Source organism: Dromiciops gliroides, chromosome 4 (assembly GCF_019393635.1).
Source record: "Dromiciops gliroides isolate mDroGli1 chromosome 4, mDroGli1.pri, whole genome shotgun sequence".
NCBI lineage: Eukaryota > Metazoa > Chordata > Mammalia > Microbiotheria > Microbiotheriidae > Dromiciops > Dromiciops gliroides.
The window spans coordinates 320,875,160-321,019,338 of record NC_057864.1 but is presented as its reverse complement, the minus strand read 5'-3'; the positions used below and the strand labels follow the sequence as shown (position 1 = coordinate 321,019,338).

Sequence of the window (144,179 nt, the reverse complement as noted above, 5' to 3'; positions counted from 1 at the left end):
AATTTTGAATTACACAACCAAGCTATAACATACCAGAATATATTTTTAAAGTACATCTAAACAAGATATAAGATTTAAAAATATATACATATTTTCTCATCCATAAAATTAACTTTGAATTTGAAACATGTGTCTTCTGGAATGGGTTGACCTAGATCATTCAAGGAGAAAAGAGAAGCATATTTTAAATATACTGACTTGAACTCCCCTTTCCTCTGTGCACTTTACATCAACATGATCTGGACATTGTTTTAGTAAAATTAATCTACCTAAGATAGATGTGATAGAAAAATTTAAGATGGAGTATTTGAGGTATTTTGTGATTTTCTGGCTTTCTTGTTAGCAAGAGCTATAGTGAGTAACTTCTATTTCCAAATAGACAATTCCTATTCTAGGAGCTAATTTAAGTGATAAACGTGATCTCCTCAGTAAGTGTCATTTCTATCCTGTTACAGAATGTGCTAAGATAGTGCTCTATTAAAATTTTTAGAAAATATTGTAATTGCTAGTTTTAATGTCCTTTTTAAGGTCATTGATTCAATTTCAGACAGATTGCCTTATATTATGGATAGGGAATTATTTTTACCTTATGTGTATATGTGTATAACATATACATAAATGTAAAAACGTGCATGTGTATTTTTGTCTATATGTCAAAATTGATGGTGTCCAAAATTCATAAATATCAAAAGTTAGTGCAAAGCAAACCTCTGCTGAGGTACTGTGTGATTGATATTCAAACTTCTAAGAATGCCTTATATAAAGGCTATGATTGATGGTGCTAAGCAGCTACAGTTATGCCCCTGTTCAAAGGGATCTTGGCTACAAACATATGTTATTGTTATTTATATTGAAATTGGGTATAGTCTGTGTGTGTGTGTGTGTGTGTGTCTAGGGTAGAAAATGACAAATTATTCATTATCATTAACTTCCAGTTAAACTGCTCTTTTTTTTTACTGTTATCTTTGTATGTATACTTATATCTACACTCTCCTCAAAAGGGAATAGAAAAAGTGGCAAATTGGATATTATCATAATTTCATTTGTTTTCACTGAGTAGTAAAATCATTTCATCTAAATTTTTGTTACCATTTTTGTAAGAAAGCAAATAACGTTGTGTTTTTAGGAACTCAAAAATAAGGTCAAAATTATTTGGGGTGACCCTTAACCTTTAAAAATGTGACAAAAGAGGTAAATAATGAAATAATGATGAAGTTATCCTAGAAAGAGAACTGGATTAGAAAGAGAAGTCCTCATTTCAAATCTCAACTCTTCTAATAGCCATCTCATTGTGAGCAGGACACTTAATTTTTTTGTGCCTCAGTTTCCTCATCTGATTTTGATTAGCTACATTTTAGAAGGCATAGGAGTCAATGGCAATGATTGCAATAAGGATGAATTTGGTTGATAAAAATAAAATGTTGCAACATTAAAGAAAATAAACATGGGCAGCTAGGTGGCACAGTGGATAAAGCACCGGCCCTGGATTCAGGAGGACCTGAGTTCAAATCCGGCCTCAGACACATGACACTTACTAGCTGTGTGACCTTGGGCAAGTCACTTAACCCCCATTGCCCTGCAAAAAAAAAAGAAAAGAAAAGAAACATGACAGTTTGTGATAGCTAAGAGGGAAGGAGTGTTGATGTGGAAGGTAACCTTGAACATAGGAAGACAAGAATGAATTTGAAAGAGTAGAATTGTGAAAGTTTTAGAAAGAGGAATGGTTGAATTATAGGGCCTAGAGTTATACTGAGAAACCTAATTTAAGAGATAAACATTAACTCAATGATAAGATACAAAGACAAATAACTACAAAGAGAAATAAAATTGGAGACTTTTATAATATGGCTTCAAATATGATTTCAAAAGTAATTCATTTGTAATGGAATACTATTGTGCTTTAAGAAACAATGAGCAGGAGGAGTTCAGAGAAACCTGGAAGGACTCACATGAACTGATTCTGACTGAGAGGAGAAGAACCAGGAGAACATTGTAAACAGTAACAGCAACATTGTGTGATGAACAATGGGGATAGACTTAGCTCTTCTCAGCAGTGGGATGATCCAAAACATTTTCAAGGAACTCATGTTGGAAAATGTTCTTAACATTCTGAAAAAGAGAAGTGGATTATGAATGCAGATTGAACCATACTGTTTCTACTTTGGGGCTGTTTTCTTTTCCTTCTTTTTTGAGGTTTTTCCATTGTGCTTTGATTCTTCTTTCACAAGATGACTAATGCAGAAATGTTTGTTGTGACTGTACATATGTAACCTATATCAGACTGCTTTCTGTCTTGGGGAGGGGGGAGGGAAGGGAGGGTGAGAAGATTCAGAACCAAAAATCCTTTGAAAAAGATGTTGAAAACTATCCTTATATGGAGCTGGAAAATAATAAAATACTTTTATTTATTAAAAAAAATAATTGATGAATTAAGATTAGTATGTGTGCTTCTTACAATGACTGGAGATAAACCAGGTCCATGCATGATTGTTCAGCTAAGGACATTGATGGACGCATAGTATCCCTGGATAAGTTTGGGTGGCAGGAACCAGGAGTAATGCAGAATTCCAAGAATTTGCTGCTGATACAATATCAGTTTGATATGTACAGCAAGATATGTGTCAATGGTGATGACGCCCACTCCCTGTGGAAATGGATGAAGGGAATTTGGGGCGATGCAATAAAGTGGAACTTCACCAAGTTCCTCATTGACAAAGACGGCTGTATGGTGAAGCGGTGCGGTCCTATGGAAGAGCCCCTGGTGATTGAGAAGGACCTGCCTTGCTACCTCTAGTTTCCTTTCTCTTCCTGTTCCTGTCTCCCCAACCCTTATAGTCCTCCACCCAGCACCAATGACAGTCTACCTTTAAACCAGTTTTCCCAGTGGGCTAGACCTGACAACCTGGTGTGCACATCTGCCGGAGGAAGGCCCTGGGGGGCACACGGTGACAGCTGGCAGCCTCGAGCCCCTGGCTCATTCATTGCAATAAAAAGTTAAAAAGAAAAAAAAAAGAATTTTAAGACATATTCAAATGATGGTTGGCTAAAAGAGTTGGCTTAGACCTAGAATGTAATTAATCTTATGATCAATGGTAGCAATAACCCAAAGGGCATTATGCTATTTTTGAGAGTAGAACATAAAATATGCTAGGATAGTTCTACTAACTGGAGTTCATAGAAAGACAGAGCAATATGGCATACTGAAGGCCCAAACTACTCAACTCTTATTTTGCTCTTATTCTCCTCAGTGAAAAATTGTGACCTCTTGTAAAAGTCGCTGAATTTGGAAGAATAGGAATATAGTTTTGAATCTTGTACTGTTGCTGGAGTCAAAGGATCTAGGCTTAACTTGACTACTGATACTACCTGTGTGACCTCTGGCAAAATTATTTAATTTCTATGAGCCTCAGGTTCTTTATCGGGTTGTACTGAATTTATTTTGATGTTCCTTTCAGTTCTACAATTTATGAAAAACATGGTCTAGAATAAATAACACAAGGAATCAGAGGATCTGGGTTAAATCTCTCTTCTGCCATTTACTAATTTGTATGACCTTGAACAGTTCACTTAATATATCTGGGTCTCAGTTTTGTAATTGTATCATTTTGAATGTTTCTTCTAGCTCAGAATCTATGATCCTATTCCCATATTATCCAATCATGCTCAGGAAATATTTCAAAGATTTAGCTTTTTATCCATGAAACTACTTCTTCCACCTTTACAAATTAAATCCTTCCATTATTTAGTAGATGGTATTCTGAAATTACAAGGGTCAAAAAAAAAAAAACCACCCAACCCAATCAGCCTGAAGTTGAGCAGATAAAAAGGCTTTCTTAACTTAGCTAGACTGGTTCTTACAAAAGGTATATTCTTTATGTCCAATAAATCTTCCAAGTTTGGTTGGGTAGGTTATATGTAAGGAGTGAAAAAAAACACTCATTTGCTTGAAGTAGTCTGTAGCAGTATAGCTCTCTAGAGTCTACATACCTAACATATAACATAGTTATTTGATTAAAGCCAATTGTGATGAGTTCTCCAGAATGTATGAATTATCACAACTAAGAAAATCTCTTTAAGTAGACCAAAACTACTAGGCTTCTGATATCTTTTATTTCTTTTATTTATATTTTTATTTGTTTTAAATATTAAGTTTTAAAAATTGAGTTCTGAATTCTTTCACTCTCCTGTGACTGCCCCAACCAATGAGAAGACAAGAAATGTGATATCAATTATACAAATGAAATCATTCAAAACATATTTCCATATTACCCATGTAACACAAAAATAAGAAAAAAATTAAAAATTAAAAAAAAGATTTCATCTGTACTTAGACTCTATTAGTTCTTTGTCTGAAAGTGGATAGCATTTCTCATCACAAGTTTTTTTGGAATTGTCTTAATCATGATATTGATCTGAATAGCAAAGTCATTAACAAATGACCATCATGTAATATTGCTGTTGTTGTATACAATGTTTTTCTTGTTCTGCTTGTTTCACTTTGTATCAGTTCATGTAAGTCTTTCCATATTTTTCTGAAATCAGCCTATTTGCCATTTCATATAGCACAATAGTATTCCATTACATTCATATACCACAACGTGTTTGGCCATTCTACTTATGGACATGCCCATAATTTTCAATTATTTCCTACCACAAAAAGAGCTGCTATAAGGATTTTAATACAGAAAAATCAATTTCCCTTTTTGATCTCTTCAGGATACATACCTAGTAGAAGTATTTCTGGGTCAAAAGGTATGAACAGTTTTTTAGATGTTCGGACACAGTTTTAAGTTGTTCTCCAGAATAGTTGGTTTGGTTAACAATTCTACAAACAAAACAATACTGTCCCTATTTTCTCACATTCCTCCCAACATTTTTCAGGTTTTATGTCTATTACATTGGCCAGTCTCATAGGTATGAGGTAGTACCTCAAAATTGTTTTAATTTGCATTTCTCTTATTAATAGTGACTTAGATTTAGATTTAATTACTTCTTCTGAAAACTGCCTGTTCATATCCTTTGACCAATTGTCAATTGGGGACTGACTAGCATTTTTATAAATTCGATTCAGTTCTCTATATATTTGAGAAATTAGGTCTTTATCAGATTAAATTATAAATCTCCCCTCAGTTTTCTGCATTCCTTCTAATCTTAGCTGCATTGGTTTTGTTTGTACAAAAGAAATTATTTCATGGAGTCAAAATTATTCATTTTATGGGGCAGCTAGATGGCGCTGTGGTTAAAACACCGGCCCTGGATTTAGGAGTACCTGAGTTCAAATCTGGCCTCAGACACTTGACACTTACTAGCTGTATGACCATGGGCAAGTCACTTAACCCCTATTGCCTAAAAAAATAAAAAAAAATAAAAATAAAAATAAAAATAAAATTATTCATTTTAAGTCTTGTGATATTCTCTATCTCCCCATTTGGTCATAAAATCTCCCCTTTTCCATAGATCATAGACTGGTAAAATTTTCCATTTTCCTTTAATATGCTTATAATTATGTCTAAATCATGTACAAATTTTGACCTTACCTTGGTATATAATGTGAGATGTTGGTTTTACCTAGTTTTCACCAAACTGCTTTTTAGTTTTCCTAGAAGGTTTTGTCAGGTAGTGATTTCTTGTCGTAAAATCTAGGCTCATTATATTTATAAAATACTCAATTTCTATGGTCATTTACTATTGTGAATTGTGTACCTACTCCATTCTACTGTTCACTATTTTATTTCTTACCCAGCATCAGATTGTTTTTATTATTACCACTTGGTAATATGCTTTGAAATCTTGTCCAGCTAACGTACCTCCCTTTATATGTTTTTCATTGATTCTCATGATATTCTTGAATATTTTTTCTTCCAGATGAATCTTGTTACCATTTTTCTAGTTCTATATAATAGTGTGGCTAGTTTTATGGGTAGGACACTAATTAAGTAAATTAATTTAGGTAGAATCATAATTTTTATTTTTTATTTTTTTTATGAGATATTTTATTTTTTCCGTTACATGTAAAGATAGTTCTCAACTTTTGTTTATACATGCTTTACAATTTCAGATTTTTCTCCCTCCCTCCCCTCCCTCCCCCCTCCCCTAGACAGCAGGTAATCTGATATAGGTTATATCTATATATCTCTATACATATAGATATAGATATAGATATATACACACACATATATATATATACACATAATACATTAATCATATTTCTGCATTAATCCTGTTACAAGAGAAAGAATCAGAGCAGTGATGCAAAACCTCAAAATAGAAAAAAAAAAAACAACAGCACCCAAAACAAAAGAAATAATATGGTTCAATCAGCATCTATACTCCACAGTTCTTTCTTTCTTTTTTTTTTTCTTGATTTGGAGATCCTCTTCTATCCTGAGTTCCCTGGAACTCTTCTGTGCCATTTCATTGGTGAGAAGAATATAGTCCATCACAGTAGGTCAACACTCAATGTTGATGATACTGTATACAATGTTCTTCTGGTTCTGCTCATCTCACTCATCATCAGCTCATGTAAGACCCTCCAGGTTTCTCTGAACTCTTTCCTGCTCATCATTTCTTACAGCACAATAGTATTCTATTGTATTTCATATACCACAACTTGTCCAGCCATTCCCCAATTGATGGCACCCCCCTCAACTTCCAATTCCTTGCTACCACGTAAAGAGCAGCTATAAATATTTTTGTACATGTGGGTCCCTTTCCCCTTCCATGATTCTTTGGGCAAAAGACCTAAAAGTGGGATTGCTGGGTCAAAGGGTATGCACAGCTTTATCGCCTTTTGGGCATAATTCCAAATTGCTCTCCAGAATGGTTGGATCAGCTCACAGCTCCACCAACAATGCATTAGTGTTCCAATTTTCCCACAGCCTCTCCAACATTTATTATCTTCCTTTTTTGTCATTTTAGCCAATCTGATAGGTGTCAGGTGGTACCTCAGAGTTGTTTTAATTTGCATCTCTCTAATCATTAGAGATTTAGAGCATTTTTTCATATGGGAATAGATAGCTTTGTTTCTTCATCAGGAAAACTGCCTGTTCATATCCTTTGACCATTTCTCAATTGGGGAATGACTTGGATTCTTATAATTTGATTTATTCCCTATATATTTTAGAGATGAGGCCTTTATCAGAAGCACTGGCCTCAAAATTGTTTCCCAGCTTTCTGCCTCCCTTCCAATTTTGGATGCATTGCTTCTGTTTGTACAAAATTTTGTAATTTAATATAATCAAAATCATCCACTTTGCATTTTATAATATATTCTAATCTCATGTTTGGTCAAAAACTGTTCTCCTTTCCAAAGATCTGATAGGTACACTATCCTTTCTCTCCTGATTTACCTATGGTATCACCTCTTATGTCCTAAATCATGTATCCATTTTGAACCTTATTTTAGTATAAGGTGTAAGATGTTGGTCTAAGCCTAATTTCTGCCATACTATCTTCCAGTTTTCCCAGCAGTTTTTTGTCAAATACTGAGTTCCTGTCCCAGAAGCTGGAGTCCTTGGGTTTATCAAACACTACATTACTAGTGTCATTTACTACTGCATTTTCCTGAGCCTAGCCTATTCCATTGATCTACCACTCTATTTTTTAGCCAGTACCAGATAGTTTTGAGGACTGCCGCTTTATAGTAAAGCTCCAGGTTTGGTACCGCTAACCCACCTTCCTGTGAATTTTTTTTCATTATTTCCCTGGATATCTTGATTTTTTGTTTTTCCAGATGAATTTTGTATTATTTTTTCTAGCTGTATAAAATAATTTTTAGGTAGCCTGATTGGTATGGCACTGAATAGTAAATTAATTTAGGCAGTATTGTCATTTTTACTATATTAGCTCTGCCTATCCATGAGCAATTGATATCTTTCCAATTATTTAGATCTGATTGATTTGTGTGAAGAGTGTTTGTAGTTGTGTTCATAGAGTTCCTTGGGTTTGTCTTGGCAAGTAGACTCCCAAAGTATTTTATATTACCTACCGTTACTTAAATGAAATTTCTCTTTCTATCTCTTGCTACTGGACTTTGTTGGTCATGTATAGAAATGCTGATGATTTATGTGGATTTATTTATATCCTGCTACTTTGCTAAAGTTGTTAATTGTTTCAAGTAATTTTTGACTTGATTCTCGAGGATTCCTTAAGTATACCATCATATCATCTGCAAAGAGTGATAGTTTTGTTTCCTCCTTGCCTATTCTAATTCCTTAATTCCTTTCTCTTCTCCTGATTGCTAAAGCTAACATTTCTAGAACAATATTAAATAATAGGGGTGATAATGGACATCCTGTTTCACCCCCTGATCTTATTGGGAGGCCTCTAAATTTATCTCCATTGCATATAATACTTGCTGATGGCTTTAGGTAGATACTGTTTATTATTCTAGGAAAGCTCCCCCGATTCCTAAACTCTCTAGTGTTTTTATTAGGGAATGGGTGCTGTACTTTGTCAAAGCTTTCTCTGCATCTATTGAGATAATCATATGATTTTGGTTGGTATTCTTATTGATGTGGTTGATTATGTTAATAGTTTTCCTAATGTTGAACCAGCCCTGCATTCCTGGTATAAATCCCACCTGGTCATAGTGTATTATGCTGGTGATCACTTGCTGTAATCTCCTTGCTAATATCTTATTTAAGATTTTAGCATCAATATTCATTAGGGAAATTGGTCTATAATTTTCTTTCTCTGTTTTTGCTTTGCCCTGGTTTTGGTATCACCACCATATTTTGGTGTCATAAAATGAATTTGGTAGAACTCCTTCTTCACCTATTTTTCCAAATAATTTGTATAATATTGGAATTAATTGTTCTTTAAATGTTTGGTAAAATTCACCCGTAACCCATCTGGCCCTGGGATTTTTCTTAGGGAGTTCATTAATAGCTTGTTCAATTTCTTTTTCTAATATGGGTTTATTTAAGGATTTTATTTCCTCTTCAGTTAACCTGGGCAGTTTGTATTTTTGTAAATATCATCCATTTCATTTAGATTGTCAAATTTATTGGCATACAGTTGGGCAAAATATTTCCTAATTATTGCTTGTATTTCCACTTCATTGGTGGTAACATCACCCTTTTCATTTTTGATACTGGTAATTTGGTTTTCTTCTTTCTTTTTTTAAATCAAATTAACCAATATTTTATCTATTTTATTGGTTTATTCATAAAACCAGCTCTTAGTTTTATTGATTAATTCTATAGTTTTTTTGCTTTCAATCTTATTGATTTCTCCTTTAATTTTCAGGATCTCTAATTTAGTGTCTAATTGGGGATTTCTAATTTGTTCTTTTTCTAGCTTTTTAAGTTGCATGCCCAATTCATTAATCTCCTCTTTCTCTTTCTTAGTCATGAAGCATTTAGAGCTATAAATTTTCCCCTAAGCACTGCTTTGGCTGCATCCCATAGATTTTGGTATGTTGTCTCATTATTGTCATTCTCTTGGATAAAGTTATTGATTGTTTCTATGATTTCTTGTTTGGCCCATTCATTCTTTAGAATGAAATTATTTAGTTTCCAATTGATTTTCATTCTACTTTTCTCTGGCTCTTTCTTACATGTAATTTTTATTGCATCATGATCTGAGAAGGATGCATTTACTATTTCTGCCTTTCTACATTTGACTATGATGTTTTTGTGCCCTAATACATGGTCAATTTTTGAAAATGTGCCATGTACTTGCTGAGAAAAAGGTATATTCCTTTCTATCCCCATTCAATTTTCTCCAGACATCTATCATGTCTAACTTTTCTAGTAATCTATTTCACCTCGTTCACTTCTTTCTTATTTATTTTTTGGCTAGATTTATCTAATTCTGAGAGGGGGAGATTCAGATCCCCCACTAGTATAGTATTACTATCTAATTCCTCTTGTAACTCATTTAACTTCTCCTCTAAGAACTTGGATGCTATACCACTTGGCGCATACATATTTAATATTGATATTACTTCATTATCTATAGTACCTTTAAGTAAGATGTATTTCTTCTTATCTCTTTTTAAATGAGATCTATGTTTGCCTGCACTTTGTCTGAGATAAGGATTGCTACCCCTGCCTTTTTTACTTTAGGCTGAGGCATATTATATTTGCTCCAGCCTTTTACCTTTATTCTGTGTGTATCTCTCTGCTTCAAATGTGTTTCTTGTAAACAGCATATTGTAGGGTTCTGGTTTTTAATCCACTCTGCAATTCGCTTCCGTTTTATAGCAGAGTTTCATCCATTCACATTCACCAGTTATTATTACTGAATGTCTATTCCCTCCATTCTATTACCCCCCTTTGTACTTTTCCCCCCTTCTTTCACCTCTATTCCTCCTCACCGACGTTTTACTTCTTACCCCTGCCTCCCTCAATCTGCCCTCCCTTTTTATCCCCCCTCTCTTTTCTTTACCCTTTTCTCCCTTGCTTTTGTCCTCCTTCTATCAGTCCCCCTTTCCCTTCCCCTTTTGTTTCCCTAAAGAATGAGTTAAGTTCTTTATCCCAATGAACATATATGTTATTCCCTCTTTGAGTCAAATCTATGAGAATAGGGTTGAAACCATGTTCCCCCTCCTTTCTTTCCCTCTATTATAATAGGTTTTTTTTCTACCTCTTCATATGATATAATTCATCACCATTCCCCCTCCCTTTCCTCTCCTCCCCATAGCTCCCTTTTTATCCCTTAATTCTTTTGTATCAATCACATCAAAGACAATTTATAATTTATACCCTCTATATAAGTCCTTCTCTCTGCCCAAATACATTTACAGTTCTTAGAGTTATTAGTATTATCTTCCTGTGTAGGGATATAAACAGTTTAACCTAATAGGGTACTTTTTTTTTCCCCTCTGTTTACCTTTTTAAACTTCTCTTGAAGTCTTGTATGTTGAGATCAAGTTTTCTATTCAGTTCTGGTCTTTTCACCAGGAAAGATTGAAAGTCCCCAATGTCATTAAATGTCCATCTTTTCCCTGAAAGAAAATGCACATTTTTGCTGGGTAATAGATTCATGGCTGCAATCCAATCTCCTTTGCCTTCCGGAATATCATATTCCAAGCCTTGCGGTCCTTTATGTTGAAGCTGCCAGGTCCTGAGCAATCCTGACTGTGGCTCCATGATATTTAAATTGCTTCTTCTGGGCTGCTTGGAGTATTTTCTCCTTCACCTGATAATTCTGGAATTTGGCTCCAACATTCCTTGGAGTTTCCTTTGGGGTCTCTTTCAGGAGGTGATCGATGGATTCTTTCAATGATGATTTTATCCTCTGATTCTATGATATCAGGGCAGTTCTCCTTAATAATTTCCTGGAATATGGTATCTAGATTCTTTTTCTGGTCATGGCTTTCAGGCAGTCCAATGATTCTCAAATTGTCTCTCCTCGATCTGTTTTCCAGATCAGTTGTCTTTCCAATGAGGTATTTCACATTTTCTTCTATTTTTCATTTTTTTTATTCTGCTTGACTGATTCTTGGTGTCTCATGGATTCCTTATCTTCCAACTGTCCCACTTTTAATTTTAAGGCATTGTTTTCTTCAGTGAGATTATGCACCTTTTTTCCATTTGGCTAGTGAATTTTTTAAGGTATTGTTTTCTTCAGTGAGATTATGCACCTTTTTTTCCATTTGGCTAAGTGAATTTTTAAGGCTTTGTTTTCTTCAGCTTCCTTTTTCTAAGCTGCTGATTCTTTTTTCATAGTTTTTTTGTTTTGCTTTCATTTCTCTCCCCATTTTTTCTTCTACCTCTTGCAATTGATTTTTAAAATCCTTTTTGAGCTCTTCCAGGAAGGCTTTTTGTTCTTGCGACCAATTCACCTTCCCTTGTGAGGCTTCAGATGTAGACAATTTGAGGGCTATTGTCCTCATCTGAGTTTGTGTTGGCTTCTTCCCTATTGATACAGAAGCTCTCAATGGAGAGGGCTCTTTTTTTGCTTCTTACTCATTATTGCAGCTTATTTATTTATTCTTTAAGTTGAGGTCTGCTCTGGGGGCACCAGGGTCCCTGTTTTGGGCTTCTTGTGCAGGTGTATAGGTGCTGTGTGACCGGGCTTTTACTCTGAGGCCTTTATGGTGTGTGGAGATGCCCCGCCCTGCACTTCCTGTATGATCGTGCTTGGCCAGCCAGGCGCCAGACCCCGGCATCTGATCCCGCCATTCGTGGCCCTCTCGGCCGGTGCAGGTAAGTTTTTCCACTGTCCTTCTTGGCCACCACATTTTTGAACCAGGTTCCGGGAGCCTCAGTTGTTCGGCTGTGGCCTGCAGCTCCTGCTGACTTGCCCTGACCCCCTCGGCGCTGGGTTGCTGCCCTGCGCTGGGCCTCCCTTTTGCCCGAGTCAGACCGACCTTTTCCTGAAGTCTTCTAAATTATCTCTGGTTGGAGGACTGTGTCTCTCTGTCTCTTTGCAGGTTCTGTAGTTTCAGAATCCGTCCAGAGGCTTGATTTAATGTTCGTTTTGAGGGAACAGAAGGAGAGCTCAGGCAGCTTGCTGCTTCCTCTCCGCCATCTTGGCTCCGCCCTCGAATCATAATTTTTATCATATTGGCTTAGTCTACCCATAAGCAATTGCTAAAATTTCTTCAATTGTTTATATCTGTCTTTATTTCTGTTGAAAAGTGTTTTTATTTGTGTTCATATAGTCACTGGGTTTGTCTTGGCAAGAAGAATACCAAGTATTGTATATAATTTGGCGATATTTTAAATTGAATTTCTCCTTTCTACATGTTGTTGTTGGACTTTGTTGGTAATATATAGAGTTGCTGATGATTTATATGGGTTTATTTATATCTTGCTACTTTGCTAAAGTTGTTAATTGCTTCAACTATTTTAAATTGTTTCTCTAGGATTCTTTTAGTATACCAATATATCATCTGAAAAGAGTGATAGCTTCATTTCTTTGTTACCTATTCTAATTCCTTCAATTTTTTTCTTATTTATTTGCATATTGAATAACATTTGTAATAATGGACAACCTTGTGTCACCCCTCTTCCCATTGGGAAGGCTTCTCACTTATACCTATTACAGATAATGCTTGATGATGGCTTTAGACAGAACCTTTTTTTCTTTTTGAGCAAAGCTTCATTTATGGTTATGCTCCTTAGTGATTTTAATTAAAATGAGTATTGCATTTTTTCAAAAAGCTTTTCTCTGCATCTATTAGATAATCATATGATTTTGTTATTTTTGTCATTGATATGGTCAGTTATAATGATAGATTTTCTAATTTTGAACTGGCCATGAATTCATGAAATAAACATTACCTCATAAGAGTACATGGTCTTAGTCATATATTACTGCTTTAGTTCTGTACGATTAAAATACTTTTCTTCTTTTTTTCATGCCAACCATGTAAGTTTCATAACTCTCACATACTAAAAGCCATAAGCCCCCCCCCCCCCCGCCCAAAGTGGTAGAAGTAATATAAATGGGAAAAGATAGATTCCTTTTTACACAAAGATAGCATAAAGCTCCTGGTTAGAGGAGCTGGAGAAGAAACTTCTAAGATTGCTATAATGAATCTTTCATTCAATTATTATAAAAGTTAGAAATTTCAATAAATGTTTGGTGAATTATGTGGGAAAATTTTATACAATTACAGGATCTACTCAGAGATATTTCAAAGGCTGTCTACACCAAGCTCTAACTGGAAAAAGATATCGTCTTCAATATCAAATGGTCATCTAATCTTTGCTAGAAGATCTCAACAACAACAATAAAAAGTTACTACCTCACCAATTCAGTCCACTGATCTTTGATAGAGCTATGATTGTTAATGTTATTTTCCCTTCATCCATAATATATCTTCCCCTCTGAAATTTCCACATATAGCTCCTAATTCTGTCCTGTTTTCATGAAAAACAAAACAAAAACAAAACAAAACCTTAACCTCTTTTCCCTATGAATGTGTCAAAGACTTGAAGACAGGCATCATGTCCTATCTAATTTCACCTCTTTTAAACTAAACATTTCAAGTTCTTTCAACCTCATCCTGACATGTCATAATAATACTAATACAGGTGATGATTATAATGAGCTTATAGTGTTTAAAATATTTGAAAGTACTTTGTGCAGTTATTTTAGCCTCAACAAATTTTCTCATTCTTAAGGTAATTTTACAGGGATTATTATCCTCATTTTATTGTGACTAAGAGGGTTTAAGCAATTACTATGGTCCATAGTTAATATGATTCATATTTGTGTCCAAGTCTTATTGAATTCAGGACCAAGACTCTATCCATTATATCAGACTAATTTTTGTATCTCATTACTATCTTGGTCACCTTCATTTGTACATGACAGTTGAATCAATTTTGTTCTAAATTATGTGCCATAATCCAAAACAAACCTTCCAGATATAGTATGACCAGAGCAAAATATGATAAGATTAAAATCTGCCTGTTGTGATCCATGAGGCTTCTAATAATTAACCTTTTTTGCTGCCCTGTCACAATAAATCAGTAAAAGTTTGTGTTTTTCCCAAATAATTTACCAAAAGCTATCTAGACTTTAAATGATAGTTCTCTAATAATTTAATCAAAACAGAATGAGGTGGGGGCAGCTGGATGGTGCAGTGGGATAAAGCACTGGCCCTGGATTCAAGGAGTGCCTGAGTTCAAATCCAGCCTCAGACACTTGACACTTACTAGCTGTGTGACCCCTCGGGCAAGTCACATTAACCCTTTTTGCCCTGCAAAAAGAAAAAAAAGGAAAAAAAAACCAGAATGAGGTTAGTCTGGAAACGTTTATTATTTATCAAGCCATACAACCAATTTCTCCTCTTTTTGTCTGCTTGTGTCTTCAGATTTTCGCTTCTTAAGATGACCATGCCTTCAGGACAGTTTCTCTTGAAAAAAAAATATTAGGCCTGTGATCCTCTTCTTAGAATTCTTTGAAATATCTCTCTATGTATCCAGAGTGCATGATAAACTTTAACTTTCTTCTCTTCCTGAACTATTTGAAAGATGAAATTATTTCAACAAGTAACACCTTTCTTAGAAGTTCTGAGAAACTTTAGATTCTTCAAAGAGAAAAGTGCACCAGTAGATATTAGGAAATTTGAAACCATCACAATGTCAGGCCACTGCCTAAGATTTGTGATGTATTTCCCAAGATCCTTATCAAATTCTTCTTTTTATTCTAGTCTGCTGTATACTTGACCGTAAATATAACTTTTGTTTCTTCTTTTCTTTTATTCTTACAAAAATACTCATGATATTTTTACCTCTCTTTCCTGTATTTCTTCAGGTACTTCCTTAATAGAAAATGCTAGTATACTATTCAATTGTCCATTCTCATCATTCTGAGTAAGTTAGAACATTTTAGAGCCATGGTTCCATGCGTGAGCTCCAACCTGGGACATCATGAGGTTCAAATGTACTAATGCATATAAAACACTTTGCTAATTTTAAAGCACTATAAAATAATAATAATTACTATTGTTGTTGTTGTTGTTATCAGCCAAAAGTCACGAGCCCTCAATTCTGGTGATGAATGAATTCCCTAAGCTTTTAACTGCACTCCTAATGAACTCAAACAATGTTTATAGAGTAACTCATGGGCATATTGACATATGTTTTACAACTGGGCTCTCTGGAGAGAAAAAAAAGTATGCACGCACATTTTTAAAATTTAATTTGCATTAATAATACTTTGTTAAATCTAAATCATCAACAAAATGAAATTCAACAAAACAAGCATTGCCCTAATTTTTTATTGATTGCTGATTTCTGAGGTATAAGTCCTCAAACTTAAAATTAAGCAATTAGATTACTCCATGTTGTTAGAGGTAGGCTATGGCCCATATCTGCTTTAACGACCATCAAGTGATAAATATTTGTCTAAATTGTACTCCTTTCATTAGAATCCCTAGCTTACCCTAATTATTACTCAATATTTGTTCATTTCTATATATACATTATAATATATTATATATACACAATAGTGTACATATATGTATATATACTTATTGCTGGATCTCTTATTGGATGTTTTTCTTGCCCTCTCCCTACAATTATTCTGTTCTCTTCTGTTCTTCTTCATCCTAGTCTACAAGTCACTGCCTCTGTTACCAGATTTAAGACATCTCTGTGGATATTTCTCCTCCTTTTGTGATACCTCTGCTGTAGATAGATGATACAGAGAATGTAGTACTGTTCTTGGAGTTAGGAGATTATGAAGAATTCTGCTTCAGACACTTGCTAATTTTATGACTCTAATCACCTCATTTAAGGTATCTTGGCCTTGGTTTATTCAAATGTAAATGGAGAAAACCATAGGATTTCACTAAATTGTTGTGAGTAATCACTTAGCTTATATTTGTAAAGCACTTTGCCAATGCTAAGTACTATATAAATGTTACGTAACAACAGTATTTTTTATTTCAAGTCAAACATAATTAGATTTTATTTCATAATTGAAGTCCCTAGAATTTATAATATATACCAAGTAATAGAGAAAAGAGTGCACATTATTGCTACTACCATCTTATTGGAAATGCTTCCAGTTATTTTGCATTACAAATAATTTCAGTTCTTAGATCTAGATATATTATCTGATCAGATTAAGGGGGTTCTTTCATTCTTATGCTTTTTTTTTTAGTTTTTTAAACATAAATAAGCTACATGATGAAGTGGATAGAGGACTAGATATAAGGTCAGGAAGAAATGGATTTGGGTACCCCACCCCCAACATAAGTTAGGATGCGACCATGGTGAAGTAAACTAATTTCTTAGTAATTTGAACACATCTCTAAGGCTATAGAACGTGGGATAGATAGGTCTTGCTGCCAAGTTTTCTGACAACAGAGTAAAAGATCTTTCCACTCTCCTATGGTATCATTTGGAATTTAGGATATATCTATCTATAGCTATATCTATCTCTATCTCTATAATCTCTATCTCTATCTCTATAATCAATTGTGTACTTATAATATCTAAACACCAACATGCTCTTCAGATGAATGTGACAATATATTGCAGGGTTATTTAGTCACCCCAAGAGCTTTTAAAACTTAGAGTGCTGAAACTTTAAAGATGACTGCATAATTTGTGACAAGCAGTGAAAATCACAAACTTTCCATATCCTTTAAATCGTATTTCTAAAACAGACATGGTTTTTACTTTTCCTCACTCATGATTTCTTTATCTTATTTTGCCACAACAGTCTTCAGGATATCAATGCTATTGTTTCTTTTTCAAAGATGTCAGTTAAACAAAAAGAATGAGTGGGATAAAATAAACCTAAATTCTTCTTCTCATCAATTTTCACCTTAGATTCAAGCTGGGTCAAGTCAGCTTGTAAAGCTACAGTCAAAGGCTTTTCATTTCTTTTCACATTATTTTATGTCACTTCTAAGGCCAGACAAAAATATGTGTCTGTATGACTTCCTCACACTTTCTGACATTCACCTTCAATGACTAAAACGGAACTACTTACACATTTTCAAAAAGGAAGTTTTCCTTTTGCCCTTGCTCCTGTTTTTCCCTCCCACCTTTGAAAAAGTTATGGAACAGTTTTAGTTTTAGCTTTGCCCAGTCTCTTACCTGGATCCAGTAACAGCTATGTCTTGAATTTTAGAGCATAGTTTAACACTTTTTTATTAAGTCTCATTATTAACTTAAAAAATTCAACAAATGATAAGAAGGAAAAAACATTGTTTTAGGCCAATTTATAAAGATTTAGGTACTATGTTATTAGGTTCCATGCCTCATTCTGTTAGTTATTTTATGTTAACATGGTGGCAGAGAAAAAAAAATGATTGGCTAAGGAAATGTTTAATCTATTATATGCTTTCTTGTGTTTATTTTGACTGGTAAATATATAATTTCTTCCCATCTTTTCTGCTACTTTGCCCTCCTCGGGTCTCGAGAATAGTGAAGTAATTAGATAGTATATTTGAGTCAAGAAATATAAATTAACCTTCGAAGGAGGGGGAGGGGCGAAGTGGTCAGACACTTATTCATTGGTTCTTTTTTAATTTTATTTTGCGGGGCTATGGGGGGTTATGTGACTTGCCTAAGGTCACACACCCAGTAAGTGTCAAGTGTCTGAGGCCGGATTTGAACTCAGGCACTCCTGATCCAGGCCTGGTGTTTCATCCACTGTGCCACCTAGCTGCCCCCTATTCATTGGGTTCTTAATGAGAAAATCACTTAATTGTTCCAGTCATCAGTTTCCATGTCTCTAAAATATGGTAGCCAGGATAAAAGACAATAATGTAATAGGTCCTGACTTCTAAGCACTTACATTCCAACTACAGAAAAGTAAAATGGTTAAAAACTTTCAAGGTTTGGGGGAAGCTATAAATGAATGTTATTAACTCAACCATCTATAGATATACATGCATATGCACAGGTGCAAAGATACACACTTTCAATTTTGGAAGAAAATTCAGTGGTTATGTAATTCAATCTGTACATGAAATAAAAATCCTGCACATCTTGAAAAATTGGTCATCCAGTCTCTGCTTTGAAGACTCCAATGATGAGGAGCTCACTACTTCCTGAGACAGTACATTCTACTTTTGCAAAACGTCTTTGAATGTCCTGAAAACATCCTTTGGGTAATTTATGGCTTTTCTTCTTACACAAAAGCTAGAAAAATTATTAGTATTATATTATTTTTTGCCACAACCAAAGTGATTGAGTGAGTGGTTAATTCACAGAGCTAAAGGTACTCTTTCTATCGTGATTGGTTTTTATCATAATATTCAGGTAATCTGACTATTCTTATATTATTTCTCATCAATCTGTTTTCCAGATGAGTTATTTTTCTGGAGTGATGCTTTACATTTTCTTCTATTTTTTTCATTCTTTTGATTTTGTTTTATTATTTCTTGGTGTCTCAGAATACCATGAGCTTCCTTTGCCCAATTCTGGTTTTCGAGAAATTTTCTTCCTTAAGTTTTTGATTCTCTATTTCAAGTTTGTTACTTTCTTTTCATAATGTTTTGTAATTTACTTTAATTGCTCTTACTGTTTTTCTATTTATTTCCTCATTCTCTTTTATTTAATTTTTAAAGTCATTGTTAAGTTTTAAGAACTTTTTTTGTGCCTAGGACCATTTGATGTTTCTCATTGAAAAAGGAGTGGCTAAAAAAATTAAAATTAATTAAAATAAAATAAAAAATTTAAAAGGGAGCAGCTAGGTGGTGCAGTGGATTAAGCATTGGCTCTGGATTCAGGAGGACCTGAGTTCAAATCCTGCCTCAGAAACTTGACACTTACTAGCTGTGTGACCCTGGGCAAGTCACTTAACCCTCATTGCCCTGCCAAAAAGAAACAGAAAGGTAAAGAAAAGAAAGGAAAAGAAAAGAAAAGAAAAGAAAAGAAAAGAAAAGAAAAGAAAAGAAAAGAAAAGAAAAGAAAAGAAAAGAAAAGAAAAGAAAAGAAAAGAAAAGAAAAGAAAAGAAAAGAAAAGAAAAGAAAGGAAAAGAAAAGAAAAAGGAATGGCTTTTTTAGCTCCATTATTTTCCTTTGGATATGACGACAAATCTTCTCTATCTCCATAGTAGCTAATTATGGCAGGGTTCTTTCTCCTTTATTACTCATTTTTGTTTCTTTGTTTTCTTCTGTTTTTAGAAGATATTAGTGTGATATACTTCTAGTCCTTAGGTATGGGGAATATTTCCAGAAGTCTCAGGTTGTTCTTGCTGTTATTTTCTAAGGTCTGTCCCAAGGCCCAATTTTGGGCTTTCTCTATTCTCCTAAACCAATACTAGCCTGTGGCCATGCTGTCTTGTGAACGATGTTGCTCCCTGTGGTCCCTCTGGTGATAGCAAACTATAGTTGTCTTCTCTGCTCTGGAACAGAAATCAAGAACTCTGCTCTCCTTCTAGTGTCCAAATCCTACAGGTTCCCCTCCCCTCTGGAATGGCATTCACCAGTTGTGTGATAGTTCCTTTTCACTGCAGCCACATCATGGGGCTTACATCTGCTCAGCACAACTGTGCTTGTCTTCCCTCACAGTAGAAGTTCCTTAAATCTTATACTCACTTGTCTAGCCCTCACATTGACTACAAGATGAACATTTTAAAGGTTGAGACTGCCTCTCAATCCCTTTGACCCTAGGGCTTGTTGTTTTTTGATTCTGCGAATAGGCCTTGTGATGTTTTTACTTTGTTTACACCTAACCTCTGCCCCTGGAGGTTGCATCTTTCCTGGGATCTTCTCAAGTTGTCTTAGGAGAACAACAGCTTTATCCTGACTTTTGCTTATTTCTTCTGCTCTGTGTTCTCTCAGGGGAGATTTTCTATCTTTTTTGTGAAGGAAGTTTGGAGTGCCAGAAGTTTTCTGAACTACTCCACCATCGTCCCAGAATTATTTCTTGATTCTATGTTGTCTACCCAATATCTTCTACCAAGAATCTAAAGACTAACTCATCTCATCTCCTTCTTAACTGCTCCAGCCCATAATCATTTCTCCTTTCTCTAATGTTTTATAACACCATATGATCTGAATCATAAAAATTACTACTTAAAAAAACTTGGAACTCACTGAAACAAGATATTTGAGAGTTGGAAGGAACATTCAATGTGCATCCTGTCAAACTCATATATGAAGAGAATTCTGAATATAACATGATCAAGTAGGGGGTATTGATTTGTCACATCAAACATTGAGGTCCTTGAAAGCAGATATATATTTGTTTTTGTTTTGTTTGTTTGCCTTTCTTTGTATCTTCAATGTTTAGTAAAGTGCCTGGCACATAGTGGGTACTTACAAATACTTGTGTAATTGGATTGGCTTTTCTATCCTCTCTTCAAAGACATCTAAAGAGAGAAAGAACACTAGTTCTCAAAGCAAACAATCCTACTTTTGGGCAGTTCTAATTGTTAGAAATTTTTGGTGACATAAAGAATAAATTCATGATCCAAACATTCTAGAGATTAATTTGGAGCTATGCCCAAAAGTGCTATAAAACTGTGCATACCCTATGACCCAGAAATACCTATACTATCCAAAATAGAACATTAAAAAGAGAAAAAGACCCAAAGGTACAAAAATACTTATAGCCATCTTTTGTGTAGTGAGAGGAACCAGATGAACATTGCACATAGTAAATGCAACATTGTGTGATGATCAACTGTGATAGACTTGGCTCTTCTCAGCAATACAATGATGCAGGACAATTCCAAGAGGCCCATGATGGACAATGCTATCCACATCCAGAAAGAGAATTATGAAGTCTGAATGCAGATTGAAGCATACTATTTTCACGTTGTTGTTTCTTGGGTTTTTTCTTTATTTTGTTTTTTCCCTTTTGTTCTGATGCTTCTGTCAAAATATAAATAATATGGAAATATGTTTAATATGATAGTACAAATATAACCTAAAATATACACAATAAAGTTTAAAAAAGAATAAAATCACCTCTCTATAATTTGTATCCTTTTCTCCTATTTCTGTGCTCTGATGACAAAATTTAAAACCTGATCCTCCCTCCACATGACAACCTTTTATCAGACACTTGAATATAGCCATCAGGCCCCTTATACATTTTCTCTTCTTTCCACTAAAACATTCCAAGTCCCTTCAATTGATCCTCACATATATAACGTCCAAGGGCTTTCACCATTATTGTCTTTCTTAGAGTAACTATAATTGTCTTTCTGAAACTGTGGTGCTCAAAATAAACATAATACTCAAAATGAGGTCCGACAAGGGTAGAATACAACTCACTACCCCTTCTACATTCCTGGAAACTCTGACTTTCTAAATACAGACATAAAACTCATAAGCTCTTTTAGTTGATATAGCACTGCTCACTTATATAGGGCTTGCAATCCATGAAAATTCTATTTTATTTTCAGAAAAAAAACACCCAAATTATTATTTAGGCACATCCACCCAATGTTTACTTGGAAAGTAGATTGTCAAAACCCAAGTGAAATAAATGATATTCCTTTAGATTCAGCTTAGTGCTCTAGTTTTCAAGATTCAACAGAGATATATTCTCCACCCTAATAGCAGTCATATTTACTTTGACAGGGACATTGGAGAGATATAATAGATGGTTAGGGAAGATATTTAATGTACCAATAATTTAAAGTGGTATCAGAATAGGAGTTTAATAGAACCAGCTTGAATCAATTCATGAGAACTTATTTTTAAAATTTTAAATATGAGCATTTGGACCTCAGAAATTGGCTGACATTACAAATCAGAGTTTGATTTACTGTTTTGTTGATTATCTAGATTCAAGAAATAGAGGGAGAATACAATACTGATTAAAAGTGGGTCATGTATACTTTTCTACCTGAATCTGATAAATATTTTCCAAAATACTTTTATATGAAAGGATTAGATAACAGCAATTTTACATATATTTATGATGTACAAAACATTCTCTAAACAATATCTCTTTTAAGTAGGTTGTTCAAGTATTATAAGTATTATTATGCATATTTAGCAGATAAAAACACTGAGGTAAAGAGAGTTTAAGTTCTTTAAGGGTATACAATTAATACCAGAATTCAAAACTCATCTTCTGTATACAAATTCTTTGTTCCATAAGGCAATGTAGATCCTTAGGAAATAAATCCTCTGAGATACAATTGTTCCTGATAAATTCTGTATTTAATTGAAAAAATATGGTTAATATGTGGGTTGGGTGATTATTCTGAGGCTTTCTATAAAATGTAGTACACAAGGGGCAACTAGGTGGAACAGTGGAAAAAGCACTGGCGCTGGAGTCAGGAGGACCTGAGTTCAAATACAGCCTCAGACACTTGACAGTTACTAGCTGTGTGACCCTGGGCAAGTAATTTAACCCCAACTGCCTCACCTAGAAAAAAAAATAAAGAAAAGAAAAGAAAATGTAGTACACAAGTCCAGATTATGGAAGAAGGCAAAGGGAGATTTTTTGTCAGTGAAGTAATAATCACTTTTTCTATATCAAAGGAAAAGATATGTAACTATATGGACTTGGAAACAGTATAACAAAATAATGAGGATTTAGAACTTGCTTTTGAAAATATTCTGACTTTGAAAACAAGTGAAAAGGACTATGGCATGATTAAACTTTTACTTCACAACTGATAATCACTATTTTCCCATGTGAAGTAATTGAAAGAACATTGAACTAAGGAGATGTTACTCCTAGTTGCAATTCTGCTACAAAGTCAAAGAATAATCATAGAGAAATGACTATATATGGATACAATTTTTTTAATTAGAAAATTTGGGACCTAATACAGATGATCTTCAAAATCTCTTCTAAATCATGCATTTACTTAAGGCTGAGAGAAAATAAGTACTGGATTTCAAATCAGATGTCTTGGGTTCAAATTCAGACAATACCACTCAGTACATATTTGGCCACAGATGAGTCATTACTACTCTTTCAACTTAGGGTTTTTTTTTTTCTGTAATATTGACTAGATTACTTCAGAGGTTCCTTTCATTTCTACCTTCCATGATTTAAGAATTTCTGCTATATGGCCAGGATTATTTTGAGTGCTTTTGAAAGGAAAGGAAGAAGGATTGAAGGAAAGAAGGGAGGGTGGAATAGAAGAAACTAGGGAGATGTGGAAATGGGAAGGGAGGCAGGAAAGAAATAGGAAAGGGAATACAAAGGAAGAGAGGTAGGAAGGAAGGAAAGAAGGGAAAAAGAAAAGTAGGAAGGAAGGAAGGAAATAAGAGGAAGAGAGAAAGATAGGAAAGAAGGAAGAATGGAAGAAAGGGGAAGAGGGAAGAAACAAGAAAAGGAAAAGGAAGGAAAGAAAGAAAGAAAGAAAGAAAGAAAGAAAGAAAGAAAGAAAGAAAGAAAGAAAGAAAGAAAGAAAGAAAGAAAGAAAGAAAGGAATGAGGAGGGAGGGAGGGAGGAAGGAAGGATTTATCAAGTGCTTACTATGACTAGGCCCTATACTAAGTGCTGGTGATACAAATATAAGCAGAAATAAAGTCTTCAGTTTATGTTCGAGTGGAAGAAGAAAAGACAATACAAATAAAGATGTAAGAGGCGATAATTTGTATTGGAGGAATGATTTTGATTGGGAGAAAGAGGAAGGACATTTAAGTTGCCATTTGCTTTATCCACCCTTCCTTTTAGGCACTGAAATTTAAAAAGTCCTTCCTCTTTCTCCCATTCAAAATCATTCTCCTACACTGGAGACACATTGTAACAGTGACATTGAAAAGCTTTGATTTGAGTTTGGCTATCCAATAAATTCTGAATCAATAAGATTGAATTATCATGTATTCTTTATGTTTTTTTCTGTTTAGAATTTTATTGTCCAAATTACAAGTAAAAACAAATTTTGACATTAGTTTCTTTAAAACTTTGTCTTCCAATTTCTCTTCCTCCCTCCCTCCTTCCCCAACTCCAACCCCCAAGAACTCAAGCAATTCAATAAGTTTTACATGAGTAGTAATGCAAAAGATCTCCACTTTAGCCAGGTTGTGAGAGAAAACAGACAAAAAACAAAACTTCAGATTAAGGAATTATCAAAAAAAATTATGCTTCAGTATCTTTTCAGATACCATCAGTTCTGTCTCTGTATATGTACTGCAATTTTCATAATTCCTAAATAGTTATATTGGATCAATGCATTACTGAAAATTACCACGTCCTTCACAGCAGATCATCTTACACTATTTTATTTATTTCTTATACAGTACATTTCACTGTATTTCAGTTCATGTAGGTCTTTCCAGATCTTTTTGATAGCATCCTGTTCATCATAAATTTTATATAGTACCTTAAACTTGACAAATAATTTTCTTCACAATAGCCCAGCAAAGTAAATATCCTGCATTTTGCATTATAATCAACAATCATAACTGTTTCCTTCCATCCTACTCCCTTCTCATGATACTTATTCTATTTTCTATCTTCTTTTACCCTATTCCTCCTCAAAAGTGTTTTGTTTCTAACTGCCCCCTCCCTCTGCTCTACCCTCCCTTCTTTCACCCTTCCCCTCCTTATCCCCTTCTCTCCCTACTTTCCTGCAAGTTTGGATAGATTACTCCACCCCATTGGGTGTGTATGTTATTCCCTCCTTGAGCCAACTTTGATGAGATTAAGGTATTTGAGCTAATTCTGGGTTCCAACTTTTCTTTGAGCTAATTCTGAGGTATATAAGGCTAATTCTCTTCCACACATCTCCCCCATCTCTCCCACCACTCCATACACCCTTTCTTGTTCTTTCATGTGAAATTGCATCCCATTCTGCCACTCCCTTCTCTCCTCCCCCATTGTATTCCTCTCCCCCCTCAATTTTACCCAAAAGGTGTCATCATGGGGTAGCTAGGTGACACAGTGAACAAAGCACCAACCCTGGACCGAGGAGGACCCAAGCCCAAATTTGGCCTCGGACGCAAGACGCTCAGTAACCATGACTGCCCCCTCCCCCCCCAAAAAAGAGAAACAAAAAATAAATGCTTTACAGGTATGATCCCTTCATAATAAATTCCCACTGGTGCCCTCTGTCTAAATTTATTCCTATCACCTGTCCTAATACTCAGAAGGTTCTTATGATTTAGGCATAGCATCTTCCCATGTAGGAATGTAAGAAGTTTAACCATTTAACATCTCTCATGATTTCTTTTTCCTGTATACTTTTTTATGCTTTTCTAGGGTCTTTTATTTGAGAGTCAAATTTTCTATTAAGTTCAGATCTTTTCATCAGGAATACCTAAGAGGCTTCATTTTCCCTCAAGTCCCATTGTTTCCCCTGAAAGATTATACACAGTTTTGTTGGGTAGGTGATTTTTGGTTGGGAACCCAATTCCTTTACCCTCCAGAATATCATATTCCATGCCCTCTGGTCCTTTAATGTAGATGCTACTAGATCCTGTGCTATCCTTACCATGCGTCCACAGAATTTGAATCACTTCTTTCTGGCTGCTTGCAATATATTCTCCTTGACCTGGGAGCTCTGGAATTTGGCTATAAAATTCCTGGAAGTTTTCCTTTTGGGATTTCTTTCAGGAGGTTATCAGTGGATTCTTTCAATTTGTATTTTACCTTCTGTTTCTAGAATATCAGGGCCATTTTCCCCTTACAATTTCTTGGAAGATGATGTCTAATCTCTTTCCTTGATCGTGGTTTTCACATAGTCCAATAATTTTCAGATGATCTCTCCTGGATATATTTTCCAGGTCAGCAGTTTCTCCAAGAAGATATTTCATATTACCCCCTATTTTTTTTATTCATTTTGATTTGCTTTATTCTGTCTAGTTTTTTCAAAAAGTCACTAACTTCCATTTGTTCAATCCCAATTCTTAGGCAATAATTTTCATCAGAGAGCTTTTGTGTCTCCTTTTCCATTTGGCTTTTCAAGCTGTTGATTTTTTTCTCATGTCTTTCCTGCATCACCCCCATTTCTCTTTCCAATTTTTCCTCTACCTCTCTGACTTTATCTTCAAAGTCCTTTTTGAGCACTTCTATGATCTGAGACCAGTTCATATTTTTCTTGGAAACTTTGGATGTACGGGCCCTGATGTTGCTTTCCTCTTCTGAGTGTGCACCTTGATCTTCCTTGTCACTAAAGAAACTTTCTATGGTTTCACAACTTTTTCTGCCTGCTCATCCTAGCTGTCTATCACTTTTAACTCCTTTTTTAACTCCTTCTTAGTCTGGGGTCCTGCTTCCAGGATATACAGTCCCAAGCTTCAGCTGGTGCTAGATGTTATGATTTCATGAGGGGCAGTTTCTTCATTCCCCTGGCCCTTTCTCTGGTCCATAGATAACCACAGGCCAACTTGCCAATCAACCAGGCAGCAAAACTCTATGTGCCATGGTTGTTAGCTCCAAAGAGCCTGCACTCTTCCCCTACCTGGGTCACCATCGCTTAAGGTTTCTTCCTGGTTTCCTGATGGGGTAGGATGTACAAATCACCCTTAGCTCCTACATAGACCCCTAAAGACCTCCACCTCCCCCCACCCCAGCCAGGCATTCAGCCATCTCTCCAGACTGTGCGCTTAGTTCCGGAAGATGCCAGCACTGCTGTTGATTCAGAGGCTCAGGGGTAAGTTTCTCTGGGGCAGCCTAACTGGGGCTTTATCTGTGTTGGCATGATCGTAGAGCTGGACTCCACTCCCAGCCTGGCTCCCCCTTATGCCAAACTTTCAAGGTGTCTTTGTGGGTTCTGTTGCTCTAGGAGTTGTTTTCTGGCTATGTTTGGAGGGTTTTTTTGTAATAATCATGTCAGTAAGTCTGAGCATTTACTGCCTTTCCTCTTCCATCTTGGCCCTATCCCCCTAATTTTTATCTTTCTGTCTCTCTTACTCACAAGATGTCTAACAACAACAGTAACATTAAATAATTAATTAACACTACAAGATTTTCAAAGTGCTTTATAATGATATTTTATTTGATTTTCACACTGATGCTCTGATATAGGTAATATTATTATCTTTACTTTCCAAATGAGGACATTGAAAATGAGAAAGTGTAAGTGACTTTCACAAAGTCACACAGTCTGAGGCAAGATTTGAAATCAGAGTTTTCTGAATCAAAGTCTATACCAAACTTTATCAATTCATTGTCTAGAAGCAGGAAACTTAAATTCATATCTTGTTTCTGATGTTCCATATATTTGTGACTCTGGGCAAGACACTTATGGCCACTGAACCTCTGCTTTCTAGTCTTTAAAATTAGTTGATTGGACTAGAAAACCTCTGTGGTTCCTTCCAGTTGTAGTCCAAAGGTTACATCATCTAAGATCCAAGTTTTGTTCTAAGAATTGGATTGAAAACAACATGTGAAAAGTGAATTTGTAAATCATCACTAAATTGTTTCTTAGCGAAGTCAGCAAACAAGATGTTCCCTGGGATATGGACATCAAGTGCCAAACTTTCAAGCATGTCTTATAAGAAGAAAAGCTGTAACCAGGCAATAGTAGCTTAAGTGGACTAAGCAATCCTTCCTAAACTGAAGAACTATAACAGTTAATCCTGTCTTTAACCTAGAAACCTGTAGGCAGTCTTGGCCAAATCACCTTAATTACATGTATCTCATCTTTATATCATTGCATTTGAAGTGGGGATAATGACAGTAACTTTGCTTTTTCTTTTTTTTTCGTATTTAAAGATTGTTCCCAAGGAAAATGCCTACACCCTTTTGTAATCTTATAATCCCTGAAGTTTATTTGATGTTGGAAGGCTTCATGGTGTGGTAAAAAGAATAAGTATTATTACAAAGTCCTAATATATTTATTTGTCATCTGGTGTGGAGATGATATAGAGTTATTTGATTTTAAATTGGTGTACATCTTTTAAAATTATGTTAAATAAAATTTTTTTTTGTAAAGTTTTAAATTCCAAATTCATTCTCCCTCCCTCCTCTCTCCCCTTCCTGAGACAGTAAGCAATCAGATATAGATTACACATTATAGATTACACATGAGCTCATGTATAATCTATATCTGATTGCTTACTTTTGGGCATATAAACCTAGCAGAGGTATTGCTGGAACAAAAGTATGAATAGTTTTATAACCTTTTGGGCATAGTTCCAAATTGCTCTAAAATGGAATATATCTTAATATATCCCACCTCACGCAAAAATATTTCATCAAATTTCTCAGACAGTTCATCATAAATATGACCTTAAAATTAAAGGTTACCAACATTATTTAAAAAGAACACAAAACTTTTCTGTCAGAAAACATAGAGTTTGAAATGTTTAAAATAATCCTCATCTTCAAGGAAAAATAACTTCATAGCACCCTAAATGACTTCCTGATTTCACAGGTATATAATTATTATCAATATAATAAAGGAAACTGAATCTTTTAATGAGTTCAGGGAGTTTGGTTCCTGGCTACATTTTCTTCTAGAGAGACATTCTCTTAAAGACTGATTAATTTCAGGCCTATATCCCACTAGTAGAAACTTTCTCTCAACTTCTCTCAATCTCCCTCAACCTACCAAAAATGATTATCAGTTGTTTTTGTTATAGGAATTCTCTGTCAATATTCTAATAGATCATCTTTTTAACATGAAAACAAAAAGAAAAACTTCAGTGTTTAATTCCCTTCATTTCCCAATGTTTCTCTTGCCACTTGTCCCACTCTGTCATCCCTTATAATAAAAAAAAGATACAAAAAAATCTTATTAACAAAGATAGCCCTCCTATATATTAATTCTTGCAATACATACAATGTTCCATGTCTACTCTGCAAAGAAAAGGAAGCAGTGCAATTTCAAATCTCTCAAGTTTGGTGAGTACAATTGCACAGTGATTGGATTTTTGTTGTTTGTTTACTGTCCTTTCCATTTGTTATATTAATAATTTATAGATTCATTGCTCTTTTCACTGCTTCAATTCATATAGAGCTTCCAATAACTCCTTATATATTTCATCTTCATTATTTCTTAACTTATTTTCTTATATCGTTCAGCATAACAATTGGAATTTTGTATATGCCAGTAGGTTCTGCCTCACCAATATACTGGCATATTTATCAGAAAAGAAAATACTCTTTTTTTTTTCAGGGCAATGAGGGTTAAGCGACTTTCCCAGGGTCACACAGCTAGTAAGTGTCAAGTTTCTGAGGTCAGATTTGAACTCAGGTCCTCCTTAATCCTGGCCAGTGCTTTATCTACTGTGCCACCCAGCTGCCCCACCAGAAGAGAAAATATTCTACTGAGACACACAAATTTATTGTTGATCTACCAACTGACAAAATGATTATGTGTAGCTTAAGAATACTTAATAAAATGTGAAGGAAAGTTACACAATCTCAGAAGTTCAGAAATCACTGGAAACTTTGAGATCATATAAGTGGTCATCTATCTTTTACTTAAAGGTCCCTACCCATCCAGTGTAGCCAGTCTAGCTCTCTTTTTTTACTTATAATAATGGAGATTATATGTTCTATGTGAACACTGGGTAGTCAGTAGCTGACAATTCGATCAATGAAACAAGATGTTACATTGTATATAAGATCAAAAAAATGGAAATAACTTTGACATAAGGATGAGGTTTTATATTTGCTTCTCTCCAGTTCCCTCATCTGTAAAAAAGGAGGAGGTGGCACTGGATGTTATCTCTGGTCTAAAATTGGAAGATTCTATACTCCCAATGATCTTGTCCTTGTTCATTCATAGTATAGTTAGAATTGAGGTAAAGAGACAGATTTCTCAGCATCAGCAATCTTTAAATTCAAGCTAACGGGATTTTTGAATGGGCAAATTATAAAGACGACTGGATTTTCTCGAATAATTACTAATGATCAGCATCAATAGTATCCCTGGAAAAGTGAGGACAATTGCATAAAGACACACTATCTTATGAAATGCAGCATTATACTACATTCTGACCATAGGAAAGAATGTATTAGTCTCTTTCCCATTACCTTAGCACCTGGTGTTAGGGGAATTTGGAGAGTAATTTATATAAAGATCATGGAGGGGCATAGGATAAATTGTGTATCCCTTTCTCCTTTTATTTATTCAAGATATATTTCATTTCTTTGCCTCTATTTTTGGTTCCCTTATAATTTAACTTCTGCTCTCAAGGTGACCCTGCTATCCTGCTGCTTACACAGATGTTGTCTAACATCAAATCATTGTACTGTGTTTTGTTCCTCTACCTACTCCCCAAGTTCCAGCTTAGCAGTTAATAGTTGTATCAAAGCAAAGGGAAAATACTCTATTTGGTGAAACCTCTGAACACAGGAGATTTCAAGCTTACTGGTCATCTGCTGGTCATTTTTGAGCTAAGGAAACCTATACCCAGAAATGAAAAGTGATTTAACCATGGTCACAGCACTTTTAAACTGGGCCTAAGATGATTACATTTCCTTAAAAACAAGAAGCTAGACTCAAAGAACTGGCTCAATATCATTTATTTAGATCACTGGATAAAGTGTCACATGTGGAGTAATAAAGAATCATCTTCCTGAGTTTATATCTGGCCTCAGACACATACTAGTTACGTGAGCCTGAGCAAGGCACTTAACTCTGTTTGCTTCAGTTTACCCGTATGTAAAATGAGCTGGGGAAAGAAATATCAAACCGTTAGGGTGTATTTGACAAGAAAACCTGAAATGGAGTCACAAAGAATGACTCAACAAAAACTGCCAGAACCCAAAATTTCACAACCAAACTGACTGATCAACAACATATTGCTTAGAGAATTCTGAATTCCTACTTTGACAAAATTAATACTTTATTAGTCCTGGGAAAAAATGAAACAAGAATTAATTTCTTCATGTTTTTATTTTTTCTTGTTGTTAAGAAAAAGGACCAAATAAATTGTGCATCATACAAAAATTCCCCACTTGAAACTTTCATATATATCTATCTCTATCTCTATCTCTATAGATATAATATATATACATACATACATATGTGTGATTAATGTATATTATATATGGATACAATGTATATGTGTATTATATGTCCCATATATCAATGTGTTTATATGCATTATGAATAAAATCTTTCAGAATTGTTAAATAAACTTCACCATACTAAGGAAAGGTTACTCATATGCCACAAACAATATCACATTTGTCAGAGAAGCTCCAGAGAAGTTGGATTTCTTCAATTATTTGTGGTCTATGATGAATACAAAATAACCTGCAAAGGCTTTTCAGGAGATCCATAGGAGGTTGGCAATAGCTCAGAGCAATGTGACATCAATGATGAAGAATGGGCAAGATAAAAGCCTTTCCCCAAACTGCAAGATATTGTTTGCTATGACCTTTGCTTTGGAAAGCATTTAACTATAGCTGCAACAGCTGGCTGCTGAAAGGGCAGTATCAGGATCAGCTGAAGGGTGTTAAGATGTGATGCTATTGGCATGTATCCTGTAAATTTGGGATAAAATGAGCCTAGCAACTGGATGTTCTAGCAGCTGGTCTGACAAAGGATATTGTTCAAATATTCTGGAGCTGATAATTCAGTATTCAGCTAATATATTTTGAAAAGAAGGTTGCAATCCCCAAAGAATTTCCTAATGGCTAAAAAATGAGTTCACAGGGGCCAGAGCCAACCTTATGAAAAAAGAAAAGTCCCGGAAAATGAAGAGGTCAGCTAGGTGGCCCAGTAGATAGAGCAACAGGCCTGGAATCAGGAAGACCAGAGTTCAAATCTGCCCTCAGACACTTAATAGTGGTGTGACCCTGGGCAAGTCACTCAACTCTGATTTCTCATCTGTAAAATGATCTGAAGAAGGAAGTGGCAAACCACTCCAATATCTTTAACAAGGAATGGGATCACAAAATATTGGGCATGACTGAATAATAACAAAAGAAAATGTTGATTACTTGAGCTGGGTGGATTCTTAGGGATCCTCTAGTCTCACACTTCTTTTAGAGAAATAAATCCCAGAGGGACAAATTGACAATTATACAGTATATGGGAAAGAGTAATGGATTATGCATTTAAAATATGTAAACTTAAATCCTGGATCTTTGACTTACTCTTTACATCTTTTTTCAAGTCTCTCAACATCCAGGCCCCTCAGTTTTTTAAAAAGAGGATTGAATTATATGATGTCCAAGGTCTGTCCCAGCTCTAAATTCCATTAATCTATCTGCTCACCAGGTTGTAGAATGAAATAGAGCCCCGAAATTCTGACTTCTGATGTAGGGTTCTTTATTCACTATCATAAGATAAGTTGATAGAAATGCAAACCACTTGTCACCATTGCTTAATCACAGTAGACCTTTTTTTTTTCCATTTCTTTTTCTTTTTCTTTTTAACCAATGAAACCACAAGTCTGGTTAAAAACAATAACACTTGGGGGCAGCTAGGTACTGCAGCAGATAAAGCACCGGCCCTGGATTCAGGAGGACCTGAGTTCAAATCCAGCCTCAGACATTTGACACTTATTAGTTGTGTGACCATGGGCAAGTCACTTAACCCTCATTGCCCCCCCCCCAAAGTTTTAAAAAATAACACTAAGCTCAATACCAGTTTGTTTTCTGACATTATATTACAAAAAACTGTTATTTTATTCTGGATTTAACCATTTCCAGCAAAATTGAACCTTTTCATATATAAATAGAAAAAGAGAATTATATAATTAACTACAAAATTATGTTATATATCATTTTAATTATGTGTAAAATTTTACTGGGGAGTAAAGTGTTTTGTTTCTGAACCTTTTTGAACTTCTGGTTTTCTTCTCTCTATTTATATAAACTGTTTTTTTTGAGAATTTTCCCCACGTTACATATAAAAAATACAAAAACCCAAAAAATTTTCACATTGATTTTTTAAAACTTTGTGTTCTAAATTTTCTTCCTCCCTCCCTCCCCAACTCTCCCAATGAAATGAAGCAATTCAATATAAGTCATCCATATACAGTTATGCAAAACATCTTCTCATTAGTTAGGTTATGAAAGAAAATAGACAAAACAGATTTAGAAAGAGGAACTAACAAATAAAATTATACTTCAATCTGTATTCAGATGCCATCACTTCGTCTTCTGTTGAAGGTTTGCATTTTTCATACATCATTCTAGTATCATCCTGATCATCATTTCATTCACAGTCACTACTGCACACTTTATTATCGTCCATCCTATTCCCTCCCCTTGATATTTACTCTATTTTCTATTTTCTTTCGGTTACGTTCTTTTTTTTTTTTTTCAGCAACAAACATTTATTTTATTTTCCAGTTACATGGAAGGGTACTTTTCAACATTAATTTTCATAAGGTTTAGAGTTCCAAATTTTTCTCCCTTCCTCCCTCCCTTTCCTCCCCACTCCACAAGATCACAATCAGGTTATATATGTACAATCCACAAGTGTTGTTTTTTTTTTATCAGTTCTTTCTATAGGGGTACATACTGAGCTTCCTCATTAGTTCCTTGGGATTTTTTGGATCATTACATTGCTGAGAGTAGTTAAGTCATACACAATTGCTCATTGAACAATACTGCTATCACCACGCACAATGTCCTCCCAGCTCTGCTCACTTCACTATACATCAATGTTCATTAGTCTTTTCAGGTTTTTCAGGGATCATCCTGTTTGCCATTTCCTGTAGCACAAGACCATTCCATTACAATCATATAGCATAGCTTTATCCATCATTCCTCAATTGATGGACATTCCCTTGATTCTCAATTCTTAGCCTCCACCAAGAGTTGCTATAAATATTTTTGTACAATTTTCCCCCTTTTCTCTTTTTCATGATTATTATTGTTAACTGTTTACCTTCCATCCTATTCCCTTCCCCATGATATTTATTCTATTTATCCATCTTCTTTCATCCTATCACTCTTCAAAAGAGTTTTGCTCCTGTCTGTCCCCTCCCCCACTCTGCCCTTCCTTCTTTTGCCCCTCTCTCTTTATCCCTTCCCCTCCTATTTTCCTTCAGTGTTAGAGAGATTACTCCCCCCAATTGAATGTGTACATTATTCCCTCCTTGAGCCAATTCTAATGAGATTGTGTCTGAGGCTGGGTTTTGGCTGGAATCCCCCTGAGTCCATGGGTGGTACTTTGTCCACTGTGTCACTTAGCTAGGTGATAACATCTTTAGGGTTAAATTGAGGGGTGAAGGGAATTCATTGGGGGAGGAGGAAGGGTAGAGGTGAAATCCTTCATGAAAGAAACAAGAAAAGGCTTATGGAGTGGGGGAAGAGATGGGAGAGGAGCAGGGCAGTAAATGAATTTTACACTCATCAGAAAAGGCTCAAAGACCTTAAACTCATCAGAGCTGCCTCAAAGAGGGACTAACAGACACACCCAACTGGGTGGACTAATCTGTTTAATCTAGGCAGTAAATGAGCCTAAAGCTCCTCAGAATTGTCTCAAAGACCTCAATCTCATTAGAATTGGCTCAAGGAGGGAATAATGTACACACTCTATTTTCTTTCATCCTATCCCTGCTCCAAAATGTTTTGCTTTTTTCTGCTCCCTCTCCCAATCTGCCCTTCCTCCCTTCCCCTCTCCCCCACCCTTTATCTCCTTCCCCTTCCACTTTGCCCCATGGCAAAATATATTACTATACCCACTTGAGTATGTATGTTATTCCCTCTTTGAGCCAATTCTGACAATAGTAAATTTCACTCACTCCCCCACTCCTTTCCCCTCTTCCCCTCCCCTTAATAAGCTTTTTCTTGTTTCTTTTACATGAGCTACTTTCCCCCAGTCTACCTCTCCTTTTCCCTTTCTTCCAGTACATTTCTCTTACTCGTTAACTTTATTTTAAAGATGTTGTCATGGGTCAGTTAGGTGGCACAGTAGACAAAGCTCCAGCCATGGGCCCAGGAGGCCCCAAGCCCAAATCTGGCCCCAGACATAAGCCACCCCAACCTGCCTGCCCCACAAAAAACAAGAATAATAAAAAAAAATGCTTTACAGGAAAGGATTTGACTTTACAGGAAAGGCGTAGCCTGCCTGGGGACTATGTTCAGTGAGATTATGGGGTTGAACTTTGTTTGCAGCCTAGCACAGCCCTTCTAAATTGTCTTTGGCTGGAAAATAATCTCAGCATGTCTTTTTGTGGGTTTTGCTGCTCTAGGTGTTGTTTTATGGCTGTTTTGGGGATAATTGTGTCAGGAGCTCTGTGTGTTTAATGTCTTTCCTCTACCAACTTGTTAGCTTACCCTTTAAGGCTTAGCTTACTCTTTAAGGCTCCTCTCTCTCTACTCTCTAAATCTTCCTTGTATCTCTCTTACTTTCTCTTCAAAGTCCTTTTGAGCACTTCCATGGCCTGAGACCAATTCATATTTTTCATGGAAGCTTTGGATGTTGGAGCTTTGACTGTGTTATTATCTTTGTCTACCTTTCCCCCAAAGAAGCTTTTTATAGTCGGTGCTTTCTCTGCCTACTCATCTTGACCCAGAAGCAGATGTCTCATTGAAATCTGATTCTCTATGGTCTGAGGCTTGGTGTGCCTGTGCCCCTCCCCCACTCAGCCATTGCTACTTTAGTCAGCTTACTGGTTCAGAATATGGGTGCCCTGCTTTTTCTCCAGCAGAGGCTGTTTTATTTTACCCTGGCCAACCGCTGAACCCCCTCTCTGGTCCATGAGATGAGTTTCAGAAGAAGCCGCTAATTCTGAAGATTCTGAGGCTCTGGATTTAGGGTCTATACCATGTGCTAAGCTCCTCTCTCAGCCCTAACAGCAGGGGATTCTAGTCCCCTAATTAAGCCTTCTTTGTCTGGAAAATAGTTTCACTCTGTTCTTTTGTGGGTTAGGCTGCTCCAGGAGTTGTCTTTTGGGATTATTTTTCGAGTGTGTGGACAGGTTTGTCGGGAGCTCTGGGGAGTCACAGCCTTTCCTCCACCTTCTTGGTCTGCCCCCAAACTGATTTATTTATACTCTTTTTTATTTCTATCTTTATCTACCACATATCATTTCCTCCTTTCCCATCCCAGACCCCAGGACCAATTGAAGCCCTACTTTGTAACAAAAATATATAGTATAATGAAGCCACACATATTTTAAGTGGGAGAGGAGTGTGTTAGACTGGGGTTGTAGTAGCAAAACAAAAGAAATCAACATATTAGTCATAGCTTTGCCTTCTGTGACATGATCATGCCATAGGTCATTTGCTCTACTGATAAATCATTCCTAAACTCATTTTCAACCTTACTGACTGTCTAATGATGACAATATAAATTACAAAATTTACTTTTTTTTTTTTGCTTTTTCCTCCACTTTACTTCATACATACCACCACAATAATGACTTCTTAATTTAAACTAAAAACCATTAGGGGTTCTTGAAAGGGGTGTGTGTGTGTGTGTGTGTGTATGTGTGTGTGTGTGTGTGTGTGTGTGTGTGTACTGGGGGGAGAGGGGAAGGGAATGGTGTCACAGTCTGATGTGTTGGGAGGGAGGAGAGGAGACAAGTTAGTGGATGGTCTTGACCAGGCTCTTGAAGTTGATGGCTCCCTGAAGCTGCAATTGATAGGCCATAGGGTAGATTTTGAAGCCATACAGCCTGGGCACAAATTGGTTGGCAGGCCATTTGGGCCTGTACTCAGGATGCACCATGAAGAGCATGTGGGGAAAGCCAGTACCAAAGTAAGCACCATCTGTGTGGTGGTGCCTGGTCGACTTGGGGCTGAAAACATCTATGCAATTGGGGCAGTACACCTTCACCATGGCCTCACCTGGTATGTCTGACAGTCCAATGGGCAACATGGGCTGGTTTTCACATTATACACGGGGACAATAGCCAAAGTCTCCCTGCTGGTATTTTTCCAACATCTGGGCGATACCACAGTTTGTGAGGATGTAGCAGGCATGAATCAGTCCATACAGCATCTCAGCTGCCTGCTGGATCAGGTCACTCTGGTTGGGGTTGTCCTCCAACTCCTCATTAGGGTCCAAGTCGAGGATCATGTCTAGTGCCTACCTATAGTGGGGCACCTGTTCATTGAGCCCTGGGAAGTTGAATTTATCTTGGATATAGCGTTCATCTACCTCACAGAAGAATTCATTGCCACGAAGCCCACAGAACCATGAGATCCATGATACTTCTCCAAGCTACTCATCTTTACACCAGCTACCAGGCCAGGGCTGGGGAGAGAGAGGGAGAAGTTGCTCCCAGGGGTGGCAGCAGCAGCAGCTAAGCCATTCAGAGAAAGCTGTGGACGTGACCAAGGCAGGAGAAACAGTGAGGGTGGGGGAGAGGGGAGGGGAAGGGGGGAAAGAGAAATGGGAGGGTGAGAATGTCACAAAGTTTACTTTTAATAAAATGTACTAGAAATGCTTCATTGGTCAAAGCTCTGGTTATCACTATTTATAGATTAAAATCTTAAGCAACAAAACAAACAAAAAAATTCTGTTTATTTGGTCCTTAGTTTTGCTTGTTTTCTTTTTGAAATAGGCCAACTTTGTTTTAGATATACCCTTTTCACCTCCTGAATTGTACTTCATATTTTTTTTCGTTCTCACTGGAAACTTTCTCCCGGTCAATTCATGACATCTACCTGTTTCTCAAACTAGAGATGGGAAGCAATCTTATGCATTCTCTAGAGACATTGACCCTCCTGTAGGAACTGCCTTTCCTAGCTTAGGAGACAAAGATACCTGACTTTGGGTTTAAAGATCAAGGCAATCCTACATTGAACTATGAGGAAGGCACAATCTCAGGTGAATATAGTGTGACATATGACCTATTAGAGAAGATCTGATTTCTTTGGGTTCAGAGGAAGGTTAAGTATGATTTTATATTCTAAAATTCTAGAGGAGAAGACAGTCTAGGAACAATTGGAAACCAAAATGAAATAACCAAGAAAGAATAAGAAACAAATATGGAGAGAAGAAAAAATTGGAACATGTGTGAAGAAACTGATGAGGATGCATAGAAAATCCACTTAACAACTCAGAATTTTTTTTTAAATTTACAGAAAATGAAAAGAATGGCATGGTATGAAGCATTTTTTTATAAATATGGAAGTTCTCATCTAAATAGAATAAGGCATGCTGTAGTTTTACATAAGTTATTCAAGGACAAGACTCATATTTTTGTAGTTATATTGTGGTGAGATGAAAGTATTTGTCCAGGTTTTAACATGCATTTCATTGAATACCTCAGTATTTCTCCAATAATATGTAGAGTGGCATGTGAATGATTTAAGGAAATATAAAATATTTAGATGTATTTATTTACAATAAACCTACCAAAATTTTTATATCTATGCAAATTTTTAACATGCAATATGACCTATATAGATGTCCTCATGCAATCACTTGTTTTATGTGACTTAGCATTCAGTTCACAAGAGTTACACATATATTCTTTAATTCTTCATCACGAAACCACATATCCTATTGGATAGAAAACCTTTCTTTTGGGAAAAGTCTATTTTTCCAACTCTAGACTTGATTATATTACAGAGGTTTTCAATGGAGTTGAAATTAGTTGAATTTCCATGCTATTAAATAATGTCTTATCTCCATTAATGTAAAAATTTCCTCACATTTTATGATGATATTGTAGAAGATTATAAAGTATTGCTTCTTTTAGGAATTTCTATAAATCAGGAACAAATCACCTTCTAAGTACAACCTATATATTTTTTAAAAATTTAAAAATATTTTATTTTTTTCCCATTACATGCAAAGATAGTTCTCAACTTTTGTTTATACAAGCTTTCTAATTTCAGATTTTCTCCCTCCCTCCCCTCCCTCCCCCCCTCCCCTAGACAGCAGGTAATCTGATATATATATATATATATAATAACATTAAACATATTTCTGCATTAGTCATGTTATAAGAGAAAAATCAGAGCAATGACAAAAAACCTCAAGATAGAAAAATATCAGCACCAAAAACAAAAGAAATAGTATGGGTCATTCAGCATCTATAGTGCACAGTTCTTTTTTTTTTTTTTCCTGGATTATTAGATCCTCTCCCATCATGAGTTCCCTGGAAATCTTCTGTACCATTGCATTGGTGAGAAGAATATAGTCCATAACAGTAGATCAACACTCAATGTTGATGATATTGTGTACAATGTTCTTCTGGTTCTGCTCATCTCACTCATCATCAGCCCACGCAAGTCGCTCCAGCTATCACTGAACTCCTCTTGCTCATCGTTTCTTACAGCACAATAGTATTCCAATGTATTCATATACCAAAACTTGTCCAGTCATTCCCCAATTGATGGGCATCCCTTCAACTTCTAATTACTTGCCACCACATAAAGGGCAGCTATAAATATTTTTGTACATGTGGGTCCCTTTCCATGATTTCTTTGGGCAAAAGAGCCAAAAGTGGTATTTCTGGGTCAAAGGATATGCACAGCTTTATTGCCCTTTGGGCATAATTCCTAATTGCTGTCCAGAATGGTTGGATCAGTTCACAGCTCCATAAACAATGCATTAGTGTTCCAATTTTTCCACGGCTTCTCCAACATTTATTATTTTCCTTTTTTTCATTTTAGCCAATCTGATAGATGTCAGGTGGTACCTCAGAGTTGTTTTAATTTGCATCCCTCTAATCATTAGAGATTTAGAGCATTTTTTCATATGGGAATAGATAGCTTTGGTTTCTTCATCAGAAAACTGCCTGTTCATATCCTTTGACCATTTCTCAATTGGGGAATGACTTGGATTATTATAAATTTGATTTAGTTACCTATATATTTTAGAAATGAGGCCTTTTTCAGAAGTACTGGCCATAAAATTTGTTTCCCAGCTTTCTGCCTTCCTTCTAATTTTGGATGCATTGTTTCTGGTTGTATAAAAATTTTTAAATTTAATGTAATCAAAATCATCCATTTTGCATTTTATAATATACTCTATCTCTTTTAGGTCATAAATTGTTTTCCTTTCCAAAGATCTGATAGGTAGACTATTCCTTTCTCTCCTAATTTACCTATTGTATCACCTCTTATGTCTAAATCATGTATCCATTTTGACATTATTTTAGTATAAGGTGTCAGATGTTGGTCTATGCCTAATTTCTGCCATACTATCTTTCAGTTTTCCCAGCAGTTTTTGTCAAATACTCAGTTCCTATCCCAGAAGCTGGAGTCTTTGGGTTTATCAAACACTACATTACCAGTGTCATTTACTACTGTGTCTCCTGAGCCTAGCCTATTCCATTGATCTACCACTCTATTTCTTAGCCAGTACCAGATATTTTTGATGACCGCCGCTTTATAGTAAAGCTCCAGGCTTGGTACCGTTAACCCACCTTCCTGTGAATTTTTTTTTCATTATTTCCCTTGACATTCTTGACTTTTTGTTTTTCCAGAGGAATTTTATTATTATTTTTTCTAGCTCTATAAAATAATTTTTAGGTAGTCTGGTTGGTATGGCACTGAATAAGTAAATTAATTTAGGTAGTATTGTCATTTTTACTATATTAGCTCTACCTATCCATGAGCAATTGATATCTTTCCAAGTATTTAGATCGGGTTTGATTTGTGAAGAGTTTTTGGTAGTTGTGTTCATAGAGTTCCTGGGTTTCTCTTGGCAAGTAGACTCCCAAGTATTTTATATTATCTAGTGTTACTTTAAATGCAATTTCTCTTTCTATCTCTTGCTGCTGGACTTTGTTGGTCATATATAGAAATGCTGATGATTTATGTGGATTTATTTTATATCCTGCTACTTTGCTAAAGTTGTTCATTTTTTCAAGTAATTTTTGAGTTGATGCTCTAGTATTCTTTAAGTATATCATCATATCATCTGCAAAGAGTGATAGTTTTGTTTCCTCCTTGCCTATTCTAATTCCTTTAATTCCTTTCTCTTCTCTGATTGCTAAAGCTAACATTTCTAGGACAATATTAAATAATAGGGGTGATAATGGACATCCCTGTTTCACCCCTGATCTTATTGGGAAGGCCTCTAATTTATCTCCATTGCATATAATACTTGCTGATAGCTTTAAGTAGATACTGTTTATTATTTTAATGAAAGCTCCACCTATTCCTAAACTCTCTAGTGTTTTTATTAGGAATGGATGTTGTATTTTGTCAAAAGCTTTCTCTGCATCTATTGAGATAATCATATGATTTTTGTTGGTTTTCTTATTGATGTGGTTGATTATGTTAATAGTATTCCTAATGTTGAATCAGCCCTACATTCCTGGTATAAATCCCACCTGGTCATAGTGTATTATCCTGGTGATCAATTGCTGTAATCTCCTTGCTAATATCTTATTTAAGATTTTAGCATCAATATTCATTAGAGAAATTGATCTATAATTTTCTTTCTCTGTTTTTGCTTTGCCTGGTTTTGGTATTACCACCATATTTGTGTCATAAAATGAATTTGGTAGAACTCCTTGTTCCCCTATTTTTCTTTTTTTTTTCTTTTTTTTTTTTTTTTTTTTTAGTGAGGCAATTGGGGTTAAGTGACTTGCCCAGGGTCACACAGCTAGTAAGTGTTAAGTGTCTGAGGCCGGATTTGAACTCAGGTACTCCTGACTCCAGGGCCGGTGCTCTATCCACTGCGCCACCTAGCTGCCCCTTCCCCTATTTTTCTAAATAATTTGTATAATATTGGAATTAATTTTTCTTTAAATGTTTGGTAAAATTCACCCATAAACCCATCTGGCCCTGGGGATATTTTCTTAGGGAGTTCATTAATGGCTTGTTCAATTTCTTTTTCTAATGTGGGTTTATTTAAGAATTCTATTTGCTCTTCAGTTAACCTGGGCAGTTTGTATTTTTGTAAATATTCATCCATTTCATTTAGATGTTTAAATTTATTGGCATACGGTTGGGCAAAATAATTCCTAATTATTGATTTAATTTCCACTTCATTGGTGGTAACATCACCTTTTTTATTTTTGATACTGGTAATTTGGTTTTCTTCTTTCGTTTTTTAAATCAAATTAACCAATATTTCATGTATTTTATTCATTTTTCCATAAAAACAGCTCTTAGTTTTATTGATTAATTCTATGCTTTCTTTACTTTCAATCTTATTAATTTCTCCTTTAATTTTCAGGATCTCTAGTTAAGTATCTAATAGGGGATTTCTAATTTGTTCTTTTTCTAGCTTTTTAAGTTGTATGTCCAATTCATTAATCTTCTCTTTCTCTTTTTTATTCATGTAAACATTTAGAGCTATAAATTTTCCCCTAAGCACTGCTTTGGCTGCATCCCATAGATTTTGGTATGTTGTCTCATTATTGTCATTCTCTTGGATAAAGTTATTGATTGTTTCTATGATTTCTTGTTTGTCCCATTCATTCTTTAGAATGAAATTATTTAATTGCCAATTGATTTTCATTCTACTTTTCCCTGGCTCTTTCTTACATGTAATTTTTATTGTGTCATGATCTGAGAAGTATGCATTTACTATTTCTGCATTTCTACATATGACTATGATGTTTTTGTGCCCTAATACATGGTCAATTTTTGAAAATGTGCTATGTACTGCTGTGAAAAAGGTATATTCCATTCTATCCCCATTCAATTTTCTCCAGAAATCTATCACGTCTAAGTTTTCTAGTAATCTATTCACCTCTTTCACTTCTTCCTTACTTATTTTTTGGCTAGATTTATTTAATTCTGAGAGGGGAAGATTCAGATCCCCTACTAGTACAGTATTACTGTCTATTTCCTCTTATAACTCATTTAACTTATCCTCTAATAACTTGGATGCTATACCACTTGGCACATACATATTTAATATTGATATTACTTCATTATCTATAATACCTTTTAGCAAGATATAATTTCCTTCCTTATCTCTTTTAATGAGATCTATTTTTGCCTGCGCTTTGTCTGAGATAAGGATTGATACCCCTGCTTTTTTTACTTTAGCTGAATCATAATATATTTTGCTCCAGCCTTTTACCTTTACTCTGTGTGTATCTCTCTGCTTCAAATGTGTTTCTTGTAAACAGCATATTGTAGGATTCTGGTTTTTAATCCACTCTGCAATTCGCTTCCGTTTTATAGCAGAGTTTGTCCCATTCACATTCAGTTATTATAACTGACTGTCTATTCCCCTCCATCCTATTTACCCCCTTTGTACTTTCCCCCCCTTCCTTCACCCTATTCCGCCTCACCGACACTTTACTTCTTACCCCTGCCTCCCCCAATCTGCCCTCCCTTTTTTTATCCCCTTCTCTTTTCTTTACACTTTTCTCCCTTGCTTTTGTCCTCCCTTCTATCAGTCCCCCCCTTTCCCTTCCACTTTTGCTTCCCTAAAGAATGAGCTAAGTTTCTTTATCCCAATGAATGTGTATGTTATTCCCTCTTTGAATCAAATCTAATGAGGGTAAGGTTGAAATAATGTTCACCCCTCCTTTCTTTCCCTCTATTGTAATAGTTTTTTTTTTCACCTGTTCATATGATATAATTCATCGCATTCCACCTCTCCTTTCCTCTCCTCCCCATAGACTCCCTCATCACATCAAAGACAATTTATATTTATACCCTCTGTGTAATGTCCTTCTCTCTGCCCAAATACATTTACAATTCTTAAGAGTTATGAGTATTATCTTCCCATGTAGGGATATAAACAGTTTAATCTAATTGAGTAAACTTTTTTTTTTCCCTCTGTTTACATCTTTAAACTTCTCTTGAGTCTTGTATGTTAAGATCGAATTTTCTATTCAGTTCTGGTCTTTTCATCAGGAAAGATTGAAAGTCGCCAATGTCATTAAATGTCCATCTTTTCCCCTGAAAGAGAATGTTCAGTTTTGCTGGGTAATAGATTCTTGGCTGCAATCCAAGCTCCTTTGCCTTCCAGAATATCATATTCCAAGCCTTGCGGTCCTTTAATGTTGAAGCTGCCAGATCCTGAGCAATCCTGACTGTGACTCCATGATATTTAAATTGGTTCTTTCTGGCTGCTTGGAGTATTTTCTCCTTCACCTGATAATTCTGAAATTTGGCTACAATATTCCTTGGAGTTTTCCTTTTGGGGTCTCTTTCAGGAGGTAATTGGTGGATTCTTTCAATGATGATTTTATCCTCTGATTCTATGATATCAGGGCAGTTTTCCTTAATAATTTTCTGGAATATGGTGTCTGGATTCTTTTTTGGTCATGGCTTTCAGGCAGTCCAATGATTCTCAAATTGTCTCTCCTGGATCTGTTTTCCAGATCAGTTGTCTTTCCAATGAGGTATTTCACATTTTCTTCTATTTTCTCATTCTTTTGATTCAGCTTCACTGATTCCTGGTGTCTCATGGATTCCTTATCTTCCAACTGTCCAATTTTAATTTTTAAGGCATTGTTTTCTTCAGTGAGATTATGCACTTTTTTTCCCATTTGGCCAGTCAATTTTTGTGCTTCCTTTTCCAAACTGCTGATTCTTTTTTCATAGTTTTCTTGTTTTGCTTTCATTTCTCTCCCCATTTTTCCTTCTACCTTTCTCAATTGACATTTAAAATCATTTTTGAGCTCTTCCAGGAAGGCTTTTTGTTCTTGAGACCAATTCACTTTCCCTTGTGAGGCTTCACATGTAGGAAATTTGAGGGTATTGGCTTCATCCGAGTTTGCGTTGGCTTCTTCCCTATTGATACAGAAGCTCTCAGTGGAGAGGGCTCTTTGTTGCTTCTTACTCATTATTGCAGCTTATTTATTTTTTTTTTAAGTTGAGGTCTGCTCTGGGGGCACCAGGGTCCCTGTTTTGGGCTTCTTCTGCAGGGGTATAGGTGCTGTGTGACTGGCTTTTTACTCTGAGGCGTTTATAGTGTATGCAGTTCGCCCCCCTGCACTTCCTGTCTGAGGGCCCTCAGCCAGGCGCCTGAACCTGGCTGTCCCATTCGTGGCCCTACAGCTGGCAACCTGCCCTCCCGGGCCTGTGCAGGTAGGTTTTTCCACTGTCCTTCCTGGCCACCAGATTTTTGAGCCAGGTTCCAAGGGCCTCAGTTGTTTGGCTGTGGCTTGCAGCTCCTGCTCATTTGCCCCAACCCCCTCGGCGCTTGGCTGCTGCCCTGTGTTGGGCCTCCCTTTTGCCCAAGTCAGACCAACCTTTTCCTGAAGTCTTCTAAATTATCTCTGGTTGGAAGACTGTGTCTCTCTGTCTCTTTGCAGGTTCTGTAGTTTCAGAATCTGTCCAGAGGCTTGATTTAATGTTCTTTTTGAGGGAACAGAAGGAGAGGTCAGGCAGCTTGCTGCTTCCTCTCCGCCATCTTGACTCCGCCCCCAGTACAACCTATATTTATCAGACTTTACCATTCCCTCACTGGGTACAATATTTCTAGGCCCAATTGTGGTGAAACATACCAAAAGATTTTTTAAAAAATTTTACACTGTCCAGTGTAGATTCCCAGATTTATAGGTTAATTTGGACTTATCAAGATAGTGGTTTGGGGTATAGCCTTAATTGATAAAATATATTTTACAATTCTTATATAGTAAAATACTTTTTCCCAAAATTTTTAACCTTCCAGTTTTTGTTAAATTTTGCCCATAATAAATATGTTTTATACATAGTGTTGTTTAGTTGCTGTTTTCTAAATGATTTTCTCACTGTTGTGCCAACTTTAAGAAGCCTAAACTGCACAGAAGATTCACTAACTACTTCTATATCTCCTACTTCACTATATACATAATTTCTTTTTTTCTGAAGATGAATTAGACTGTCATCAAGTAATAGTTTGTCAAATCTTAGTTGAGTTTTTTGTTTTTAATTTTCAATTAGAATATCCTTTCACTCGAGTGCAATTGATCCTGTTCTATTGTGGACTTGAGGGATTCTTGAAACATTGACTTCAATGAACATATAGATGCCAAATAGTGTAGTCATTGAAGTGGGTTTTAGTAATATATACATTTAAAAAACTCAACAAGTGAGACCCATCAAACATATATTCCATTACATCTAGCAAACAACTAACAGAGAACTAACTATAGGAGGGAAAACCAGCTTAATCAGGTTTCCCCAATGTTCTGAGTAAATTTAGTGTCAGTAGAAGGAAAGAGTCATGACTGTTGCTTTCACAAAAATGAAAGATATCAAAATGATCATGTGTCTTAAATAATTTGTACAATAATCTGAATCTTAGGAGCAGAATACAGATGAAAAAATATAGCACAGCTTAGAGCTGCATAAGAGGAGGAGAGCAGGCTGTATTATTTTCAAGAAGATTTAAAAGAAAAACCTCATTTGTGAATCCCAAGCATCTCCAGAAAACCAACATCCATCTTTCCTACACCTACATTTTTTTTGCAGGGCAACGAGGATTAAGTGACTTGCCCAGGGTGACACAGTTGGTGTCAAGTGTCCAATGTTGGACTTGCACTTAGGTCCGCCTGAATCTGGGGCTGGTGCTTTATCCACTGTGCCACCTAACTGGCCCTACATCTACATTTTAAAATTAGTGATGAAAAATAATAAGATGGTGATGATGATATCTGCTAATGCTTATCTAGTATGTAAGGTATACAAAATACTTTACATATATTATTACAGTTGATTCTCATAATAACCTCGTGATGTTGGTGTTATTATTATTGTGATTTTCATGTGGGGAAACTAAGGCTGGGTGAGGTTAAACATCTTGCTCAAAGCGACAAATGTAGTAAATGTCTGAGACAGAATTTAAACTCACTGCCTACAAGTTCAATACTTTTTTTGCATTGTATCACCTAGCTACCTGAAACTTGGAATACCATGTGAGATATGGTACACACTGTCCCCAAAGTACTAAAGGAGAATATTTCAGAGGATAGTAAATAGGTATGTGTAGTTGTTAGGGAATGATGGATATAAAGTAGGCCTTGAGAAGGGAAAATATAATGCTGATTTTCAAAAACAGGAAGGGAATATCATCTGTGATGTACTTATCAATGAGGTTGACTTCAAGTTGTGGGAAAGCTCTCTACCAAATCAAAGAGATAGTACTGAATATATAGCAAAAAAAGAAGTAGTGGTTGCAAAGAACCTCCATAGATAGCTTTCTCAATAATAGGTTATGTGAATCAACCTTATTTCCTTTTTTGAAAAGGTTACATGGAGCCAAGATAGAGGAGTAGCAGAAAGCAGTGAAACAAGAATTTTATCTCCAAAAATAAAGGCAAAACAAAGCAAAAACTTCCAAACAGTTGTAGAAAATGCATCAGATGAAAACTGTATAGGGAAATCCATTAAAAAAATCAGAGTTATTTTTCTATCCCAGATCACCACAGGGAGACCAAGAAGTTTGTGGACACTGAGTACAGGGACTGATGCTGAGCACATATACCCTGAGAAATTTTGTGAACTGGAGCAAAAAGTTGTCCTTGAACTATAGGGGCACCCCCTCAGACTCATACTAGAGCAATAACAGGCAAATGTGAGAACTGGTAGCTTTGTCGTCCAGTTCAACGTCACATATTCAGTACAGGCACACAAGGGGACCTCTTCCATCTTGAACTATCTTTGACTATAGGCAGTGGATCAAGAAAGAAACAAGATGAGAAAGAAGCAGAAATGGTGTGCAAGGTATCAGTTCCAGCCAACAGTCACTTCTGAAGCTCACAGAAGAATAACCGGAGCAGAAGCTCCAGACCAAAAGCTGACAGGCCTCTAGTTCTGTCTGCAGAAATCCCCATCTCACTGACACTGACAGCAATCTGCTATTGTTCAGACCCAAACCTAGGTCAGGAAATTGCAGATATCAGACCAAAGGGGCAGCAATCAAATTTTACCCTGGATCAGACCACTTCGGAAGCACTGCAAGTTTGAAGTTCCCCATACTGTGTTATACCTTACATCTTGGAAAAACACATCACTCAATAAACCAAGAAAGCAGCAACAGGATTAACCCTGAACCTCCTGATAAGATGAAATGTATACTCACAAGGGCAACAGCCTATCAAGGGTCCCTGAGTCCATGTTATTTGAATATCACCTGAAGGAATTTGCTAGTACTGCTCACTATAACTAGCTAGAGAAAAGTGATTAAGCTAGTTTTCCCTCCTGTAGTTATTTCTCTGTTAGTTCTGTGCTAGATTTAATGGAATATGTGTTTTATGGGTCTCCATTGTTGAGTTTTAATTCTTTAGTTTCTACAAATGTATATATTACTAAAATATTTATTATAAGAGAAAATTCAGAATGAGTGGGGGAATGAGGGAACAAGCATTTACTGAGTATCTACTAGGGACTGTACTAAACATTTTATGAATATCTCATTTAATAAGATGAAATCTGAGATCCATTATTTTAAGGTTTGTCATATGGAACAGGGATTAGACTTATTTTTAAATTTTATTTCCCTCCAGATTTCAAAAGAGAAATAAGAGTTACAAACAGGAAAATGGAAAATTTAGGCTTGATAGGAAGAAATCTTTTTTGCTGGCAATTAGAGCTATCTGAAAGTGGAGTTAGCTACCTTGGAAGGTAGTAGATTCTCCTTTATTGGAGGTTTTCAAGCAGAGACTGCATTATCATATATTGGGTTTATGAGAGTACAAAATTCTTTTTTTTGAAAATGGAATGAGGTAGATGGGTATTGGATCCCCTTCCCATTCAAAAATTCAGTCATGTTGGAACCCAGGTTTCAAAAATGCCTCTCCCAGGATCATCAATTCCCTTCCTTTAAGACTGTTTTGAACTGAAGCTATCATAACTGATGCCCATATTCCCAGATATAGCTTGTGACCCAAGCAGGTGTGAACAGGTCACATCCTTCTCTCTCTAGGGACGGTGTTTAGGATGTATCATTTGCCCTTTGCCTTTTTCTCTTCCTCATGCTTGCAGGGGTTGCCATCCTTATTTATGTGAGTCATAATGTACCAAATAAAATGCCTATTTCTCTAAATATTACTGAATCATCTGACTGATCAATGAAAACCTCTAATCCCTTAGTTAGTGTGAAAGGCCTGGGACAATGGTATATTAGATATTCATTTTAAAAGATTCCAATTCATAGAAACAATTTGGAAGAGCAGATTATTAGAATAAAAACAACTAAGAAGTAGATAAACAAGTTTATTTTGCATTAACTGTGAAACCATTTTGCTACTACAAATGCAATTCAGGGCAGTTCACTGTAGGGGTGTTTTTAACAGTTTATTTGAAATTTTGACCTTCAAAGCTCAATGGAAACTACTCGGTGTATGTATTTATTAATGATTCTGAAATATTCTATGGAAAGATAAGAGATAGGGCTAAAGCAGTTTCATTGTATTTCATTTGCTTTTTACTGTGCCTTTTATAAAAGAACTTAAATAGTCCTGTCAGTTAGATGAGACATTCTTCATCTTTTCCCTTCTAATACTCATGCAGTCAGCTTGTGAATAATAAAACAGTTTCTGTGTTTCCATACTGGCCTTTAACAATGCCTGTGTTATTTGGAAAATATTGTTAGAGGTTGGTAGAGCCAAGATTATCAATGCATTGTCTTTATTGTCATGGTGTCCCAGTAAAAATTAGAATATTGAATTCACTTATTTTGAGCAACCTTGAAGTTTATTCCTGTAAATCTGAATGTAAATAGTCTTCTGTCTAAAACAAATCCATTATGTTTTCAAAAGTCACTACTTCAAAGTAGAATACTAGCAATTATCAGGGCACCTCTTCTAGGAAATGTCCTATAAAACCATAATTGTTTAAAGACAACTGGAAATTTTTTGATTGCAGCAACTCCCACCAATTTGACTTTAGGGGATTTCTGTCTTATTTTTCCTTTCATAGAATGACAAATGGATTCCCCAAGAAATGATGCCAAAGCTATTTAAATGAAATATAACTCCATGAAATTACAAAGACAAACAAAGGGTGATCTCATCTCTTCTCAGTTTATCTATTACAAGCACCAAATTGAAGACAAGGGTCAGAAGGTGGAAGAAAAATTATCTATGACTTTAAAAGGGCACATGAGGGTAATAACAAATGGAAGGATATTGATCAGGAAATTGGATCTGTTGAAAATGACTTTAAAATCTACAAAGTGGAGATGAGATTTTCTGTATTTAATGAAGAGCTGGTAAGATTTTATAAGCTTTATACAAGTAGGCTTATATTTCACATTAAAATCCACACTGGATAATTCCTTTGCCCTATCTTGTAGACCACTGTAGTCCTCAGTATTTCTCAAAATTGGAAAGGAATATAAACTCCTTAATGATAATAGTCCTATCCTTGCATATTTTTTCTTCTACAATCCCTGAAATTTTGTTTTCTCTCAACATATAGGAATTTTGCCTTTTAAGTCATTCAGTAGTTGTGAAACGTGTTAAGAAATGAAAGCATAATCCCTTTGACATAGGAAGTAAAAAAAAAGGTACCAAGTGTCAGCCACTATACAGCACAGGAAATTATTTAATTATTTTGTATTGTTTTTGATAGTTTATCAGTTGCTTTGAGCAGTCACAGTAAAACCATTTGTTAATATTATTATTATAAATCTCTATTTTACTTACTTATTCTTTTTTTGTAGTGCAATGAGGGTTAAGTGACTCGCCCAGGGTCGCACAGCTAGTGTTGAGTGTCTGAGGTTGGTTTTGAACTCAGGTCCTCCTGAATCTAGGGCCAGTGCTTTATCCATCGTGCCACTTTGCTGCCCCAATATCAATGATGAAGACTGAACTTTTTTTTTGGGGGGAGGGGTAGGGAAATGAGGGTTAAGGGACTTGCCCAAGGTCACACAGCTAGTATGTGTCAAGTGTCTGAGGCTGGATTTGAACTCAGGTCCTCCTGAATCCAGGGCTGGTGCTTCATCCACTTCTCCACCTAGCTGCCCCTTTATTTACTTTATTCTTGAGCATCCACTTAGCCATTAGTGACATTTGTAAGAAAATTAAAATATTTTCATGATTTTTAAATTTTATTTTAGTTATTAAATATAATCAAACATTTGGACTTCAATATACAAAGAATAGAAAAATAGGATGACTGTATATGAAACCAGGAACTTCTAATACACAAATCTTGTTTGTTTTTTAAAAGTGTGAATTAAATTTAAAATAGTAGCCAATTCACAAAACTTGCTTATATCCTCTTTTTTTTAAATTCCTTGTGCTCTTTTTTGTATTTTTAAATATTTCATTGACATTCTTTTTCATCAATAATAGTTTAACATATTTATTTTACTCATATGTGTTGATGATTGACCAATTGGGGTACTTATGATTCATTCCTGATCTAAAATATTATTAAAATTGAAGCAGAATTAGACTTTAAACATCATTTATTCCAGTCCACTTATTTTAAAGATGAGGAAACTAAGCATATGGAATACCACATAGCTAGCTATAGTCAAGACCTCAATACTAGCAGTACTTTCTTGTTTCTAGCAAACTTTTTTATCCCTTCTGCTAATAAAAGTATGCAGTATACATTATAAGTGACATTAAGACTTTCCTATGTAATTTTGGCGGTCGGACTGATTTCTTCTTGCAGTATCTTCTTCAGCTGCTCAAGTCTGGAGGTATAGGGAAAGTTGCCCCCCCCCAAACACACACACACACACACACAAATTTAATATTAGAAAATAATTGTCTTTCAAAATTTCAGTGAAATAAAATGTTGTAAAAAGATCCCTAAGGTGTCTTCCTCAGTCTAACTGGTGTTATAACTCTTATAAATATTAAATGTGATCATCAGAAGCTTGAATTATTTAATAATATATTTCTACCTGCCATTTTGGCCTTTCCCTCTATCGCTGGAGAGGGGTATGGAAAGTTAATATGGATAAATATGGAACCAACTGAGTATTGTATCAATAACTTGACTTAATCTGCTCTGGAGGAAAAAAGAATCCAATTAATTCATTTAGGAAAGGTTTCCTATGCTCATTTCTTAGTCCACTCCATACAAAGAACACTTTCAATTATTAACTTATATGAAAAAAAGCCTGCAATTACCAGGTGACCCAGAAAAAGTTAAGAACATTGGCATTTTGGTTGGGCATTGTCAACATTATAAAAATATAGTTCTAGACTAAATTAAAGCCAAAGATTTATATTTATGTATCAAATTTATGTTGGATGCAGCCATAAATCTTGATCATATATAATTTAAGACCACTTGACTCTATATTGTTTTTAGAATAAAACCCAGCTTTATATTTATTTTAAATTATAAAAGGAATAATTTTACGAGATCTAGAATTACAGACTTATAATTCTAGAAAGAACAGGGAGGATTAAAACCTTGGTCTCTTGACTCTCTAACCAGCACTATTTCTACTGTGCCCCTTTGTATTCAATATCTTCTTGCCATCTTATTATCTTAGAACTATGGCCTGTTATGACAGAGGGCTTAAAGGCCTGGCAGACTTTTCATTATCTGTACATCTGCCCCATTTCTGGCCAAATAATTCTTTCTTCAGTTTGGGATGATGGTGCCAATAATATGCAAGTATTGACTTTGCTCCATCATTTCCTATTATACCTTGCCTAACCTCATCATGATTTGATTTTTAACTCATCTCACTCACCCTCATAAAGTTTATAAGAACATCTTGAAGCATCATTAAATACTCATGATAGCTTAGCATGATAAGAGAGTTTTCTGAGAATTTAATTTTAGATTATGACACATGGCAACAAAATGAAACATTGTATGGTTCAAGTGAAAATAACTGCCCAACTCCAAAAGGAATGGTCCACTTATAATTTCACAGATGCAGTCTATCAACAGACAAATAATATTAAGAGAATTTAAAATCATGTTCCAGTAGAATAAAAATGATAATATTACCTAAATTAATTTACAGATTTGATGCTACAACAATCATTCTACCAAGGGGTAACTATTGAGTTAGACAAAAAAATCATAACAAAATTTATTTAGAAGAAATGAAGTATAGAATATCAAGGGGAATAATGGCAAAAAAGGAGGAATAAAGTGGGAAAGAGGATTTTTAGTCTCTAAGTTATAAAGCAAAAGCCATCAAAATATTTAGAACTGTTTAAAATAGTAAAGTAGAACAGTGGGATAACCTCAAAAATCAAGAAGGGGTAACACTATGATTTAATGAGTCAATTTATCACTAAAGCTGAAAACATTAGCTTCTTCAGGAAGAACTCTGTTTTTTGAAAGAACTGATGGGAAAACTGGCATGCAACTTAATCACCCCTCAAACAATATTAAGACAGATTTTATACTATATTCTGCAATTAGTTACAAATGTATAAGTTATTGTAAATATGAGGTACTTTTTATGGGAGGAAACTGTGTTATTCTGTCTTTTGCAACTAAAGTTAAGGGTAGAATTTTAATATAAATGAGGAATAGTAGAAAAAATACAAAGTGAAATAGTTTTATTACCTGACATTGAAAATTTATTTCACAAATAAAATCTGTGACGCTAAGGAAAACTGGTTTGGAACAAATATTTGAATAAATTGTGTCTAATAAGGGTCTGATATATGAAATATATAGGGTACTAATATAAATATGTATGTATATGTATGTCTTTGTATGCCCAAAAGCTATTTCCTAATAGATAGAAAAACAAAGATTATAAATAATAACTTACCAAAGAATAACTAGAAAGTATTAAGAACCATATGAAAGATTGTTCCAAATTACTAATCATATGACAAAGGAAAATCAAAAGAATTCAGAGGTTTCAACACACACCCAGTAAAAATGCGCAAAGTTTATAAAAGCTGGACATGTGAAAAGACTTCCACAGTGTATGGTGCTGGTTTGTTACACTAAGAGACTTTTTGTATTTGACTTTTTATTGATCCATTCTAGAATGACATTTGGAATTACACTAAAAAGAAGGGCATAACAAAATATCTTCATCTTTTGATATAAAAATCCCATTATTAAATATAAACCTTAAGACAAATGAAGCCAGAAAGAAGTGACATATATGTGTGTAATATATGTCACTTCTTCCTCAATTCATGTATATATATATATGTGTGTATTTGTATACATACATATACATACATACATATATATATATATGAACTGGTACAGAATGAAGTAATTAGAGCTAGGAAAGTAATACTTATAGTGACTATAAGAATATCAATGAAATTTACTAAAAACACGTGAAAATGAAGCTAGAAAATTTTAATGATCAAAAAAGATCCAATAGAAGAGTTCATAAAATGTAGCACATTCCTTTGATTGAAGAAATACAGACATATGATTATGAAATATTTCATATACTTTGAGATATGGTTGATGTTGGTTTATTGTTTCCTTTTGGTTTACTGGTTTTTTTTACTTTTCATTTAAAAAATATTTGTTAAAACCAAGATGGTAGCATGTATGCCAGGACCCACCTAAATTATGCCACCAGTATCCCTTGAACAAATTTAAAAGTAATGGATAAATTAAAATTAAAATTTTTCATGTGGCAGAGTCAACAAAAGTTCAGAGAGGCATATTTTTTTTTCTATTCTAAGACAGCTGAGGAGGTCCTCAGGAGAAGTCTGTAACACTGAGGTGGGTGAAATTCCAATGCATTTCAGCAGCACCAGCAGTGGGCCTTGGAGGCAGCCAGGATGGCAGCAGCAACATTTATAGCTTTGGAAGCTTTCAGCCCACAGACAGTAACAGGGTTGGACAACTAGTCAGGAAGAAATTACAACACACCCTTTTCTGGTACTGAGAGAAGATGGTACTGATTAGTAACTCATGCCCATTAGCATTTTTGGGTCACATTTCTGTGGTAGAGAGGACCACTTAAGATTGGTCACAAGGAAGCAGGAGGAGAAGCATTAGCAATTGTGGCTATAGCATAATAGGAGATGTATTCACAGTTCCAGGTCCAGGGGATCACAAATATTTAAATTTCTAGGGGAACAGGAGACCATCCTGGGTAAAGACCATTAAACCATAGAATTGGCCAAACAGTAAAAGAAACATAAAGATTCACTGAAGAAAAATCTCATGACAAACAGAATTTTGGCAAAATAATAAAAAATGTATAATGGTTCACTAAAGGAAAGAATTCTTTAAAAATTAGATTTGGGTAAATGGAAGATAACTGTTCCATGAGACATCAAGAAACAATAAAACAAAGCCAGAATAATTTACAGAAGAAGACTATGTGAAATATATCATTGGAACACAAAAACAGATTGAGGAAGGATAATTTGATCATGACTTGAAAGTCATGATCAATACAAGAGTATAAACATATTTCAAGAATTGATCCCCCTCCCCCCACAAAGGAAAAAAAAAAAACAACATGCCCCAATATCTTAGATCCATGAAGTAAAATAGAACATGAAAGAATCAACTGATTACCTCCTAAAAGAGATCCCCACATGAAAAGTCCAAATACAGATTCTAGAGCTCCCACGTCAAGGAGAAAATATTGCAAGGAAGCAGAAAGAAATAATTAAAATATTGTGGAGCCATAGTCAGGATCACACTGTATTTATCATCTTCCACATTAAAAGAGGGAAAGGTTTGGAATATGATATTCCAGAAGGCAAAGGAGCTAATAATATAACCAAGAAAAACCTACTCAGAAAAAAATTGAGTATAATCCTTTAGTGGGGAAATAGACATTTAATGGTATAGAGGACTTCCAAGCAATCCCGAAGAAGACACTAGAGTTGAATAGAAAAATTTGACCAATAGAAGACTCAAGAGAAGCATAAAAAAGGTAAAAATGAAAGAGTAAGGGCAGCTAGGTTGCACAGTGGATAGAGCACTGGCCCTGAATTCAGGAGGACCTAAGTTCAAATCCAGCCTCTGACACTTTACACTTACTAGCTGTGTGACCCTAGGCAAGTCACTTAACCCCAATTGCCTCACCAAAAAAGAAAAGAAAAGAAAAGAAAGAGTAACTATAAGGCACTCCTAAGAAGTTAAACTGTTTACATTCCTATATGGGGAAATGATACATGTAACTTCTAAGAACATTATCATTAATAAGCCAGTTAGATGTATTCTACATAGACAAAGGTGATGAATGGGAGTTGATCATGTTGAGATGATCTCCAAAAATAGAATTCAGGGGTGATGAAGATGGATACACTTGGAGAAGAAGGGAGTGATAGGAGGAAAATTTCTCACCTAAAAGAGGCATGCAAACAGCTTTTATAGAGAAGGAGAAAATGGGATTGGCAGGCAATGTTTGAACCTCATTCTCATTAGAATTGTTTCAAAGAAGAGAATATATATATATATATGTATATATGATATCAACATATGTTATATACAAATATTGTATATGCATATCCATATATAATATTAGTTATATATTGTAAAATAATAATTATGTATTAATTGGTATATAGTAATATATATATACTATATGTGTATATAACATATGTATATTTAAAATATATATTAATATATGTATACATAGTCCCTTCTCTGAATCAATTCCAAAAAGTGTGTGTGTGTGTGTGTGTGTGTGTGTGTACTCTCAGTCAGTGGAATATAGAAATCTCTTACAAATAGAGAAATAAGAGGGGAAAGGGACAAGTGATATGGGGGAAAGGAGATGATAAAAGGAAGGGATATTAAAAGAAGCAGTGTTCATAAGCCAAACAGATTTGCAGAGGAACAGGGTAAAAAGAAAGAAAGAGAATGTTAAAAAAAAAAAGAAAGAAAGAAAGAAAGAAAGAAAATAGCATGAAGGGAAATACAGTTAGCACTATCATAATTGTGAATGTAAATGTGATTATCTAATCCATAAAATAGAACCTGATAGAAAAAGGGATCAGAAACTAGAGTTCTGTACAGAATAATAACTGACAGGAAAACACACGTAGTTAAAATAAAAGCTGGAGAAGAATCTGTTTTGCTTCAGCTGTGGTGAATAAAAGCCAGGGATGAAATCTTGATCTCAGACAAAACAAAAAGAAAATGGCCTTATAAAAAGAAATAATTAGGGAAACTACATTTTGCTAAAAAGATCCATAGACAATGAAATTATATTAAAGAAAATACAGCAAGTTTCTCTGGTAAAGGCCTCATTTCTCAAATATATAAGGAACTAAATCAAAATCATATTAAATAACAACTATCCCCCAATTGAATAATGATCAAATGATGTAAGTAAGCAGTTTTCAGAAGAAGAAATCAAAATTATCTACAGTCATATGAAAAAGTGCTCTAAATTTCTATTGATTAGAAAAAGTCAAATTAAAGAACTCTGAGATACCACCTCACACTTATCAAAGGTGACAAATTCCGAAGTGGATGTAGGAAAATAAGTTTGTCAACAAACTGTTGGTAGAGTAGTGATCAGGTCCCACTATTCTTTGAAACAATTTCTAACTGCGTAAAAGGCTATGAAATTTTACATAATTTTTGATCCATCAATACCATGACTAGTTCTGTTCCCTAAAAAGATCAAAGGAAAAAAACACCACCATTTTGCTGTGGCAAAGAAATGAAAAATGAAGGGATGCACATCCATTGGAGAATGGCTGAACAAGTTGTGGTACATGATTGTGATGAAGTATAACAGTAATATAAGAAATAATAAGCAGGTTGGTTTTAAAAAAAGAAAAGACCTATATGAACTGAGGAAAGGTGAAGTGAGAAGAACCTAGAGATCAAAAGTTAAAAAATAAAAGAATGCTTAAAATAAATGAATAAATAATGCACTGGTTGGAAAATATTTAATACCAGGCATTACTCTCAGAGAGGTATGGGAGGTAGAGGAAGAAATATGTCTGGAAATTAACTAATAGCTTGGGTGACTTGTGAGAGTCTTAAATAATAGGAACCTAAGTTTTCTCATTTATAAAATGTGATGAGGAAAAACAGTAGATAATATCTGATATATTTATCACCTGCAAATTTCTCATACAACTATGAGTAACAATAAATTTAAAAATCATTGATATTTAAGACACTGTATTATATTTTATTGATTTTGAAAGAAAATGAAAGTTCGTTGATTACTGGATCATATGACTCTTGAGACAGGACTAGGCATTGATTTACCCCCCCCCCAATCCTCACAAGTTCTCAGACCTTTCCAAAATAGTAGTTATACACAAGGGATAAAGAAATGTCAGGGGGCAGAGACAAGATGGTGGAGGAAAGACTTTAAACACACTGAGCTCCTAACACAATTACCCCCCAAAACAGCAATAAAAGAAGCCGTGATGTGGCAAAACCCACAAAAAGATGCTGAGATTCTTGTCCAGATTAAAGGGGGGCATACTGGGCTGTGAGCAGAATCCAACCCCCTGATAGTACCAAAACAGACCCCAAACATGCTGTGCAAGGGAAACCTACTCCCATCCTCCAAATCAGCTGAAGCACTAGCATCTTCTGGAACTAAGCTTACTGTTAGGTAAGAGGGCTGAACAGCTGGCCCGAGGGGGTGGAAACACATGGGTGTCTGCAGGACCTGAGGAGGAGTTCAGATATCCCACCTCAGCAGGGAACCAGGAAGAAATCTTGAGTGGTGGGAGGCCAAGGTCGGGAAGGGGTTGAGGCTTTTTGAAGCTAAAAACCACCACAGCACTTTGTTGGATGGTTAACTAGCAAGTTGGCTTGAGGTTACCTTCAGACCAGAGAACAGGCAAGGCAAGAGGAAAACCTGTGCTCCCTCAAACCGAAACACCTGGGACCCTCTAAAGCTTGACACAGTATAGCTTGGAAGTAGGGCCCCACAGTAAGAGGGAACTAAAAGTCAAGTAAAAAATGGCAAGATGATCAAGAAAAGAAAGTTGAGAACAATAGACAGTTCCTTTAGTGAAAAGAAAGATTCTAGGCACACCCTCAGAAGAGGATAACAACCTCAGCACGCCTACACCCAAAGCTTCCAAGAAAAATATGAATTGGTCTCAGGCTATGGAAGTGCTCAAAATGGTCTTTGAAGAGAAAGTAGGAGAGATAGAAGATTTAGAGAGGTGTAGGAAAGAATGGAAAGAGAAATGAGAGCAATGCAGGAGAGCTATGAGAAAACAGTCAATAGTTTGAAAAGCCAAATGGAACAGAAGATAAAAAAAAAGCTATCTGATGAAAATTATTGCCTAACAACTAGGATTGAAGAAATGGAAGCTAGTGACTTTATGAGAAACCAAGACACAGTAAAGCAAATCCAAATGAATAAAAAATAGAGGGCAATATGAAATGTCTCCTTGGAAAACCAACTGATCCAGAAAATTGATCCAGGAGACATAATTTGAAAATCATTGGACTACCTGAAAACCATGATCAAAATAAGAGTTTAGCCAGCATCTTCCAAGAGATTGACCAGGAAAATTGCGCTGCTATTCTAGAAGCAGAAGGCAAAATAGAAATTGAAAGAATCCACCCATCACCTCCTGAAAGAGATCCCCAAAGGAAAACCTCCAGCAATATTGTAGCCAAATTCCAGAGCTCCCAGGTGAAGGAGAAAATATCACAAGCAGCTAGAAAAAAGGAATTCAAATATTGTGGAGTTCCAATAAGGCTAAAACAAGATCTAGCAGCATTTAGATTAAAGGAGCATAGGGCATGGAACATGATATTCCAGACGGCAAAGGAACTGGAACTACAGCCAAGAATCAAATACCCAGCAAAACTATTATAAAGTTTCATAGGAAAAAATGGGACTTCAATGAAGAAGAGGACTTTCAGGCATTTGTGACCTAAAGACCTGAACTGAATAGGAATTTGGCTTTCAGATACATGACCCTGGAGAAGCATACAAAGGTAAATGGGAAAAAGACTTCATGAGGGATATTAAAAGATCAAACTGTTTCCATTTCTACATGGGAAGCTAATACTTCTACCTCATAAGAACTTTCTCAGTAAGGAATTCACAGAAGACACAGGTCTAAACTGAATATGAAGAGATGATATCTATAAAACATTTATGTTTCATTTTTTGTGGGGCAGGCAGGGTGGGGCGTCTTATGTCTGGGTTCAGATTTGGGTTTGGGGCCTCCTGGGTCCAGGACTGGTGCTTTGTCCTCTGTGCCACCTAACTAACCCATGATGGCATCTTTAAAATAGGGTTGAGATGTAGGAGGAATAGACTGGGGGAGGGGGAAGGGGAAAGATGGTGTGGGTAGAGGTAGTTCACATGAAGGAAAAAAGAAAAAAAGCTTATGAGTGGAGGGGAAGAGGGGAAAGGAGTGGGAGAGTAAGTGAACCTTGCTATCATCAGAATTGGCTCAAAGAGGGAATAACATACATACTCAAGTGAGTATAGTAATATATATTTTGCCCGGAGGGAAGGTGATAGGGGAGGGAGATAAGGGGGGGGGGAAGAGAGGAGAAATAGAGAAGGGCAGATTGAGGGAAAGAGAACAGTAAAAAGCAAAACACTTTCGAGGAAGGTGAAGATGTTCTGCATAACTGCACAAGTATGACATATTAAATTGTTTGATTTCATAGGGAGGGCTGAGGAGGGAGGTAGGAAGAAAAATTTAGAACACCGAATTAGCTCACAGACCTTAATCTCATCAGAGTGGGTTCAAAGAGGGAAGAAAATTCACACCCAATTGGGAGGAGTACTCTATTTAACCTTACAGGAAAGCAGGAGGGGAAGAGGATAAGGAGGAAAGGGTGAAAAAAGGGAGGGCCGAGCAGGGGAGGGGGCAATCAGAAGCAAAACACTTTTGAGGAGGAATAGGGTAAAAGAAGATAGAGAATAGAATAAATATCACGGGAAGGGAATAGGATGGAGGGAAATAGTTATGATGATTGATTATAATGGCAAAACGTATAGTATCTACTTTGCTGGACTATTATGAAGAAAATTCTTTCTCAAGTTTAAGGCACTATATACAGGTTATGATAAATAGGATACTATCAGAAAAACCTGGAAAAACCTACATGAATTGAAGCAGAGTGAAATGTACTGTATACAAAATAACAGCAACAGTGTAAGATGATCTGCTGGGAAGCATGTGGTTATTTTCAGCCCTGCAATGATCCAACATAACCCTGAAGGACTTATGAAACTTGCAACCCATCTACAGAGAAAGAACTGATGGTATCTGGAAACAGATGGAAACACATTTTTAATTATTTTTTCTTTGACAATTCCTTAATCTGAAGTTGTTTTTTTAACTGTTTTCTCTCACAACCAAGCTAATATGGGAATGTTTTCTATGACTACTCATGTATAACTTACTTTGAATTGCTTGAGTTCTTGTGGGTGGGTGGTGAGAAGAGAGGGAGGAAGAGAAGTTGGAACACAAAGTTTTAAAAAATTGATGTCAAAATTTGTTGTTACATATATTTTGGAAAATAAAATTTGAAAAAAATTAGAAAAAAAAATTAAAAAAGGAAATTTCACTTTTTTCCACATATTATGACACAAAGAATGAGAATGAAGGAAGAATATGTTGAAATAATGGCAAAGAGGGTAAATTCTTCTGTCTTAATTACTGATTTATGACACCCTCCTATAGTGATGGACAGTTAGGTGACCTAGTAGATAGAGTACCAGGCTTGAAGTCAAGAAGACCTAAGTTCAAATTGCGCCTCAGACATTTACACTGTAACCCTGGGCAAAGTTCCTTACTTCCAGTTTACCTCAGGTTCCTTGTCTGAAAATGGAGATAACAATAGCACCTACTTAAAAGAGTTGTGAAGACCAAATTAGGTAGCAATTTCAAGCTTAGAACAGTGTCCAGGGGCAGAGAGATGGTGCATTGAATAAAGCACCATCCCTGAATTCAGGAGGATGTCAGTTCAAATCTGGCCTCAGACACTTGACACTAACTGCATGACCCTAGGCAAGTCACTTAACCCTCATTGCCCCACAGAAAAAGAAAAACAGTGCCTACCCATAGCAAGAACTATATAATTAACTATTATTGTTGTTCTTATTATTAATAATTATTTTTCTGTATTATTACTTCAGACAGACTAAATCTGATAAGTGAATTGCACAGTATGGAACGAGTACATAAAAACTTTCTAGTCCAGGACCCAAAGAAGCCATTTTCAATAGAGAAAGGAGTCAGAATGTGAGTGACAGGGGAATATAAAGGAAAAAATAAAGACTAAAATTACTAAAGATCTCCAGATTTAAAACTCTGCTGAAGGCTTTAAGCATAATAAAACAGGGGAATATATGGCTTCTAGATCAGCTAAATGATCTACATCCATAAAAGAATATTTTAAGACAAAGGAAAATGATTCAACACCTGATAAGGCAGAGGATGCAAGATTCCCAAGAGAGTGAGAAAATACCAACATGATGTTACTTAATAGTTTAAAGGAGACATAAAACTTGCAAAAGTAGAATTAACACTCTGTACAGCAGAAATATTCATAAGAATAGAAAAAACAGAGTCCACAATGAAAAGCTTCACCAAAGAAGCAAACAAAAAAAGAATAACTGAGTAGGAATGAAAATACACAGAAAGTAAATAACGTTCTGGGACAATAGAAGCAAAAACAGTACTATTAAATAAGAACACGTCTATATAAACAAAAGATTGTTTTCAAAAACAGGATGGGCAAAGGCAACTTATAAATTATAAATGGTTCAGAAGAACAGAAGTTTAAAAAAAGCTGAACGTGTAATACAAGAAATAAAATAATAAAACTATATAATTTATGAACACAGAATACAATGTCCCAAATGAAGGAATTAACAGATAATACTGATCTGATTGCTCAGACCAATTCATAGTTCACCAGTAATGCATCGATGTACCTATTTTTATATATATATTTCTTATTCATCATTATTTCTTAAATACTGCTGTATATGAGATCATAACCAGATTTGTTTTGATGTTTAAAAACTCTTAGTGGTTTGGAACAAGTGTTTTGTATTATTTTTATTAGTTTTCAAATGTCCTTTTGAGAAATGTTTATTCATATCCTATGACCATTTATTCACTGGAGAATGACAAATGGTATTATAGATTTATATTTGTTATTTATCTATCTTTGATATCAAATCCTTATAACACATTTGTTACTGTTGATGAAATATTTTCATTCATGTCTCAGTCTCCACATCCCCATTTGTGGTTTCCTTAGCAAAGATACTGGAGTAGTTTGCTTCTTACTTCTCAAACTCATTTTACAGATGAGGAACCGAGGCAAAATGGGTTGTGACTTATCTAGTATCACACAGTAAGTTTCTGATTCCATGTTGGAACTCAGGTCTTCCTGATTCCAGGGCCAGCACTTTATCCACTGTGCCACCTAGCTGCCTTATTACATTTATTTGATGAAAAATTTACTTTGTTTTTGTTGTGGTGGTTGTTGTTGTTTTCCCCCAGTCAACCATCACCCTTGTTATCCATGATATGTTGATTTGTTTATGTGGGTAAAAGTGTTTTTTTTCTATTTTCCACAGTTAATTTTTTTTCTATTTTATATTTTGTGATGACTTCCATACTATATTTGATTACAAATTCACCCCCCCTTATCTTACTCATGAAAAGTGTTTAATCCTTTTGCTTTTTTCTATTTTATTTTCTTATAGCATGATTCTCAAAATTCAGACAAGATATTCATTTTGAACTTGTGTGGTCTGTATTTATGAATGAATGAATGAATGAATGAATGAATGAATGAATGAATGAGTGAATGAATGAATGAATTCATCATTTAGTATATTTCTGCCATGGACATAGTAATGTTGAAATGAGATAGATATAGACAAGTAAGACAGTCCCTGTTCATAAGGAGGCCACATTCTTATGTGGAAAAAAAACACATTTGGAAGGTTTCAGCTATAAGTCATGTTGTAAAGTTCCATGGTACTTAGGTTGCAGTGCCAAAAAATTGTCAATGTCTCTAATTTAATGTCATATACACTGACAAAATGATATCTTTTTATGATATAGTACCATTTGACAGTGTCAAGGAATTTGTTAACAAGAACTTTCTTTTTTGTTTCTTGAAGAGAAGTTGCTGTAGCACCTTCAAGAGCAGTTTCACAGTTCCAGTCTGCAGTGATTTTTTCAAAGGCTGATGTTAAAGCCTGGGTTGTGTGAGAAAATAATAGGGTTTTGGGAATGCCCAAAGCCCCCTGCTCAAGGGGATTGACTGGATTAATATTGATTGGATTGACTGACTTCTCTGAATAACTCACTTAAAATTAATTCAATTAAAACCACATCTTCCTGGCCCTCAAGAGGGTGTGTTCTCAGAGGATGTGAACTCTGACTTCAACACAGGACCACCCTCAAGTCCAGTGAACCAATAGATTTGCATAATCCTAGCCAATTAGCTTTAAGCAGTGTGTAAGGACTGCTTCTTCTACTGACCCATAAAAAGGTTTCACATGCAGTTGCTCTCAGTTAGACTCTTAGCGTTCTTGGTGGCAGAAGACATGGAGGAAGAAGTATGCCAGGCTGAGCTTAATTTTTCCTCTAAGCTAGAAGGACAGGCTGAACTCTATTCTCTCTCCTGTAGGCTACATAGGCCTTTTCTTAACTTTCTACCCAGGTATTCCCTCTTTACTAATATTTAATATACTTTAATGCTTAATGCCCCCAAACTGGTACGAAAGCTTCTAATTTATTTGTAACAACTATGTTAGAAACAGAAATAAGGTGATCACATTAAATTTTACTCATCACAGTTGGAAGCATTGCTATTCTCAAGACTCCTGCATTCAGTTTCCTGAGCTATCTCCCAGTGGTCTAAGATAAAATAATGGTCAAGGTGATGATTTTGATAATAGTTTGACTTGGTTGGGACACACTCCTTTCTCTCTTTCTGTCACAGTGTCTTGCTGCATCCATTAGGCTGACTTGTTTGCCCTATGAGTGTCAGTGGGATGGGTGTTAGTGGGAATAGTTGGTCCCTTCTCCACAGGAGTTGTTTCTCTGGATGATTGCTATAAAGTTTAGGCTAGAATCAAAATGATGATCTAGGGAGTACTGCTACTCCCAGAATCCATCTGCCTTTCTGCTTGCCTCAAAGTAGTTGGTCAGCTGTTGTTCTCTGGTTGTGATATGGAAAGTGAGTCCCTTCTCTGCAGTGACTTTTGTAGTGGGAGAAGGTCTAGAAACAGGTTGGATGGTTTGTGAAGATCTTGTATTCCCAAATTCTTGCTTTCATCCTCTTGATCATCACTACCCTCTTGCAGGAAGCTCATTTTGGGGATAATTTCATCATCCTGTCAGTTTTCATAAAACTTGGTACTCCATTTTAAAAAAGTACATCTGTGATTGATAAAAGAAGCCAGAGATTCTAATCCTGCATTTAAGAGATCTCAGCTCAAAACATCTCCACATTTCTCACCTGCCTTCACTACTTTTCTACTCTGATTACCTTGTCTACCATGCTGTCTCATTAGGCAGTTTACCATTCTTTCACTCCACACCACCCCCAATTGATTTTTAGCTTCTATGTGTTGTCTTCACTTATTAGATTGTAAGCTCCTTGAGGGCAAGGATTCTTTTTTCCCCCCTAGGACTTAGCACAGTGCCAGGCATATAGTAGACACTTAATAAATGTTTATTGACTATGACCTGGCCTGACCCTATTAGGGTCTGAGAAGATATGATGGTGGACTTGCTGTTGCCTGTTTGACTTGCTTAGCACAATCTATCTTCTCATAATGCTTGGCTTCCTTCCCTTGCTATAATATGTGACATATGTCTCTGAAACTGATGAATCAAACAGATCTTCTCAGTCTTTATCCTCCTTGAACTGTCAATAATCTTTGCCCCTATGGTCAAAAACCTAAAACCTTGGACGGTCTCTTCTCATAGCTTGTGTATCATTTTTTCTTAGTTTTTTCTTATCCCTCTCAGACCATTCTGTCTTCTGGATAATCAATCTTCTCACATGCATTATGCATTCATTCTGTCCTAGATGTACTTCTTTACTTTTTTTTTGATAGTCTTTTCTCTCTCTCTTCTGCCCCATGAGCATGTCATCAATGCTTCTGGGTTCAAATGTTATATGTATGCAAATAACTTTAGAGTAGTATATAACCTGCTAAAATATAGATACTATTAACTTTTAAAAAAATTTATGGGGGTAGCTAGGTGGCTCAGTGGATAAAGCACCTGCCTTGAATTCATGAGGACCTGAGTTCAAATCTGGCCTCATACATTTGACCCTTACTAGCTGTGTGACCCTGGACAAGTCACTTAACCCCAGTAGCCTCACCAAAAATATATATATATATATATATATATATATATATATATATATATATATTTATATATATATATGCATATATGTACTCAGCTTCGAATATATTTCCTGGCTGATATAGTAAGGACTTAACAAGTACTTCTTCAATTATGGAGAATTAAAGTGACAAATACCTAAGGATCTCAAGTTCATATATATATATATATATATATATATATATATATATATATATATATATATATATAAACATATGTACTAAGATAAATAAGGTTGGTGCTATTTTTTTTCTTTAGGGAATTACATTTGTTTAATTTTTCATGCCTATTCTTTACCATAGATTCCATTAGCATCCTCAGTTTGAAAGTGAAATTCACAGGACTGTAGTTCCTAATGAGGAATGAAGTTAGGATATGAGCTAAGGAAGATCCAACTTAGGAATATAGGTACTGAGGAGAGCAAGCTAGTCTGGGAAGGACATGGATCAGAAATGAAAGAAATAAGAGAGGATAAGGTAGATATATGAGGGATTTTGGAGATCCACATGAGAAATTTTAATTTGATGCAGAAATTGCTAGTCACCAATGATTGCTTTGAAGAACTATGCTACAATAAAGGTGCTGGGTTTAAAAGATAATTGATCTAAACAAATTAAGAACCAATAAACTTGAAGAAAGACTTCAAGTAGAAAAATGTATTAAATCAACTAATTTTAGTAACCAAGGTTAAGAAAAGTAATGGTAGGGGGAAGCTAGGTGGTACAGTGGATAAAACACGGACCCTGGATTCAGGAGGACCTTAGTTCAAATCTGGCTTCAGACATTTGACACACATACTAGCTGTGTGACCCTTGGCAAGTCACTTAACCCTCATTGCCCAGCAAAAAAAAAAAAAGAAAAAGAAAAAGAAAAAAGAAAAGTAATGGTAGAGAGAAAAAAGGATTATATAATTATGTTACATTATGCAAATTTTATTTATTGCACTAATGTGTAATTGAGTTATGTTAATTATATTTATAAATTGATAATCCATTATATAAACTATTCTTAAAATTTACCCCTTAATTATCTATATCACAAATATATTTTTAAGAGGACATTGTGATAGCCTTCAATTATCATTTGTCATGTCCAAGAAAAAATCAGTTTAATTCAATATAAGTGCATAGTATAAAACTAGTATTGTTGCCTAAAAATGATGAGATCTATTTTGATTCATTATAAAGAATTTTCTAATACTCAGAAATTCTTTAAATTATTGAAAGTGTTGTACAATTTTCCAAAAAAACTATCTACCCCACTTTCTTCCTCTACTTAAACTCTGAGCCAAGTTAATTATCTACACATAGTGTTGTTCTTTGGAGATAGAACAATTGATACTAATTTTAAAACGTCTTATGACCATACATTTTCTGAACAACATTTATAAAAATTAAAACTTGTGGTCTGAACTGCATGGCATAATATATCATATAGTTTTGATCTGTCCCTTTTAAAGTTTGCTTGTGGTTGTTTTCCATAACCTCAAATTATTGAAGACCTTTTTCATTGCAGAAGAAGAAGAAAGTAGAGAGACAAAGATGGAGAGACAAAGAGAGAGAGAGAGACAGATAGAGAGATGAAAAGGGAGGAAGAGAGATGAAGACAGAAAGAGGTCCATAGAAACAGAGAGACAGAGACACAGAAAGGCAAATAGAGGGGAAAAAAAGGAAGAAAGAGAAACAAAGGGAAGGAGGGAAGGGAGGAGGGACACAGAGTGAGAAAGAGAAAAAGAAACAGGAGGATGAAGAGAGGGAGAGGGTGTTAGAGAGACAGAGACAGACTCAGAGAGACATAGCAGAAAGAAAGAACTTCAATTTAGGTTCATAGTTAAGTCTAGGGCTATTTGTTCACAAGGTCACCTTAGTTCTTCCTTATAGGGAGGTAGTGGGGTCCATTTATTTACAGCAAACACTCTCTAAGAATTCTGTTGAAATCATCTTATCTGTATCTGGAAATGACACTCATTATAAAAGAATAGACAGCAAATAAATAGGATGTATGAATAAGTAATACCAGTTAACCAGGTAGCAGTCGCACAGAGTATGTGAAAGAAGTGGAGAGAGAATTAATTTAACTTGTTAGTCCTAGTAATAACAGCAAATTTTATACAAACAGGTCACTCTTTGACTGGGTGAGTGAGCCAAAGAAAGGTCCAATTGATCATAGTTATTTTCATTTCAGGGAAGTAATTTTCTTCCCTTGCAAAACATTAGCTCCTGGCACTGGCACTAGTATGTGTCCCAATACTCTGGGTCTCAATTTGTTCTGTGGAGTTCAAAAGTTTCCAGGCTTTTCTTAGCCCACTAGATCCTGGATCCTAAGATACTCCAGTTCTTCCCAGGAGCTGAGGGTGGTGGTGGGAATCTCTACATAATAATGTTAATTAAAATAACTAGCACATTTACATTACATTAAGATTTACAAAGCATTCCAAATATTTTATTTCTGTTGATCCTCATAAACACCCTGAGAATTAGCTACCATTATTATTTCCATTTTTCACCTGAAGCAACTGAGGATGAAAGAAGTTTAGTGACTTGGCCAAGAAATTGCCCTTATATTTTGCACAATGTTTTACAACAAAAAAGAAAGTGAGACCAAAGAGCTGAAAATGCAAAAGGTGCCAAGTCAGTCCAACGTCTATAGGCCTGCAAAAAGCTAGAACTTGTGTATAGAGAAAGAAATAAAAAACATAAGCCTTGGAGTAACAGAAGGCTTTCAGTTAATATCTTTTGATTAAAAACAATTGACTATGCGAAATTTCTTTTCCCATTTAGCTCATTTATTAAGGACCCAGTACATGTCAGCATCATGGGGAGTATGCTGCCAAAGCTGTTTCGGGTTTCTAGAAGCTCCTGTCTTGTGACTAGAATAGTTCATTCTTAGCAGCAGCATGGACTATTGGGGAATATAATTTTTTCATTATTACACCTCTGTGTAATCACTGGCCATTTTTTTAAAAACCTGTGCATGAAAGAAGGATTACAAAAGACATCATTTAGGCAACTGATGCCAGTGGGATAAGGGAAAAGAAGATGGGTTGGTCACATAGCAAGATTAAGAGAACAGATGGACAAGCCAAGTGAAACCCTGGTACCCTAAGATACTAAATGAGCACGCACTAGACTTCCAGCACATTAATGAGATCCTCTCTAAAGGATTTATTATAGGAGTGGAGTGCATATCAATGGCATAGGTTGAAAAAGCACTGAGGAAGTTGGAGAAAATTATGGAACTTTATACATATTGAAGTGTGATAAAAAAAAAATGAAAGTTTTTAACAGTCGGTTAGGATAACTGAAAGACACCAGTTTTTGAAGGACCACCCTTTTGGGGAGGAGACCAACGACATGAGCTATGCACGCCAGTCCGCCTGCTGCGCACGTCAGACTGCCTGCTAGCACTCCACTTCCGGGGTGCGAGCTTAAAAGGTAAGGAGAGAAAGGAAGTGGGACTTTTTTTCCTGCTCTGCTGGTCTCCTGACTGCGCTGCACAGGCTGATGCTGATGAGAGTTCGACCGGGCCCGGCTCGTGGTTAGCAGCAGCACGTGCTTGACAGGGTCTCTCTCTCTCTCCCCAAAGGTGGCCTTCGGCTTTTGGTGAGTTTTATACGCAATATAGACTAAGCTTAGACTTAAGACTATTTGTATTGTATTTCTACTTTCCTATCCTTCTAATCAACATCACCTTGTGACTACGATACAATAAAAGCTCTAACTAGAAAACCAGAAGCTTCTTCCATTTACTAGTCTGGGAGATAAATTAAGGGAAAGGTTAAAGAGGGGAGATTTATGATCTAATATCCAATTTTAAATCTCACAGAAGCATAAGAGTATTAAGTTGTAGAAAGTTAATGAAGATATCTATCTATCCATCATCTATCTCTATCTATCTATCTATCTATCTATCTATCTATCTATCTATCTATCTATCTATCTATCTATCTATCTATCTATCTATCTATCTACCCCTCTCTCTAAGGTCTCTTTCAATTGCTTTTGCAGGTACCAAGAAATATTTCAGGGGACAGGGAGGGTTTGAGATTAGGTAAGGTTGTCTAGACTTATTATTTCTCTAATGATGGCAACTCCTATCAAGGTAACTCCCTCTACCTGTGCAGATAAACAAATGCTTTGCAAATTATATTTTGAGACTTACTTGGGGGTAGTGAGAAATTGGGTGATTTACTTAGGGTTACGTATCCAGTTGATGAGAAAGGTGGGATTATGAAAGAATTTTAGTCTTGTTGATTGTGAGACCACTATGCAGCATTGATCCTCAGAAGATAAAAGTGAAATTTTGCTTATAATATTTAGGTATTTAAAAGAAATAACCCCCCCCCCAAACACTTTGGAATACCTAATATGTCTAAAGCAATCATGGTAAGACCTGTCTGGAAAGTGCACACCAATGATAAAAGGGCCCTATAATGAAAAAAAAGGACAAATTATCTCTTTTCATGTGAATGAGTAAAATATTGTGGAGAACTATTTCGATAAGGGTGTTATTTAATATTGAGATATTACAGACCTTATAAGTCCCTTGGAATAGAGGTAATAGATTTGAGTTGTATAATGAGACATATATATATGTGTGTATGTGTGTGTGTGTATGTATATATGTGTATATATATGTGTGTGTGTGTGTATATATATATATATATATATATATATAATATGTAGCCAATGTAAGAATTTATTTTGTTTGATTATGCATATTTGTTAAAAGGAATTTATTTCTATTTTTTCTTTTTTCCTGAGTGGAATAGAGGGTGCAAGGAGAAAACAAAATAGAAACTTCTGTTAAAATAGAGAAGCTTGGGGGATATGGAATGTGGCATATAATTTCAGACAAGGTTGCTGCATTGTTCATTCTGCTTAATTATTTTACTTTCTTACAATAGACCCCTCAGGGAGTGGAATGAACAAGCTTCTCTGCACATTTATACGTTTAGGAAACTGCCTCTCCACAACTATAAAACTGGCATATACATTCTATCTGATCAAATAAAATACTGGTTTAATGTACTTTGATACTGCTGTTTATTTGGCTGCCTACATATTTTGCCCTTTATTCTTCTTATTGTACTCAGAGGATTCTATCAAAAGACCACATACAAAGACTATCAAGTAAAATATATCATAAAAAAGGAACTCAGAGAATCTAGTGACCTGCAAAAATATTCCTTGTGAAACTAATGACCTAGGACTGCCTCTAAATCTCAGAGCATTGAGTGTGGCACACAGGCCTTAAAAATGGACATGGAGCCACTGATCCAAGTAGAAGATTAAATAGCACAATATATTAAAAGAAACATAAGACATAATAAGAGGACTTGACTTTCCCTTCCTACTCAAGTGTCATTCTGAAGTTCACTGAAATCTGTAGCTGACACAATAGTCTTTGAAAATGTTTTATATTCTCTTCTTGTTTGGTGTCAGGTTAGTTTATACCCTCCCCATATTTAAAGAAGGCAGAAGAAGATATTTATGCAGTAAGTCAAATATTGATACATGGTAGTAAAATGAGATGCCATATTATGTTATCACAGACTTCTATGAAGTTGTTAGTGCATTGCCTACTTGGAATAAACAGCAAAACAGAATTTTGAGCATGTTTAGAACACTCTATTGTCTCTGGGCTGAACTTCAGAGAAAATTAGTACAATAAATTTCTGGACTAATTGGCACTTCTCTCATTAATGATATAAAAATTCTTTGTAATCTGTCCTATTAGGAAGAGGAATTAAAATTTCACCCAGCTATTCAAGAATTCAAATCATTGATGTCCCACTCTATAATCAATAAGAAATTGATAGGCCTATAAACTTAGTCACAAAACAAAGAACAGGGATCAACAACACATAGGTAAAGATTTAATCAATAGTAATGCTTATTAATGCATAGAATTACAGTTTTCTTCAATTTGACAGAAAAAAAAGTTTCTCTATCCTTTTTCATTGAGAACAGAGGGGCAAAGGTCAAATATGCATAATGAATGTGAATCTAAAATTTCTTTAGATCAAAAAACCCTTGAAGCTCAGAAATTCATTTTTAAACAGATATAGGATCCCCAGTGTAAAGTCTAACAGACATCATTAGAAATTATGGATGAGCAGTTACAATGCTGTTAGGGACTGCAAACTCTGCTTCAACATAATATTATCTATTTGGAGAGTACAAAATATATCAGAATAATTTCTGTTTACATAATCAATTGATTACTCTTGTTTTCATATCTCCCGTGCTTTGTCTTTAAAGGAAAATATGTCATCTTTAACATTCAATCTGTCCTTACCCAAACTGTATTTAAAGTCTAAACATCACTTATATAGAAGTTTAAACTTTGAAGAATGTTTGACATAAATTAACTTGTTTTACCATCATAACAACTGTTTGAAGGACAATATATTCTGACACTCAGACAAATGAAAAATTTACAGTTCAAAAGAGCCTTACAAATTTGGTGCAGGTCACATAACCAGAGGAAGAACATCTAAAGGACCTGGGAATGAGTTCTCTGCAATAACACCTGAGATCATACATGGAATACAGAGCTACATCATGATGATGTCCCAAAATCATCTGTAGGAGATCAGCATTCCAGAGACTTAAATGGACATTCCCTTTTTCTTTCCTCTTTTTCCTTTTGCATACACTATTTGTAAGATCTCCTTAGTAAAGGTGAATGCCCCTTTTAGTTTTTTCCATGTGTTGTCATTTTTTTTAAATTCTCCTTCACATTAATTATCATAAGCTCCATAATTAAGAACCCTTTGTAAAATAGGTATAATATTAATTTGATTCATTCAAGGAAATAGGACGTTTCTCAATAAATTAGATGGGGGATTGTGAGAAAATAATTATTAATAATGGATTTCTAGGAAAGATCCAGACATCTGTTTAGTTGCTCTCTCACCCTCAAACAGAAAGTTTAGTTCCTTCTTGGGAATAGCCCAGGGAAACAAAGGAAATGCAGATTGATTCTTTTGTTTAGCTAGGGGAAGAAACATACCCTGATACAGGAATTTATACTTTTGTATACTATTTGAATCACCCTCAAGTCATGCCAATCAATGGAACCAAATGATGCTAAAACCAATTAGCATAGATCAATATATTGTGACCTACTTTTACCTAAGGAGGATAAAACCCCTGGCCACAGGAGGGTCAGCCTCTTTTTTTGCTCTCTTCTTGCCCTCTCTCCCTGGTCTCACTCTGAGCTTTCTGGACTCATTCCCCTGGCTCAGAATACAGGCCTGTAGGCTGAAGGCTATAAGGAAGTTAGGGAGATATGTGGTCAATTCTTTACTAGTATTTATGGGGTTTTTTTTGTTTGTTTTTTTTTTTTTTTTTGGTGGGGCAATGAGGGCTAAGTGACCTGCCCAGGGTCACATAGCTAGTAAGTTTCAAGTGTCTGAGGCCAGACTTGAACTCAGGTCCTCCTGAATCAAGGGCCGGTGCTTTATCCACTGTGCCACCTAGCTGCCCCTTTTACTGGTATTTATGATATTAATTAATAATAAATTCTTATTGCCAAAAAGAAAAGAAAACACTAATGGCTCTGGATAATGTTAATGTTTGAACAATTATTGGGAGCAACCCATCCAATCAAGGATAGTTTCCTGGGCACTGAGAGAAAACCATGGCTTTGGGAAATGTCTGAAAGGATGGCATTTGGCTCTCCTATCTGCACACAGGGAAGGAACAGTTGGTAATTCATAGAAAATCCCTTTGTTATTTTTTTTGGTGAGGCAATTGGTGTTAAGTGACTTGCCCAGGGTCATACAGCTAGTAAGTTTTAAGTGTCTGAGGACAGATTTAACTCAGGTCTTCCTGACTCCAGGGCTGGTGCTCTATCCACTGTACCACCTAGCTGCCCCCACTTTGTTTCTTTCTTAATTTTACAGGCTAAGGGTTGGTTTGCTTAAATCTATCTAGGCCTTTATCAGAAATGAAATATACTCTTCTCCAGTGGAAAAAATAATACTTTCAAAAGCAAAAAGAGTTTGATTTATAGTGATCATTAATGACTTTTAATAAAAGTACAACCTATTAGTTACATATTGGGCCACAATCATGACAAGATAAGAGATGAGTATATTTTCAAAATGGCTTTATTTCATTTACTAAAGAATTACTCCATGTACCACCTTCACCTTTTATTTCATCAATGGTTTGTAGACTGGGGATTATCTATGCCAGTACTGTGGCTATTGTTGTTGGTATTGTTATTGTTGTTGCTGTTATTTTTTATAAGTCCAAATAATAAAGTATAGTCTCAGTATGTGTATGACACATACTTGTTAGAACTTCATTGTTGTACTGTAGAGAAAGCAAAGAAAAGGAAGAAGAACCACTTACTAGTGCTATGTAACAGAGAGGGGGCCTAAGGAAGAATGTTGGACTGACTTAGGAAAATCAAAGTTCAGACACTGCCTTTAACATTTACTTGCTACATGTTCATAAGTAAGTCGGTTAACCTCTATAACCCTAGAACAACACTAAAAGACTGTAAATGATAGATGATTTGAAATGATATAGGGCTCCATAAGTACCAATTGAGTAGAAGATATACAGTTGAGGAAAGTAGAAGATATACAGTTGAGGTAAGAGGAAGAAAAGCTGAGTAATTCAAAAGAGGAATGTAAAAACAGCCTTTTTTTTTTTTTGACCTGTTAAGAATAGTGTGGTCTACAACATCTTGCATGTTATACCAAAATAAGGTCAAAATGGGTACATGATTTAGACATAAAGGGTGATACCACAGGTAAATTAGGAGAGGAAGGAATAATTTACCTCAGATCTATGGAGAGGACAATGATTTATGTTCAAACAAGAGAGAGAGAATATTATAAAATGCAAGATGGATGACTTTGATTACATTAAATTAAAAAGTTTCTTTACAAACAGAAGTGTTGCAGCCAAAATTAGAAGGGAGGCAGAAAGCTGGGAAACAATCTTTACAGCCAATATTTCTTATAAAGTTCTCATTTCTAAACTATATAGAGAACTAAATCAAATTTATATGAATGCAAGCCATTCCCTATTTGAGAAATGGTCAAAGGTTATGAACAGGCAGTTTTCAGATGAAGAAATCAAAGCTATCTATTGCCATATGAAAAAATGCTTTAAATCACTATTGATAGAGAAATGCAAATTAAAACAACTCTAAGGTACCACCTCACACATATCAGATTATCTAATATGACAAAAAATAAAATGATAAATGTTGGAGAAGCTGTGGAAAAATTGGAACACTAATTCATTGTTGATGGAGCTGTGACCTGATTCAGCCATTCTGGAGAACAATTTGGAAGTCTCCCCAAAGTGTTATGGGATTGTTCATACCTTTTGATCCAGTAAAACCACTACTAGGTCTGTACCCCAAAATGATCATAGAAGAGGGAAAAAGACCCATATGTGCAGAAATATGTATAGCAGCTCTCTTTGTCCTGGCAATTGGGGACTGGCTGAGCAAGTTGTGATATATGAATGTAATGGAATAATATTTTACTGTAAGAAATGAGGAGCAGGCAGAATAATAACATGGACTGGAAGAAAATTCCTCAATATACCTTCAAACTTAGTTACCTCAATATATAAGGCACAACACAGGAACAACAATGCCAGTAAAGATAAACAGTAATTCAAAAGAGAAATTAACCAGGAAGAATACCATCAATAAAATTCTCTTTCAGATCTTTCTGCACAAATGCATAAAGAGTGTCAAATAGATGAGGGGCAGTTACATGAAATAATGGAGAGAGTTGGAGGAGTCAAGAAAACTTAAGTTCAAATCCAGCCTCAAATAAGTACTAGCTTTTTGACCATAAGCAGGTCTGTTTGTCTCATCTATAAAATAAGGATGATAATAATAATGCCTACATACTAAGGGTATTGTGAGGACAGAATGAATAATTTTGTAAAGCATTTTAGAAAATGTATATATAAGTATTAACACAAAATTAACTATAGTTCTCACATGTATCACTGGACCTTACTTTAGTAGAATTTATAGAAACAATATGGATAACAAAACAAATAAAACAAACAACTTATTTAAAATTACAAGGATAAGTGAAAATATCATTATAGCACTTGGATTTTAAGAAAATAGTCTTATGTGAGATCATTAGTGAACCAGAGGCAGAAAACATGGTGTACAATAGTGATTGCAAACTCAAATAGAATTGGGGCCACTAACTGGGGGAAATATATTGACTTAGAGAACCATATATTAACTTTAACCTGTGTTATACTGTATTTTAAAAATTTTATTAAACATTTCCCAATTACAATTTAGAATGTGTAGGCCCTACCAAAGGGTTTTTGGGGGTTCTATATCAGGTGTGGATTTGACGCCTCTGGTGTAAAATTTTTTATAAGGTTAATAGAAATATTTAAAAAATTTATTTCCTTGGAACTATCCTGTACAACATCTGGAAAAAAGAGGAATTAGTTAAGCAGTTTGAGAAACAGATCAGAAACCTGGCATGGAAGCATGATATGGTTGTGATCAAAATTTAAACTATGTAGAAATTAGTTGAGCTTTTTCCAGATTAGAGTAATTGATACTTAATTTCCCCCAGTTATAATTTTTTGGGGTGGGGCAATGAGGTTTAAGTGACTTGCCCAGGGTCACACAGCTAGTAAGTGTCAAGTGTCTGTGGCTGAATTTGAACTCAGGTCCTCCTAAATCCAGGGCTGGTGCTTTATCCACTGTTCCACCAACCTGCCCCCTAGTTAAAATTTTGATAGAATGGAAGAAGTGACAAGGGGGACTTGGAATGGAAGTATTTTGGAATGGATTTTCACATATAAGACACAAATGGTTAGTGAAGTAGACATTATTAGAACTGAGAAGAATTAAGATAGTCATTTAATATCTTTCCTACTTTTTGCAGAGAGCAGATATTTTATGAATTATATTTTTATAATAGAAACAATTTTAAGAATGATAGAAAATAAGAATTAAATTCAAACAATAGATATTTTAATGAAGACAAAAATATTAACTTTCTAAAGAGATAGATATAAATGCAATGGGAATTAATTGACCAACTTAGATGTTAACAATAAAGTTCATTTATCATATATAGATAGATAGATATACATATATATGTTTGCATACATACACACATATGTGTGTATGTCTCCATATAAAGTATATATCCCAATATAGCCTTTCTCTATACCTCCCAGTCAGCCAACCATTTTAAATAAATAATAAAAGAGTGGAGAGGGACAAAGTCCAATCAATACAACAAAACCAATCAATACAACAAAGGAAAGAAAAAGTCTATCATTATTTGAAGTGTTACCCATAGTTCCTTACCTCTTCAAAGAACCTAGGGAATGTCTTATCATTTCTCTTCTTGTAAGCATCTAGTGATATAAAATTTCCCCTAAGAACTTCTTTGGCTACATCCCATGAATTTTTGTATGATGTGTCATTGTCATTCTCTTTGATGATGTTATCAATTATTTGTATGATTTGTTGTTTGATGCACTCATTATTTAGGATAAGATTACTTAATTTCCAATTAATTTTCAGTCTATCTTTCCATGGGACTATATTGCATGTAATTTTTATTGAACAATCGTTTAAATAGATGTCTTTACTATTTCTGTCTTTTCATATTTGACTGTGAGGTTTTTGTGCCCTAATACATTGTTAATTTTTGTGTACATGCCATGTACTACTGGGAAAAGGGTATATTCTTTTCTATTCCCATTCAATTTTCTCCAGAGGTCTATCATATCTAACTTTTCTAAAATTCTATTCACTTCCTTATCTTCTTTATTATTTATTTTCTGGTTAGTTTAATCCAGTTCTGAAAGGGGGAGTTTAAGATCCTCCACTAGTATAGTTTTGTTGTCTATTTCCTCTTGTAACTCACTTAACTTCTCCTCTAAGAATTTAGATTCTATACTAATTGGTGCATATATGTTTAGTATTGATATGACTTCATTGTCTAACTCTTAGCAAGATATAGTTTCCTTTCTTAGCTCTTTTAATTAGATTTATTTTTGCTTTTGCTTTGTCTGAAATAAGGATGGCTGACCCTGCTCTTTTACTTCAGGTAAAGCATAATATATTCAGCTCCAAACTTTTAGCTCAACCCAGAGAGTGTATCTCTCTCTCTGCTTCAGATGTTTCTTGTAAACAACATATAGTAGGATTCTGGTTTTTAATCCACTCGGCTATTCACTTCCATTTTATGGGAAAGTCATCCCATTCACATTCACAGTTATGATTACTAACTATGTATTTATCTCCATCTTATTTTACACTTTGATTATACTTTTCTTTCTCCTTCTACCCTGTTCCTCCTCACCAACATTTTGCTTATGACCACTACCTCAGTCTGCCCTCCCTTTTATCAGCTCCTCACCCTTTTCTTTCCCCCTTCCTCTCCTCTTTTTGACCTTCCTTCTATCAGTGTCCCCCCTTTCCCCTTACCTTTCTACTTCCCTATAGTAGAAGTTAAATTTCTTTGTCCAAATGCATGTGTACATTATTAGTTCTTTGAGACAAACCAATGTGAGTAAAGTTCAAAAATGCTCACCCCTCCCTTCTTTCCTTCTATTGTAATGGGTTCCATTTGTGCTTCTTCATATGATGTAATTAACCCCATTCCACCTCCTTCCTTCTCCTCCCCCTATTCTTTTATTCTGTCCTTTAAGTTTCTTTGTATCATCACACCACAATCAATTTAATAATAATATCTTAATAGAGATACAGATCCCAAGAGTTAAAAGTATTATCCTCCCTCCTAGGAATGTAAACAGTTTAAGATCATTGAACAACATTTGTTCCCCTGTTTACCTTTTTATACTTGAGTCTTGTATTTGGAGATCAAATTTTCTGTTCAGTTCTGGTCTTTTATTTTTCAGGAAACTTTTGAAGTCCCCTATTTCATTGAATGTCCATCTTTTCCCCTGAAAGAGAATACTAAATTTTCCTGAGGAGTTGATTCTTGGTTGCAATCCAAGCTCCTTTTCCCTCCAGAATATCATATTCTAAGACCTTTAATCCTTTAATGTTGAAGCTGCCATGTCATGTGTAATCCTGACTATGACTCCATGATATTTAAATTGTTACTGTCTGTCTGCTTGTAGTATTTTCTCCTTCACTTGATAATTCTGTAATTTGGCTACAATATTCCTTGGAGTGTTCTTTAGGTGTCTCATGAAGTGATTGTTGTATTCTTTCAATTACTATTTTATACTCTGATTCTAGGATATTAGGGAAGTTCTTGATAATTTCATGTAATATGGTGGCTAGACTATTTTTTTGATCATGGCTTTCATGTAGTCCAATAATTCTTATGTTATCTCTCCTGGATGTATTTTCCAGGTCAATTGTCTCTCCAATGAGGTATTTAACATTTTATTCTATTTTTTTTTCATTCTTTTGATTCTGCTTAACAGATTCTTGATGTTTCATGGAGTCATTAGCTTCCACCTACCCAATTATAATTTTTAAGGCTTTTTTTTCCAGTAAGCTTTTGCAGCTCCTTTTCCATTTGGCTAGTTTTACTTTTGGAGAAGTGGCTTTCTTCTTTTTTTTTTTTTTCAACATTTGGCCAATTTTATTTTTTAATGAATTGTTTTCTTCAGTCAATTTTTGTGCTTCCTTTTCTAAGCTGTTGTGTCTATTTATATTATTTCCTTGCATAACTCATTTTGTTTTCCCATTTTTAATTCTACCTTTCTTATTTGCTTTTTAAAATCCTTTTGAGCTCTTCCAAGAAGGCTTTTTGTTCTTGAGACCAATTCATCTTTCCCTTTGATGCTTCACCGGTAGGCATTTTGACAGTGTTGTCCTCACCTGAGTTTTTTTTTTTTTTTTTCTTCCCTGTCACCATAAAAGGCCTCTATGGTAAGAATCCTTTTCTTTTCCTTACTCATATTATAACCTATTTTGTGACTTTTAAAGTTATGCTCTGCTTCTGGGGTACAGGAGTTACTGTTCCAAGCTTTTTGTGCTGGGGTCCACGGGCCTGATCACTGGCTTTCTGCTGTGAGGTATCTAGGGCGTATAAATATTATGACAGCTTAGGACTTGCTCTCTTCCCTTGGATGGCTTGGAATAGTTGCTCCTGTACTGTGGGTTGTTCTCTAGATGGCACTTTCCACTCTCAGTCCAGGTTGAGGTTCTCACAGATCCAGGACCAAGGGGCCTCAGCTCCTGATCTGTGCCATGAGTAAGAGCCTCCAGCTGACTTAACCAGACACTCTCTTGGCTATGGTGAGCTGAACTGCTCTCCCTTTTCACCCAAGTGAGATAAATCTTTCCTGAAGTCTTCTTATAAATTGTCTCACGGTGTGTATTTTTGTAGTTTCTGTAGCTCCAGAATGCATTTAGAGGCTTAATTTAATGTTGTTACTGAAGTAAACTCAGGAGAGCTCAGGCAACTTCCTGGCTTCTCTCTGCCATCTTGGCTCCACCTCCCCATTTCTCTTCTTTGGGGTCTAGCCCATCCATTGTAAAATTCACAGTATCTAATTTATTTTGTTGCTGTTGTTCTTTCCATTTACATTGTTTTAGCTATTGTGTGTCCTCCCCCTCTTTTGCTTACTTCATTTTGAATTCAGTTCACATTATTCCCTCATGGTTTCTATAGTCATCTCTAGTCATCATATTCATTATTTTCTGTGTTTTTTTTTTTGTTTGTTTTTCTTTTTTTTTGCAGGATGAGGGTTAAGTGACTTGTGCAGGGTCACACAGCTGGTAAGTGTCAAGTGTCCGAGGCCGGACCTGAACTCAGGCACTCCTGAATCCAGGACCGGCACTCCATCCACTGCGCCACCCAGCTGCCCCCATATTCATTATTTTCAACAGCAGAATTATAATACATTATATTCGTGTAATATACAAACATTAGCCATTTCTTTATCAGTGAGCATTTACTTTGTTTCTATTTCTAGGTTACTACATATCAAGCTCTGGGGCCTTTAGAAATACTGTTCATTATATATTTTTTCTTTATTTACTAAAGCTAATAATTATATCGGTTTCTTCTGGATTACCTAAGAATTTTGTAAGTCATCATATCATCAGTACATAGACAGTTTTGCCTCCCGTTTTTTATTGAACTAGTCAGTCAATCAGGATTAATTGAGGGTTGACTGTGTGTTAGGGTCTGTGTTAAACACTGAAATTATAATGTTACCTAAACAGCCTTTGCTCTCAATAAACACATATTCTGATGAGGAAAAACAAAATACAAGGAAATATATACAAAATACATAATGTTGAGATAGAAGATAACCTTAGAGGGAAAAGTTCTATCTCCTTAGAGTACTATGAAAAGCCTCCTGAAAGAGGGTGGTGGGAGTGGATTTTAAAGGAAAAGCCAGGGTGGTGAGGAATCAAAAAAGCATGGAATCTTCAGAGCAGAAAAGCAGTGACTAGGCCCCTATCCCCCAATACAAGAAGCTTCCAACAGTGGCCCCTGTGCCCCATGAGTAGACCTCAACTTTATAAGTTTAAAAATGGGCTACAATATGAGCAAATAACTAAAAATGACCCTGACCATTGTTAGCTTCCATGGTGACAGGGAAGACCAAAACAAAACTCAGGTTAGGACAATACTGTCAAAATACCTACATTTGAAGCCACAAGTGGGAAGATGATATGGTCTCAAGACCAAAAAGCCTTCTTGCAAGAGCTCAAAAAGTCTTTAAAAAATCAAATGAGAGAGTTAGAAGAAAAAGTGGGAAAAGAAATGAAAGAAATGAGAGTGACACTGGAAAAAAGAAGCAAAAAAGTTGATTGAAGAAAATTCCTTAAAAAATACAATTGGCCAAATAGTGGGGGGAAATTGGCCAAAGGGAAAAGGAGATACAAAAGATTGCTGAGGAAAGTCATACCTGAAAAATAAAAATTGGGCAGATGGAAGCTAATGACTACATGACACATCAAGAATCTGTCAAAAAGAATCAAAAGATTGAAAAAATCAAAGATAATTTGAAATATCTCATTGGAAAGACAAGTGATCTGGAAAACAGGTTCAGGAGAGATAACCTAAGAGTTATTAGACTACCTGACAGCCATTAAAAAAAAACAGTACAAAGGGGAAAAGAGGATGTAGGGATATAAACAATTAGTAATCTTAACTTGAAATGAACTCTTCCATAAAAAGGAAGCAAATACCAGAGTGGATTAAAAATCAGAATCCTACAATATGTTGTTTACAAGAAACACATTTGTAGCAGAAAGATAGACACAGAGTAAAGGTTGGAACAGAATTTATTATGCTTCAGCTGAAATCAAAAGATCAGTGGTAGCAATCCTTATCTCAGACAAAGCAAAAGCAAAATATATGTAATTAAAAGATATAAGGAAGGAAACTACATCTTGGTAAAGGTGCTATAGACAATAAAGTAATATCAATACTAAACATGTATGTGGCCAAGCAGTATAGCATCCAAATTCTTAGAGAAGTTAAATGTTACAAGAGGAAAATTTGCTGTGTAATGCTGAGAAAAGGTATATTCCTTGCTATCCCCATTCACTTTTCTCCAGATATCTATCATGTCTAAATTTTCTAACATTCTATTCACATCTTTAACTTCTTATTTATTTTGTGGCTAGAATTATCTAATTCTGAGAGGGGAAGACTCAGATCCCCCACTAGTATAGTTTTGCTGTCTATTTCCTCTTGTAATTCATTTAACTTCTCCTCTAAGAATTTGGATGCTATACGACTTGACACATACATGTTTAGTATTGATATTACTTCATTATCTATAGTACCTTATAGCAAGATGTGCAAAGGTCCAAGCAATACAATGGTCCAAGATAGTTCCAAAGGACTCATGATGGAAAATGCTCTCCAAATCCAGAAAAGAAAAAGAAAACCTGTTGAATCTGGATGAAGATAGAAGCATACTATTTCTATTGTTTTTTGTTGCTGTTGTTTTTCCTTTTTGAGGTTTTTTTTCCTTTTTGCTCTGATTCTTCTATCATTACATGACTAATGCAGAAATATGTTTAAGGTGACTATAAATATATAACCTGTATCAGATTACTTTCTGTCTTGCAGAGGGGGGAAGGAAGGGAGGGATGGAGAAAAATTTGAAATTGGAAATCTTATAAAAATAAATGTTGAAAATGTAACTGAAAATAATAAAATATTTATGTTGGAAAAAAATAAAAGAGACACTGGGATGAAAAAGGCCCTGGAGATTATGTATTATGCAAATTGATGAAAGGAATTCATGGCATTTAGTCTGCAGAAAAGAAGACAGTGACTTTTCTTTAAGTAATTGAAGATTTATCCTATGGAAGAATAATTAATACTTCTATCTTCAAAAATTTTTTTAAAAAAATATTTGGAAGGGTTTTGGGGAGAACTCAAGTAAGTCACTGCCTTTTCTCTGATATCTTGGCTCTGCCCCATGTTTTTATTTTTATGTTATATTATTATTCATTTTTTTTCCAAATTACATTAACTTTCTTTTTTTGAGTCAGTACTTTGTCCCTGATATTAGTTTTGCTTAAATTATTTTGATGCTACTATATTTCTGTAGTGTTTTCCTATTTTTTATACCTTTGTTTGCCTCACAATTACATAGTTTATTTTTTGTTTTAGTTTCTTTTTTACACATTTTATTATCTATTTCTTAACCCTTTGTAATTTCTTTCCCCTCAAGTCATTAGTTAAAGAAAAAATACCTCCATTTCTTCCCTGCAATTCTCATGTTTATTTATTTTTACTTTTCCACAATTTTCTCTAAAATAGTATTTTTAAATTGTTCTCTTCCCTTCCAATGAGTTATGAAATTTTATTCTGAATCATGAGGCATATGGTTATTTATCTCTTTTTAAAATCTCTATTACTAATGTTGCTATATTGTATGGTATATCAGACCTAGACTCCTATATAATGTATTTTTCCTTACCATCATTGACCTTGCCTTTTTTAGACCTATCCTTTTTTCCCCCTCCTGTCATGTGCATCTCTCTTAGAAAGAGGGAAGAAATGTAGGACAAAATCTATGCTGCATTATCATGCCCCAAATCATTTGGTTCACTCTGATTCCCTTACCTCATGATAAGTAGTCTCTCTTCCATAGCCTGTGCAATTTCATCCAAAGGCCTATATTTCCCCCATCATCCTGAATGCCACCTGTCATGGAAGTTTGTATTCCCTCAGTTCCAGGATAAGCACATGCCCATAGATTTAAAAAAACTTTCAGCAAAGGTGTCAGCTTCTCATCTAATACCAGAATGTGTTGATAAATACTGCTTTGAGATAATGTTTAAGATCTGATATTTTTCAGTTGTCTTCCATTGATCTTTTTTTGTTGTTCATTTATTCCCTTGATATTCTCACCCTTTTTGTTAAATGAATTTCTTTATTACTTTTTCTAGGTCTATAGAATTATTATTTGGTAGCTTGATTGATATAGCACTGAATAAGTAAATTAATTTATTTTGTATTTTTCTTACATAAACTCACAGTATGCATGAGGTATTATTTATCAAGTATTTAAATCTATCTTTATTTGTGTGAAACATGTTTTTTAATTGTGTTCATATACTTCTTTGGCATGTAGACTCCCAAGTTTCTTATACATTATACAGCTATTATATATGGAATTTCACTTTCTATCTACTTGGTGTGTTTTCTTGGCAATATATAGAAACGCTGTTGATTTATTGATTTATGTGGGTTCAACTTATATCCTGCAACTTTGATAATGTTTTTAATTGTCTTTACTCATTTTTAGTTTATTATTTAGGGTTTCATAAATATTTCATCACATATAATCTGCAAAAGATATAGTATTGGTCCCATGGTGCCTGTTTTTTTTTTTTCCCTTTGATTTCATTTTCTTCTTATATTGCTTTAGCAAGCATTTTTGGTACAGTATTGAATAATAATAGTGATAATGGACCATGATGCTTCACTATTAATCTTATGGCATGGGATTCTACTTTATCATTACTTTTTTTTTTACAAAAATATGACTTATTTTGAGGGGGTTGCTTTTTATTTATTTATTTTATTTATTTATTACTTATCTTTTAAAGAATAGCTTCAATTATTTCTATGCGTTCTAGTGTTTTTAGGAGTAATATGCAAAAACTTTTTTTTTTTTTTTGCGGGGCAATGGGGTTAAGTGACTTGCCCAGAGTCACACAGCTAGTAAGTGTCAAGTGTCTGAAGCTGGATTTGAATTCAGGTCCTCCTGAATCCAGGGCCAGTGCTTTATCCACTGCACCACCTAGCTGCCCCACAAAAACATTTTTAAATTAAAAAATTTTTAAAAGAGTAATATGTGTTGTATTTTTCAAAAACTTTTTCTTCATCTACTTATTTATTATTATTTTCTTTTATTAAGAGTGGCCTCTTATAGCACCAACTATCTCAATATTAAACCCATTGTGATATTCTGTTTCTTATTAAAGCATCCAAATCTTTACCCATAGAAGCATGCTTCATTGGGACTCTTCACCCAGAAGTTATGAAGTTCCCTTCTTCTATTCCCCCTCTTTTCTACCACACCTCTTATTTTCCTACAACACACTTCCCTCCCCATCTACCTGTGCTACTTGAGGAAAGACTGCAAATCCTGATCCTTTTGCTGTTCATTTTTAAACTTGGAATGATCATTTCAAGCATCATCTACTGTCCATTTCCTCCTAATTATCCAGTTATATACCTTAGCATTCTGAAATTCCATTATCCAAAATTCATTAATTCACCCGTAGAAAGGTTAGATAGGTATTATTCCATGATGTTTCAGTTCTGCCATTTACGTTCATTTTCTTTTGTTTTCTTTTTTCTTTTCTTTTGTTTTCTTTTGTTTTCTTTTGTTTTCTTTTCTTTCTTTCTTTCTTTCTTTCTTTCTTTCTTTCTTTCTTTCTTTCTTTCTTTCTTTCTTTCTTTCTTTCTTCCTTCCTTCCTTTCTTCCTTCCTTCCTTCCTTTCTTTCTTCCTTCCTTCCTTCCTTCCTTGCTTCCTTCCTTCCTTCCTTCCTTCCTTCCTTCCTTCCTTCCTTCCTTCCTTCCTTCCTTCCTTCCTTTCTTTCTTTCTCTCTTTCTTTCTTTTTCATTCTTTCTTATTTTTTTGGTGAGGCATTTGGGGTTAAGTGACTTGCCCAGGGTCACACAGCTAGTAAGTGTCAAGCGTCTGAGGCCAGATTTGAACTCAGGTGCTCCTCACTCCAGGGCCACTGCTCTATCCACTGCTCCACCTAGCTGCCCCTAATTTTTTTTTTCATTTTAATGAGATATTTTATTTTTTCCGTTACATGTAAAGATAGTTCTCAACTTTTGTTTATACATGTTTTGCAATTTCAGATTTTTCTCCCTCCCTCCCAGACCTCCCCCCTCCCCTAGACAGCAGGTAATCTGATATAGGTTATATCTATATATCTCTATACATATACATATAGATATATATGTATATACACACACATATATATACACATAATAACATTAATCCTATTTCTGCATTAATCTTGTTACAAGAAAAAGAATCAGAGCAGTGATGCAAAACCTCAAAATAGAAAAAAAAAACAACAGCACCCAAAACAAAAGAAATAATATGGTTCAATCAGCATCTATACTCCACAGTTCTTTCTTTCTTTTTTTTTCTTGGATTTGGAGATCCTCTTCTATCATGAGTTCCCTGGAACTCTTCTGTACCATTGCATTGGTGAGAAGAATATAGTCCATCACAGTAGGTCAACACTCAATGTTGATGATACTGTGTACAATGTTCTTCTGGTTCTGCTCATCTCACTCATCATCAGCTCATGTAAGACCCTCCAGGTTTCTCTGAACTCTTCCTGCTCATCATTTCTTACAGCACAATAGTATTCCATTGTATTCATATACCACAACTTGTCCAGCCATTCCCCAATTGATGGGCACCCCCTCAAGTTCCAATTCCCTGCTACCACGTAAAGAGCAGCTATAAATATTTTTGTACATGTGGGTCCCTTTCCCCCTTCCATGATTTCTTTGGGCAAAAGACCTAAAAGTGGGATTGCTGGGTCAAAGGGTATGCACAGCTTTATCGCCCTTTGGGCATAATTCCAAATTGCTCTCCAGAATGGTTGGATCAGCTCACAGCTCCACCAACAATGCATTAGTGTTCCAATTTTCCCACAGCCTCTCCAACATTTATTATCTTCCTTTTTTGTCATTTTAGCCAATCTGATAGGTGTCAGGTGGTACCTCAGAGTTGTTTTAATTTGCATCCCTCTAATCATTAGAGATTTAGAGCATTTTTTCATATGGGAATAGATAGCTTTGGTTTCTTCATCAGAAAACTGCCTGTTCATATCCTTTGACCATTTCTCAATTGGGGAATGACTTGGATTCTTATAAATTTGATTTAATTCCCTATATATTTTAGAAATGAGGCCTTTATCAGAAGCACTGGCCTCAAAAATTGTTTCCCAGCTTTCTGCCTCCCTTCCAATTTTGGATGCATTGCTTCTGTTTGTACAAAAAATTTTTAATTTAATATAATCAAAATCATCCACTTTGCATTTTATAATATACTCTATCTCATGTTTGGTCAAAAACTGTTCTCCTTTCCAAAGATCTGATAGGTACACTATTCCTTTCTCTCCTAATTTACCTATGGTATCAACTCTTATGTCTAAATCATGTATCCATTTTGACCTTATTTTATTATAAGGTGTCAGATGTTGGTCTATGCCTAATTTCTGCCATACTATCTTCCAGTTTTCCCAGCAGTTTTTGTCAAATACTGAGTTCCTATCCCAGAAGCTGGAGTCTTTGGGTTTATCAAACACTACATTACTAGTGTCATTTACTACTGCATTTCCTGAGCCTAGCCTATTCCATTGATCGACCACTCTATTTTTTAGCCAGTACCAGATAATTTTGATGACTGCCACTTTATAGTAAAGCTCCAGGTTTGGTACCGCTAACCCACCTTCCAGTGATTTTTTTTTCATTATTTCCCTGGATATTCTTGATTTTTTGTTTTTCCAGATGAATTTTGTTATTATTTTTTCTAGCTCTAAAAAATAATTTTTAGGTAGCCTGATTGGTATGGCACTGAATAAGTAAATTAATTTAGGCAGTATTGTCATTTTTACTATATTAGTTCTGCCTATCCATGAGCAATTGATATCTTTCCAATTATTTACATCTGATTTGATTTGTGTGAAGAGTGTTTGGTAGTTGTGTTCATAGAGTTCCTGGGTTTGTCTTGGCAAGTAGACTCCTAAGTATTTTATATTACCTACCGTTACTTTAAATGGAATTTCTCTTTCTATCTCTTGCTGCTGGACTTTGTTGGTCATGTATAGAAATGCTGATGATTTATGTGGATTTATTTTATATCCTGCTACTTTGCTAAAGTTGTTAATTGTTTCAAGTAATTTTTGACTTGATTCTCGAGGATTCCTTAAGTATACCATCATATCATCTGCAAAGAGTGATAGTTTTGTTTCCTCCTTGCCTATTCTAATTCCTTTAATTCCTTTCTCTTCTCTGATTGCTAAAGCTAACATTTCTAGAACAATATTAAATAATAGGGGTGATAATGGACATCCCTGTTTCACCCCTGTTCTTATTGGGAAGGCCTCTAATTTATCTCCATTGCATATAATACTTGCTGATGGCTTTAGGTAGATACTGTTTATTATTCTAAGGAAAGCTCCCCCTATTCCTAAACTCTCTAGTGTTTTTATTAGGAATGGGTGCTGTACTTTGTCAAAAGCTTTCTCTGCATCTATTGAGATAATCATATGATTTTGGTTGGTTTTCTTATTGATGTGGTTAATTATGTTAATAGTTTTCCTAATGTTGAACCAGCCCTGCATTCCTGGTATAAATCCCACCTGGTCATAGTGTATTATCCTGGTGATCACTTGCTGTAATCTCCTTGCTAATATCTTATTTAAGATTTTAGCATCAATATTCATTAGGGAAATTGGTCTATAATTTTCTTTCTCTGTTTTTGCTTTGCCTGGTTTTGGTATCACCACCATATTTGTGTCATAAAATGAATTTGGTAGAACTCCTTCTTCACCTATTTTTCCAAATAATTTGTATAATATTGGAATTAATTGTTCTTTAAATGTTTGATAAAATTCACCCGTAAACCCATCTGGCCCTGGGGATTTTTTCTTAGGGAGTTCATTAATAGCTTGTTCAATTTCTTTTTCTAATATGGGTTTATTTAAGGATTTTATTTCCTCTTCAGTTAACCTGGGCAGTTTGTATTTTTGTAAATATTCATCCATTTCATTTAGATTGTCAAATTTATTGGCATACAGTTGGGCAAAATATTTCCTAATTATTGCTTTAATTTCCACTTCATTGGTGGTAACATCACCCTTTTCATTTTTGATACTGGTAATTTGGTTTTCTTCTTTCTTTTTTTTAATCAAATTAACCAATATTTTATCTATTTTATTGGTTTTTTCATAAAACAAGCTCTTAGTTTTATTGATTAATTCTATAGTTTTTTTGCTTTCAATCTTATTGATTTCTCCTTTAATTTTCAGGATCTCTAATTTAGTGTCTAATTGGGGATTTCTAATTTGTTCTTTTTCTAGCTTTTTAAGTTGCATGCCCAATTCATTAATCTCCTCTTTCTCTTTCTTATTCATGTAAACATTTAGAGCTATAAATTTTCCCCTAAGCACTGCTTTGGCTGCATCCCATAGATTTTGGTATGTTGTCTCATTATTGTCATTCTCTTGGATAAAGTTATTGATTGTTTCTATGATTTCTTGTTTGGCCCATTCATTCTTTAGAATGAAATTATTTAGTTTCCAATTGATTTTCATTCTACTTTTCCCTGGTTCTTTCTTACATGTAATTTTTATTGCATCATGATCTGAGAAGGATGCATTTACTATTTCTGCCTTTCTATATTTGACTATGATGTTTTTGTGCCCTAATACATGGTCAATTTTTGAAAATGTGCCATGTACTGCTGAGAAAAAGGTATATTCCTTTCTATCCCCATTCAATTTTCTCCAGACATCTATCATGTCTAACTTTTCTAGTAATCTATTCACCTCTTTCACTTCTTTCTTATTTATTTTTTGGCTAGATTTATCTAATTCTGAGAGGGGGAGATTCAGATCCCCCACTAGTATAGTATTACTATCTAATTCCTCTTGTAACTCATTTAACTTCTCCTCTAAGAACTTGGATGCTATACCACTTGGCGCATACATATTCAATATTGATATTACTTCATTATCTATAGTACCTTTAAGTAAGATGTAATTTCCTTCCTTATCTCTTTTAATGAGATCTATTTTTGCCTGCACTTTGTCTGAGATAAGGATTGCTACCCCTGCCTTTTTTACTTTAGCTGAGGCATAATATATTCTGCTCCAGCCTTTTACCTTTACTCTGTGTGTATCTCTCTGCTTCAAATGTGTTTCTTGTAAACAGCATATTGTAGGGTTCTGGTTTTTAATCCACTCTGCAATTCGCTTCCGTTTTATAGCAGAGTTCATCCCATTCACATTCACAGTTATTATTACTGACTGTCTATTCCCCTCCATTCTATTTACCCCCTTTGTACTTTTCCCCCCTTCTTTCAGCCTATTCCTCCTCACCGATGTTTTACTTCTTTCCCTTGCCTCCCCCAATCTGCCCTCCCTTTTTATCACCCCACTCTCCTTTCTTTACCCTTTTCTCCCTTGCTTTTGTCCTCCCTTCTATCAGTCCCCCCCCTTTCCCTTCCCCTTTTGTTTCCCTAAAGAATGAGTTAAGTTTCTTTATCCCAATGAACGTATATGTTATTCCCTCTTTGAGTCAAATCTAATGAGAATAGGGTTGAAACCATGTTCCCCCCTCCTTTCTTTCCCTCTATTGTAATAGGTTTTTTTCCACCTCTTCATATGATATAATTCATCCCATTCCACCTCCCCTTTCCTCTCCTCCCCATAGACTCCCTTTTTATCCCCTTAATTCTTTTGTATCATCACATCAAAGACAATTTATATTTATACCCTCTATATAAAGTCCTTCTCTCTGCCCAAATACATTTACAATTCTTAAGAGTTATGAGTATTATCTTCCTGTGTAGGGATATAAACAGTTTAACCTAATAGGGTAACTTTTTTTTTTCCCCCTCTGTTTACCTTTTTAAACTTCTCTTGAGTCTTGTATGTTGAGATCAAATTTTCTATTCAGTTCTGGTCTTTTCACCAGGAAAGATTGAAAGTCCCCAATTTCATTAAATGTCCATCTTTTCCCCTGAAAGAAAATGCACATTTTTGCTGGGTAATAGATTCATGGCTGCAATCCAATCTCCTTTGCCTTCCGGAATATCATATTCCAAGCCTTGCGGTCCTTTAATGTTGAAGCTGCCAGGTCCTGAGCAATCCTGACTGTGGCTCCATGATATTTAAATTGCTTCTTTCTGGCTGCTTGGAGTATTTTCTCCTTCACCTGATAATTCTGGAATTTGGCTACAATATTCCTTGGAGTTTTCCTTTTGGGGTCTCTTTCAGGAGGTGATCGATGGATTCTTTCAATGATGATTTTATCCTCTGATTCTATGATATCAGGGCAGTTCTCCTTAATAATTTCCTGGAATATGGTATCTAGATTCTTTTTCTGGTCATGGCTTTCAGGCAGTCCAATGATTCTCAAATTGTCTCTCCTTGATCTGTTTTCCAGATCAGTTGCCTTTCCAATGAGGTATTTCACATTTTCTTCTATTTTTTCATTTTTTTTATTCTGCTTGACTGATTCTTGGTGTCTCATGGATTCCTTATCTTCCAACTGTCCCACTTTAATTTTTAAGGCATTGTTTTCTTCAGTGAGATTATGCACCTTTTTTTCCATTTGGCTAAGTGAATTTTTTAAGGTATTGTTTTCTTCAGTGAGATTATGCAGCTTTTTTTCCATTTGGCCAAATGAATTTTTTAAGGCTTTGTTTTCTTCAGCTTCCTTTTCCAAGCTGCTGATTCTTTTTTCATAGTTTTTTTGTTTTGCTTTCATTTCTCTCCCCATTTTTTCTTCTACATCTTGCAATTGATTTTTAAAATCCTTTTTGAGCTCTTCCAGGAAGGCTTTTTGTTCTTGCGACCAATTCACCTTCCCTTGTGAGGCTTCAGATGTAGCCAACTTGAGGCTATTGTCCTCATCTGAGTTTGTGTTGGCTTCTTCCCTATTGATACAGTAGCTCTCAATGGAGAGGGCTCTTTTTTGCTTCTTACTCATTATTGCAGCTTATTTATTTATTCTTTAAGTTGAGGTCTGCTCTGGGGGCACCAGGGTCGCTGTTTTGGGCTTCTTGTGCAGGTGTATAGGTGCTGTGTGACCCGGCTTTTACTCTGAGGCCTTTATGGTGTGTGGAGATGCCCCGCCCTGCACTTCTTGTATGATTGTGCTCGGCCAGCCAGGCGCCAGACCCCGGCGTCTGATCCCGCCGTTCGTGGCCCTCTCGGCCGGTGCAGGTAAGTTTTTCCACTGTCCTTCTTGGCCACCTGATTTGTGAACCAGGTTCCGGGAGCCTCAGTTGTTCGGCTATCGGCCGCAGTTCCTGCTGACTTCCCCCGACCCCCTCGGCGCTGGGTTGCTGCCCTGCGCTGGGCCTCCCTTTTGCCCGAGTCAGACCGACCTTTTCCTGAAGTCTTCTAAATTATCTCTGGTTGGAGGACTGTGTCTCTCTGTCTCTTTGCAGATTCTGTAGTTTCAGAATCTGTCCAGAGGCTTGATTTAATGTTCATTTTGAGGGAACAGAAGGAGAGCTCAGGCAGCTTGCTGCTTCCTCTCCGCCATCTTGGCTCCGCCCCCTGCCCCTAATTTTTTTCATTCTTTTTATTTTGTTTGATGGATTCCTGGTGTCTCATGGAGTAATTAGCTTCTGTCTCTCCAATTCTCATTTTTAAGGTATTGTTTTCTTCAGTAAGCTTTATCACCTCCTTTTCCATTTGTCCAAATTAATTTTTTAAGGAATTGTTTCTTCAGTCAATCTTTGTGCTTCCTTGTCCTATCTGTTGATTGATTTTTCATAATTTTCTTCTATTGCTTTCATTTCTCTCCCCATTTCTCTCCCTTTATTTTTTTAATTTTTTTTTTTTTTAGTGAGGCAATTTGGGGTTAAATGACTTGCCCAAGGTCACACAGCTAGTAAGTGTTAAGTGTCTGAGGCTGGATTTGAACTCAGGTACTCCCGACTCCAAGGCCAGTGCTCTATCCACTGCTCTCCCTTTATTTTTAACACCCTTTTTGAGCTCTTCCAAGAAGGCTTTTTGGTCTTGGTACCAATACATCTTCCCCCTTGAGGCTTCACATGTAGGCGATTTGAGAGTACTGTCTTCATCTGAGTTTCTGTTTTGCTCTTTCCTGTCAATACAGAAGCTCTCAATGGTAAGAGCCCTCTTCTATTTCTTATTCATATTGTAGCTTATTTTTTTAATGTTGAGGTCTGCTCCTGGGGCAAAGCATCACTGACAAGAGTCACTGTTTCAAGCCTCCTGTGCTGGGAGGATAGGGGATGTGTCACTGGCTTTCTACTCTGAGGTCTCTATGGCTTGTGGATTACTCACTGTCCTAAGCTTGTTCCCTTTGCTTGCTCCAGGTGTTGGGATGGCCAGGCCCATTTGCACCTGTCCTGTGGATGGCCCTCCAACTGGCAGCCTGCCCTCTCTGATGGTGTTGGCAGATTTCACAACCAGCCTCCTATGCCACCAGATTGCTGAGCTGTGATCAAGGGGCCTCAGTTACTCTGCTGTGGCTAAGGGCTTCCTGCTGACTTGCCAAGACCACCTCAGTGCTGTGCTGTGCTGAGATTCACTGCACTCCCCCTTTGCCCAGGTGAGACTGACCTTTCCTGAAGTATTCTAAATAATGTCAATTTGGAAGAATGTGTTTCTCTGTCTTTTTATAGGGTCTATAGTTTCAGAATCCATTTAGAGGGTTGATTTAATGTTTGTTTTGAGGGAAACTTGGGAGAGCTCAGGCAACTTCCTGGTTTATATCCACCATCTTGGCTCTGCCTAGTTTAATATTCTAATATCTCTCATGATTTCTTTTTCCTGTTTACATTTTTATGCTTCTCTAAGGTCTTGTATTTGAAAGTCAACTTTTTTATTCAATTCAGTTCTTTTCCTCACAAATGCCTGAAAGTCCTATTTTTCTTTGAATTCCCACTTTTTCCTCTAGGTTATACACAGTTTAGCTGTGTACGTGATTCTTGGCTGTAGTCCCAATTCCTTTGCCCTCCAGAATATCATATTCCATGCTTTCTAGGCCTTTAATGTAGATGTTGCTAGATGATGTTTTATCCTTACTGTAGCTCCACAGTATTTGAATTCCTTTATTCTAGCTGCTTGCAATATTTTCTCCTTGACCTGGGAGCTCTGGAATTTGGCTATAATACTCCTGGACATTTTCCTTTTAGGATCTCTTTCAGGAGGTGATTGGTGGATTCTTTAAATTTCTATTTTACCTTCTGCTTCTAGAATATCAGTGCAATTTCCCCTGACAATTTTTTCGAAGTTGCTGTTGAAGCTTTTAGTTTGATAATGATTTTCAGGTAGTCCAATGATTTTCAAATTATCTATTCTGGATCTATTTTCCAGGTCAGCTGTTTTTCCAAGGAGATATTTCATATTGCCCTCTATTTTTTATTCATTTGGATTTTATTTACCATGTTTTGGTTTCTTATAAAGTGACTAGCTTCCATTTGTTCAATATTAATTCTTAGGCAATTATATTCTCCCAATAACTTTTGTATCTCCCTTTCAATTTGCCTTTTTAAGCTGTTGACTTTTTTCTCATGACTCTCCTGCATCTCTTTCATTTTTCTCTGTATTCTTTCCTCTGCCTCTCTAAATCTTCCTTTTATCTCTCCTACTTTCTCTTCAAAGTTCCTTTTGAGTGCTTCCATTGCCTGAACCAATTTATTTTTATCTTGGAAACTTACGATGTAGGAGCCCTGATGTTGCTTTGCTCTTCTGAGTGCACCTCGATCTTCCTTGGCACTAAATACATTTTCTACAGTCCTTAACTTTCTTTGTTTGCTTATCTTACCATCTTTTATTTGACTTTTAACTCCCTCTTACAGTGGGGTCCTACTTCTAAGCTATACTGTTCCCAGCTTTATAGGGTCCCAGGTATTTCAGTTTGAGGAAAGGCAGGCTTTTCTCTCACCTGGCCTGTTCTCTGGTCTGAAGATAACCTTAATCCAACTTGCTTAATTATCCATCCAGAAGAACTTTGTTTGCTGTGGTGGTTCTTAGCTCTGAGGAGCCTGTGCCCTTCCTCAACCTGGGCCTCCTGTACCTCAAGATTTCTTCCTGGTTCCCTGCTGGGATGGGATAGTTGAATTCCTCCTTAAGTCCCACAGATACACCTGTGTTTTCCATCACCACCATCCTTCCCCCAGCCAGCCCTTTAGCCTGCTCACCTGACCATAAGCTTAGTTCCCAAAGAAGCTGGTTCAGAGGCTCAGAGGTAAGCTTTTCTGGCTCAGCCTGTCTTGGGACTGTGTCAGCACGATTATGGGGTTGGACTCTATTTGCAGCATGGCATGGCACCCTCTAAGCTGTGTTTGGCTGGAAAATATTCTCAGCCCCTCTTTTTGTGGGTTTTGCTGCTACATGGGGTTTTTTGTTTCTGTTTTGGGGGTAATTGTGTCATGAGCTCTCTGCATTTAACGTCTTTCCTCTGCCATCTTGCCTCCCCCCACCCTAGGCCTCCAGATATTTTTCTTTCTTTCTTTATTTTTCTTATAAACAATATATTGCAGGATTCTGGTTTTTAATATATTCTGCTATCCACTTCTCTTTTATGGGAGAGTTAATCCCATTAATATTCACAGTTATGATTACTAACTGTATATTTCCCTCTATCGTATTTTCTCCTTCTTTAGATTTTTCTCTTCCCTTTTACCCTCTCCCTTCTCATCACTGTTTTCTTACCTTTCTCTTGAGTGCTTCTCACCCTTAATCTGCCATCCCTATCAGACCTACCTCCCTTTTCTTTTCCCTATTCCTACTTCTGCCCTCCCTTCTATCAGCACCCCTTCCCCTCTTACTTCCCTGTAGAATAAGATAAATTGCTATACCTAACTGAATGTGTTTGTTATCATCTCTTTGAGCCAAATCTGATAAACATAGGTTGAAATAATGCTCACCTCTCCCTTTCTCCCCCATCTATTTTAGTAGATCTTTTGTGCTTCTTCATGTGATGTAAGTGAACCCTATTCCTAAGAAAGAGAAGAGTACATATCATGGACACAAACAATAAGGAAACAATGTTTAGGGGTTTTTGGTGGCTTGCTGAGTCATTGGTGAAGGAAGAAGAGTGTATTGCTGTCAGTAGGTTCCCACAGTCTTTGGGTATCATAGTGAACTTCTACTCTTCCATGATCATAGATTGTACCTCTAAATTTGGCCAAATAGTTTTAAAACATGATAATTTTATCACAGATGGATGTAGACTATCTTCAGCCATTGCCAATCTCCATTTTTCTTCCCCAAAGCCTATCCATCTTACAACATGGAATAATGGGCACAGTAATAGACTTAGAGTGTCAGGAAAATGTTTGTTCAAATCTTACTTCAGATACCAGCGGTGGTCTTTCATGAGTCACTCAATTCATGGGTTTCAATTTCTGGATATGTAAAAATATGGTTAATAATTACACCTATCTTACAGGATTGGGTTGACAGTGAAACCAGATGATACATACAGAGTTTTGCAAACCTTTAAACACTGCACAAATGATAGAACAGTGGAGTATTGAAAAATCTATTTTAAGTTCATAGATGCACATAGTCTATTTGTAACTGAGGTGACTAAACTTACATATTTTTAAAGATTAAAATTTCATGAATCTTAACAAAAATAATCTCTTACATTTTTGGAGGATGTTTAATCAATTTGCAATGAGCAAAAGCCCTAAAATGCTGGCACTGAGATCTGTAGGAATCTAAAACCTCCAGTGACTCCAGAAACCATGCAATTCCCTCATAGTTTTTCAGCCTGAGGCTGAGCCATGGTGCCTCTTTGGGGGAAGGCTTTGAAGAAGTGGTACACTAGGGTTTTGTTGCTTTAAGCAACATGAGGGGAAAATTGTGGACATGGAAAACCAAACTCTCTAGTTGGTTCAGTCTGCTTTGGACTTCAATTTAGCTATAAATGGATTAAATAAAATAATTCACTTCAACTCCCCCCCCCTCCACTGTGATTCCATTCTATTGGCTAGAACTCTGCTATGTGGAGGACAGGGTTAGCATGAATGGTGTTTTTTTTCGTTCTCTTTCTTTCTTCATCTTTTTTAAGAGGCCCTGCATTTGAGATGTGACTGCGTGGGTAGGGTTTGAAATTAAACTGTCGATTTCAGTTAATGTTAGAAGATATTGGATGTCTGGAATCCTATATGTTCTCTCAAGCTTTCCCACATGTGCACAGATGTGTTTTTCTCCCTCTTTAAAAAGTTTCTGGAATAGACAAAATCTATACTACTAAATGAATGGGGGATGGAGGAAGCAATGAACTCTTTATAACTAGAAGTATTTGATCATAGGTTTCATTATTCACTGTCAAGAATGTCAGAGAGAGGGACTTCCCGGATTGAATCTGAGGTGGACTTGCTGTCATTCAGTTGCTTTCCAATCTATAATCCTATAAAGACACTTAATTTTATAATCAGATATATTCCTAGGTTGTAGCAAAGTGTCATAACTGTCCTCAGTCCTTCCTTTTACCAGAGGAAGGTAGGGTAAGTTTGTCCTGTCATCTTTAATTTTTTTTAGTTTATACAATTCAGGTTTTTATACATTTCAAGTTAGATTAAAATATTTTAATGATTTTAAATCACATAATTTTTGTCAGTCTAAAAGGAACAAAGGATTAATAAAAATAAAATACACCATGGTAATATTAATTCCATTTGGTTACTTTCTTATAGGACTGGACAACAGAATAACAAAGAATTCTTCAATCTGTACTATTAAGAGATTATAATGATGACATCCTGTGCGTAGTAGGAAGGAAAGTTTCTTGCAAAGAGCCTCTGGAAATGGCAGTTGGAAGAACTATATACAATGAACCATTTCTACCTAACTGAGGATGTTGGGTGATAAGAAATGTTGGGCTGAATACTTTCAGAAAACTTTGGAAGAAATATGTGCAAAGTGAAGTGAGTAAAACCAAAATATTTTTGTAAATGAAAAATTCTATCCATCTCCAGAGAGAAAACTGAAAAAAAATTATATACTTTATATAGAAGTTCCCAATTATTTCTGAAACATCATGCTTATCATTTTTATAACATTAGATTTTCATCACAATTATATAGCACAACTTGTTCAGCCATTCCCCAATTAATGGACATTCCCTCAATTTATAATTCTTGGTCACAAAAAGACCTACCATAAATATCCTGTTTGGTTGTGTGTGTGTGTGTGTGTGTGTGTTTGTGTATAATTTAACCTTTATTTTTTCATCTCTTTGGGATATACACCTAGTAGTGCTATTGCTGAGTAAAAGTGTATACAAAATTTTCTAGACCTTTTGGCATAGTTCTAAATTCTTCTCTGGAATAATTGGAGAAGTTCACAATTACACCAACAGTTCTTTAGTGTACGTATTTTCCCATGTCCCTTTTAGCTTTTGTCATTTCTGTTGTATGTGAGGTGTTACCTAAGTTTTTATTTATTTGAATTTCTCTAAATGATGGTAATTAAGAACACATTTTAAAAATATATGCCTATATATAACCTTGATTTCTTCTTCTGAAACCTCTATGTTTATATCTTTGACAATTTACCAATTGAAGAATGTCTCTATTTTTTTAATATGGATTTCACTCAGTTGCCTATATATTTGACAAAGTCTTTATCAGAGAAAATTTATGTAATGGGTTTGATATCACTTCATTGTCTATGCTATCTATGTCTATGCTAGTTTTTTATTATGTTTGTTTTGTTTTTGCAGGGTAATGAAGGTTAAGTGACTTGCTCAGGGTCACACAGCTAGTAAGTATCAAGTGTCTGAGGCTGGATTTGAATTCAGGTCCTCCTGAATCCAGGACCAGTGCTTTATCCACTGTGCTACCTAGCTGTCCTCTCTATGCGATCTTTTAGCAAAATATGGTTTCACTTCTTATCTCTTTAAATTAGTAGTTTTTTCTTGGTTTTACTTTGTTTAAGATCATAATTGCTACCACTGCCTTTTTAGCTTCACCGGAAATATAATAGTTTTTGCTCCAGATATTTATTTTACTTCTGCATTTCTTTGATTCAATTGTATCTTTTTCAAAATAATATTTTATTTTCCCAAATTTGCACATAAAAACAATTTTAACAATATTTAAAATGTTTTTGAGTTCCAAATTCTCTTCTTTCTTTCCCTTCCCCATCTGTGAGATGATAATCAATTTGATATGGGCTATACATGTGCAATCATGCAAAACATCTTTCCATATTAGTCATGAGAAGAATAACTTTTCCCCCCAAAAGAAACATGACAAAATAAAGTAAAATTGTATTGTAAGGAGCTAAAATTCTAGCTAGTTTGTCTAAAATATCTAATGAGTGGTCACCAGTAAATTATAAACTTTAGCAAGAGTTAAACTTCTAAGCATTTATTAAGGAGAATAAGAATTTGGTGAAGAGAGAAAGAAAGGCCTAGATGCATCTATCTATCAAAGGGAGAGCGCATTTTTAACTCCACTCTCCACCAGAATTCTCACAAAAGAGACCAATAGAGCAAGACTCACCTCTTTTATAGACAGTACCCGCGAACAAACATCAATTCCTGATGCCAAGGAAAACTGCATGGCTTCCCCTCAGACACCTCCTCATGGCAGAGCTTTCCTACAGTAGCACTCCAGCAGATGGCGTCATTCCAATCATTACAGTATCTGTACTTCAATGTGCATCCATACTCTATCAGTTCTTTCTCTAGAGTTGGATAGAATTTTTTATCATGAGTCTGTTGGAGTTGTTTTGGATCATTGTAGTGCTGAGAATAACTAAGCCATTCTCAGTTCTTCATCAAACAATATTGTTTATACTGTTTGTAATTTTCTCTTGGTTTTGTTCATTTCACTTTGCATCAGTTCATATAACACTTTACAGGTTTTTTTTTAAATCACCCTGTTAACCATTTCTTAAAAAACAATATTATTCCACTACAATCATATAACATGACTTGTTAAACTATTCACAAATTTATGGATATCCCCTCAATTTCAAATTCTTTACCACCATAAAAGAACTGCTATAAATATTTTTGTACAAATAGGTCCTTCTCCCTACTTGACCCACCTTTAAAAAAAAAATCTCCCCAGGATAATAACTAGTAGTGGAATTGCTACACCTAAGGGAATATAGAGTTTTATGACCTTTTGGACACAGTTCTATATTGCTCTCCAGAATGCTTGGGTCTGTTCACAACTCCAGCAATAGGGCATTAATGTCCCAATTTTCCCACATCTCCAACATTAATCATTTTCCTTTTCTGTTATATTAAGCAATCTGATAGCTATGAAGTGATGCCTCATAGTTGTTTAAATATGCATTTGTCTAATCAATAGTGATTTAAATATTTTAATGACTATAAATAATTATTTTTTCTTCTGAAAATGGTTCATATTTTATGATCCTTTCTTAAATGGAAAATGACTTATATTATTATAAATTTGACTAAGTTCTCTATATATTTGAGAAATGAAGACTTTAACAAAGATGATTGGTTCAAAATTTGTACCAAGCTTTCTGCTTTCATTCTAATATTGGTTGCATTGCTTTTGTTTTGGAGAAAAAATTTAACTTACTATAATCAAAATTTTCCATTTCACATCACATAATGCTTTCTATCTTTTCTTTGGTAATAAATTCTTCCTATCTCCATAGATCTTATAGATAAACACTTCTTTGATCTCAAAATTCATCTTTGGTATTACTCTTTATGTCTAAATCATGTACCAATTTGGACTTTATCTTGGTATATGATGTAGGATGTTGTATTTATGCCTAGTTCCTGAAATATGGTTTTCCAATTTAACAAGCAGTTTATTTCAAATAGTAAGTCATTTTTCCAAAAGCTTGTGTCTTTGGGTTTATCAAAAACTAGATATCTATGGTATTTTATAACTGTATATTGTATACCTAATATATTCCACTGATCTACAACCTTGTTCTTATTCAGTACCAGATTCTTTTGATAACCATTTTGTTATACAGTTTGAGATGATACATGGAAGAATTTCTCTTATAAACAAGCTATTATTGAATTGTGATTTCTAACCCATTCTGCTTTCTGCTTCCATTTTGTCATTAAATTCATCCAGTTCATTTTACCAGTTATGATTCCTATGTATTTCCCTCCATCTTCTTTTTGTCCTGTTTACACTTCTCACTCACTTTTTACCTTCTCCTTCATAAAGTTTTTTTTTTTGCTTTTGATCACTGTCTCCCTTAAGTTGCCCTACCTTCTATTATTATCCCCCTTCCACTCCTACTCCTCTGTTGGAGAAAGAAAATGTTAATATCAAAATAAGGCTACGTGTAGATTCTTTTTTCAAAACAATTACAATGAAAGTGAACTTCAAGCAACCCACTCTTGTTTTCCGCTCCAGTATAAAAGCTTTTCTTTACATTCTTCTTTCATGTAAGAAAATTCGCCCATTCTTCTCCATCTTCCCTCTTCTCCTAATGTATCTATCTTTCACATCCTTCATTTGTTCTTGTAGACTATTTCTTTTTTCCATAAAAGTATTTTATTATTTTCCAGTTATATGTAGAGATGGTTTTCAAAATTTATTTTTATATTTCTAGTTTCAATTTTTTCTCCCTACCTCCCACCCCTCCTCCTTTCCCAATCCAGCAAATAATATGATATAGATTATGTATGTACAATCACTTTAAAATTATTTCTACATTAGTCATGTAATGAGAAGAATAAGAGAAAAAAGGAAAAACATCAAAAAAGAAAAACAACAACAAAAACAATAGAAATAGTGTGGTTCAATCTTCTTCTAGATTCCATAGTTCTTTTTTTCTGGATTTGGAGAGCATTTTCCATCATGAATCCTTTGGAATTATCTTCTTTCACCCTATTCCTCCTCATCAATGTTTTGCTTCTTACCCATTTCCCCCAATCTCCCCTCCCTTTTATCAGCCCCCCTCCCTTTTCTTTACCCTTTTCTCCCCTGCTTTTGCCTTCCCTCCTATCAATTCCCCCCCCATCCCCTTACCCTTTTACTTCCCTAAAAAATAAGCTAAATTTCTTTATCCAAATGAATGTATACGTTATTTCCTTGTTGAACCAAATCTGATGAGAGTAAAGTTGAAAAAATGCTCATGTCCCCTTCTTTCCCTGTATTGTAATAGGTTGTTTTTTTACTTCTTCATATGATGTAATTAACCCCCTTCCACCTCTCCTTTCCTCTTCTCCCCATAACCTCCTTTCCCCCCATAATTTTCTTTATATATCACATCAATGACAATTTATATTTATACCCTCTATGTATACTCCTTCATTCTGTCCAAATAGAGATACAGTTCTCAAGAGTTATAAGTATTATCTTCTTATGTAGGGATGCAAACAGTTTAACCATATTGAATAACTTCCGCCCCACCCCCAATTACCTTTTTAACTTCTCTTGAGTCTTGTATGTTGAGATAGAGTTTACTATTCAGTTCTGATCTTTTCATCAGTAAACCTTGAAAGTCCCCTATTTCATTGAATGTCCATCTTTTCTCCTTATAGAGAATGCTCTGTTTTGTTGGGTAGTTCATTTTTGAATGTAATCCAAGCTCCTTTTCCTCCTGGAATATCATGTTCCAAGTCTTGTGATACTTTAATGTTGAAGCTGCTAGGTCCAGTGCAATCCTGACTGTAGCTCCATGATATGTAAATTGCTTTTTTTGGCTGCTTGGAGTATTTTCTCCTTCATCTGCTTATTCTGGAAATTTGGCTACAACATCCCTTGGAGTTTTCCTTTTGGAGTCTCTTTTAGGAGGTGATTGGTGGATTCCTTCAATGATGATTTTATCCTCTGATTCTATAATATCAGGGCAGTTCTCCTTAATAATTTCCTGGAATATGGTGTCTAGACTCTTTTTCTGATCATGGCTTACAGGCGGTCCAATAATTCTCAAATTGCCTATCCTGGGGCTATTTTCCAGGTCAGTTATCTTTCTAATGAGCTATTTCACATTTTCTTGTATTTTATCATTCTTTTGATTCTGTTTGACTGATTTCTGGTGTCTCATGGAGTCATTATCTTCCATATATCCAAATCGATTTTTTAAGACATTGTTTTCTTCTGAAAGCTTTTGCACTTTTTTCCATTTGACCAAATGAATTTTTTAAGGAGTGTGCTTCCTTTTCCCTGCTGCTGATTCTTTTTTCATAATATTCTTGTGTTGCTTTCATTTCTCTCTGAATTTTTTCTTCTACCTCTTTCAATTGATTTTGAAAAACATTTTGGAGCTCTTCCAAGAAGGCTTTTTGGTCTTGAGACCAAGTTTTTTCTCTCTTGAGTCTTCATATGTAGGCGATTTGAGACTATTGTCCTCATCTGAATTTGTTTTGCTTTTCCTTGTCCACACAGAAACTCTTAATTGTAAGAGCCCTCTTCTATTTCTTACTCATATTGCAGCTTATTTTTTTTTAAGTTGAAGTCTGCTCCAGGGCACAAGTGTGACTATTCAAACTTCTTGTTCTGGGGAAGAGTGATTGTGTCAGTGGCTTTCTACTCTGAGGCCTCTATGGCTTGTGGATTTCTCATCCCCCTGGTCTTGCTCACTTCACTTGCTCTGGGCACTGGAACAGCCAGGCCTGGTTGTGCCTGTCCTGTGGGTGGCCTTCCATCTGGCAGCCTGCCCTCTTGTCTGCTGCTGGTGCATCTGCTGTATCACCAACTTGCTGAGCCATGATAAGGGGACTTTAGTTGCTCTGCTGTGGCCCAGTGCTTCCTTTTGACTTGCCCAGACCACCTCCATGCTGTGCTGTGCTCTGAGCTCTGCTGTGCTCCCCTTTTGCCAAGTGAGACCAACCTTTCCTGTAGTCTTCTAAATTAGCTCAAATTATAAGATTGTGTCTTTCTGTCTTTTTGTAGTTTCTGTAGTTTCCGAATCCATTTATAAGCTTGAGGGAAACTTGGTAGAGCTCAGGTAACATCCTGGCTTCTCTACATCATCTTGGCTCTGCCCCTCTAGAGATTACTTCACCATATTCAAAAGATATCCATGCCCACAATCTATGTATATTCCTTCCATTAGCCCATATAATGATAAAGGTCATAGGAGTTACATGTATAATTTTCCAAATAGGGAAGTCAACAGTTTTACCATATTAAACTCATGTTTACCTTTGTATGCTTCTTTTGTTCTTTCTGTTTGAATGTCAAAATGTTCATTTACCATTTGCATTTACATCAGAAATTCTTGAAAGTCTTCTATTTCATTAAACATATTTTTAACCTCTGAAGGATAGCACTCAGTTTTTGTTGGGAAGGATATTTTTGACTGCAATCTTAACACCTTTGTTTCTGGAATAACATTCCAAACCTGCTGCTCCTTTTATGTGGAAGTTACTAAATCTTGTGTGATCTGCACTTGGGCTCTATGATATCTGAATTGTTTATTTTTGCCTGCTTCCCATATTGTCTCATACATCTGGGAACTTCGGATTTAGCTATAACATTTGTGAGAGTTTTATTTTTGTGATCAGTGGATTTGTTCAATTTCTATTTTACCCTCTGCTTCTAGGAAGTTATGGAAGGTTTTCATAATAATTTCTTGTAATATGATGTTTAAACTTTTATTTTATCCTTCCATGTAGGTAGTCAAATAATTTTTGAGAGGGGGGACAATGAGGATTTTAAGTCACTTGTCCAGGTTCACATAGCTAGGAAGTATCAAGTGTCTGAAGTCAGATTTGAACTTAGGTTCTCCTGAATTCAGGGCCAATGCTTTATCCACTGTGCCACTTAGCTGACGCATCAAATAATTCTTCAACTATGTATCCTCAATTTCAAGGTCAGCTATTTTCCTAATGAGATATTTCACATTTTCTTTTACTTTTTCATTCTTTTGAGTTTGTTTTATTGTTTCTTGAAGGTTGATGGAGTCATTAGCTTTCATTTGTCAATTCTAATTTTTAAAGAATTATTTTTGTCAGTAAGCTTTTGTATGCTCCACCCACACAAAAATTTTGTCAATTCCGTTTTTTAAGGAATCCTTTTATTCAGTAACTTGTTATGTTTCCCTTTACCATTTGGACTATCCTATTTTAAGGTGATGTTTTCTTCAGTATTTTTAAAAATTATTTAATTAATTTACCATCTTTTATTTTTTAATTTTGTTATAAATTCTCTCCTAATCCTCTTTTACTCACTGAGACGGCAAGCAAATGATATCAACTATATTTGTGAAGTCACTCAAATATTCCCTTGTTAGTCATATTACAAAACAAAAAAAAAATAATGTTTGACCAGAGTTTATGTGTTCTCTCTCTAGATGTAGAAAGCATTTTTTTTTTCATTGCGAATCCCTGGGAATTGTATTGGTTCTTTGTATTAGATCATTGTATTGATAAGAGTGATTAAGTCTTTTATAGTTGATCATAATTTCAGCATTACTATTAATGTGCACAACGATCTCCTGGTTCTTTTTATTTTACTTTGCATCAGCTTATATGGATCTTGCTATATATAATTTTTTTTACTTTTTACCCCTGAAAGCACTCTTCCATCATTTCTTTCTTTGTTTTTGATTTTGGTGAGTCAATTGGGGTTAAGTGACTTGCCCAGGGCCACACAGCTGGTAAGTATCAAGTGTCTGAGGCTAGATTTGAACTCGGATCCTCCTGACTCCAGGTCTGGTGCTCTATCCACTGCACCCCCTAGCTGCCCCTCCATCATTTCTTATTGCATAATATTGCTCCTTTACATTCATATGCCATAACTTCTTCAGTCATCCTCTAAATGATGAGCTCCTCCTACATTTCCAATTATTTGACACCACAAAAAGAGTTGTTATAAAAATATCTATAAATAGGTATCTTAACTATTTCTTTGATCTTTTGGGGGTATATACCTTGTAGTGGTATTGCTGGATTAAACTGTATTATGCACAGTTTTATAGACCTTTGGGGATAATTCCAAATGATTATCCAGTATGCTTGGACCAGTTTAAACAATTTATTAGTATACATATTTTCCCTTTTCCTTTCCAACATTTCTCATTTCTGATAGGTGTGAGGTGCTACTTCAGCATTGTTTTAATTTGTATTCTTTTAATCAATAGTGATTTAGATTTTTCACATGACTATAGATAGCTTTGATTTTTTTTCCTCTAAAAACTGCCTTTTCATATCTTTTGATCGCTTGTCAGTTGAGGAATGGCTCTCTTTTTCATGACTGAAGCAGTTCCCTATATATTTTAGAATTGAGGCTTTTACTAGAAACATTTACAGAAATTTTTTGACATTGTTTCATTGTTGATTGTAGCTTTTTATTAGAATGTAGTTTCACTGATTATCTCTTTCATTTAGGTTTCTTTTTGTTTTTCTTTGTCTAACAACATGGTTGCTACCCTTGACTTACTTTAAATTCAATTGAAGCATAATAGATTATACTTTAGCCATTTGATTTAACTCTGTGTGTCTTCCATTTCAAGTCTGTCTTTTGTACACATGATATTGCTAGATTCTTGTTTCTAATCCATTCTGCTATCTACTTCCATTTTATAATTGAGTTCATCCTATACATATTCAGTTTTTATTATATATTTCCTTCCATATCCTATTCTTTTCCATTTTTCCCTGAATTCAAAAGTTTATTTTACTAATGACTACTGCCTCCTTTAATCAGCCCTCCCTTTCACATTGCTCCTCTCCCATGTCATATGCTTTTCTGTGCCTATATCTATTTTGAGTAAAATAGATGTGTACACTCAACTGACTGAATTTGTATATTGTATATTCTTCCCCCTTTGAAGCACTCCTAATGAAAATTAGATTCAGACTTTGCCCACCACCCCCAACCCCCAACATTTTCCCCTGCATTTTAAAAGCTTTTCTTTGGATGCCTCTTTTAAAAAAAATCTCCCATTCTATCTCTCCTTTTCCCTTTCTCCTACAGTTCATCCTTACTTCTTGCCCTTTCATTTTTTTTTTTGGAGATCATCCAAACATAGTCAACTCATATTCACACCCTCTGTTTATGTATACTTCTTCCAACTGACATTTATAATATTAAAGTTCTTATGAGGTAGACTGAGATTAGATAGATGAGAGAGAGAGAGGGAGAGAGAGAGAGACAGAGAGACAGAGAGAGAGATCTAGATCTATAGAGATATCTATGTAGATCTCTCTCTCTCTCTCTCTCTCTCTCTCTCTCTCTCTCTCTCTCTCCCTCCCTCTCTCTCTCTCCCTCTCTCTCTTTCTTTCTCTCCATCTTCAACTTTGTAACGATTGGAATGACACCACCTGCTGGAGACTTATTGTAGCAAAGCTCTGCCATTAGAAAGGCTCTGAGGGCAAGCCATGTGGTCAAGGACCTTAGCGTCAGGAAGTTATGTTTGCTCGTGGGTACTGTCTATCAAGGTTACCAGCCAATCAACTTGAGGAGCCTCCCATTTCTGAGGGGAAGACATGAAGTAGGAAGTGGATGCTGGTGGAGGGGTTCTCTCTCTTTTTGGTTCCTGACCTCTCCATTGTGGGTTGGATGATAGGGTCTCTTAGAAATAGTTAGATTTTTACCTTTCTTCCTTATTCTAATGCTCTTTCATAAATACTTAAACATTTAAATACTCTTGGTAAAGCTTATAACTTATTGGTGACCACTTATTACGTTTTAGATAGTTTTGCTAGAATTTTAGCCCCTTACAACTTCTTCCCTCTCCCTCCCAGCTATCTATTCTAAGCACTACATTTCTTTAATGTGAAAGCTGCTAAATCTTGTGTGATCTTGATTATGGCTCTATGGAATTCCAGCTCTATGGCTCTATGGTTTCTTTCTCTATATTTTCAATATTTTCTTTCGACCTGGGAGGTCTGGCATTTGGCTACATGTTAATTTCTTGGAGTTCTCATTTTGGGATCTCTTTCTGGATGCCATCCATGGATGCTTTTAATCTCTGTGTTGTACCCTCTGGTTTTAGGATAAAACACTGATGATACTACATTTTAAAGCTGTCAGTATGTATGTAGACTGTATTGATGCTTACATAGAGATTAGTGGCCTGCATTTCTATTTTTGACACCATTTCTATAAAAATACTTACCTTAAGCTGGTAGCACCTGACTTTCCTGATCGTAGTTCATTTGACTCCTCTTCAGGTACTTTATATACATATACATACATACACATATATGTATACATACACACATATACATATGTACTTATATCTATCTAAATATGTATCCATTTGTCTATCATCTATCTGTCTATGACATTATTCTCTCTTGTACCCTCTATCATATCTTGTTTTGGGGGGCCTTTTTGTTGCTGCTTCATTATGTCTTATATGGCTTTTCCCTTTCCCACATTTAAATGTTGAAATCTTACCCATCTTTCAGGATGTGATGATTAAGTCTCTTCTTCTATGTAGCCTTATATGATCTTCTCATTCAGAAACATTCTTTTCACCCTCAGACAGTAAAAAACATTTAATTCTCTTATACACATTCATCACATAAATACAGATTTTTGTTGTTGTTGTTGTCATTTATGTGATTGTTATAAAGAGAGGCAGAATGGAAAAGATTCAGTCTTGGAGTACTAGACTACCTAACCAAAACCTGTTTAAGGAAGTAAAAGCTAATTTCCTTTCTCCATGAGAGGGAGGAATGATCATCATAATATAAAGAGATGGGGCAAAATGTTTTCATTTTCTAGGTCTGAACTCAAGTCGATATCTGATATATTACCCAATGACATTAAGTTTAATGTTTTATCCAATTTGTCCTTTAGAGCCAGCTCATATCCCATTATTGCTAGAAGAGAGGTAATATGGTACTGGCTTTGGAGTCAGATGGCCTGAGCTCACTTCCTGCCTCCTTTGATTACTACCTGTGTGACCTTAGGTAATGTGATGTTTAAAATCTAAATTGTGGTCACCTTAAATTAGAAGCTTCAGCACCAGTCTTGATTCAATCAGTATAGATTAATCTCCAGGTGGGTCTTTGAGTATCTGCTAAATCCCATTATTTCATCACATTCCCCCCTTTGTTTCTTCTAGGAACAGGTGTTCCTTGATGAGACAGTAAAAAAAAAAAAGAATTAAGTAATTAAGGATTTCGAAGTCTTTTCTCAGTTCTCTTCTCTTCTTGGAGTGGTAAGATGTCATCAGGAGGAAGCTGGATTCTGGTCTGGAAAGCTGGATTCTTCTTCTTTAACTGTTTGAATTGCTGGATTTTTTACTAAACCTTAGCATAGCATTGTCAATGATCAAATTTAATCCATTCCATTACATTCCCTCCTTTATATAATAGAGGGTTGAGGTAGTTATGCAATCTATAACACTTACCACCATGTGTCTGGATCAAAGCCAAATTTAGTAACGTGTTCATGACACCTGAAAATGTTATGGAAAGTTTATCATACCACATCTCATGGTTTCGAGACATCCAGTGATTGTGCTAGGCCACAGGTGGGTGGATTCTGACCATGCCATCAGATTTAGTGAAAGAAAAAGAAAACTTTTAGAAGGGAGAGAAGGAAGAAACTGGACTGTGTCCAGCAATTGTGGTCTATATAGTTGCCATCATAAGCAAACCATAGACCTTAATCAGCAGTCAATCACTCTCACTTGATTCAATCAGTATAGATTAACCTCCAGGTGAGTCTTTGAGTGTCTGCTAAATCCCATTATTTCATCACAGTAAGTAACATCTTCCCTAGGCATTATTTTCCCTCTAAGTGTCTTTATATCTCTATATCCAAGCTCTCATGATACCACAGGAAAATAAATAACATAACTTTATAGTTTCATCTTGTTTAGATATCAGTCATCATTTTTTAAAAGGAACATCTTAGTTAAAAAAAAAACCATTCATCTCTTCTACGATATCTGATGGAAGCAGCATAGAAATGAAGATAGTGCCTTCATATAAGTTTACTATAGTATTACACTAAGCAAATAATTGAAGCTTTCTGAGCTTCAGTTTCCTCATCAATAAAGGAGGGGATAATACAACTTCCACTACCAAAATCCTTAGGTTGTTATGAGAAAAAAAGTTTGCAAGCTTTAATATATTTTGCAAAAGTCTTCTATTATGATTAATTCTGTTTTGACTACACTCAAGTAATCTAAATTATTGTCCTTGGCTGGGAGAGGAAAGAGGAAAGAGGCGTGAGTTGTAAACTACTGATTAATGTGCAAACCTTTGGAACACAATCCATGTGTCAGTTGGGATTCTTCTGCATCAGTGCTAAACAATGATTGGCTATTAACAGATTCAGATACTGAAATTGATAATAAATTGTAAAAAATGGTGAGAAGGAATGGATTCATGTTGTTCATGTTTGACCTCCTGCACTTAGACATAGCCTGAGGTTATGTTTACATGGTTCAAAGAAAAGAGTAAGAATTGTGATTATGCAATGGAACATCAATATTGATCAAGTAAGTGATCAATTAACCAGTTAGACTGTAAAGCCATGAATCATTTTAATTCCTAAGGGGCAGTAACATCACTTGAAAGCAAATTAATCAGATAATTTCTAGATATAACCAAAATAGGTCAAACCAAGAATACAAAATTATTTAAACATTTAGGGGGGGAAACTCTCCTTTGTGACCATGGATATGTCAAAGAGATGATTTGTTTAAATCTCGACAAAAACCGAGAAATAATCTAGTTCAGACTCATTCTAACAATATATATGTGTATATATTATCTTATATAATATATAATATTATATTGATTTATATAATGTACAATAATTTATTGTTTTTACATATTTTGATACGTGTATATAATTGTGTATACCTATATATATGTGTGTGTGTGTATATGTGTATGTGTTTGTGTGTATGTATATACATACCCACACACATACGTACATGCACACATATACATATATACACATACATGCATGCAGACATATCCATGGTCACAAAGGTGACAGGAAAAGGATTTGAACTCAGTTTCTGTGAGTTGAGACCCAGGACTTTTTTCACTGTACTGTGATACTTGGCATGAATAGGTTTCTGTGCAGTAGCCTGGAAAGTTCATAATGAAGTGGTGTTTTTTATGAGAAGATGTCTCTCTAGTTCTTACATATGACATTAGAAATGCATCTGACTGTTGATGGTGGCTCAGTTGATAATAGCATCCATGCTTAGGAGCTTTTTCAGAGGTTAATGTAAATTTCTAAGCACCAGTGATATAAAAGAAGACTAGAAATGGATGATTTTTATTAAATTCAAGTTTCTTGACTACCTGAAAATTAATCTAAGTATCAATTGCTATCAAGTCAAGGCATGTCTGCATCTAAGGCCACCTTTGACAACCACCTATATGTTGTTGTAAAATAAGTGTCTGAGGTCAGATTTGAACTCAGGTCCTCCTAAATCTAGGCCCGGTGCTCTATCCACTGTGCCTTCTTCCATTTCTTTCCTGATACAAATAAATCTGAGATAGATTCCCTATGCATTTATATTCATACTAAAGTATAAATGACATCCTTTCTAGGTAGAAATGCAAATAAATGGATAAATACACAGAAATTTTATTAAGTACTTATGTGCTAGGCACTTTGTCAAGCACTAGAGATACAAATGACAAAATAGTTCTTACCCTCATGGAATTTATGGTCTTATAATGGCCACATAAAGAAGAGATGCCTGTGGGTGTGGAGATGGCCAAAAAGTAACATAAAGGCCCCAATCTGGGCAAGATTAGCCTTTCAAATTTCTCTTTCTTCAGGATCACAGCGATAACTGCCTAAGGAAAGCTTGCATGGTATGGAGAGAGCTGAGAAATCTTTATCTAGAAAGCAAATTTTAATTAGGGGGAAAGAGTAAGAGATCAGAATAAAAAGTGCCATGGGAGGGGGAAAGTAGGGGATGCTAAGAAAGGGCAGGAAGAGCTCAGAAAGGAGAAACCATAGACCTGGAAGCAAAATGCACACTTCATGATTTTGTCTGTGGCTAGGTCTTTCAGCATCAGGGTATTACTGTAATTTTTTTTTAATATAATGCTGTTTCTCAAGCCATTTCTTATGGCTTCCAATGGCTTAAGTTCATTTCTTATGTCTTCTCCCTGTAAATGCTTCCTGGAGTGATGTGGAATATTCCTCATTTCTTTATTAATTTGGACTTATCAAAAGGAGCTTTAAAATATTAGAAACTGAGTAAAGGCACATTTAAAAATATTTTCATTACTACATGCTTTAGTAAACTTTTGTTTTCCATAAGTTACTAGGAATTAGAGCACTGAAAGATCTAGCTTTAGAACACGTGTTAAATTTTTGATGAGAAGATCTGTATATACCAGGAGAGATGAGCAGTAAACACATTTAGTGATTTTTCACTTCTTTTAATCCACCAATTCTAAAAGTCCCATCCATTCCTATCCAATTGCATTAGAGAAGAAAAAAAGTGAGGAAACATTGCTGAATAAGTGAAGTATGCCCTTAGGCTATGAATTTTGATATTGTGAGATTGCCTATATGATCCTTTGCATAATCAATTCCTTCACATTTTGTAAAATAGTCAAAAGGTAACTATTAATAGCAATTTTTTTCATTGTGTTAAATGGCATAAAAACCAAATCCATTTGACATTAATTGGTGTGTTTATTTACAGCTTGATCATAAGTAGTGGTAATGTCCCTGAGGCAGTGTGTAATTTAAGATTCTAAATGTGGATTCTAATGTGTTCCCCCAGTTTGGGGGAAACTGACTAAAAATCACTGATAAAACGAGTTTAGGTTTTTAAGGGTTTATTGGAAAATAGAAAGAAAAAGATTGAGAACAGAATTCTAACAGTCTGGCATTCCTATCTTTCCTCAAATCTCCTGTGAAGTCCTCTGCCACCACCACCATCAAGTCCGGAAGCCAAAAAGGCCCGCGCTCTCTGCGCAGGCTCCCTTTCCTCCTTCCTGTCTCCTCCCAGACCATAGGAGGCTCCTCCAGTTGATTGGCTGGTAGACTTGATAGACAGCACCCATGAGCAAGCGTCATTTCCTGACGCCAAGGAAAAGCCACAATGCCTCTGAGGCATTTTCCTCATGGTGGAGCTCTCCACAGCAAGTCTCCAGTAGGTGGCGTCATTCCAATCATTACAGTCCCCCCTGTTGTTCCTCAAGAAACAAAATGTTTCCTTGACGGAACAGTAAAAAGAATATAATAACTATTGCTAACTAATAATATGTGAACAATAATATAGAAAAGGAAGAGAGAAAAGTTTTGTCCAGAGGGGCGATTTTTTTTTTTTTTTGTCCTCATGAACCGACGCTTTGACATTAGTCTTGCAAAGGGAGGGCCTCTGCAGAGGGTACATGTTACAGATGATGTATATTATAACAGAAAGGAGATAGTAAAAACTAACAAAGCAAAACAGTTCATATAAAGTCTCTGAGTTCTCTTGTCTTCTTGAAGTGGTAAGATGTCATCAGGAGGAAACTGGACTCTGGTCTGGAAAGCTGGATTCTCTTCTTTAACTGTTTGAATTGCTGTATTTTTACTAAACCTTAGCATAGCATTGTCAATGATCAAATTAATAAATTCCATTACATTCCTTCCTTTATATGGTTAGACTTGTAATAGAGGGTTGAGGTAGTTATGCAATGTGTAACACTTTTTACCACCATGTGTCTGGATCAAAGCCAAATTTAGTATGTGTTCATGACACCTGAAAATGTTATGGAAAGGTTATCATACCATATCTCATGGTTCCGAGACAGCCAGTGATTGTGCTAGGCCACAGGTGAGTTCAACTGAGTGAGATAAAAAGATAATTAAGTTCAGTTAAATTAGGTTAAATTAGGAGGGAGAGAGGATGAATACTGGACTGTGCCTAGTAATTGTGCTCTACATAGTCACCATCATAAGCAAACCATGGACTTACATATACCTGTCTCTCCTTTTGTTGCACATATATTCTCTACAGGGCCTGCATCAGAGTTCACAGCGAATTAGTCTCTGAAATGATAAGTTTCCATACTTCCAAAATCTCATTAATTTCACCAAAGACAGTATGATGGTAAAAATGCGTGCTATGCTGCATAACTGAGAATATATTAGTGATATATACAATAATTCCAAACCATACCCAGAGTATGATGACATATAAATAATAAATGAATGTAAATAGCTGATTACATTAGACATTATCACATAATCTTCTTTTAGCTAGTAAACCACATCATCTTATACATGAATTCTCTAGTATAACAGTAGCAGATACTTAAAGTGGTGATTAATTTTTCAAAAAGAAATAAGATTTCAATATTCAATGTTTTCAGTGAGGTATCAAGCAATAGGGTTCAATAACCCTTTCTGGTCTTTTTTAGTTAAACAGAACAACATAAAAGAGAAGAAAAAATAAATAAATAAAACAAAACTCATTAGAACTCATGGTTCTCTCAAAAAGAAAGAGTAAAAAAAAAGAATTCTGGTAGCTTCTGAGGCCCGATAGCCTCACCCACAGCATATACTTAAAATGTCTTTGAATAATCACTTAGTTTATAAAATTTAGTTTTAAAGAAAAGCAAAAGAAACAAAAGTCAAGAAACAAAGCAAAACCAAAAATAAAAATAAAAAACAAAAGATTCGCTAAGCACCCTTTTGTGCTTTTAAAGAACTTAAAGGTGTGGTGAATTCCAGGTTTTTTTAGTGCCTTTCAAAAGTCAAAACAAAAGAATTTTTAAAAAATAGTTGAGGTGGGCCAGAAAACTAGGCCATGTGCTTCAGTGCTTTTGCCTGTAGAAGGAAATGCTTGTTAAATTATAAGGTATTTAAGCTGCTAGAGTTTGGGGTATGCCACATTGTTTTAACTGGTTCCCCAATTCTCTGCAAGCCAAAGTGGCAGGGGTTTCTGAATTGTCATTGATCTTTCTAATGCTGTCATAATGTTCTTTATGGTAGAAAATGTGGAGTTCTCTAGCATCAGTTTTGTCTGTACCACTGATTTTCAATAAAGGCTGATTTAATTGATGAACCACAACATTCAGCTGATGCTGCTTAGCAAATGCTACAATTGTATCATTTCCTCCCCACTTTCCAAATTTCTTTAATTCATCAACATATTCTTCAAAAGGGGAGTCATTTACTATAAAAGACTCAAACTCTTGTCTATGGTTAATCATATAAGAAGCAGCTTCTTGTCTGTGTCTGAGATGATTTCTACAGTGACCTTCTAGCTGGTCTGCTCAAGCCCTAAAAAGGCAATTTCCGTCTCCTGATACTTTACGAAGACTGAGTCCCAAAGCATTTAACTGATCAGTGGGATTATCAAATGGGAACTGCCTATTTCCTCTGAACTTTCTTTGCTCTTTAACAGTTGCTATCGTTAGGGTTTTTAGCTTTTTAGCATCTACCTCAGGTCTATCTGAAATCTCTTCACCTATGAATGGTGCAGGCTTTATATGAGAGCAATGAATCCATGAGTCTTTTTCACCAATTTTAATGGCAGTAGGAGTTGTCAATAATACCTGAAAAGGTCCTTCCCAGGCAGGTTGGGTTCCACTGGTTCTCTGAAAATTCTTTACATATATTTTATCTCCTGGGTTGAAGTTATGCAATGAAAAGTCTAATGGGCCTGCCTGGACCACAGCTCCTGCCTCATGGAGTTCACGTAGCCTGGTCTGTAATTCCTGTATATAGGAGGCAACAGAAGTATCACCTCCCACCAGTGATGTATAAACTGGGGAAAAAGTTTTAGCTTGGATAGGAGGGTGACCAAAAAGCATTTCATAAGGAGATATATGAAGTTCTCCCCTTTTTCTACTTCGTAGATAGAATAATGCCAATGGTAGAACATCAGGCCATTTCAAATGGGTTTCAGTACATAATTTGCCAATCATGCTCTTAAGCTCTTTATTCATACGTTCAACTTGGCCTGAACTTTGTGGATGGTAGGGCGTGTGGAATTTTGGAGTCACTCCCAAGAAAGAGTAGATTTGGGATAAAATCGAATCAGTGAAATGTGTGCCTTTGTCAGAATCGATGCGGGCTGGTGGGCCAAAACGAGGTACTATCTCTTTAAGAAGAATTTTAGCAACAAAGGCAGCTGTGGCTCGGGGGCTGGGAAAGGCCTCCACCCACCGAGTGAGCTGATCAACTATAACAAGGCAAAATTTATAATGTCCTGCTTTTGGTATAGTAATATAATCAATTTGTAAGTGCTCAAAAGGTGTATATGCTAGAGGACGCCCTCCATAAGCTTTGGCCTTAAAAGCATACTGATTATAAGACTGACATGTGGAACAGCCCGAGCAGATTCGAGATGCTGTATTAGTTACACCTGGTGCTATCCAGGTTCTCTTAATAGAGTCTACAATGCCTTGTGTACCAAAATGGCCTTTTCTGTGAACAGAGAGGCATACCTGGTGGTAGAATTTCCGGGGAAGAAATGGCTTACCTTCCGGAGACACCCAGATGCCATTGATCTGTTTCGCCTTAAATTTCTTTTTCCACTTTTCTACTTCAGAATCGTCATAGGTTAGGTTGGAAGGAATATCCTCAGAAGGTGAAAGGTTAAATACATGTTCAGGAGCTTCTAATGCAGTAAGCTTGGCTGCAGAATCGGCTCGTGCATTTCCCTTTGAAACAGGATCACTATTCCCTGTGTGGGCAGGGCAATGTACAACAGCTAGGGAAGAAGGCAGTTTCAGGGCATCTAAGAGGTCCTTGATAAGGTCCCCATTGGCAATAGCCTTGCCCGAGGATGTTAGAAAGCCTCGTTGACGCCAAATCATACCAATAAAGTGGCATATGCCAAAGCCATATTTCGAGTCAGTAAAAATAGTGGCACTCTTACCTTTGGCTATATTACAGGCCTGTGTAAGAGCCACAAGTTCAGCAGCCTGTGCACTAAAATGGCAAGGCAGAGAAGCTGCCCAGAGGGTGTCATAATCAGAAACTACAGCAGCTCCAGTAAAACGGGTTCCCTCTCTCATAAATGAGGAACCATCTGTATAGAGGACAAGATCAGGATTTTCTAAAGGTGTATCAAAAAGATCATCACGGGGTTTTTCAGCCATATCAACTAAAGAAGCACAGTCATGCAACGGTTCCCCCGAGAATGGTAAATTAGGGAGTAGTGTTGCTGGATTAAGAACTGTGCAGCGTTTTAAAGTGATATTCTCATTACCTAACAGGGTTATTTCATACTTAGCCAGCCTTTGATCTGAAAAGGCTTGTGTCCTGTGACGTAGTAAGAGAGCCTCCACTTCATGAGGGCATTGCACAGTTAGAGGGTTACCTAGGACCAAATCAGAGGCTTTTTCTACCAAAAGGGCTGTGGCCGCCACTGCTCTAAGGCAAGGTGGCACACCAGCCGCTACAGGGTCCAGCTGAATTGAATAGTAGGCTATAGGGCGTTGGTTAGGCCCCAGTGACTGAGTCAGGACTCCAGAAGCCACCCCCCTTTGTTCATGCACAAAGAGAGTGAAAGGCTTACTATAATCTGGTAGTCCCAGGGCAGGTGCTGATAACAAGGCCCGTTTTAATTCTTTTATGGCTGAGAGATGCTGGGGATCCAACTGTAAAATGTCTGGAACAGAACTTTTTGTAAGAGCTATGAGAGGTTTAGTAATTTCACCAAAAGAGGGTATCCATTGTCTACAGTACCCAGCTGCTCCCAGAATGGCTCTTAATTGCTTCTTAGTAGAGGGGGCAGAAAGTTATTGAATGGCCTGGACTCGCTTAGAAGAGACAGAGCGAGTTCCAGCAGCCAAAATAAATCCTAAATATTCTACCTGGGGCAAACACCATTGTACCTTTGTCTTGGAAACCTTGTGTCCTCTCTTGTGCAGCTCCAGCAGTAAGTGACGGCTATCTTCCTGACAAATTTCAGCATTAGGAGAGGCCAAAAGTAAGTCATCTACATATTGTACTAGTGTGGAGCTTTTAAAGGTAATAGAGGCCAGATCCTGCTGTAAAATTTGGGAAAATAATGTAGGACTGTCTACAAATCCCTGTGGGAGTCTAGTCCAGGTCCACTGTCTATTTTTCCAGGTAAAAGCAAATAAATATTGGAAGTCCTCATGTACTGGTATGGAGAAAAAGGCAGAGCAGAGGTCTACCACTGTGAAACATGTAGATTCATAGGGAATGGAAGAAAGTATGGTAGAAGGGGTAGCCAATATAGCATGTCTAGGGATAACATAATTATTAATTGCTCTAAGATCTTGCACAAAACGATAAACAGGTTTACCATCTGGCCCAGGCTTGGGTTTTTTAACTGGCAAAATGGGAGTATTGCATGGAGAGTGATGATATGGAATAATAATACCCTGGCTTTTCAAAGCCTCAATTATAGGTGTGATCCCTTCTATTGCTTCCCTAGACAATGGATACTGTGGAATGGAGGGGGGTGGTCCCCCCTTAACTTTAAAGGTAACAGGTATGGCAGACTTAAGGAGCCCCACCTCATTAGGGGATGAGGCCCATAAAGACTCAGGAATGTCAGAGGGGATTTTGGATACCTCCCCTGCTGTTCCTTGAGCTTCTGTAAGTAAAATTGGTAATAAATGAACAGTATCCTCTGGCAATTTTAGGGAGACAGCCCCATCTGGAGCACAAGATATGGTTGCTCTAAGCTTACAAAGGAGATCACGACCTAATAAATTTACAGGGGCATCAGGCATGAGTAAAAATGAATGTTCTACTGTTAAGGGCCCCATAGATACCATGCGAGGATTCAATTTTGCCACTCTCTGGCTCTTTCCTGAGACTCCTACTACATTTAAAAATCCTACAGGTCTACACCCAGCATCTGGTTTGCTTATTAATACTGATTTAGAAGCTCCTGTGTCTAGTAAACAGTCATAATACGTGTCCCCTACTTTGAGGGTCACATGAGGTTCATTACTCTGGGGAGGTGAATGAACTGGCACAAGCGCATTCAAAAAATCCAGATCTGGGAATATGTTGCTTTCATTATCTTTGTTCCATTCCTCCCCTTCCTCTTGTCAATCCTGTGCCCCCCTTTGAGGGAGTCCATGGTTACCCTGATTCTGGTTCTGTCCTTCTGTTCCTCCCTGATAGGGTGTACGGTTATCCTGATACTGTCTCTTTGTATCCCCCTGAAAAGATTTATATCCATTTTGATTCTGCCTGTAATAAGGGTTATAATTACTCCGGTTGTTTCCTTTCTGATAAAAGTTTCCAAAATTATTTCGATTTCCCCCAAAGAATTCCTCAAGGCTCTCGGTCATTGTCCTCTTAAGGTCTTGTTTTCTAGTTCTACATTCCCTCAAGAAGTGTCCTTGTTTTTTGCAGTACTCACAAAATTTAGGGGGTTGATAACGATTTTCAATTTTCCAGTTTCTCTGCCCTGTTGTTTCCTGTACTGGAGCTAAAATGTCCTGTCTGTTCCTTTCTTCTCTCTCATTTCCTTCGTAAATATATGTTGCTATTTCTTTAAGTCTGTCAGGACTCAAACTATTCCACCCAGGACATTGCTTTTTAAAATATTTCCGAATTTCTGGTAATGACTGGTTTACAAAATGAGAGCAGATAATATGGGCGTCTCTACTGTCTAATGGGTCTAGTCTAGCATATTGCCTGGCATACTTACACAGCCTGTCATAAAATCTATTAGGTCTCTCATCAGGTCCCTGAACTATATCTATAAATTTTTGCCAGTTATCAGTCTTTCTAATACAGGATTCCATTGCCTTCAGCAATGTTTCCCTTGCATCTTTCAACATATCAAAATGCTCAGGGTTATTGGGGTCCCAGTCAGGGTCTTGAATAGGCCACCCAATATCAACCTTTCCCGTGGCTTCCAGGCTGTTTGCTGCAGCTACTATATCTGCTCTTTCTCCTGGGGACAATATTATTTCCATAAGGTCAGTAACATCATTCCAAGTGGGCTGATATGCTCTAAAAATTGCTCTAAACTGCCTGATAACTGCTGTGGGATCTTCATCAAATTTAGGAGTGCTTTGTCCCCATAAAGCCAAATCCTTGGGTGTAAAAGGTGTGTATTGTCTGAGCTTACGTATAGTACCTTTTTGACCATGGGCGAGGATCTCTTGAAGGGGAAAAATTTTTACTTTCTCTGTCTCCTCTACAGGGGAATCATTCCTTTCTTTCTTTATTTGTTTGTTTGGCATGGAGGAAGTAGAGGGTGAGGGAATAAGAGTTGGGTCATTTGGAATTTCAGTCTGAATGGCCTTGGATTTAGTTGTTCTGTTGGGCATTTCGGTTAGGCAGGCCATGTCTGTCTGCCAGTCTATCATTTCAGTTTGGGTGGCAGACTCAGATGTAAACTGGGGCCTGGATTTTCCTCGTTTTATATTTTTAGTATGATAATTTTCACTTGCTCTGGCCCAGATTTTCCAATAACGTAAATGTTCAGGTGGACATCTACTTAGGGTTCTTTGCAAATGCCTCAATGTTTGGGGATCAAATGACCCATATTTGGGCCATTCTTCCTGTAATTCCTCATGCCACATAAAACACAGTCTGATAAGCTCTCCTCTGGTCATGGTTGTATTTAGTCTAAGTTTTCCCTCATTCCAATCCATAAGTAGCTTTCCTAATGGGGAATCCCAGGGAATCATCTTTATTCTAACATTATCTAGGACATGCCAAATTCTCCATACCACACCAAAAAGCCCCACAAAACCACAAAGAGTAATAAAAATATATTCAAGTTCAAGCTGGCCAACATCTTTGATTAGTGAAGGTAAAGCTAGAAAAGGGGTACTTAGGGTGTTTAAAAGATCCATTTGAAATTTAAAATAGCCTATACTTGGTAGTTCTTTCCAATTTAAGGGGACAAGGGAGGGGAAATCTTACCCAATCAGAAGATCAGAAGATGAACGTTCGGTTTTCCTCTTCGTGGTCAGCCAAACTGTGTAATTTAAGATTCTAAATGTGGATTCTAATGTGTTCCCCCAGTTTGGGGGAAACTGACTAAAAATCACTGATAAAACGAGTTTAGGTTTTTAAGGGTTTATTGGAAAATAGAAAGAAAAAGATTGAGAACAGAATTCTAACAGTCTGGCATTCCTATCTTTCCTCAAATCTCCTGTGAAGTCCTCTGCCGCCACCACCATCAAGTCCGGAAGCCAAAAAGGCCCGCGCTCTCTGCGCAGGCTCCCTTTCCTCCTTCCTGTCTCCTCCCAGACCATAGGAGGCTCCTCCAGTTGATTGGCTGGTAGACTTGATAGACAGCACCCATGAGCAAGCGTCATTTCCTGACGCCAAGGAAAAGCCACAATGCCTCTGAGGCATTTTCCTCTTGGTGGAGCTCTCCACAGCAAGTCTCCAGTAGGTGGCGTCATTCCAATCATTACAGCAGGAATGGGATGTAGGTGGGTGTTTACAGCAATTTCTACTCTTCCTTCTGTGACTCTATCCTTATCTTCTCCCATCTTAAATATGTTTTTAGTTTAATTATTTATCTTCAGATTTTTTTTCCCTTATAACTTCCCTTCTAATAGATGTTTTGCTGTTAAATGTTTCTTGGTTCTGGCATAAATGTTGTAAAAGTCAGTTAATAGAGCATTTCCAAAATGATTGCTGTGGCCTATGAAGCCTTAAACCTCTGCTCTAGGAATTTGCCTGTTAAGAACTAGTAATGAACATCCTGGGAGTTTTAATAATACAAAATGTCCCTCTTTCAATTGGGGCAGCTAGGTCACACAGTGGATAAAACACCGGCCTTGGATTCAGGAGGAGCTGAGTTCAAACCCGGCCTCAGACACTTGACACTTATAAGCTGTGTGACCCTGAGCAAGTCACTTAAACCCAGTTGCCTCACCAAAAAAAAACAAAAAAACAAACAAACAAAAAAAACAACCCGAAAAAGAAAGGAAGAAAAGAATCTACCTTCTTCAGTATACCACCTCTAGCCTAGTACCCTTTGACCTGATGAGAAACTTATTTCTTTTTTCTATCAATATAGATATATCTTTCTGGAGAATGCAGCATGGTCACTAAATGTTACAGTTGCTGAGTTCCTTTCAATCGCAGCATCTTCCTTGAATTCAGATAAAGAATCATAAAATCATATAATTTTAGGGCTTATAAATCATCTGGTCCAGGGGCAGCTGGGTGGCACAGTAGATAGAGCACTGGCCCTGGAGTCAGGAGTACCTGAGTTCAAATCTGGCCTCAGACACTTAACACTTACTAGCTGTGTGACCCTGGGCAAGTCACTTAACCTCAATTGCCTCACTTAAAAATAAATAAATAAAAATAAATAGAATTAATAAATCATCTAGTCCAACTCCTTTGAGTTATTTATGATGCTATCTAATAAGGTATTTGTATTGCCATAAGAGTACATAATCTCATTGATTAATTATACCAATCATATATATAGAGATTATATATAGATACACACATTCTATATTCATAATGCATACATAGGCATATATGTCTGTAGGTACATGTATATACATGCATACATAGGCGTATGTATTGTGTACATGTATGCATATGTATGTATACACATATTGTTGGTGGTGGTGGTGGTGGTGTTGCTGTTGTTTATCCTTCATTCTAAAAGAGGTTCATGACATTTAAGTGAGGGAATGCTGTGCAAGGTCATCAATCTTATTCTCTCCTCCTGAGCCATCTGCCATCTGGGACCGGTAGTGCATATATATATATATATATATATATATATATATTTCAGGCAATTGGGGTCATGTGACTTGCCTAGAGTCACACAGCTAATAATCATCTGAGGTGAGATTTGAACTCCGATCCTCCCAAATTCAGGGCTAGTACTATATCTACCGCACTTCCTAGATGCTCTGGGTGCATGTGTGTATAATGATTAGATACATATGCAACATATACATGCATGAACATACACATATGCACATGTGTATGTATATATATATACACACATATACATGTGTGTATGGATGTTTGTGTGTACAGTGTATCTAGTTTCCCAGCTTTGTATCCTTAGTATTTTCTTCAACTCACTCTCCTTCATTCCACATATACTGTTACTTCCCAACTTTTGACAATTCTATCTTCTTAAAGTCTCTCACATCAAAATCTTCTTAGTATTCAAGTAACTATGCCCTTATTTCAGTCTCTCATGACCCCTCATCTAAATTACTGCAAAATTTATCTAATTAGTTTTCCTTTCTCAAATCTCTTCCTACTGCAGCCTATCCTACACATCATTTTCTAAGTAATTTTTCATAAAGACCAGAATTGACCATGTTCCTTTTCTCCTTGATCTACTCCAGAGGCTAGCTAGTGACTTAACTATTCAACCCCTTCATAATACACTCTTAACCTATTTTTCCAGGTTCATTCTACATTGCTCTCCCTGTAACAGCACAATCTAACCAAGTTATTCTTTTCTCTGTTTCACACACACAGCAACCAATCTCTCAACTTGAGAAATTTGTCTGATCATCCTTTTACCTAAAATAGAATTCCTACTTAAATTTTGCCTATCTCTCTTCCTTAAGATGCACCCACAAGGCAGCTTGGTGGAGCAATAAATAAAGGATTCAGGAGGACCTGAGTTCAAATCCTGTCAGACACTTGTTACTTACTAACTTTCTGACCCTGGACAAGTCACTTAACCCTCATTGCCCTGCAAAAAATATAGATATGTATATAGAGATAGATAGATAGATAGATAGATGTGTGTGTATATATATATATATATATATATATATATATATATGTATATGCACCCACCACTTTCTATGTAAAGCCCTTCCTAATTCCTCTGATTGCTGGTGCCCTCCTGAAAAAAAAAACAACAAAAACAACAAAAAAACATTGTATTAATTTGTATTTTGTCATGTTTATTTATGCTATGCATTTTTATATGTATTCATTTTGGTATATAAGTTCCTTGAAAACATAGAATGTTTCATTCTTTATACTTGTATTCACAATGCCTGATACTTATAGTATATGCTTAAGAAATCCTTGTTGATTACTTGATTACATGATGAGGAAGACATGGCTAGACAACTGTTTCTGTAAGAAAAAAATTCTCAGGACTTATATGGTTTTAAAGAACAATATTAGTTCAAAGTATGGCATTACAGTAAAAAAGACAATGCAATCTTAAATTTTATTTAATAATAATAATTATTTTTCTTATTATAACAACTCATTGATTAATAATAATATTGTCCAGAATGAAGGAGATAATATTTCCTTCCATTGCACCAGAGTACAGTTGAAACAAACTTGTAGACTCTTTTCAGACCTAGGTAATCATTTTAGAAATAATAATGATATACTGTACTGAACCCCAAAGGCAGAGACCAGGATGGTGAGGGGACTTGAACAAATGCCATACAAGTAGTATGGGTTAAATGAACCTAGAGAACAGAAGACCTCCACATGTTTAGACATGGTTTTACTTGGCTCTTATGGTAGAAACAATAGACAAATGTTTCAGAACAGCAGTTTTCAGCTGACATAAGGAAAAACCTAATCATCTGAAATGTCTGGAAGAGGAATGGGGTGTTTTGGAAGGTGAGTACTGGATAACTGGATGTCTTTAAAGGGAGGTTATATGACTACTTGAGAGAAATAATATAAATGGGGATCTTCTTGAGCATGGACAAAATTATATCTGAGGTTCCATCTCTTTCTGAGGTTCCTTTCCTTTATATGAATGAGAGGAGAGAATTACATTATTTTTTTTCCGATAAAGGTATTTTATTCCTTTCCATCTACATGCAAAGATAGTTCTCAACATCCATTTATACAAGCTTTCCAATTTCAGATTTTTCTCCCTCCCTCTCCCCCCACAATTACATTATTGATATCACTTTGCCTAGTTTTATGGATCCAATAATTTAAAAGAGGAATTATTTCAGTGGAAGAATCAAGTATTAAACTGATAGCTTTAAGATAATCGATTGTAAAACCATAGTTTTCTATTTGAAGGGTAATTATGAAAAAAACAGTTGTCAAAAGGGTAAAGGGATAGGATAGTATAGCACAGGGGATCTGGTTCAGCTTAGATATCAGAACTGGTAAGATAAAGAAAATCTGTGGCTTACTTGATTCATCTTGAGGATTTTTTTTTGAGGTTATATGTTCCTTTTGGTATTTTAAAGTCCATATAGTCTTCTTCAATCCCAATATTTAGATTCTATACCCCGTCTTTTTTTCTTTTCTTTTCTTTTCTTTTCTTTTCTTTTCTTTTCTTTTCTTTTCTTTTCTTTTCTTTTCTTTTCTTTTCTTTTCTTTTCTTTTCTTTTCTTTTCTTTTCTTTTCTTTCTTTCTTTTTTCTTTTTTTGCAGGGAAATGGAGTTTAAGTGACTTGCCCAGCATCACACAGCTAGTAATTGTCAAGTGTCTGAGGCTGGATCTGAACTCAGGTCCTCTTGAATCCAGGGCCAGTGCTTTATCCACTATCCACTGCACCACCTAGCTGCCCCCTACATCTTGTCTTTTTTGTTTCAGTTTACTGAGAGTTCAGTTTGTAAATCACTGCATTCCTTTAGGACCCTGCTAAACTCACACCTTCTATAAGAAGACATCCTTAGGGAGAGGTGGAATGGAGTAAATTATTTCACATAAAAGAAGCAAGGAAAAGCTTATATAGTGGAGGGGGGATGGGGGAGGTGAGGCAGAGTGAGTGAACTTTACTCTCATCAGAATTGGCTTAAAGAAGGAATAACATACCCTCAATTGGGTATAGAAATCTATCTTACTCTGCAGGAAAGTAGGAGGGGAAGGGGATGAAGGGGTGATAGAATAGAGGACAGATTAGGGAGTGGGTAGTTATAAGCAAAAAAACTTTTAAGAAGGGAAAGAGTAAAATAAGATAGATAATAGAAAAATTTGAAAGGTGAGGGAATAGAATGAAGAGAATAGTAACTGTGAAAAAAATGTTGAAGCAAGTTTGTCTGATAAATGCCTCATTTCTAAAACATATAAAGTACTGAGTCAAATTTATTAAAATAAGAGTCATTCCCCAATCTACAAATGATAAAAAGATATGAATAGTTTTTAGATGAAATAATAAAGCTATGCATTGCTATATGGAAAAAATGCTGCCACTATTGATTATAAAAAACCTGTAAATTAACAGAATTTTGGGTACTACCTCATAGTTAGTATATTGGATAATAGGACAACAAGGAAAAATGAGAAATATGGTAGGGGGTATGGGGGAAATGAAACATTAATCCACTTTTATTGGAGTTGTAAACTTATTCAACCATTTTATAGAGTAATTTGGAACTATGTCCACAGGGCTATAAAACCATTCATACTCTGACCTAGCAATACCAAAACTAGGACTGTATCAAAAAATAGATAAAAACCAAAATGTTAAAGGGCCAATATATATAAAAAAATATTTATAGAAGTTCTTTTCTGGTGGCAAGGAATTGGAAATTGAGGTGATACTCCTCAATTGAGGAGTGGCTGAACAAATTGTGGTATGTGATTATGACAGAATAATATTGTGCTATAAGAAATGATGAGCAGGATGGTCTCAGAAAAACCTGGAAAGACTTACATGAACTGATACAAAGTGAAATGCACTGTATAAAAAATAAGACATGTTGTAAGATGATCAGCTGTGAATGACTTAGCTATTCTCAGCAATACAATGATTCAAGACAACTTAGAAGGAATTATGATGAAAAATGTTTTCCATTCCCTGAGAAAGAACTGATGGTGTTTGATTACAGATTGAAGCATACTTTCTTTTTCTTGAGGTTTTTGTAATCTGTTTTATTTCACAACATGACTAATATGTAAATGTTTTGCATGACTACACATGTATAACTTACCTTGAATTACTTGCCTTCTCAAAGTGGGGTGGCAGGAAGGAAGAGAATTTGGAACACAAAGTTTTTAAAAAAAGATGTTAAAATTTGTTTTTACCTGTAATTGTGGGAAAATAAAATGTTAAATAAAAAAGAAAAAAGAAGGGAAGACCAAGAAATTATTCCCAGTATACCTTAATCCTAATGTTTTCCCTCTGAGATTGCTTCCAATTTATACTATATATATTTGCTTGTACACAGTTGTTAACACGTTGTTTCCCCAATGAGACTGTAGTAAGATACTAGAGATTATGAACTATTTATTTGTTTGTTTCCTTTCTTCTTAACCTCAGTACTTGGGTGCATCTAGGTGTTTCAGTGGATAGAGCACTGGCCCTAGGGTCAGGAAGACGTGATTTCAAATCTTACCTCAGATACTTACTAGATGTGTGATTGAGGGCAAGTTACTTAACCTCAATTGCCTTAAAGATCCAGGGCCATCTCCAGTTGTCCTGATATATATCTTGCCAGTGAATGCAGCTGGCTCTGGAGTAGTGAGGTTGGTGACCTTACACAGCCCTGCCTTACTGAAATCCAATTCAATGCAAGTCATGACATAATCCTGTCATGGTGCTCTTTGAGAAGAAAGGACATACAACAACAACAAACCTTGTACTTAGCACATTTTTTTTCACATAGTAAGAGTTTAATGAAAGTTTGTTGATTGACTTACTGGGATAGCCTTGAGCTATATCTACTCAAGAAAAAAAAATTCTGTATGTCTTTATTTTTCATTGTCTATATGCAAATGACTACCGGTGTCACGTAGAGTTATAATATCTTAAGAAACAAATCCTTATATCTAAAATTACATTGAAAATCACATAATTGAGAGAAGCTTACACCTGAGCCTCCAAATCAGCTGCAGTGCAAGGATTTTCTGTAACTGAGCTTGTGGTCATGTGAAAGGACTGAGCACCTGGCCAGGAGTGAATGTGCAGGGGTGTCTGTGGGACCAAAGGAGGAGTTCAGCTATCCCACCCCAGTGGGGAACCAGGAAAAAATCTTGAGGGGTGTGAGGCCCAGCTTTGGGAGGGGCACAGGCTCATCAGGGCTAAGAAACACAGCACACAAAGTTTTGCTGATGGATTAATGAGCAAGTTGGCTTGAGGTTATCTTTGGATCAGAGAATAGGTGAGGCAAGAGGAAAATCTGCCCTTCTCAAACCAAAAAACCTGGGACCCTCTGAAGCTTGGGAGAGTGTAGCTTGGAAGTAGGGCCCCACTGTAAGAGGGAGTTAAAAGTCAAGTAAAAGATGGCAAGATCAGCAAGCTTTAGTGACAAGGAAGATAGAGGTGCACCCTGAGAAAAGAATAACATCCTCAAGGTCCCTACATACTAAGCTCCCAAGAAAAATATGAATTGTTCTCAGGCCATGGAAGTGCTCAAAAGAGACTTTGAAAAGAACGTAGGAGAGATAGAAGGAAGATTTAAAGAGGAGGGGGAAAGAATAGAAAGGGAAATGAGAGTGATATAGGAGATTCATGAGAAAAATGTCAACAACTTGAAAAGTCAAATGGAAAGGGAGATACAAAAGTTCTCTGAAGAAAGTAATTGACTAAGAATTACGATTGAACTAATGGAAGCTAGTGACTTTATGAGAAACTAAGACATAGTAAAGCAAACCCAATTGAATAAAAAAATAGAGGGCAATATGAAATATCTCCTTGGAAAAACAACTGACCTGGAAAAAAGATTCAGGAGGAATAATCTGAAAATCATTGAACTACCTGAAGACCATGACCAAAGTAAGAACTTAGACAGTATCTTCCAAGAAATCATCAGAAAAAATTGCCTTGATCTTCTAGAAGAAAATGGTAAAATAGAAATAGAAAGAATCCACTGATCACCTCCTGAAAGAGATCCCAAAAGGAAAACCTCCAGGAATATTATAGGCAAAGTCCAGAGCTCTGCTGGGCTATTGTGAAGAAAATTCTTTGTCAAGTTTAAGGTATTATATAAAAGTTATGATTAACAGGATGCTATCAGAAAAACCTGGAAAGACCTAAATGAACTGAAGCAAAGAGAAATGTACTGTATACAAAATAACTGCAATAGTTTAAGATGATCTGCTGGGAAGAACATGGTTATTTTCAGCAAGGCAATGATCCAATATAACTCTGAAGGACTTGTGAAAATTTCAGTCCATCTATAGAGAAAGAACTAATGGTGTCTGAAAGCAGACTGAAATATAATTTTTTGACAGTTCCTTAATCTGAAATTTTGTTTTTATCTGTTTTCTCTCACACCCTAACTAATGTGCAGATGTTTTCCATGACTACTCTTGCAGTCACAAAGTTTCAAAAAATTGATGTCACAATTTGTTTTTATATGTAACTTGGAAAATAATATTCTAAACAGAAAAAGTCACATGCTTCAGTCTGTGAATTATGATACCGGTTAAAACCATAACTCCTTTAAACAACCATAAGTTACATGATCATAAAGTACTGGGAATTACTTTATAAAGGAACTGGGAAGTACTTCAAAGTACTTCAAAGACCATTTAGTTCAACCTTTTTCTTTTGCATTTGAGGAAACTGAGGCTCAGGAGAGTGTGAGACTAGAGATCTTGCTAAATGTCACACCAGTAAAAATGTCAATCAGGATTTCAGCCTAAGCACTACAACTTGAGAGGCAATGCTTATTAGACTGTACCATTCTGTCTTTCTCTTAACTTTTACAATTGCCATCCATGTTTTCATAAATTTATTCATTCAAAAAGCATGTACTAGCACCTATATTATTTATATGGCACAGTGTTAAGGATTGGAATATCTTACATATAATACTGTTGTTCTCCAGTTAAATTTTCTAATATTTTAGAGGTGCAATTATGTCACCTCTGAAATGACTCATTGTCCCTCTGGCAGACCTTACCAAGACACTCAGAGTAATATAATAATTTGATAATTTGTTTATGTAGCACCATGCATGTTGTTTTCTGCCCATAATATAGTTTTAATTTAATGTTACTCTGGCTAGACTAGGACCATTTTGAGAACACTACCTTCAATAGTAAATTCATGTTCTGTTTCAAAATACTGAATCCTCTGTAACAATGCTAAACATTCCTGGAATAGATTAAATCTCTCTTTACCACCAGACTTACTAACACTCTAAAGCCTGGGGGGAAATGACCTCTGGTTGTCTTTGTCATGAAATTTTGAATCAATTTTGTTGTTTAGTTATTTTCAGTCATATACAACTCTTCTGGGCCAAGATACTGGAGTGGTTTGACCTTTCCTTCTCTAACTCATTTTACAGATGAGACACCTCAGCAATCAAGGTTAAATGACTTGTACAGGGTCACACAGATGGAATGTGTGTGAGGCAAGATTTGAACTCAGAAATTTGAATCTTCCTGACTCCAGGCCTAATACTCTATTTTGAGAGTACTTTGAGTAGATGAGATGTACCTACTTAACTTTTTCTTGACAAAAACCTTCAAGGGTATAGTTTTCTCTATGTAAACAAATGCTTTCTTAAAATTAATAAAAAATAACAATAGTGGGATTTTACACTGGCTATAATGCTTATTCAGTTATATGACTGTTATATGCAGTTTGCTATAGAAAACAACCTGTGAGATGGTGGAGGAAAGGCAGTGACGTCAGGGAGTTCTCCCCACAATCCCTCCAAATACCTCCAAATCATGACATAAAACAGTTCCTGGACCAGCAGAACCCATAAAAGGATGAGATGAGATCATTTTCCAGCCAAAGGTGGCATAGAAGGTCAGTAGGAAAGGTCTGTTGTACCATGGTGACAGTGGAGCCCAAACCCGGGCCACACAGGCACAGATCCAGCCTCAGGCAAGCTGCCCCAGAGAAACAGGCTTTCAGAACCTCTGAATCAGCTGTGGCAGTGGCTACTTCTGGAACTCACTTCTCGGTCCAGTGAGGGGGTTGAGTTGTTGTCCAGGTGTGTGTGTGTGTGTGGGGGGGAGATTGTAGTGATCGTTGCTGGTGCTGAGGCAGAACTCTATTTTGTTACCCATGCTTGGAACCAGGAAACAGTCTTGAGTGGTGGCTCAGGTTTGGGAGGGGTGCAGGCACACCAGAGCTTGCAGCCATTTTGAAACACTATTTTGTTCCTGGGTTAAAGAGGAAGCAGTACTGTGGTTACCTACAGACCAGAGCACAGGCCAGGGGGTTTGGAGAACATTGCTCTCCTTAAATTGTACCACCTTGTACCACCTGAAACTTGGGACAAGAAATTATGGAACTAGTACTCCACTTTAAGAAGGAGTTAAAAGTCAAGAAATAGGCTAGGAAAATGAGCAGAAAGAAAAGAAAATACTGACCCTATAAAGTTTATTTGGTGAAAAGGAAGATCATCATAGACACTCAGAGGAAGATAAAAAAAAATCAAAGCTCCTACATCCAAAGATTGCAAGAAAAATATGAACTGGTCTCAGGCCATAGAAGCACTCAAAAAGGACTTTAAAAATAAATAAGAGAGGTATAGGAAAAATGGAAAGAGAAATGAGAGAGAAACAGGAAAGTCATGAAAACAATGTCAACAGCTTGAAAAGCCAAATTGATCAAATGGAAAAGAAGGTACAAAAGCTCTCTGAAGAACATAATTGCTTAAAAGTTGGGATTGACCAAATTGTAGGATAAGATTAAGATGGAACACTATTGTGCTATAAGAAATGATAAGCAGGATACTATCAGAAGGACTTATGAAAAATGCAATCCATCTACAGAGAAAGAACTGACAGTATCTGAATATAGATTTAAATATATTTTTGTTAGTTCCTCTTTCTAAAGTTTTTTGTCTGTTTTCTTTCATAACCGGAATAATATGGAAATATTTTTCCTGACTGCACATGTATAATTTATATTGAACTGCTTGAGTTCTTAAGGGTGGGTAAGTAGGGAGGGAGGAAAAGAGTTTGGAACACAAAGTTTTAACAAATGGTGTGAATATTTGTTTTTAAATGTAATGGAGAAAATTCTAAATTAACAAGCAAACAGATAGATGTTTGATAGGTAGATAAATGAATAGATGAATGAATAAATGAATGAATGAATGAGTTAATGAATGAGTGAATAAGCAGATAGATAGATAGATAAATAGATGGATAGATAGAAAAAGAAAGAAAGAAAATAACCTGAAGCAATTTGCCTATTTTCTTCTCATATTTTCCTTATTCAGTGATCATTCTTATTAAGGTATCCTAGAGGAATCAAATTATATAAATTTGTAGAAACTAACCTGGAAAAACATCCTCATGTCAGGGCCTTCAGATACATTCTTTGCTTCCCTGCATGAGTTAATCCACTAGAAGAATGGGTGGGGGCTGTGGAAAGAGGCCCTTCCCAGTGCTATATGTTTATGCAGAATGTTACAGATGAAATTCTCTACATGAAAGAAGCTGAGAAACCTGTTTCCTGGTAGGATTGACTTCATTCATGGAAGTATCTTAGGGAGACCTTGGAGTATGAGTAGACATTTTGTAACTGCTAATCAAAAGGTAAAGGGTGGTTTCTTGATTTGCTGCAACTTTGAAGACAGAACTGAGTGTATTGGGGTGGGGAATTTTAAAGATCTCATTCTGCCTCAGTCTCCTTCTCTTCGTTTGGCCTCTTTTCTTTGTCTGACTTCTTCCTGGTTGATAATGTGAGATGTCTTAGGCCTTCTCCCTATCTAAGCATAATATTAGACCCTATGAACAAGAGTATTACTTCTTTATTAGATTTCTGGTTTGCACAAGGTGAAGGAGGGAGCTCAAAGTTTTAATTTTTTACATTTTGAAATGTCAAGGGAAGGAACTATCTGGGCACCCAGGCATACAAATATTTGAGTGTCTAAAAATTCAAGAGTTGATTCCATATCTAACTTTGTAGCCCTCCAAATATCCATGCCTGAAAGAGTGACTTTGGGGATCCAGCCCATTGGAAGCAAAGAGAAATGGTAGCAATGCTATGGTATAAAATCTTCCTGTTCCTATAGAACAAAAGGTGTGCGGTTTGTGGGGGTGGGGTATTTGTATTTTTGGTTAAATCAAATTAGATTACAGGTTACTTATAACTAACAGTATGGGAAACCATTTGGGTACAATTTGATAGTGGGAAAATGGGGCAGCTAGGTAGTGAGGTAGGTAAAGTATAGGACCTGGAGTCTGGAAGACTCATCTTTTTGAGTTCAAATCTGGCCTCAGACACTTACTAGTTTTGTGACTCTGGGCAAGCCATTTAACCCTGGCTATATAGGTTTCCTTATCTGCAAAATGGACTGGATAAATGGAAAATGGTAAAACTACCCTAGCATCTTTGCCAAGGAAAACATAAATAGGGCCATGAAGAGTTGGATATGACTGAAAATGACTAAACAGTGGAAAAATTCCCGTTCCCCTCAAGGGCACCCTTGAAGAATTGATATAGCTGGTCTGACCATGGTAGAGTAAGACCAGAGAGAGATTTCTTTCATACCCATTATGAGAATTCCACCCTAAGGCCGAACAATCTTGTTCTCAAACTTCTTATATGCGAAACAAGACACATTATATATTTTTTTCTCAAATTGAATCATCTTCTAAACTTCCGCATTACCATCAAGGTCATAACCAACCTCCTATTCTATAAGTCCGTTTCAATCTTGGTATCATCTTCACATTCATTACATATATTCAATCAAAAAAAAATATTTCTATCCTCACATAATTTTCATATGTCTTCTCTCTATTCACATAGCCACCTCCAACAACCTATTTCAGATCATAATCATCTTTTTCCTGAATTAGTGAGAGAAGTTTTTTTTTCTATGTCTTCTGCCAATTTGATATAAACTCCTTCAGAAGACCTTCTATAAAGGGGATTCTACTTTCTTTTCTTCATCTTCCTCCTAAGCTCTTACAATCCAACTTCCAATTTTATCATTCCACCAAAAATGCTCCCTCTAAAGTTTCCAATGATTTCTTAATTTTGAAATTCATTTGCATTCTCTTAATCCTTATTCTTCTTGATTTCTTTGGAGCCTTTGATAATGTTGATCACATTCTCTTTTCTTGATACTGTCTTCTCTCTAGGTTTTTAAGCCATGACTTTTGCTTATTTCTCCCTCTACATATCAGATCACTCCTCAGTCTCCTTTGATGGATCTTCATCTAGATCATGCTAACTAACCCTAAGTGCCCTGCTGGGCTCAATCATGCACCCCTCTTTTCTGCTCCCTCTGTATTACTTTACCCCAGTGATCTCATAAACCCCCATGTATTTATTTTATGCTCTTTATTTTGTTGATTTCTAAATGTACATATTCTAGCCTAATTTCTGTGGTGACTTCCAAACTCACAGCTCTAATTACTTTCAAACAACTTGAATTATACATCAGTAGACTTCATAAATTCATTGCTGAAGGCTATGAGGAAGTTAGGAAAATATGTGGCCAATTCTTTATTGGTATTTATGTTTTTGGTTTTTTTTGGTGGGGCAATGAGGGTTAAGTGACTTCCTCTCCAGTCTCCTTCTACATTACTCCCTTCAAAGCACATGTGACATGACATCTCCCACCTTTGTGTTTTTACATTATTTCTCTTCCATACCAGGAATTTTCTGTTTCCTTACCTCTACCACTTGGAATTCTTGTTTTTCATCAAAATCTGGCTGAGTCTTCACTTTCTCCATGAAACATATCTAGATTATTCCAACTTTTAATATCTGTCCTCCCCAAGCTACCATATACATATTCTATGTATGTGTACATATATATGTATATATGTGTGTATATATATATATATACACATATGTGTGTGCATGCACACATATATGTGCCCAAATATATATGTATGTAAATGTTGTCTCCTCCTTTAGGATATAAGTTCCTAAGGAATGGGGAATTTTTTCACCTTTGTAAATGACATCTGACACATATAGATTCATAATGAATCTATGACTGATTGAACTTGTCGGCCCAAGAAAATGTTTCACACCCTAGGCAGCCATATGTAATGAGCATGTGACCATTTTCTCTGTCACTGTGCATAATATTCCTTTCCTTTTCCTTTTCCTCACTATCCTTACTCAGAAAACTATAATCAAATCACTATTACTAATGCCTTTGGACAGGTATAAAAATGAATTGTCTTATTTGGCATAATAGTGCTGGGTTTGGAGGCACAGTGACTTCAACCAAAATTTCCCTGATATTAGTTGTGTGACCTTGATCACTTAACCTCTCAGCCTTAATTGGCTCATCTTTAAAATGAGGATAATAATGGCACCTACTTCACAGGGTTGTTGTGAGGGGAAAAAAAAACAAAACCAAAAACATATCTATCTATCTATTTAGCTAGCTAGCTAGCTATCCCAAAAGTGTTGCCTGAGTGATGTTTTGATAGGAGCTCTAAGAAGTTAGATGCATAAGAATGGATCCAAGAAGTAGAAAGTCATATAGAGGAAGAAGCTCTTAGCCCAATTTGACTGGAATGCATAGCATGTGAAGATGGATAACATAAAATAACAAAGGGAAAGTTAATAGCAGCCAGATTGTGGAGGGAGTTCAATGCTAGGATATGGATTTTATATTTCATTCTAGGGACAATCAGACAAAAATTGAAAATGTTTTAGGTGAAAAGTGATATCCTTCTATTCCTGTGTATTTCTTGCTAATATCCTTTCAAATGTTTACATCAGGTAATCAAAACAAAATGCTTAGGACTCTTTCTCTCAATTTCATTACATAACATGGATAGCACTAGAATATACCATCTCTCAGTTATCCATTGCTCTAACTATATTGTTATGTTTATGCATAACTACGACATGCTTTATATTGCTTCTCCTGTGTAATGTTCTTTGTCACATATCACAGCCTCTTCATTTGTACATCTCCCATTGCACATTGAGTGATATTCATTTTCAGTTCTTCAGAGATTAGTGTTCCATGACTCAGAGTCATATGTCACAAAAATAATTTTGATGGTAAAAACATAGATATGTTTGAAAGAAACAATCTTTCATAATTTTTAAAGGAATGCACAGTTTTACAGAATTACCAACCAATTTACTTCTTGTTCAATTCTCTTTTCAATGGATATAAACAAATGTGGTAAAAAAAAAATGAAAGTTTTTTTAACAGTCCGTTAGGATAACTGAAAGACGCCAGTTTTTTAAGGACCACCTTTTCAGGGAGGAGACCAATGGCATGAGCTCCACACACCAGTCCACCTGCTGCGCACGTCAGACTGCCTGCTACGTACTCCACTTCCGGAGTGCGAGCTTAAAAGGCAAGGAGAGAACAGAAGTGGGAGCTTTTTCCTTCTCTGCTGGTCTCCTGACTGGGCTGCACAGACTGATGCTGACGGGAGTTCGACTCGGCCCTGCTCGCGGTTATCAGCAGCACGCGCTTGACACGGTCTCTCTCTCTCTCTCCCTTGGGCTTTTGGTGAGTTTAATACGGAATATAGACTAAGCCTAGACTTAAGACGATTTGTATTGTATTTCTACTTTCCTATCCTTCTAATCAACATCACCTTGTGACTACCATACAATAAAAGCTCTAACTAGAAAAACAGAAGCTTCTTCCATTTACTAGTCTGGGAGATAAATTAAGGGAAAGGTTAAAGAGAGGAGATTTATGATCTAATATCCAATTTTAAATCTCACACATAGTTAGAGATTCATTTGTGCTAGACAAAAAAATAATATCTAGTTCATTTATTCAACTATATATAGTATGGAAATAAACCTTCTTCATGTACTTGTTTGTTCTTGAGTGGATAGTTAGGTCAAATTCTTTTGAATGATTATTGATCTCATTTGGGTGGCTTTGTAATTTAAAGAAGTGAGGAAATCAGCCCATGTTGGCAGAAACTCTTTCATAAAAATAATGTTATTATCATCACCATGAAAGTAATAGAGGCCAAAATGGAATTGAGGGATATTTTGTAATTTAATCTGTTTTATGAATATCTCAAAAATTTTCATGAATTTTGTTCAGCTTCTCAAGATTAGCCATTCCATATATAGGTAACCTGATCCTCAGAAGATACATACTTTCTTAGACTAATTTTCAAAATCTCTCCAGCTTTGTAGGGCTTGTAATAACATTGGCACTCCTGGCATTGACTTTAAGAATTAATTTGCAACCAACATATACAAGGAGAAATTACAATTAAAATAACTGCACATGATATAAAATACTCAGAATTATACCTGTGAAGAAAAAACAAACATTATATCAAGACATTTACTAAACACTTTTCACACAAATAAAGACAAATCTAAACTACTGGAGAAATATTAATTTCTCATGGATAGGCCAAGCCAGTATAATAGTAATGAAAATGCTGCCTAAATTAACTTATTTATTCAATTCTATACCAATTAAACTAATGAAGATTTTTATAGAACTATAAAAAGTAATATCAGTTCATTTGGAAGAAAAAAATCAAGAATATTAAGGAAATCAATGGGAAAATGTGAAGAAAATTGGTCTAGCAGTACCATCTTTTAAACTAAACTACAAAGCAGTAATCAACAGAAGAATTTGGTACTTGCTATGAAACACACAATACACAATAGCAAATGCCATAGTAATCTAGGACTTTGATAAACCAAAAGATCCAAGTTTGGGGGCAAAAACTCAATTAGTCAAAAATTGCCAAAAACTAGAAAGCAGTTTGACAGAAACTGGGCATAGTAAGGGAGAGGCTGAAAATGGATAGAATTTTATTTTAAATTTCTAAAAGATGAACATCAAAAATAAATAAATAATAAAATTTAAGATGTAAAAAGAAAGTGCCACATGTAAATAAACCCTATAGTGCAACTCCATATATCTTCCAGAATAACTGGGATAGGACTTTGTTATCAATGAAAGAAAATTATTTTTTAAGTTCTTATAGTGTACCAGACACTAAGGAAAATGTGACAGACAATTTATTGCTTAGTGAAAAAAAATTATTATATGTATTTCTTATTTGCTGAGAATTAAATTGTACTTAGTGGACCTCTGAAGTTTGAATTTTTTATTGATATTCTGACCATATTACACATGTAACTACCATATAGTCTACTTCAACTCTATATTATTACATAAAGCAGTAGTGGCAAACTCAAATAGAAAAGCATCCCTGTAGCCTGCATATTAACAGAGAAAACAACAAATTAAAATTATCTGTGTCCTATTATATACATATATATATATATATGTATATGTGTATATGTTTGTATACACACACACACATATATAATTCATTACATTCATTTGATTCTGGATTCTTTACTGGAAAAATTTTTAGGTAATGAGTCTGGCACTTGGATGTATAACATCTCTTCTTATAAAGCTTGATGTTTGTCCTTCCTTCTCAAAGAGGACCATGATATTGGGGTGATGTCATGATTTTCAGTGAATTTAATTTAAGTGAGGGAGGGCTCTGCAAAGTCACCAGCCTCATTTTCTCCTCCAGAGCCATCTGGGCCCAGTAGCTAAGTATATAAACATATACATGCACATACACACACATGCATATCTATACATGCACACATACATGTGCACACATGTATATGTACACGTGCATATGTGTGTACATATGTATGCATGCATCAGGATGACGAGATGGCCCCAGATGTTTCAGACAATTGGGATTAAGTGATTTGCCTAAAGTCATAATCTAGTAAATGTCTGAAGTAAGATTAGGACTCAGGTCCTCCCACCTTCAGGGCCAGTGATCTATCCATTGTACCACCTAGCTGCCTCTCCTAAAAATAATATATAATCTAAATAGAAATAGAAAAAATTATTTTAACATGAAATTATATAAATATCAAGGATGGTAGTTGGCACATTTTTCAGATTGGCAACTATATTCAGAAAAAAACAAGTATTTTATTTAAAAATATAAAATTATGAAAATTACATTGCATAATGTTTATTTTTGGTGTACATATTCAGTATTCAGACTGTTAATGTTGGTATTACTTGTATGAAAAGAAAAAGAGTTTTCTGCTAAAGAGTCAACATGCATATAACATTATGGAAGATATGAAAAAGTTTGACTGTGTTCTTTAACAACTGAGACTAAGAAATCTCCATGCTCTGTTTCACTGCTTTCAAATGTTGAAAGTAGTTTTAAGTAAAAAAAAATAAGGAAAATACAAAGCATTTCAATTCATTACATATAAATTGTTTCCTTGTATTTAGTAGGAATTTAATAAATGTTCATTGTGTTGAATTGAAATGAATTTTCCAGAAATGAAAATACAATCATATTTATTGATTTTAGTTTACTTCTTTCTTGCAACAGCGAGCAAAATATGAGAGAAAAAGCTAACAATTTTAATGTCTCCAGAAAAAGATAAAAGAAAACAAATGCGATCTTATGTAGGTAACATTAGTAAATTTTATGGTGATTAAAATCAATTATATAATTTACATAATAGGCTTTGTATTTTTTGTATAAAATACATTACACATTATTAACTAGTTGATCCTTAAAATAATGCTGTAACATCTAATAGTGTATTATCCCTGTTTTATAGGTGAAGAAACTTATGATCCAAAAATGTCATGATTAAGGTCATACAAGTAATATAAACAGTGAGGTCTAGACTGGAAAGTAGTTAAGTTCACTGTTCTTTCCACTAGAGAATATTATGTACAATACCAATTTGAATTCACCCCTAGGGATGAGATACTAGATACTTTTTTAAATCAATAATGAACCACGTGCAAATGCAGAGAGAATATGTAAGTATTAATATAAGCAAAAATTTTGTAGCAAAGATACCTGAAAACACATTTTGATGTTTGTTAGTTTATAACTTTTCTTTCTTTTATTTTTAACCCAAATGTTACCTTACAGCAAGCCAACAATAACAATTCAGTCATTTCCCTAAAGTAATTTCAAATACTTAGCTAAAAAAATGTCACAAGCTTACTGTGTATTAAAATTAAAATAAGTTTCACATATACATAATACATACACTTTGATGACTGCCCACTTGCACATTTTTTTCTAAAATGAGCAAATATGTTTTGTGAAGCCTTCTTTATGACATAGACTGTTCTTTCTCACATGATTTCTCTGAACATGAATATAGGTCAAAGAAGGGAAAAACCATTTCAATTACAGCATTTTATAATAGTAAAAAATTAAGCTTGTGTTACGAAAACCCCTTTCCCCCTAAATTGTGAGCATTTTTAGGAACACATGACCTTTATCTAGGTGAGCATTAAGTGATCATAAATGTTGGACTCTTGGAAAATAAAGTAATTATTGCAAAGAAACATAAACTATGAACTTTCTATGTTCAGGATTCTACCACTATGCATTAAAATGCTCAATTATATTCATCAAAAACTGAGTATGGTACTGAGGGGAAAAAAAGGATAATACGTTACATAAGAGGATTTGTATTCAAATCTTAGCTCTGATATTTACTACTTATTTGATTTTGGCCATGTCACTTAACTGGTGTGTATCATTCTCTTCTATATAAAATGAGGGGATTGAAAGTTATAACTTCTAAAATCGCTATCAACACTAAATCTAAAGGGCTATGGGGTAATCTCCATGAATGTAGTTGTATAAAAAAGAATCGTAATGTATAAAGTGAACAAATAATATTATTTAGCAACCTATCTTGTTTTATAGTCTTCTTAGAATTGATCAGGAAAATTATTCATATAGTAGGAGATGGCATATTGAGAGAGAGAAATAAAGTAGTTTAATTCTTTTCTTGTATGCCTTTATATCAACTATAAATAGATATACCTTAAACTCTGAATAAAAGAAGTGTATTTCATTATGCTTGGCAATGACCAAGGACTAATTAACTGTGGTATATTGGAAAAAGCATTGAATTCAGCATTAAACAGACCTCGGTTTAAATCCTGCCTTTTCCACTCTCTAGGTGTGTGATCATATGGCATATTTTTTTTTTACACTTCTATGATTCACTGGTCTTAATTAGAAAATAGGATAGACTCCATGATCATTAAGGCTCCTTTCACTTCTAAGTGTATGTGTATACACACACCAAATAACCTGCAAAATATATACCGGTATTTGCATGGAACAGGATCCATGTAAGTGGAAAGAGGCATCCAAATAGTGTAGGATTCTTGGAGGTGAGGAGTTTGGGTGTAGTCATCATTTCTCAAAGAGGACCAAAATGACCTCATTATGTCAGAGTCAAGGTATAACGTGTTCGATTGTGGCTGATCAGACCAAGAAAATTTTGGAAGTCTACCATAGGTTAGGCACAAGTAGTCCACATGAACATTGAGAGTGGAGACATCTCTAAATTTATACTTCTTAAATGCCTTTTGGGCTACTGCAATTGTTTTTCACTCATGGAGCACGGCACCTTCTTTCATGTGGGCATGCCATACTGGGCAATTCTTTTTCAAGTATCTCCCATGTCTCATAATTAATTCCAAAGTTATTATGAGAGAGCATGTTGGGGCTGCTAGGTGGCGCAGTGGTTAAAGCACAGGCCCTGGATTCAGGAGTACCTGAGTTCAAATCCAGCCTCAGACACTTAACACTTACTAGCTGTGTGACCCTGGGCAAGTCAGTTAACCCCAATTGCCTCACTTAAAAACAAAACAAAAACAAAAAAATAAATGTGGCCTCTGATACTTATTAGCTATGTGAACCTGGGTAAATCACTGAACCACTATCTACCTCAGTTTCTTCAGTTGTAAAATGGGGATAATGAGGAAGCACCAACCTCACAAAGTTATTATAAGGAACAAATGAGATAATATTTGTAAGGGGCCTGTCACATAGTAGGCACTTAATAAATGATTATTCTCCTTCCCTCTTTCTTAAGCATTATTTGTTGACTCCCAAGGATTAATTACTGACTCCATTGTATACAATATGGCATCCACGAAGAGACATGAAGTTATTTAACTGACAGAGGATAATTTTGGAATGTATTAAAAAAAAAAACCTCTCCTTTTCTTTGTTACCTTGGGTAATCAAACTTTTTTTGGATTAGAAAATATCAGAGGCATATACATGTATATGTGTGTACAAATATACATATTTATGTATATGTATATATGTATATAATGGTATCTCTATACATATATGATATCCAGAAATAGTTTGAAATAGTGTGTAGGCAATACATATATACATGTGTGTATAAACACACAACTATCTACAGAAAATATTTTAAAATTATGTAAATGTTAAAAATTATTGATGGAAAGTGAAAGTAGATTTTTAAAAAATCTAGTGTTGTGATGTACTAAATTCCCTCTGAATTTTGTAATAACAATGTTAATTAAATTAAGCAGCACAGTTCTATAAAACTGTCCTTTATCAGTCTGATAAGAACCATCTGGTTCAGTCAAGGTGAACCCAAGGACAATTAATAGCAGCTGGTCTTTATCTGGCCGATCAAAGTCTTATTACAATACAATAGAAACAACTTGTGGGGGAAAATATTGCATATTCCTTTTTTAATGAACCTGTTTCTTGTTTTTGTTTAAATAGTATATTCAACTCTCTTTGTTTCAAAACAGCTTGTAGATAAAGTTAACATGGACAAATAAAAGTCAGAGATATAGTCCAATTTTATTTAAACCACATTCCACTTCTTTTTCACATAAACTGGGAACTAAGAATTAAGTATCATTGTTTCATAGTTTTCAGATCTGATCATATAATTCTCCTGCTTAATAAACACCAGTGGCTCCCTATTAACTATAGAATTAAATACAAACTGCTTTGGAATTTAAAACTTATACAACCTGGTTCCAACCTATATTTCTAGGCTTAACATACATTATTCTGTTTCACACTTTGGTCTAGCCAAACTGACATTTTTACAGTTATTCAAGCAAAATATTCCACCTTCCATCTCCATGACTTCTCTTATTAAACACAGAACACTCTTTACTTCATATGATATCTCAGAATCTCTTTTTTCTTGCAAAGCTCAGTTCAAATATTATTTCCACCATAAGAATTTCCCTGATTCCTCTAGTGGTCAGTACCCACCTCTATTATCTAGCATTTATTGTGAGTACATTCTCTATATACTTACATGTGTAATATTTGTTGGATGCTATAGAATTCAATTACTTTGAGGCTAAAAGATGAGCATGGCTTTAATGTTATGAAACACTTAAAGTTCAATTCCAATTTGGACACAAGTTATCTATATAACTATTGGTAGGAAATTTGACCTCTCAAACTATCTCATCATTTGTAAATTAGGGATAATGGACTCACTGACCTCTAAGTTCCCTTTTTAACTTCAAATCTATCATCTAGGATTTAATGTCTAGTACAAAACTCAATGCTTAACACATAGAAGGAATTTAATAAATGTTCGTTGATTGATTGATTCCTTTCATTCCTTAGGGTCAGTCAAGTTTGTGTATCCGTGGAGAGATGACATGGGTAATCTAGAAATGGGCATTCTATTTCTGAATAATCATAATTAAATTTAAGAAAATTATTAATGGGGACTGCTAGGTGGCACAGTGGATAAAGCACCAGCCCTGGATTCAGGAGGACCTGAGTTCAATTCGGCTTCAGACACTTGACACTTACTAGCTGTGTGACCCTGGGCAAGTCACTTAACCTCCATTGCCCTGCAAAAAAAAAAAAAGAAAAGAAAATTATTAATGATCCATTTTAAGTTTATGTCAAAATGGGTTTCTCTATAGGAGAGGTTGCCAATATTTCCTCAAAAATGTGTCTACATTTTTTTCCCTTTAGACCTAACCAAATTGTTGGTAACTAAGAAATCAATCGACCAATAAGCTTTTAAAAATATCAACATATTCTAGGTACTGTGCTAGACTTTTGGTGATACAAATGCAAATAATTCCTACTCACAAGTAGCTTATATTTTAATGGTGGAGACAACACATACATATGTAACTATATACAAAATAAATAGGGGCAGCTAGGTGGCACAGTGGATAAAGCACCGGCCCTGGATTCAGGAGTACCTGAGTTCAAATCCGGCCTCAGACACCTGACACTTACTAGCTATGTGACCCTGGGCAAGTCACTTAACCCCCATTG

General features: G+C 35.6%; 1 pseudogene; it reads right to left on the bottom strand.

The window, feature by feature from the left end:
- Positions 1 to 36,739: 36,739 nt before the first annotated feature.
- On the bottom strand, positions 36,740 to 134,805 carry LOC122755082 (annotated as a pseudogene).
- Positions 134,806 to 144,179: the final 9,374 nt, after the last annotated feature.